Raw genomic sequence first — 115,609 nt, 5'->3', positions numbered from 1 at the left:
GAAGAGTTTTTCTGGGATATCTCCAGAATCCTGAAAAACTCCTGCAGTCTAGCCATATCCTTGCTGGGTTGAGACAGGATGTGTAGGGCTCTGGGGTGGGAATGAGGGATTTGGGTATGGGAAGGGGTGAGAGGTGCAAGCTCTGGGAGGAAATCTGGATTCAGGAGGAGGTGGATAAGGGGACGCTGGTTCAGAGAGGGGGCTCCAGGCTGGGCAGTGTTGTGGTCAGATGTAGGGTTAGAGTACTAAGCAAGCCACAGACTTCTGGATGTGAGGATGCAGGAATTTGGGTTGGGGTATGTGAGGGTCTTAGGGCAGGGGGTTCCAGTGTAGGATAGGCTCAGATGTAGGGTCTGGGGGAACGGGGAGTGAAGGAGTATTATGATGCTGTGTCAAACACAAAAAGTTTCTGCATTGTCTTTATTTCTGAGAAGGGCAGGGAATCTGTTTTGAGTCAGGGGTCACTGACCCACAGAAAAGTCAGTTGGGGCCACACAAGTGAGATGCAAAAAAACCCTCCTCCAACCCCGCCCCCCTAAGCTTCACTGTGGCCCCAACTGTGTTGGTGGGAGCAGGGGACATAGTACTGAGGAAGGGTGCTAGTGGGTGCTTTGGCAGGGGACAGGGTGCCAGTGGTGACAGAGTTCTGCAGCTGGGGACAGGGGAGAGGGAACAGGGTGCCAGGAAGGCAGGGGACAGGCTTCTGAGGCTGGGGAGTGGGGAGAGGGAACAGGGGGCAGGAGAGAGGGAACAGGGAGCCAGTGGGGGCAGAAAGTCCCCTGCACCCACCTCCTCCCAGGATTTCCTCCCCAGAGGGAAGACGGTGTGTGCCTCCTCCGGGGCCAACTCCCCCTCCTGTGGTGCAGCCAAACCCCCGTGCGTGCCTGCCCTGGGGCCAAACCCCGGGGCTGATCCCCGCTCCCACGGCGCAGGGAAAGCCCTATGCTCGACTCACCCCTCCTGCGATGCAGGGAAGCCACCGCACTCCTCCTCCGGGGCTGGTGCCCCCTCCTGCAGTGCGCCCAGAACGCCACAGAGCTGTGGGAGGGGAGCAGCCAGCGCACTTCTGGAACCCCCGGAAGTGGCATGAAGCTGCAGGCAGGACTTCCGTCCACCCCGCGGGAAGCTGGCACTACGTAGAAGGTAGGTAGTGGGGTTTCTCGAAGGTGGGGGGGAAATAGGGGGTGGGAAGTGTGAATGCCTCGCGATCGACTGGTCGAGGTCTCGTGATCGACCAGTTGGTGACCATGGGTCTAAATGATCTCCTCTACTGACACCAGTTTCATCATTCTCATTTGGTGCAGAGGGAAAGAGAACTCCACAAACAAGGAATTAATCTGTCAAGCCCAGCTTCAGGGTCAGGGAAGCCAACCAGCAATGTTCTCTCTCGCACCACCCAGGGGAACAGTGTGTGTTCAGAGGGCAAATAAAGATGACAGTTACCCCAGTTTGTCATTGCCCTGAGTTAGGGCTGTTTTCCAGGATTCTGCGCAATGGAGGCAGCAGCTTTGGGGCTACGTTTACACTGCAGGCTTCTTGTGCAAGAAGCTTTTGCGGACGAGAACTTCTGCAAAAACTTCTTGCACAAAAGCGCGTTCACACTGCAAGGCTATGTCTAGACTGCAGGCTTCTTTCGAAAGATGCTCTTTCGAAAGCATCTTTCGAAAGAGCATCTTTCGAAAGATCGCGTCTAGACTGCAGGCGGATCTTTCGATAGAGGAAATCCGCTTTTTCGAAAGAGAGCACCCAGCGAGTCTGGATGCTCTCTTTCGAAGACGGCCTCTTTACATTGAAGAACGCCTTCCTTCGAAAGAGGAACTTTCGAAGGAAGGCGTTCTTCCTCGTGAAACGAGGTTTACCGCCATCGAAAGAAAAGCCGCGTTCTTTCGAAATAATTTCGAAAGAACGCGGCTTGAGTCTGGACGCAGGGGAAGTTTTTTCGGGAAAAGGCTACTTTTCCCGAAAAAACCCCTGAGTCTGGACACGGCCCAAAAGTGCATTGGAAAAGTGATGTGCTTTTGTGAAAGAAAGCATCCAGCCTGCATGGAGACTCTCTCGCAAGAAAGCTCTGATGGCCATTCACAGAATGACCACCAGGGCACCTGTGCTTCTTTCAATAGGCTGTTTTTGCACAACCCCTCCGTTTCCCGCCCACACACACCTTTTTGTGCAAGAGTTCTTGTGAAAAAAGGACCTATTCCTTGTAGAAAGAGGAATACCTATACCGCAAATGCCCCTCTGTTCTGTCGATTCACTGCAAATTTTCTCACTTGAGGTGTGGATGGTCTGCGAGGTTTTGCACAAAAACTCTGCAGTGTATACATAGCCTGGGATATAATTTCCAATCCTGATGGGAGGGATAGGATGAGAGATCTAGAAATAATGCAGTATTAGCAAATGTCCATCTGAAAAGATAAAGGAGCAGTAGATGTCCCTACCAGAGCATTCAAGCCAACTAGTATTATCCATAAGATTTTATATGTATATGAGAAATAACATAAATGTAACCTGCTGAATCAGAGAATCATTTCTTAAAGCATGAGCATAAGACATTGGCATGAAGAGAGAAGTCACCTAGTTGTCTACAGGCAGTGGATCTTCCCCAAGGAGAAAGGGAAAGGAGTGGCTGTGTCTGTTGGACACAGAGGCTATGTCTAGACTGCAGGCTTTTTACGCAAGAAGCTTTTGTCGGAAGAAATTGTCCACAAAAACTTTTTGTGCAAGAGAGCATCCACATTGCAAAAGAGCATCAAAAATGCGATGCGCTTTTGTGAAAGATAGCGTCCAGACTGCCTGGAGGCTCTCTCGCAAGTAAGCTTTGATTGCTGTGGAAAGAATGGCGACCAAGGTACCTGTGCTTTTCTTCTTCCCTCTTCTTGCACAAAAAAACCCTTTTCCCCCTCTGCACACACCTTTTTGCGCAAGAGCTCTAGTGCAAAAAGGCATTCTTCCTTGTAGAATGAGGATTACCAATTCCGCAAAAACTCTTCTGATCTTTCAATTTACTTGCGCAAAAACACGCTTGAGGTGTAGATGCTTCCTGAGTTTTTGAGGAAAAACAGCTGTTTTCCCGCAAATACTCTGTAGTGTAGACATAGCCAGAGCTATCTTTGTCTATGATGAGGGCTGTCTCTCTCCAGTACGATTGATATCTTAACAGCTCTTGAGGGAGGAAGGACATGTTCAACCTAATGGGATAATGGAATAATATGTACAGCATTTCAGCATTGAGACAGGCCAGCTGGTTGCTAAAACCACAAATAACCAAAGAAAAACAATTTTTAAATGTCTCAGGAAGCAGTTCAGTGCATAAGGAGAGGGGGGATGATTTGTATATAAAGGATAAAACCTATTCTATTCCACCATATCAGGGATGATAAACTCATTCTGTGGAGAAGACCAAATTCCAACTTTAATGTTGACCTTAGGGGAGCTATAAATTTAGAGCTATATTTTCCTTTGGGCCTACAACAGAATTCCCACTGATAGCAATGGGAGGTCTGCACAAAGATCAAGGGTAGAATTTAGTTAGCAGACCTTTAGTTGTTAGCATCCTTAATCATTTGTTCAGAAATGACATCTAAAGTATCATTTGAAAATATCCTCCTCTTTATGGCCAGTGCTATCTCTGGCCTTTTGTTTCTCTCTGTCCCCATTCTCTTTTCTGTGCTTCTATTTCTCTTAATCTTTTTTAGTGCACTCTTTTCTTTCTTCTGCAGCTAGTCCCAGTTCCTGTGCCCACAGGCTTCCTTTTAACAATGAAGTAATTAATGCTGGCATTTGAAAGTCTCATCATTAGCTTTTAGGGCTAGCAGGCTGGTGAGATTTCTGGATTAGAGAATTCACTCTGCCCAGAGGATATATTTCAGGTTGTCTATGGACCAAAGCAGACAGCACTGCCTCAATTACAGTTGGGTCATTACAGCCTCCTCCCAATTTACGAACCGGTTACGGACCAAGCAATTGGTCGTAACTCGGTTTGTTTGTAAGTCAGACCCCATAGCGTTACACGTGACCGCGGTGTTCGTAAGTGTGGATCACGTTCGTAACTCTGGGTCTGCCATTTACAACAGCTTTGATCATAACTGAGAATGGTCATAAGTTGACGGTTCACAACTCGGGGACTGGCTGTATTTGGAAGGTTGTCTTCAAAACCAAGAGGGCTAGAAACTTTTCTCTTTAAATGAAAGATGAGGTCCTGCAAGCCACAGAGAGCTGATGTCAGAATGCTTGACCCTTTGGAAAATATGAGTCTCTTGTGGTTTTTTTCAGCCCAGGGCCCCACATATGGTTCCTTCAGATAATATGCCGGCTCCTGGGTGGTGACTGTAACTTCTTTTAGCTTACTGCTCTGACTGGCCAGATTCCAATCTCAACTACACGGCATACATATTAAATAACTCTAAATTTACACCTCTGTAATTGAGACTACAATCTGGAACGATGACAAGAGATTAAGGACAATGCTAGTGACAAGATGCCAATGTATGCCTACTCAGGATCACAGAGAAGCCAATCTCACCCTTTTCCTCTTTCCATGCTGCCTGTTGTTACAAGCTTATTCCTCTGGGTTTCATTTCTGCCTCTCTCCCCCTCAGGTTAGCTCATGTCTTTATAAATTGGCAGTTGTTCTCATGTGCTAGGGCAGAAGCATGTGGGTGTGAGCAGGGGGGACTGTTCTTCACATTCACAAAGGGAGTTTCCTTTCCTGTTCCTCATTTACCTTTTTTATTTAGCAGCATGTGCTGCTTTCATTTGAGGAATCCTCTTTGGGTAAAAGATACATTGATAGAATTCACTCTGCTGAAGTTATTTCTGGCACTGAGAGAGTTGGAAGGAAGTCGGCATTACACATATATTATTATTTGGCCTTAGAAGGTTTGAGAACCCTCTAAACTCTTGGCAGAGGAATGGCTCTCTCCCTTTTATCTAAAAGCTTTTTGCTTTCCTGTTAAGTTAATTAAGCTTCTATTTTGTCTTCTTTGTACCATATTGCCAGCACCTAGTCTTTACATCAGGATATGAGTTCAATAAGCATTAAGAATCATTTACAAAGTCAGGCTTAGGTTACTACTGTTTGTTTTCAGAATTCAATCTGCCCGTTCAATTCCATGCATTAGTGTGGAGCCAGCAATATTGGCCATAAGCAGTCAAAGGAAAATGTAAGTTAGGTTAGCTAACGTCCCTCGCATGGGAACTGCTATTAAAAAAGATATCCCACTCAGTGTTTCTTCCATGTCTTTTAACATGAGAGACGGTATGGTCTAGTGGTCATAGCCAGGAAACTGGGAGGCAGTTGTGGACTTCAACTCCATAGGTTTTGAGAGGCTCATAAGAGTTGAGCAGGTGAGAGTGGATGACGCTTTGGAGGTGTGTTAATCTAGGACGGTGTTTCTCAACCTTTAGGAGTACTTGAGAGAAGTCGGGGGGGGAGGGGAGGTACATCAACACAACTGAAATATGGAGAAAACTGAAATTTTGTTTTAAGTTTTACAGCACTTTATTATTTTTGTACTTTTTACACCCAAAAATTTCATCGCCCACCCAGCTATGATTAAGTTGTTTAAACAAATGTGTTGCAATGATAGAAAATTTTTGAGTGCGTCTGAAAACTGTAGGTATTGGGGGTACTTAAAAATTTTTTTAAAAAGGGGTACTTTGTAAAAAAAAATGGTGGAGAAACACTGGTCTAGGAGACTGAGCTGAATCTGCAAAATGTTACATTTTACTGCAGGTTCATGTAATCTGTGATGGTGGCCAATGGTGGGAGAGCGGGAGCCAGTGCCCAGGAGGAGCTGGCTTTAAACAGGTGCCCCACGAGCACTGGATCTGCCTGCCCCTACCACCGTGCTGCTGCTTCTGATAGGGAGGCAGCAGCGCAGAAGGTGAGGGGGGCAGGCTAGAGCTGATGCACATGGGAAGCAGGCTTTCAAGCCAGCTCCCCATGCATGCTGGCTCTGTGGCCCTGCCTGCCCCCAGCCCTTGCTGATTCCTACAGAGGTCCGTGCGGGGGTCTGAGCTCCTTGTGAAGAGAGGATGCTCCACATCCCATGGAGCAGCCTTTGTCTGCGGTGAACCTGGGCCCCCTGTGGACAGAGGTTGGTCTGTGGCAATGCTCCTGTTCATGGGGGCTCTGAGTTCCCTGCAGACAGTGGCTGCTGCCACCCTGTGCTGCTGTCTTTGTATCACGGGCAGCAGCATGAGGAACTGTTTTTTAAACTGGCTCCCCTGGTGGACCAGCTCCCGCCTGCCACCCAGTGCTGCTCCACGGCGGCAGCGCTTGTCCCCTCTCTGCAGAGACTCTGAGCTGTATCAGAGGCAGCAGTGCAGAGTGCCAGGGAGCTCTCTGGGAGCAAAATGGCTGCTACCACCCCCCCAGAGACTAGCAAACAGTTGTGTAACTGTTAAGATTTCATGTGGTTACACGACTATTCAATTACATGATATTTAACATTCCTAATTGCTATATACCATGGTCCAAATGCTATATACCATGGTCCAAAGGTGAGATGTGGGGAGCTTCAGAATTAAGTGGTTCCTGAAGTTTATCCTGTTACACCACCACACTTGTACACTGATACCTAATCCTCTTACACTAGGACCTAATCACAGTAATAAAAGTAACAGTGAAAGTCAACATTCTCCTTTGAGCAGTTCCAGGTCATATGCTCATTGGAAATCTTGCCAGCAGAGGTGTAGTCTAGAGATGAAACAAAAGCTTCTCCCTTGAACTGAGCAATGAGAAAATTATATAAAAACAGCTGGGATTAATGGCTACCTCCAATCTTCTTTGCATCATTCCAGGATTATGGGCTATGCATCACTGCAGGATGCCTGCAACAGATGATTGACATCCTTTTGAAGAAAGAAATAACACAAGCAGGTGGACAGCTAGTTGGACAGAGAAGGGGAGTGGGTAGCATAGGAGGAAATCTCCAACCCCATTTATCTAATACTAATGTAGCTAGGTATCACCCTTTATTTCTCATTACTAGTCAACAAATACATGCATCCACATACTCAGAACTGTATCACAGAACTGAAGAGCAAGTAAGTGCTTAGGAATTAAACCCATAAGTTATATTGATTTCTGACTATCTCCAGAATAGGGATGTTAAATTTAGTTTAATCAACTAATTGACTACTCAATGGATTTTCTATCAACTAGTCAATTAGTCAATAAGCAGGGAGCTGCAGCAGGGTTAGATCCTGGCCCGGGAGCTAACCCTGCTGCGGCTCTGCCTTTTAAATGGATTAAGAGCCTATTGGGGACCCTGCATGAACCAATAATCAGATGTCCCGGCTCGCGCTACATAGCCCCTGCTGCCCTTTAGCCTTTTAAATGGACTAAGGGTCTATCAGCTCTTAATATATTTAAAAAGCAGAGGCATGTCTGGGACTAGGCACAAGCCAGGAATCAGATGATTCCGGACTCTCACACAGTCCCCGCTAACCCCTACCTCCACTGCCCCCCCCATGGAGACAGTGCTGGGGGGGCTTTTAAGCTGGCTCTCCAGAGGCAGCAAGGTGGGGGAAAGAGACTAGTTGACTAGTCCTTTGACTATCCGATAAGCTTTTGCTTATCGGATAGTCGACTAGTTGCTTACATCTCTACTCCAGAATGGTCAGTAGTAAACAGGATAAGCTAGGATTTTAAAGTCTTTGTCTTTCTCACCAACAGATGATGATAAAAAGAAGCAAGCACCGATGTTACTAAAAGCAGCTTTCTGAAAGTTCCTATGATAGAGAAAAGACCTAATTTTACCTGTTCTAAACTCTGCTCAACTGAATGTGAAACTGCAGTTAATTACAATGGGTATTGGAGAGCCCTCTACTGGTGACCACATTGCTAAACCTACCAGCTTGTAAAATGTTTTCTATATATCTTTAGTCAGCAAAAAAATGTTACTCTTTAAATATTTGGTTTAAGTACAGGAGAAAAGAACTTTTATCCAAATTGCTAAAAACAATGCTGCAGCTGATAATTACTATCTTCCTTTGTCTTCACAGTGCTTTACAAACATGAGCTAATTAATTCTTATAGAACCTCTATGAATTGTAATATTAGCCCCATTTTATTGATGGGAAAACAAACGGAAATTAACTTGTGACCACATCAAAGCCATACAGTAAGTCAATGTGAGAAATGCAATTACAACTAGCTTCTAATCTCTAGCTTCATGTTCAGACCATTATCCCACAGAACCTCTCATTCTAGTTAAATGGGAATGTTTTTCTAGATGGAGACATGCAAATGCTGCATTCAGAAGGATCTCCGAGAAGCCAGATTGGCAAATCTAGCTTCACTACCCACTATGAAGTCTGTTTGTAGCATTCTCACATCTAGCTAATCTGCACGCATGTGGAGGAAGGGAATGTGGCCTGAAATCGCTTTTAATTTCCCAACACGAGGACTGGATGGGAGTTGGATTGGCACTGAGCATGATTTAGAACAGCTTAAATTTTATGCCAACAGTAACGCCTTCCAAGGGGCTTCAGCCACTCCTCTTTTGACCTCCAGCATACCTCCTACTCTAACAGAAGGTCAAGAATAGATGACATAAAGCTGACTATATCAGGCTACTGATACACAGGGCTTCCCAAAACCCAGGAGTGAATAGATCTCATGCTTTAGTTTGGACCATTATAAAGATAAGGGCTATCTGTAAAACTCTGAATTGTTTCAGATTTTGAAATAACCACTATAAACCCAAATTTAATCTCTAAATTTGACACTGCTACTACTTACATTTGAATAAGGCAGAAATAGAAAGAGACCTATTCAACTTACTGTATCAAAAAAACCAGCGATATTGACAAGAAGCTATATTGAAAAGGGGACAGTTTAAAACCAGCTAAAGAGAACTTCCCCACACCACAACTGCCCATAGAAGTCCTCTAGACTGATTTGTGAACCAAAAAAGGGCAGGAAGGAAGCTAGTTGGTGCTGGTTGAACTTGGGCAAATCTAATGCAGCTAATCCTTTTCTCCTCCCCATGTTATTTTATAGCTGTCAGGCCTCTGATAAAAACCTTTGCTCATTTTCTGCCTACCATAATTTTGTTTAAATTTATGGAATTATTTGGCTCAGAAATATCATATGAGAGATTTTTTTTTTCATATTTGCATTAGGAGAGGATCCTGCCTGTCACAGTAATTTATTTTTTTTCAGATGATAAGGGAAATGGCAACATAACATAGAAAGCAGGGTTGACATATCTTAGATGACCACCAATTTCTGCTGCCCTCACGTGCATTGAAATCCTTTTGCTGATATTAATAAAAAGCAGCATGACCTTTTGGAAGGTAAGAGAGTAACACTGGGTCAAGGATACCAGTTGTTAGCATTCTAGTCCCTTTAGCAAGATCTTTCTGTCTGTTTCAGGGAATGATGGTGAGATAAATGGTTAGGAAACGTGATCTTGGTGAAAGCAACAGAGTCATGGAAGGAACACAAGCATTATGGAGGGAATGAATGTAAACACCAAGGCTATGTCTACACTGCAGGCTTCTTGCACAAGAACTGTTCTGCGCAAGCGTTCTTGCACAAAAAGTCTTACGCAAAAGTATGTTCACACTGCCATGTACCTTTGCGCAAGAGATGTGCTTTTGTGCAAGAGCATCCATGGCAATGTGGACGCTCTTTTTCACAAGAAAGATCTGATGGCCATTTTAGCCATAGGGTTTCTTGCGCAAGAAGCCCATTGCCCATCCACACTACCTTCTTGCAAAAGAGCTCTTGCCCAAGAGGGCTTATTCCTCGTGGGGAGAGGAATAACTCTTGCGCAAGAAGCCCTCTGTTCCGATGCTTTACAATAAAGTTACTTGTGCAAGAACGCACTTGCAGTGTAGACACTCTGCAAGTTTTTGTGCAAGAACGGTTGTTCTCATGCAAAAAGCCTTCAGTGTAGACGTAGCTCAATTATGCAAAAGGAGAGGCAGAGATTCTACTTTATAAATATAATCCTATCTGCTGGCTCTGACATGGTTGTCTTCTGCTTCTGATTTAAGTTACAGTGGAAAAACTGTTTGTTTGAATTAGTTCTTGTTTTTTTCCCAGTCCTGGCCTGGCTCCTAGGTTTTCTTGGCTCTTAATTCCTTTTGGGGACTCAAGGCTCTGAATCAGGCCCATACATAGGGGAGGAGGGTCCATCATGGGGCTGATTCTGGCCAGCTGTGGGAAAGCAGAGGTGGTGTGTTGGCTCAGCCTCACTCTCTCATATTCCGGCCAGCTGGGGGAAGGTTTGGGGCTGATTCCATCTCCCCTTCCAGGAGTGAGGGTCAGCCCTGCCCCCTCATTCCTGGGGGTGTGTGAATCCATCCAGTGATTCCTCTTCAGAGAGGGCCAGAGCTCATGCTGTGCTCCACTCTCTGAGCCTCTCTGGGGAGTGGCAGTTTTCGGTGTGAGGTGGGAGTTTGAATGGCTGTTTGGTACCAGCTCTGTGGTGAGTACTGGCTTGAGGAGCACCCGGGCTAAAGTCGTTGTCAGGACCTTCAGGCTAGCAAGGGTCTCCATTTCCATGTGGTGTGAAGGGTGGCAGTTGGCTAGCTGCGTATCCCTCCCCGGCTGCCTGTCAATTTAGCGGGAGTGTGTGGCAGCTGCCACATCACTCACAGCCAGTATGGGAACGAGTCATATGCAGCCTCGCTCTGCCAGAGCCTGGAACAGTGGTGACCCCCTCCCAGCCCCACCCTGTTGCGCTCACCACAGGAGAGGTCTGGTCATTTGCAGAGCTGCCTATGGTTGCACCTTGTGCGTTGATGCTTCGGGGATGGGCTGCTTCACCAAGTGAAAGGGGACTTCAGAATAACAAGGGCATCTGCTTTGTAAGGGTTGTTTTCCCCATTTGTGCTTAGAAATTCAGGGGTGCCCTGGAAGTCTGCATGGAAGGCAGGCAGGAGAGGAAGGATGATGGCATCACAATTAATAGCTCTCATTTCTCACTATAACCTTTTCCAACACCTAATTAACTACAGCGTGAAAGAAGGGATTGCACGGGGCATGGAAAGCTCCCAGGAAAATCAGTATATGCCTCTGGGGACCCCTAACAAGTAGTCCAGCGAAAGAAGCAAAGACCCTGACTTGACATTCTCTTGTACTTTTAAGGTAATAAATATATAAAACAAAAAGCCTTTTCAGGCTTTACGTGCCCTAAGCAAGCAAAAGGACACAAATTGGTGGGTTAGTTTAAGTTTAGGGGTGTAACTGGTTAACCGGTAAGCATCTTACTGTGTGAAGCTTCCCAGTTAACCACTGTCCTGGCTGGACTGGAGCAGCTCCTCCCCTCCCCGACCTGGGCAGGGGAGCTGTTCCAGCCAGGCTGAGCCAACTGCTCCGAATGCTCAGGTAATTCAGGCCTGACTAGAGCAGCCCCCTGCCCATGGAGTGCTGTGACCATCCCAGCTCTTGCACTCCTCACCTGCAGCAAACTTGGCCTAGAGCAGGTTGTGCTGTAGGTGGTGGGGCTGCTCCAGCCCAGCTGGATCTACTGCGCAACACACTGGGAGATGCTCTGACCTGGCTGGAGCAGTCCCCTGCCTGCAGTGATCTGTAACCAGTAGGGTTGCCAGATGGTGTAACCAAAAATACCGAACACACCCCTCCCCCACAAAAAAAAAAAAAAAACCACTGGGAAAAAATTCTGTTGAGGAAAAAAATAGGGGGAGAGACCAAAGTTTCTGAAGAAAAAGCAAGGGAAAAAAAAAGGACCCCGACAGCAGTTATTAAGCTAAATAAATAAATAAATAAATAATCAGCACGGTCTGTTTAAGAAGAGGCTTTTTTGCCAGTGGCCATCTTGTTTTTCTGTTCCAGCCACAAGACAAGCCCCTGCGGAACCAGATAAGCGGAGGGTGGGGGGATATCTGGGGGGGCGGCAGGGTGCTGGGCCCGGTTGCTGAGTGTGTTGTAGGGTTGCCAGGTGTCCGGTATTTTCGCCTCCTGGCAGGGGAAAGAAAAACAGAAAATACTGGACATTTTAGGTGTCTGTTATTTTCTGAATTTTTTTATCAGACAGGGGGTGAAAATACCGGACACCTGGCAACCCTATTGATCAGCCCAGCCTGAGCAGTCCTAACCTACAGTGGGCTGGGCCTGGCCTGGCCAGAGCGCTCATGCCACAGGTAGGGGGACCGCTCCAGCCCACATGGGCCTGCCATGCCAGGCCTGTATGCTGGGGGTGTGCAAATGCACTCCCCATTATGGTTCCCCAAGTAAGTGTGCCAGCTGGGGTAAGGGTGGGGCTGATTTCCCTCTTCCCCCAGGAACAGGGACAGGGCTGGGCCTCACTCCTGGTGAAGGGTGGGGAATCAGCCTCAGACATCTCCCAGCCAGCTGGAGCATGGGGGAGGAAGGGTTGGGCAATGCGCCACTCCTGCCTTCCTCTGGTTGGCCGGAGCACACTTACTTGGGGGAACATGAGGGGGATGCATTCGCACTCTGGTGGTCCACATTTAAAAAAAATAACCACCCTCTTCCCCAGAAATGCCTGTGTACAGGCCTGTGAATGTCCCTTAGGAATGCCAGGAACATTAACCTGGAGCTTGTGGGGAATAGTCAGCATTGTTGATGACTCCTAGCTATAGGCAAATTCTGGCAGGACAATTTTGCAGCAAAAATAATCTGGATCACTTTAATCAGACTCCAGTTTTAGTATTGGAATGTTATTTGCCCAAATTAGGACTTCAAACTGGGGTGCAGGTGAAGAACTGTTTCTAGATAGATGGCACCCAGTTTTTTACTCTGGAACCTGGCATCACTGGGATTTACTTCTCGACCAGTCCTGTCCCATACATCCCTGACATCCAACTATTTAGTAAAAATGTCATATTGATAGAAAATACAGGTTGAACCTCTTTAATCTGGCACCCTCAGGACCTGGCCACAAACCAGAGAATTTGCTAAATCTCAAAAGCTGAATATGTTCTAGCAGCATTATCAACCCTTCCACTATTTGCTGGACTGTTAGAAGACATTTAGGGGTAAATTAGAGCTAAATAATAGAACACTGAGAGCCAGGACTAGTGGCTGTAAACAAACTTGGCAACACCCATAACAAGTGGAAATACAGCTAACTAAAACTGATAGACTACAGATATTGCCAGACCAGAGAGTGCTGGAGTAGAGAGGTTCAACTGTAAGTATGTGCACCCTTTAGAATTTGTTTTACAGGAATTAAACTATCCTTTTGGTCAACTACCTCCATCTGAGCTGACTACCAGAGCAACCTCCATTCATTCATATCAGAGTGTTTTGTTATTTTGCAGACTATATTAGATGGTCCAGATAATCCAGAACACTGGATGCAAACTTCTTTCAGAACTTTCAGGAAGTTGTGGAACAGATCTCAGAGCTGTTCTTAAGCTTTATAACTGATCTATTTTAGGGCTTGAGCTGGGATGTTCAAATATGTATCCAACCTCTATCTGTATTTGATATGCCATCACTTGGAGGAACAGAAATCATGTTCCTATATTAGGCTGCCTTCCTACTGAATTTTAATATTTGATGTTTTGGACGTTTATTTTGCTTACCATTCTATTCTTTTACCCATACCCAGTTCCAGAGAAGTAGCCTGCTCTTCCCTCTATCCTTAGTACTGCTTCTAGTTTTAAAGTCTCACAGAGGTAGCAGTGTTGGTTTGTAACTTTAAAAACAACACATAGTCCTGTGACACCGTATCACTCACACTCACACACACAAATCATGAGCTTTCATGGGCAGAACCTACTTCTCAAGATCATCTCACTTGAAGAAGTTTTTGCCCACAAAGCTCATGATACTATACATATTTTTGTTAGTCTCTAAAGTGCCACAGGACTACTCGTTACTTCTAGTTTTGTCATTTCCTATTCATTGCTACTAAGTCTTTGCTGTATTAATGCTGGGTGATTAGTCTGCTGCACAGGAAATGTATGTTTTTTCAGGTCTCTTCCATTCAATAATATTCTTTTCAGAGGCTTCAACTTTATTGCTCTAAAGTCCATTTCCTACACGTAGTACACTTTAAACAAGGCTAAATTACAAACAAACAAGCCACCAAAAGAGAAGTTGCTACAAGTTCATGCTATGATTAGAAAAGAAACTTGAAGAGAACAGTTCAACTATGTGACCTTATTCAGGAATTGGATATGGCACAGACTTGCTGCTATGTTTTTCCCTACAGTTTGCAACACACACAGAAAAGAACTTGCTTAAATCCAAAACAAAGCTAGAGCTCTTCAATTTGTTCCCAGGGCTCCAGCAATAGCACAGTTAGGAAATGTTTTCCCAGTTCATACCATTCTGGGTATTGAGATGAAAATGAGCTAGATACAACACTGATTTTCCATTGTGCATTGTTAAATACCTGCAACCTTCTACCCAAGATGCAGATGGAGTGAGTCTTTATATACACATCAGTCATTATTATCAACTGTATAAAGCACTGGGGAAACAAATATTTCCTCAAAAACTAATTCTCCAGACTCTTGGTCCTGGACATTCAGATAGGACTGCACTGATGAGTGTAATAGGAAGAATTAGATAAAACATATTGTGCAAACTTCTGTCTAATTTTTAACCAATTTCATTAAGCCAGTGTCATTCCTTTGCTACATTTGCACATATTTATTGCTATTTTTTTTTTGGACAAAGGAGCTGTGACCCAGGAATCTCAATACAAATTGGAATGAGTATGCAGAGCTTATAGGTGTCTCTTGGGTCTGACACATACATTCTATGTCAGTGGTTTTTAAACTATGGGTCATGACTCAGTAGTGGGTTGTGAAATGTCAGGCACTGGGTCTCATTGCTGCAGAGGGATCAGGTGACCAGTGGAAGAGCTAAGGCAGGCTACTTGCCTGTCCTAGCACCATGGACTGTGCAGCAGGCCTGACTCCTAGATGGAGGTTGGAGGGGGGAGAAAGTGCACAGGGCTTTTCGGTAACCGGGTTTGGTTCTTTAAAGGATTTGAAACCACAGAGAGAGGAATACTTCTTTTTAGGGTTAAACAAAGATTATTTATTTTTTCTATTTACTTTATAATCAATTTTCCATTTAAATCAATTCATTATTTTTGATTCTTTTAAGACAATATAATATACAAAGAAAAAGTAGAAAAACAGTACAGTTAAAAATAACAAGAAATAACTTCTCCTACTGATATACCCTCCTGAGTTACCTTTAAGAAATTTATGGAGTTAACAGTTATATAATACTCACGTTAAGAAAGATAGAAGCATTGCTTAGATTCAGGAGATATTCTTTTCTTTATGTTTTTCCTTTCTTTAGATTTTTCGTTGCAACTTACGACCGGTATTCGTTCCCCTTTCGGAGCTTATTTGTTCCCCTTTCGGAGCTTACGTACGGCAGCGAGATTCAGCGCCGGGGAGGAAGCCCTAGTTGATCAGACCTAGCTTTTCAGATTCGCAACCCGTCCGCTCGTGGTCTGTTTCAGCCCACCTTATATACCCTGTTTCAGTATTTTAGTACTCCTCCACTTGCCTGACAATTGCTGACGTTAGATTTTTGTTGTCTCATTCTACCCTTACAAAAAACTTTCGTCTGCTCCATTTAAAGTAATCAGCACTTTGTTGCATACTGCTGTCTGAGTTACTTACTTCCCTAAAAGCGAAGTTATTGTTAGTTAACCAATCAAATTTTGTTTTTATTTTTATCTCCTGTATCTGAGAGTGCTGCCTTTCCTTTCCACTTAACAATTAAACTAGTGCTCATTTGACATATTCTAGGTAGGCCTCAATACCTTCCTTTCACAGGGCTAAGTGCACTGCCTCTGCCTTGAGCACTGGCTGGGAACCTGCTGCTGACTGCTTCTGGGCTACAGCATGGTCTGTGGTGCCAGGAGAGGCACAAAGCCTACCTTAGCACTCCCACTGCACCACTGACTGCTCCACTGACTGCTCAGAAGCACGGGGAACCGCCGCTGCTGCCGCTTGAGACCGGGTGCCTGTGGTCTGCTGGGGACCGTCCCCAGCAGACCACAGGCACCCGGTCTCAAGCGGCAGCAGCGGCGGATCCCGCGCTTCTGAGGCTTTGCTCTGGCAAAGCCTCAGAAGCGCGGGAACCCCCCGCTGCTGCCGCTTGAGTCCCGGAGCCTGTGGTCTGCTGGGGACGGTCCCCAGCAGACCACAGGCACCCGGTCTCAAGCGGCAGCAGCGGCGGATCCCGCGCTTCTGAGGCTTTGCTCTGGCAAAGCCTCAGAAGCGCAGGAACCTGCCCGCTGCTGCCGCTTGAGTCCCGGAGCCTGTGGTCTGCTGGGGACGGTCCCCAGCAGACCACAGGCACCTGGTCTCAAGCGGCAGCAGCGGCGGCAAAGCCTGGCAAAGCCTCAGAAGCGCGGGAACCCGCCCGGTGCCCCAGGTCTGCTGGAGACGGTCTCCAGCAGACCAGGGGCACCGGAGCAGCTTACGAACGGGGCTTTCTCGCCCCGGAGCTCGCAGGTAGCAATCCGCTACCTCGACCTCCGGGGCGAGAGCCCTATTCGTAAGTCGGGGACTGCCTGTAAAGGGTTGTGGGACATCAGAAAGAAACTAACAGAGAAAAACAGTGGGGAGGAGGGAGAGAATCTTATCTGGTGCTACAGAACAAAGATCTGCCAGATCTTGGTATATTGGCACCATAGAGAAGACACTCAGGCTGCCTTCACTAAGAAAGTAAAAGGACAGCAGTTTTCTTCATGAAAACGGGGTCTCAGCCAGCCATGGTTGAAAACATTAAAGACAACTTTGGGTGAGAGAAACTACTTTAGAGGTTAAACTGCAAAGCAACTTTTGTCTCTAGAAAGCAAGTTATTTTGCTTTACGTGATTTAGCCATTAGTTTCCTATATTCTTACTCAGTATTATCTGACTCTCTGTTTTGATAATATATTTATAGTGAAAACAAGAATAAATTTAACGAAGCAAAGTGATAGTCCTAAACTGAATCTTACAAAAAAAACCTTGTTTAAGTTTTTCCTGTTACAGACTAACTTGGGTACCCCTCTGAAGCTTTTGAATCTTATAAGTTGGAGCATACTGTTTCTTTAGGAACAGACTACCTGGTAATTGTGTGAATTTGCAGCAGATAAGGGGGCTGAATGCTGCAGGGAATTGATTGAATATGCAGGGATTGATGTGTGTCCAGAGAGAGCAAGGCCTGGAAAGTAGTATGTTGCTGCTAATGGCAGGTGATTTTAGGGCCTGACCCAGATCAGAAAGTGGTGAGGGGCCTCATGACCCCTTGGGTACCTCTGGGAAGCATCACAGGAGAGCAGGTGAGGGAACAGGAGTCTGCAAAGTTGGTATTTCCAAATGCTGCTGGGAACTCAGATGATCCCTGGATTCTTTTGTTTAGATTAAAAATTAACATTAGTTACTCTTCAAAGGCAAATATTTAAGAGGTTTAATATTTAACTTACATTAACATTTGCTATTGTCAGATTTTTCAAGTGCTGTGTGTTGCCATGTTTTGTAGGAGACATGTAAAGAAAAGACTTAGTCATAGTTTTAATCTATTAAGACATATGTAACAGTCCCTTGACTCTATCTCCAGTCTTCTCATGGGAACCAAAGGCTTACACATTATTCATTTCATAATAACACCTAGAAGCAGAAAGCATGGCCAGAAGTAACTGACTCTGGTGGGAATAATGAGGTTTAAACAGGATGGCCTCTTAGTACATACTAAAGGAACTATCCTTTAGTCACACCCACTGTTCTTAGTTGCAGATTGGTGTTTAGATGGGGTTTGGTATATTACCTCCTTACTTTGTTTGAGCTGTCCTTTGTATGATAGATTAATTCTCTCTAGATCTGTGATGATTTTCCAGTGATAACTTAGGTCTCAAAGCCAAACTGAGAACTAAGTTAATCATTACAATGTCTGTCTCCTGTATAGTGTCTCTTTGCTATTAATGATACACACAGAATAACAGAACTGGAATAAACCACAAGAGGTCATGAAGTCCAGTACCCTACACTCAAGGTAGGGCCAAGCACCAGCTAGACATCATGAGATGCATGACATTTTCTGTAAACTCCTTCCTTCCCCTGCCCACACAGTGGCTTAGATTACTGGGCATTTTAGCAAAAAGTATTAATAGTGTGTGGTGCTGGTGCTATGGTAGCCAAAAGAGGGATTAGAGCAGGGGTCTCAAACTCTTAGCCTGGAGGGTCGTCTGGGGCCTAAGCACTTACCCAGTCGGGCCTGTAAATATTTTGAAAAATATATTTAATCTGGCCTGTGCAGCTGCCAGCCCAGGGGTGGGTAGGTGGCACACAGGGACTCGCCCTCGCACACAGCTCCCAGTAGCTCCCAGGAACCTAGCTCCCACATAATCCTGCCGCTTGGTCTGAGAAGCCGTGCTGGCTGCCTCCTTCTCGATGTGAACCATGCTGGCCAGGGAGCTGCCAGAGCAGATGTGCTTCTGAAGCCAGTAGAGCGGGGCTGGTGGGTTTCACTTTCGATTACCCCCAGTGGGGGTGGGCAGGTGGGATTCCTGCACAAGGACACAGATGTTAGTGGGGGGGCCAGGTGGGATTCTAATGTGAGGGTGTAGATGTTAGAGGGGAAGAAGGGCATTCCAGCACGAGGGCACAGGGGGAGGATTCAATTCCAGGATCCTGGTTTCTGTCTGGGTTACTGGAGATGGGGCGGGGGGGGGGGGGGGAAGCTATCAATTTATATGTACTGTATTGTCAACCTTCTTACCCCATAAAGGAGAATAGCTTCTTGTAACTGCAGATAAAAATACGCTTGGGAATCTTTTTATTTGGCATCTGGTGTTTGAGGTCTTTGTCTGACCTTGGGGCACGTTTTCTAGCTTTTCTCCAAAAACCATCAGGCCTATAGTCTTTCTTTAAAAAGAAAAAGAAGGCTGGACTTCTCTTCTAACGCTGACATGCATCAACAAAGAATCATAATCTACTCAGTCACAACTGGCTAGTAACAAGAGAGAGGTAGCAGAAGGAAGCCACTACTCTAGCCCTGCTGCACAGCGAATGGTGAGGGGCCCTCAGTGGGTATTAAATTCCCAGAGGGTGGTAAGTGGGGCTGGGTGATGGGGGTGGGGTGGGGAGGGAGAGCACACCAGCCAGCTGGAGGGGTTGGGAAACACAGGGGCTAAGTCTACACTGGCATGATTTTGCACAAGAACTCTTTTGTGGAGAGTTCTGTGCAAAAACTCTTCCAGAAGAGAGCGTCTCCACTGGCAAGAGAAGTGCTTTTGTGCAAGAGCATCCATGCCAGTATAGATGCTCTCTTGTGCAAAAAAGCTCTGATGGCCATTTTAACCATAGGGCTTTCTTGCGCAAGAAATTCATGTTGCCTGTCTACACTGGCCTCTTGTGCAAGAACAGTTGCGCAAGAGGGCTTATTCCTGAGCGGGAGCATCATAGTTCTTGTGCAAGAAGCCCTGATTTCATACATTAGAATGTCAATGTACTTGTGCAAGAACTCGGGGCCAGTGTAGACAGGTAGCAAGTTTTTTTTTTTTTTTTTTTGCACAAGATCAGGCCAATGTAGACACAACCAGGCAGAGTCCTTACAGAAGCCTTGGCCTGCTGTGAGGATTCTAGAATCCTAAGGCTGGCAAAGACCTCAGGAGGCATCAAATCCAGCTCCCCGCCCAAAGCAAGACCAAGACCAACCCCAACTCAATCAGCCTGGCCAGGGCTTGGTCAAGCTGAGACTTCAAAACCTCCATGGACGGAGATTCCACCCCCTTCCTAGGGAACCCATCCCAGTGCTTCCCCCTCCACCTGGGGAAATAGTTTTTTCTAACCTCCAACCTAGACCTCCCCCACGGCAGCGTGAGACCATTGCGCCTCGTTCTGCATCCCTCACCACTGATGTGAGGCCCTAGGGCTCCATCTAGATTGGCATGATTTTCCGGAAATGCTTTTAACGGAAAAGTTTTCCGTTAAAAGCATTTGCGGAACAGAGCGTCTAGATTGGCACGGGTGCTTTTCCGTAAAAGCACTTTTTGCGGAAAAGTGTCCGTGGCCAATCTAGACGCGCTTTTGTGCAAAAAAAAGCCCCGATCGCCATTTTCGGAGCGCCCAGAGCAGGGTCACGGAGCCGGGGGCCATAGGGGGCCTGCTCGGGCTTGTAACAGGGCTGCAGGAACCCCCCCCCCCCTTTTTGGGCAAGCATCCCGGGGGGAGGGGCTGCCGCGCGGGGCGCTGGTTCCAATCCAGGCTGGGGGGGGAGGGGGCACGGGCTCTCCTCAGAGGCAGCCTGGCGCCACAAGCGGGGGGAGGGGGGGCGTGTCCCCTCGGGTCCCATGTCGGGGGGGCGTGGCCTGGCCGGCGCTCAGGGGGTAACGGTCACTCAGCCTGGCCGGGCCGGGGCAGTCCGCTGGCGGCCGCCGTCGCCTCGTCCTCGGAGCCGCCATGGCGGGGGGCCTGGACTCGCTGGAGCGATGCCTGGAGCAGCGCCTGCCCCGCGAGGAGCGCGACGAGGTGAAGCGGCTCCTCTACGGGAGCCTGGGCAGGTGCGGGCCGGACTACAGCTCCCAGCGGCCCCTGCGGGGCGGAGGCCGGGGATGCCCCCGGGCGGGAGGGAGCGGCGGCTGAGCTCGCGCCGGGCGGGGTGCCGTTGGGCGCGCGCGGGCCTGGCGGTTGGCAGGCGCGAGGCTCGCGCTGCGGGCCGGGGGCGGGGGGGGAAGCCACGCGCGCGCTCCTTGATTCCCGTTGCCGTTTCAGGAAAGTGGACCTGCCGGCGGCGGCGGAGGCGGCCGCGGCCCAGCGGGACTTCGAGCTGCGGGGCTGGGGCTTCGGGGCGGCGCCCGAGCAGCTGCGGCAGCCGCGCCTGGTCCGCCTGGGCCTGGTCCAGAATAAACTCCCCCTCCCCACAGAGGCCCCCGTGGCGGAACAGGTACGGACGGCAGCACACCCCGCCGCTGGAGCCGCCCTCCCCGCGGGCCTGCAGCGCCTCAGCTGGAGACCCGCTCGGGCCAGGGAGACCCAGCGCCAGCCGGGAGGATTGTGTGGCTGGAGTCCGTGACCCTTGCACCCATCCCCGGGGCCGCCCCACAGAGCGAGGCTGGTGGGAGACCCTGAGCATTCAGTGAGGGGGTCTTCCCTAGACCCCGGGATGGCCAGCGAGTGGAGACCTGGCTCAGGCTGAGGGGCAGTGCTCTCATCCAGGGAACCACTCACCTCAAGGGGCGGAGAGCATCACCCCCTCGAGCCCTCTGAACTACATTGACTGGAACAGGAGTGCAGAGGAGACCTTAGGCTGGGCGTGTGTCACCTCACAAATCCGCAGCCCCCTTACGGTTGCTTTGTCCTGTGACTGTAGAGGTTCTAATGGCCTCTTGCATCAGATGTTTGCACCTCATATTTAGCAATCTGTTCCATCTTGGGCTGAGCTGTGACACTGAGCCCAGTCTACATTACAGATCTATATCAGCAGGGCTTGACAATTAATGTAATCTACTCGCCCATGGCGAGTAGATTACAAGCTGGCACAGCTGCGTGGTGCGGTCAGCGCATGCGCAGCACGCCGAACTGCACAGCTGGCGAGCCCTGTATATCAGTATAATTACATTGCCCAGGAGCATGATAAATCCATTCCCCTTAGTACTACTGACCTTTGGTTCCCCTCTTCTGGTGTAGAGAGCACTGCGTAGATGGGAGAGCTTCTCAAGGAGGGTGGATTAACAACCTCATTCTCTGGTCAGCATGGGAGCATCCTCACTAGACCCGAGGGCTGTGTCTACACTAGCATCCCTTCCGGAAAAGGGATGCTAATGTAGACTTTGGAATAGGCAAATCCGCGGGGGATTTAAATATCCCCCGCGGCATTTGCATTAACATGGCTGCCGCTTTTTTCCGGCTCGGGGTTTTTGCTGGAGAAAAGTGCCAGTCTAGACGTGATTCTCCGGAAAATAAAGCCTTTTCCGGAGGATCTCTTATTCCTACTTTCAAGTAGGAATAAGAGATCCTCCGGAAAAGGCTTTATTTTCCAGAGCATCACGTCTAGACTGGCGCTTTTCTCCGGCTTATCTCCAAGCCGGAAAAAAGCGGCAGCCATGTTAATGCAAATGCCGCGGGGGATATTTAAATCCCCCGCGGATTTGCCTATTCCAAAGTGCTACATTAACATTCCTTTTCCGGAAAGGGGTGCCAATGTAGACACAGCCTTACAGTATCACAGCTGCGTTATTGCTTGTGAGAACAAGCCCTGGGTACCCTTCCCAGACCTGAAGAAGAGCTCTGCGTATCTCAAAAATGTGTCTTGTTCTGCAACAGAAATTTTTCCAATAAAAGATATTACCTCACCCACCTTGTGTTTCACATATCACATCAGTTCTGCATTCTTGTGTTGTCTGCTAACAGTCTAGATTACATCTTCTGTGTATTGTTTACCTATTGACCTGGCTAAGCTATTTGTAATTTTAATGAAGCTAAATAGTTGCTAGCTTTCTAAGCTAAAAGCTGTCAGATGAACAAGAAAAGTCTCATGATCAGAGAACGGAAAGTTGATGATTTCAAATGCAGGGTTGTTGATTTATATGAATTAAATACTCTAAAATTCTTTATAAAGCAGTAAGTCAAAGGTCTTAGGGAAGTCTTTTGCCAGATGAATGACAACATCTTTCTGTGATACAAGGTGCACACTTTGCAGATTTTTATACAACTTGCATCTGAAAGTCTTTTTTTTAAGCAAAATGAAGGCAGATTTCATATTTTTGAAATATTCTGGACAGATGAGTCTGTTTATAAATAGGGCAGAAAGTTTTTTTTTCCAGATACTGTGTTTGGAGGGATTACTTCTCACAGAGAGAGTAGTTCATTTTTTGTTAGTCAAGTTCTTGCTTTCTCAGCCAAAAAAAAAAAAAGCCAATTGCTGCGCTTTGTCATGTGGACACTTGTCCATTAGAAACTGGCCTAAGACCAAATCATTTTAAATGGTGCTACACAGCTATTAGATCTGTCTGGTCAGTATTGATCTGGGTGGGGTTTGAGATGGATACATACATGAATGGGTCCAAATCTTATTGAAAGTGCCCCTTGGCTGTTTTTAACTAGAGTTCTCCAGTGAGAAGAGTTCCCGTGTAAAGATTTTTAACTAATTAAAAAAAAAACTGTCCATCACTGATATACTGGTTGCTTCTTATAAGGGATGCACTAAAACATGTTTTGAGGGTTAATGTCTTGTACTGATTGAAACATGTTTACTAACTGTGTGTGTGTTGTGTGTGTGTAAATTACAAGGCCATGGGATAAGAGGGAAGGTCCTTTCTTGGATTGAGAACTGGTTAAAAGACAGGAAACAAAGGGTAGGAATAAATGGTAAATTTTCAGATTGGAGAGGGGTGGTAACTAGTGGTGTACCCCAAGGGTCAGTCCTGGGACCAATCCTTTTCAACTTATTCATAAATGATCTGGAGAAAGGGGTAAGCAGTGAGGTAGTAAAGTTTGCAGATGATACAAAACTGTTTAGGATAGTCAAGACAGAAGCAGACTGTGAGGGACTCTGAAGATCTCACCAAACTGAGTGATTGGGCAACAAAATGGCAAATGAAATTTAATGTGGATAAGTGTAAATTAATGCACATCGGGAAAAATAACTCCACCCTCTCTGAGGCACCTGGTGCTGGCCACTGTCGGTAGACAGGATACTGGGCTAGATGGACCTTTGGTCTGACCCAGTACGGCCGTTCTTATGTTCTTATGTGTTTGTGTTTTGCATTTCTTAGACTAGCACAAGCTTCTCTCCTTAGGCCCAGAGCATAGAATGAAAGGGGCTTGTCTGCATTTCAGAAGTAGCCAGTCTATGGCCATTCTCACCTTTTGATCATCCCATGATTCATTTATCCAAACATGAGAAACAGTCCCACTGATTAGCTGTAGGGATGATGGCCTTCTAAACCTGCTCAAAGTTGTCAAGGATATGCTGCCCATTAGTGATGCAACATACTGCTCTAACAAGCAATTTGTCAGTTCCCAAATACTACCAGCTCTGGCTGGATATTTCAGGGGAAGTCCTGGAATTTACATGTACTAGCATGCTGCACAAATATCTATTCAGTAGATTGGCCCAACCAATGGTGATATTGTGCTTACTCATTCACGTGATATTCCTCCTTGATTGGATCCACCTGGTCATCTCCAGCCTGGTCCTGGCCTGCATATTTATTCCTGCCTCTGGAAATTTCCACTACATGCATCTGACGAAGTGGGTCTTTGCCCACGAAAGCTTATGCTCCTACACTTCAGTTAGTCTATAAGGTGCCACAGGACTCCTCGTCGTGATATTGCTAAGTGTCACATATCAAAACAGCTTCAGAAAGGGATGGGTTTTTTGGGGAGAGGGGTTGTTGTAAGGTTTGTAGGTCTCTCTATTGCACGTGTAGGGACTATAGGCCAGTTTTTAAAAAAGTTATTTAGACATCTAAAGATGAAGATACATGTTTTTAAAAATCCCACAAGCCACCTACCTGCATGTTTAGACACCTAAAGGCCTTTTTAAAAATACCCTAACTCTTCAGGGCCTTATTCTAGAACCACTGTTAGTGCTGAGCAGTAAGTTACCATACAAGTATTCTTACTGAAATTAATGTGACAAAGTGCCAACCAAGGTATTACTTAATATGAACAAAATGGCAGAACCAAAATCTTAATGTTACAAGTGAATTATGATGTATGAGTTTTATAGAGACAAATTTCTTGCAACTAGGTGGCTGCATTGCATGGACGAATAGAGGAGATTGTGGAGGTGGCTGCAATGTGTGGGGTGAATGTAATCTGCTTTCAAGAGGCCTGGAGTGAGTATTTTCTGTAGCTTCTTTGAGTCCAGATTCTCTGCCTTTAAAATTCTTAAATGTATGGAACTAGTTGATTCCTCTCCACTTTAACAAATACCCTATCTAAAAAAAATGTTCTGCGGCAACCATGAAACAAATTCCAAGGTACTGCCCATTGATCTTAATCTTTATTTTCAGAAGAATCTTAAAAGTCTCTGTGTTGTCAGAGTTGTGTGTGTAGGTCCCATGTAAGTCTGCAAAGGCCAGGCCCTCATCTCAGCAATGCTTTTAGTTATACTTTCTGTTCGTTTTCTTTCACCTAATCTCTTTTTTCTTCCTTGGAAGTTTTCTTTCATTTAGGAAGATTCTCAACTGCAGAAAAGTAGCATTTAATAAAAATGGAGGATGTGTGGGTTTAGAACTGACCAAAACCAAAATTGAAGGACTTTCTGGGTTATTATTGTGGAAAATATGACTTAGGGCAGGGCTACTCAACACGTGGCCTATGGGGGGGATCCTTTGAACATGGCCTCCACTGGGAACATGTTCCACAATGGCGAGGTGTCTCCCAGGCAGGATGAGTATTGAAAGATGCAAGCGGATGGGCTGGCTGGAACAGATGGGTACAGGATGTTTGCGTTTCTAGCCCCCAGGGAGGAGTTGCTGGGGCATTGTGGGAAGTGCCAGCCGCTTAGCCTTGTAGGCAGAGCTTGAGTGGTGCTGACTGGCTCATACTGGCCATGTTTGAATCTGGCACCACGGCCGGGCAGCCCTACCTCCATCCTGCACGGAGCAATGGACTCCCTTGTAGAATTTCAGTCCTGCTGGGAATCCAGGATGGCGCTCCCGGGCACTTGTCCTTTTTTGCCTCTTGTGTCTGGCCTCACTTTACTAGCTCCCCACCTGCCGCAGGTTGGAGCACTTTGTCTTGGAAACTTCTTTTTACAGTAAAATCACTCCAAGAAACACACAACCTGAAGCTTCAAGCTAAACACCCGAAATACTGGTATACAATTTTCTTTTTAATAAGAAGCATTAAAATGGCAACAAGAGACACTTGTTGGATAAACACAGGATTTTGAACCCTGTTTGGGAGATGGAATTTACTTTTGCAGAGATAAATGGAAAACCAATGTGTCTTCTTTGTCAAAAGAGTATCGCGGTGTTGAAGAAAACCTGCAATGGCACCATGCATCTTGTCACTCTGAATTCAAAGACTTGTATCCACTTGACAGCAGTTTAAGAAAAACTAAGATACATTCCTTACTGGGAGATTTTCATACTCAACAAGATATGTTCTGTTCGGTAGTTAAAGACAGTGATGCCGTTACAGAAGCCTTCTTCAAAATGGCTTTGCCCATAGCTAACTCAAAAAGACCTTTTACCCAAGATGAATTGATGAAGCAGTGCTTCTTCGAGTGCAGCAAATCACTTTTTGTAGAATTTAAAAACAAATAGGATATAGGTAAGCAAATATCAAAACTGCAAGTCCCTGATTCAACTGCAGTAAGACAAATTGAAAGCAATGCAGGCGATCTGTTTTCCAAATTGCTAAAAGATATTGAAAGCACTGAGTATTTCAGTCTGGCAATGGATGAATCTACTGATCATTCAGACATATCTCAGTTCATAATCTGAGTGTGTTTTTTCAATGGTAAAAAGTATGTCGAAGAACTGTTTACTACCTTTGATGGGTCAAACTAGGAGAGAGTATGTTTATTCTGCGCTGACGGCATTTTTGGAAGGTCCAGGAAAATGCATTGATTTGGAGAATCTTACTTTGGTAACAACTGATGGCACTCCCTCCATGATTGGAAAAGAGAAGGGGCTAATTGCTGAAGAAAAATACACAGTTTCCAGATTTCTTTTCATACCATTGCATTCTGCACCAAGAACAGTTTTATGCAGTAAACTGAAGAGATGATTTCTCAAAAGCACAATGGATAGAGTCACAAAAATCATCTAACTTCATTGTTGCAAATGCCTTGAAACATAGACAATTTTGAGCTTTAATTGAGTACAAAACACAGTGTGGTGACTTGGCAATGCTTGCAGAAGTTAGATGTCTGAGTCAAGGCAAAGTGTTAGATCAGTCTCCTGTATGAGTGTTTTTGAAGGCAAAGGATCGCCAGGATTTAGATGAAGAGACATTCCTGCTAAACATGGCTTTTCTCACTGATATGACACGCCATTCAAATGCACTCAATCTTAAACTTCAAGGCAAAGAAAAGAACTTGCCTTCTTTGATGTGGGTTGTTTCTGCATTTAAAACAAAATTGGCTCTTTTAGCTGATCAGCTTCTTGAGAAATACTTAACTCACTTTCCCATCCTCAACTTGCAAGTGACACAGCTCAGTGAACATGCATCTTTTTTATAGAGTACATCTCAGAGCTGAGAACCAAATTTTCTTCTCATTTTCTAGATGTCAAATGCCTGAAGACCGTCCTTGAATTTACTGAAAATCCATTTTCAGTCGAGGTAAAGGCAGTCTCACCTTCAGCAGTGAGATTTGGTGTTGAGAGGGCCATGTTTGAAGAAGAGATGACAGAACTGCAAAGCAATAGTATTTTAAAAGCTAGGCATTAGGAAGAGGACACTGAAACATTTTGGATGATCTATGTACAGGAAGACACGTACCCTGCATTACTGAAATGTGCCAAAAAAGTACTAATTTACTTTGGGTCTGCATATGTCTGTGAAAGTTCATTCTCCTCCATGGGAATCAAGTCAAAACTGCACACATCACTTACTGACAGTCATCTGACCAACTGTCTCTGTGCTGCTACAACAGAATACAAGCCTGATGTGAAACAGCTGGTGAAAAGTTTTCAGACACAATCTTCACATTGATTGTACTTATACTTCAGTAAATTCCAGTACTGTACTGACAGTTTTTGTTTGATTTGTTAAAATTGTGAAGCCAAAACGAAAAAGGAGTCAATATAATGGTCTTCTGCTGTTATGCGTTTTAGTGGTTAAATTCCTGTACTGTCATTGCTCGTTAAAAGTGCTGTCATATGGGTGGAAATTGGGTCAATATTGCATTTTGCAGCAGAACTGACTAAAATGGGGCCTGCATGTTGTGTAGTCTGACTTTAAATGTTTGTATTCATGCCCGTCAGTGTGAAAGAAGCTATCTGCATATATTTGCGTATATATTTGCATGTATGTGCCACCACACTTAAGTTGTGGTCCTTGGTATGTGCTGTGAGTATCATTGTGGCCCCTGAGGCTTTCAAAGTTGAGTAGCCCTGTCTTAGGGCATGTCCAGCTTTTTGGTGTCAAAATAAAGGGTACACATGACAATGTGACTTTTGTTGGGAAAAACACCCAGTTTTGGGGACAAAAAGCTTCCACTCTATGAGAAACTTTTTTCTTTTCTTCTCTCTTTATTGTCATGAAAGGAGCAGATACCTTTAGGGGATCCTCTGCCCCTTGTGTGATAGTGGGTAATCTTTACTTTTCATTTCACCCTACTTTACTACCTGATCTCTAATCATAACCACTTGTCTTCTGGCCAGTCACACCTGTCATTTCAAACTACCAGGTATTCAGCGTGGTTTCTTAATTGAATGAATGTTGCTTCATTACAAGGGTCTTTGCTTCATAGTGCTGAATGCCTGAGTGACACTCCTTGTCCTAAGAAATTAAATTCCTACTTGAGGAGTACGCGAAAATTAGATCCTGGTCTGCTGCATATAACTAGTCTTATGCTGTCTCTGTGAGAATGCAGCCTAGAAAATCTAAACTTTAGAAACTCCTAAATTAGTGATGTTATCATGTACCCATTTACATGATTAACCAATAAGTCTGGGCTCATTGGTTAATCCTAATGGTTACACTCGCCCCTCTTCTCCTCCCCACCCCCCCACCTTGTTTCCTAAGTATCAGAGGTAGAAAGGTGGGGGAGAAGCGGGAACTGGTGCCAATGGAGAACTGGCTGAAAAGCTGGCTCCCTATGAGCATTGGCTCCCAAGAAGCCCCGTGCCCTCCTGTCTTGCTACCTCTGATAGAGGGACAGCAGCACTTGGGGTAGGGGCAGCAGGCAGGAGCCACTATGCATGGGGATCCAGCTTTTAAGCTAGCTCTCTGCATGTGCCAGCTCCCATGTAGTCATCTTGCCCCCCCGCTGCCTCCCACAGAGGCAGCAGTGCGGCTGGGGGGAAATGGGAGCCGGTGCTCATTGAGATCTAGCTTAAAAGCCAGCTCCCCATAAGCATCAGCTCCCACACATTTGCTAATAGAGAGGCAGCAGTGCAGTGGAGAAAGGGGGCAGACAGGAGTCAGTACATGCAGGAAGCCAGCTTTCATGCCATTTCCCTATGCATATCAGCTCTTGTGGAGCTGCCTTTCTACCTTAACAACTGGGTCCCCACAAGCACCGGCTTCACCTGCCTCCTTCATGTAAACATGTAATTTTTCAGCAGTTACATGTTTACAAAAATAAATGTTTTTAAGATTCCTATCCTACATTTTTAAGAACCAAAGTCCTTTGAGCAGGAAGGTGACAGCAGCATCATACTCAAATGTGGAAATTATTTCTTGGTGTCCACGAAAGCAGCTTCTGAACACATTTGATTGACCTGTGTTTATATAAATAAAGCAGAACTCACCCCATAACTGTTCAGCAACCTAAATCTTTTTATTGACCTCTCATGTTCGTGTTTGTCTAGCTATGCCCTTTGCATTCTGTACAAGAGAGAAGCTACCATGGACTGAATTTGCTGAATCAGCAGAGGCTGGTCTGACAACAAGGTTCTGCCAGAAGGTAGAAAATTGAATTCGTACCATTCTATAATCACTTCTTGTATATCAGTCTTGTACGTTATAAAAATCAGAGAACCAAAAATAATTTTCCAGCATATTAAAGGATGTATTATGACAGCTAGTGAAAATGCAAATGGACAGCACACATGCAATATGAAACAGTTTTAAAAGTTTATAATTTATATATAGCTTTACATTTATATATAGCTTTTTACCCTGTTGTATACGTGAGATTTCCTATCCTGACTTTCCCATATTTTTACAAGAAGAAAATAAGCTTCACAACTTATGATGTTAACTAATGGTTAATTTACTAGTTTAGTAGTCAATGGAATTTCCATCGGCTACTCGACTAGTTGATATGCACTTCCGCATTCCATTGGGGCTCTTGTACATTTCAAAAGAGGAATGCAGAGCTCCACATGTAGCCCAGGGCCAGCGGGAAGTCCTACTGACTCCAGGCTGCAAGGGGGCCAACTTTGGAATGTACAAGAGGCCCAAGCAGGAGCTCTTGTGCATTTCAAAGTGGAAGCACCCTCATGGAGCCTGGGATCAGTGAGGGTCTCAGAGTCCCCCTGCTGACCCCAGGTTCCATGCTGAGCTGCCAATTTGAAATGCCACGTGGAGCCCGGGGTCAGCTGGGGACTCCCAAGCTGATCCTGGGCTCCGTGCAGCATTTCAGCGGAATCTGGGATCAATTACAGACTCCCGAGCTCACCCTGGGCTCTGCGCGGTGCTGCCACTTTGAAACTCCAAGGCAGCATTTCAAAGGAGCAGCGGTGCATAGCTGATCCCAAGCATAGCTGTGTGGCGCTGCTGCTTTGAAATGCCATATGTGAACTGGGCTACTAATCACAGATTTGTAATCACCTTACATCTTCAATCTGACATACCTCACATGTGGAGCACTTCCCTATGTTGAGTTAATGGCCTAAGGTGAGGATGGGCAATAAAAAGTCGGTGGCCTGCCAGGATAAATTGCTGATGGGTCGCTGCTATTGTATTTACCTGCACCTCTGGAGGTATCGGCAATCACACCTCTCATTGGCCATGGATCACCGTTTCCGGCAATGGAAGCTTTAGGAAGTGGTGTCCCAAGTCTGTGTCACTTCCTGCCATGCGTCTGGGATAGGGCGCTCCCCACATCACTGGCTCCTGCATATTTTTATCGGGTAGTTGATTAGTCAACTAGTCGCTTACATCCCTAGTGAACAGTGTCGTGGTTCTTTGCCTAACATAATTGGGGATCATCAAATTGCATAACAATCTTTCTGTTGTGTTCCTAACACTACATTTAACGGAAGAAAGAATAAAAGGACAAATAATGCCTAACTGTTAAGCAGCAAGTAGAATCTGGGTTAGTTGGAGAGATTGAGTCCTGAGACATCCTTGGAAGACTGCCTTGCCTGAATCCTTTTGTTTCCAATTGTTGGAGTTCAGTGTCATGTGCGTCTGTATTGCTGCTGAAGAGAAGCTGAATGTTTATCCCATAGGTAACAGCCAAACATGAGATGCTTTGCAAAGAGAATAAAAATGATTAGTCGGTCCAGACTGATTTAATAAATGGCAAAGAGTTGTTCACCAGTATGCTGTGACTTCATATGTCAGGCACTGGCAAGAGATTCTTAGACAATGCATTCATTAATCTTTCACTCTGGTTCCTGCAGGTCTTTGTAGAAGGCATCAGGAATCAATCAGCTCAAGGATTTATAGGAAGCTTTAGAAGTAAGGGTCAGACACCAGATGTTAAGTTAGAGTTGGTCTAAAATTTTGAGTAGAAACATTTTTTTCAAAGGAAAATGGCTATTTGAAATGAGAATGTTCTTGAAAAAATTATCACTGGAAAGTGAGAATAAAACAAAAACTGAAAATAAGTAAGTTTTCTGCTTTTGTTTCTACATTGAAAAACCAATGATTATATTTCAGAAAATAAAAGAAAACATTTTTTAAGCATGTCCCATGATTTTTTTAACCTTTTCCAACCACCCTTTGTTAAGCAAATCTACTAAGTAGTGTACCAGAATGAAGGAATGAGAGCAGGATTACATTCTCCCCTTCCCCCCAACTCACACACTTATTTCTCAGCTCCATATGCCCCTTTTGGGTGTAGGTGGGAATGGCCAACAGGTTAAGGACTGTTACTATGGTAGAACTCATCTAACTGCACCTTGATGCTTCTGCTGGAAGGATTCAGACTGGAAAGTTTTCACTGAGACATGCCTCCTTGAACAAGAAAAATTTAAAACCTCTTCTATATTACACTTTTGAGGGGGAAAATAGAAACATTGTTAATGATAGAAGGCTTTTCATAAATAGAGGGTTTTTTTTCATTTCTATAGCTGGCAAAGAAACACAATATGGTTGTGGTGTCTCCAATTCTGGAGAGAGATGATGTACATGGAGGAACTTTGTGGAACACTGCAGTGGTGATTTCAAACTCTGGATCAGTCCTTGGGAAGAGCAGGAAAAATCACATTCCAAGGATTGGAGATTTCAATGAGGTAAGAGGCAGCATTTCTTTTAATAAATTGCACTACTTTGTAGCTCTTGTTTATCTCTGTATTGTAGAATGTTGGAAAGCATAGCTCCATCGATATCTTGTTCATTTTGTCAAGGGAGAATTGTGTGGCCATGATGCCATTAAGGGATTTCTGCTGCGCTCATAAATCATAAGCCTGGAATATGATTACACCAGAATCTTCAAGTTGCTGTTGTAGCTTTGATTTATTTTGAGTTATTTTATTTGTTTTATAGTATTTCCCCAAAATAATTTGGTCCTCTCAACTTCATGAAAACATTCAGGAACTTTTCTAAAAATTGTGTAATCCATAGCTAGGGTGTCACTGGTGTGCCACTTGTGGGACTCTGATAAAGTCAAACTCATGGTGAATTTCTTGTAAGCTGACAAGCCTTGTGTGACGTGGTTAGGGATGAACTGTGCTTGTGCTCTTTTTGTATTTCCCTGGGAACTTTTTTCATCTGACAAGCCTATAACTGTACTACTCTAGAATCCTACAATTCATCCCACTTTTCACTGGACTATCAATTTACAGCACCTTTATTTACAAAGCATATTATCTCCAGCAGAACCATCTCAACTGGTTTGACCCCTGACCCAAAATTCCCTTGGGTAGCTATGACCAGCTGGTAAATGCAATGACAGAGAAGAGCTCATTCAAAACGAAGTATAATTTATTTGTCTGTAGGGAACATCCCAAGTAGGGAGAAAAGGGTTAAAAATAACATATGCCCAAATGTGTAGTATCTTACCTAAACCTAACCTTTCCTCCCTGTTTAAACCTAACCTTTCCTCCCTGTGATCAGAGAGGGTATGCAGCCCCTAATAGATGAAGGAGGTAACCTAGTGACAGATGATGTGGGGAAATCTGAAGTACTCAATGCGTTCTTTGCCTCTGTATTCACGGACAAGGTCGGCTCCTGGACTTCTGCACTAAGTGATGCAAGATGGGATGAAGATGGACAGCCCGTGATGGGTAAAGAACAGGTTAGGAACTACTTAGAAAAGCTAAACGTACACAAATCCATGGGTCCGGACTTAATGCATCCGAGGTTACTGAGGGAGTTGGCAACTGTCATTGAGGAGCCTTTGGCCATTATTTTTGAAAAGTCGTGGAGATCGGGAGAAATCCCGGATGATTGGAAAAAGGCAAATGTAGTGCCCATCTTCAAAAAAGTGAAGAAGGACGATCCAGGGAACTGTAGGCCGGTGAGTCTTACCTCGGTTCCTGGAAAAATCATGGAAGGGATCCTTAAGGAATCCATTTTGAGACACTTGGATGAGAGAGAAGTGATTAGGAATAGTCAACATAGATTCACAAAGGGCAAGTCGTGCCTGACCAATCTGATTAGCTTCTATGATGAGGTTACTGGCTCGGTGGACATGGGGAAGTCAGTGGATGTTATATACCTTGACTTTAGCAAGGCTTTTGATACGGTCTCCCACAATATTCTTGCCAGCAAGTTAAGGGAATGTGGATTGGATAAATGGACAGTAAGATGGATAGAAAGATGGATAGAAGGCTGGGCCCAGCGGGTAGTGATCAACGGCTCAATGTCAGGATGGTGGTCGGTTTCTAGCGGAGTGCCCCAAGGTTCAGTTCTAGGACCGGTTTTGTTCAATATCTTTATTAATGACCTGGATAAGGGGATGGATTGCACCCTCAGCAAGTTTGCAGATGACACTAAGCTAGGGGGAGAGGTAGATACGCTGGAGGGCAGAGATAGGGTCCAGAGTGACTTAGACAAATTGGAGGATTGGGCCACAAGAAATCTGTTGAGGTTCAACAAGGACAAATGTAGAGTCCTGCACTTGGGACGGAAGAATCCCAAGCATAGTTACAAGCTGGGGACCAACCAGTTAAGTAGTAGTTCTGCAGAAAAGGACCTGGGGGTTACAGTGGATGAGAAGCTGGATATGAGTCAACAGTGTGCCCTTGTAGCCAAGAAGGCTAATGGCATATTAGGGTGCATTAAGAGGAGCATTGCCAGCAGATCCAGAGATGTCATTATTCCCCTTTATTCGGCATTGGTGAGGCCACATCTGGAGTATTGTGTCCAGTTCTGGGCCCCCCACTACAAAAAGGATGTGGACGCATTGGAGAGGAGGGAAGTAGTGGAGTCTCCATCCCTAGAGGTGTTTAAGTCTCGGCTTGACAAAGCCCTGGCCGGGTTGATTTAGATGGGATTGGTCCTGCCTAGAGCGGGGGGCTGGACTTGACGTCCTTCTGAGGTCTCTTCCAGTTCTATGATTCTATGATAAGGGGATGGTTGGGTGAAATAACATGATCTTGGTAACTAATTGACCATTCATTATTAGTGGGAAATAGATCAATGGAGGGATGATAGGAGTTACTATAGAGAACTTTCTGGGTGTCTGGCTGGTGAGTAACTTGCCCACATGATCAGGGTTTAGCTGATCGCCATATTTGGGGTCGGGAAGGAATTTTCCTCCAGGGTAGATTGGCAGGGGGTCAGACTAGATGATCATAATGGTCCCTTCTGACCTTAAAGTCTATGAGTCTATGGATTCTGCTTAACTTAGGCACACCTAAAGCATTGGGCTTCATCCCCTGCCTCCCTCAGGCTTTGTCTAGACAGGCAATTGAGCAACAAAGCTTTTGTTTCTTCTTCGAGTGCTTGCTCATGTCCATTCCAGATAGGTGTGCACGCGCTGCGTGTACAGATTCTGGAGATTTTTCTCTTAGCAGTATTCGTCAGGCCAGCCAAGGACCCCCCTGGAGTGGTGCCAGTGTACTGGTGCATATATATCCCTGCTGGCCCTCCACCCCCTCAGTTCCTTCTTACCACCAGTGATGGTAGCTGGAGCACTTGATAGTCAATCTATCCCTTAGTGCTTTACAGTTCATAGTTAAGTGTTTGAAGTTAGATAGTTTCTAGTGTAGACAGTTGTTAGGTTTATTGTTCTTATCGGGGAGTCTTCTCCACTTATCTGCTCTCCTGGGGAGGGGATGACTGGGTCTCAGGGCTTCAAACCATGTGTAAGGTGCTCCAAACCTATGCCCTCCGGTGATCCACATGACTCCTGTCTAAAGTGCCTAGGAGAGGGCTAGCGCGCCAACAGCTGCCAAAACTGCAGGAGCTTCAAGCCGAGGACAAAGTGGGAGCATAATTCCCGGCAGAAGCTCCTCTTAATGGAGTCTGTACTTCAACTGGTGGCACCAGAAGCGGCACTGAGTGTACACGGTGCACCGGCTTCTATTAGAGAACCGTCTGCGGCACCGAAGCATGTGGCATTGGCGAAATCCTCATCGTCAAGGCACTGGTCTCAATCCCTGGCGCACTCAAGGATGAGGCAACATAGGAGGAGATCCCCAACGAGAGATGGCCTTAAGGTGTACCACAAAGATGGGCATCCAGCCAATGGTGCTCGCCAGCAGGCTTCCAGATCCCGACAGCACCGGTTCACCATGGCACATGCAGAGAGCTCTGTACTGGAGGCAAATGTTGAGGCAGTTCAGCATCCCTTGATGCCAGAACTTTGATGGAGCACGTGAGCTTATGGAGCTCACCTCATCTCTGGAGTCAGTCGTGATTATGGATGACGATCACCAACACTCCCCCTTTGGCATCAGAGTCCAGTGCAACCAAGATTTCCGGGCCATACCCCGGGCTTGGGGCCTGCACCAACTCTGATGCCGATACCAGTACCAATTCTGGTACTGTACCAGCCCACGTTACCTATAACCAAGGGACCACCTGTACCACCGGAACTGGGCCTGTCGGACTCAAGGACACTGCTGACATCAGCATCGCCTCCTGTGGCACCGCACACCCTGGTACCAACTATGATGGAGCTAACCTATTCTGCAGTACCAACGATGCAGGGTCAATACCCAGACCCAATGCCGCCACCAGCACTGCTGGTCCTGGTACTGGCACCGACTCATAGAGAGAAGCCAATAGCGATAGCCAGACACATGTCATCTCGTTGATCCCCGGTGCTGTCACTGGCACCGCCCTGGTCGGCCTCAGACTTCTCAGAGTCAGACGTTGACTCAGCATGTTCCTGGATCTCATCCTATAGATCCAGGTCATGGCACTGGTCTTGGTCTAGATACCATTTGTGCCAACTGAGCCTGACTACTCACTCCACAATGGCAGCCTCACCAGCAGTGTCCCTTTTGCATTCCCTGTACATACCAATAGGCCCAGGTGCCACAGCCATCCAGGCACTCCTCTGTGACGGCTGAGTCCAGGAGCACTCCCTCTGCAACCTGTTTGACCAGGGCACCTATTTCAGAGGCAGGACATTCCTCTTACAGAGAGGCAACCAGACCGGGCGCAGAAGAGCAGGGTGTGGAGTGCCACCCTGTGGCCTGCCGGTTCCACCGCCCCAAGCCATAGAGCAACAACGGGCACTCCCTCCGCTGAGGGAGTTCTTGTCTTCACTAGACAAAGCATTTGCCAACCCAGCCCCTTCTATGCCAGCCATGGATGCCAGGGTGCACCAGAACCTGCTCCGCCGGCTGGCAGCAAACTTAGGGGTACAGGCGAAGGAGGTGTCTGAGGACCTGGATCCCATGGTAGACGTTCTGACAGTAGACACTCCAGCCAAGGTCACACTACTACTTAATAAGACTGTATCCAAGCTAGCCAAGACTCTGTGGCATGCTCCTTCCTCCACTGCACCCACCCAGAAGGAGGTAGTGAGGTACTATTTCATCCTTCAGGCTGGACATGAACATCTATACTCCCATCCACTACCAGGCTTGCTGGTAGTCCAAGCGGCAGGTCAGAAAGAGAGCAAGGACCCCTGGGGCCCATTCCCAAGAGCAGGAAACCAAAGAAATTGGATCTTTGGGGCAGAAAGACCTAGCAACAGGGGAGCTCCAGCTCTGTATCGTGAACTAACAAGTCATGTTAAGCAGTTACACCTATAATATGCTGTCTACAATAGACAAATTCAAGGAGTCTCTCTTAAGAGAAGAGATGAGTTTGGGGCCTTGTTAGATGAAGGCAGGGTGGTCTCACATTCGGCTTTTCAGGATGCATTGGACGCAGCTGACTCCATGGCCTGCACTAAGGCTACTTGGTGGTCATGAGGCACAGTGCTTGGCTTCAGGTGATGGGGATCCTACCTGAAGTCCAAAACACTTTACAAGACCTGCCTTTTGAGGGCACTGGGTTATTTTCTGAACAAACTGACTCAGGGTTGCATAGCTTGAAGGACTCCAGAGCAACACTGAAATCACTGGGAATCCATACCCTGGACCCTCAGCAAAGGCCCCTGCACCCTAGAGTCGCTCCGAAAACTTTCTAACAGTCATTTAAGCCTGACTGAGATAGCAGGAGGGGCCATAGTTACAATGGTAGCAACAATAGGAATAGGCATAGGGAGTCTAGGTCTGACTCAGAAAGGGAATCAACTCAGCCCCCTAACCAACAGCCGAAGGTGTCATTTTGAAAATAAGCTTGAGGACAGTGTTCCAGCCTCCATTATAACCCCACCCTTTGGGTCCGGGCTCTCCCATTTCTTCCTTGCCTGGTCTGAGATTACTTCGGATCATTGTTTACTCAATCTGGTGGAAAAAGGATATGCTATCCCTTTCCTGTCCCATCCACCCTCCCTTCCTCCCCATCCCTCTTCAGGGACCCCTCTCATGAGTTATTGCTGAAGCAGGAGGTATCTGCCCTCCTGACATTAGGGGCAGTTGAGCCCATTCCAATGGGTCTTGAGGGGAGGGGCTTTTACTCCTGTTACTTCCTTATTCCCAAGTCCAAGGGAGGTCTTCGTCCTATTCTGGACCTAAGGAATCTAAACTCATTTGTGAAGAATGCAAGGTTCAAAATGGTCACCCTTGCCTCCATCATCCTGTCCCTAGAGAAAGGAGACTGGTACTCTTCCCTCGACCTGAAGGATGCATATTTTCAGATATTGATAATCCCGGTCCACACGAAATTCCTTAGGTTCTTAGTAGGCAGGCACTATTTCCAGTTCATAGTCCTACTGTTCAGCTTTTCCATGGCTCCGAGGATCTTTACCAAATGTATGGTTGCTGTAACTGCATTCCTGAGGCAGCACTGGATCCAGATGTTCCCTTACCTTGACAGCTGGCTGATCAAAGGGTCATCCAGAGATCAGTTCCTAAGGCACATAGACTTCATCAGGACCCTTTTTCACAAACTGGGTCTCCTTGTAAACCAGGAGAAATCCATGCTCAACCCCACCCAAACGATAGACTTTGTTGGGGCGCACCTGTACTCTACAGTAGTGAAGGCATCCCTTCCCAGGTTCCTGGCCATCAGAGCGATAATAGAGGGTCTCAGAGCTGCGCCTCTCACGATGGCCTGCACCTGTATAAGACTCTTAGGTCACATGGCGGCCTGTACCTTTGTGGTACAACATGCCAGGCTGCACTTGCGGCACCTTCAAGCTTGGCTGGCTTCAGCCCACAACCCAGACGACTGGATGCTGTCCTCACGGTGCTGGACGATGTTCTCCGGTCTCTAGACTGGTGGTTGCAAGAGTGGGTTGTGAGTCATGGAGTCCCCATTTGCCAGGCGCACCCTGTCAGTGCAGCTGGTGACAGACGCGTCAGATACCGGATGGGGAGCCCACCTACTGAACCTCAGAACTCAAGGTATGTGGTTCTTCAGCGAAGGTGTGCTACGCATATAAATGTCAAAGAGCTCAGGGCGATCAGGCTGGCCTGCATAGTGTTCTTGCCCCACCTGGAGGGAACGGTAGTGTCAGTACTAATGGATAATACTACAGCCATGCATTATATCAACAAACAGGGTGGAGCTTGTTCTTCTCCCTTCTGCAAGGAGGCTTTCCTCCTGTGGGACTTGTGTATTGTGCACGGGATTCACCTGGAGGCGTCCTACCTCCTGGGGAATTGGAATGTTCTAGCAGACAGTCTCAGCAGATCATTCAAGGCCCACGAATGATCCATCAGAGAGGACGTCTTGGAGGTTGTCCCAGAGGTGGGGTTATCCCCTTCTCGACCTGTTCACTTCCCAGGGAAATTCCAAGTGCCCGAGCTACCGCTCATACCTGGGGCAAGGAATGGAGTCACTAGAGGACGCCCTGCTAGTATGGTGGCCCAAGCACCTCCTTTATGAGTTCCCATCCTTCCCCCTACTGCACAAGGTACTCCTGATGGTAACGCCAACACTGGTATGCCATGCTCCTGGATCTGGTGGTGGAGGAGTCCCTTGCCGCCAATCGTGAACCTGATCACTCAGGACCTGGGAGAGGGGAGGCTGTGCCACTCAAACCTGCCATCCCTCTACCAGGCAGCGTGGAACTTTTATGGTTAGCGGGTCAAGAACAACTCTGTTTGGATGCGATCAGGAGGGCTCTGATAGAGAGCAGAAAACCCTCGATAAGGGCGGCATAAGATGGATAAGGCCAAATGGAAGCGTTTCTCACTATGTGTAAATGGGGCAGGAGTTGACCTACTGAGTGCCCCTATTCCCCTCATTCTGGAATATCTCCTTCACTTTCGACAGCAAGGCTTATCAACCTCATCCCTTCGGATCCACCTAGCCGCCATTGCAGCGTTCCACCTGGGTGAAGGGGGCAGATCAGTGTTTGTGAATGTGCTAGTTAAGCGATTCCTCAAGGGTATAGATAGGCTTTACCCATATATAAGACAGCCCTGACGCAAGTGGGTCCTTACGAGGCTCATGAGCCCCCCGTTCAAATCCATGGCCACCTGCTCCTTGAAACACCTTTCGTGGAAGTTAGTGTTCTTAGTGGCCATCACTTCAGCCAGGAGAGTGTCAGAGCTCAGGGACCTCACTTCCGAGCCCTTTTATACGTAATCTTCAAGGACAGGGTTAGGCTTCGGCCCCACCCATCATTCCTACCCAAAGTAGTGTCATATTTTCACATGTCTCAGGATATCTATCTCCTAGTTTTCTTCCCCAAGCCGCATGCAACTTCAAGAGAGCAATCCCTGACTCCATAGACGTGAGGAGGGCCCTAGCATTCTACTTCAATAGGACAAGAGAATTTAGAAGGTCACCACAACTCTTTATTTCTATAACAGAGAGGATGAGGGATCTTCCTGTATCGGCCCAATGCTTGTCCTCGTGGATCACCTGTTATGAGATGGTGGGGTGAGAGGCACCCCCACTCACGGCTCATTCCATGAGGTTACAGGCCTCGTCAATGGTGTTTGTAGCACAGATGTCCATTCTCAAGATTTGTAGAGCAGCCACATGGTCCTCCATTCACACATTTACAACCCATTACGCTATTGCTTAGCAGGCTAGGGATGATGCAGCAGTTGGCAGGGCTGTGTTGCAGTCCCTTGCAGATTAGGTTTCCGACCCCACCTCCTGAGGCATTGTTTGGGAGTCCACCTAACTGGAATGGATATGAGCAAGCACTCAAAGAAAAAAGGGTTACTTATCTTGTAACTATTGTTCTTTGAGATGTGTTGTTCATGTCCATTCCAAATCCCACTTGCCTTCCCTCATCAGAAGTATCTGGCAAGAAGGAACTGAGGGGGTAGAGGGCCAGCAGTGTATATATGCACCAGTATAACGGTGCCACTCCAGGGGGCTCCCTGGCTGGCCCACCGGATACTACTAAGGCGAAAAAGCTCCCGAATCCATGCATGCGGCGTGCACACACCTATCTGGAATGGACATGAACAACACATCTTGAAGAACAGCCCCCCACTATAAAAAGGATGTGGATGCATTGGAGAGGGTCCAGCAGAGGGCAACCAAAATGATTAGGGGGCTGGAGCATATGACTTATGAGGAGAGGCTGAGGGACTTGGGTCTGTTTAGTCTGCAGAAGTGAAGAGTGAGGGGGGATTTGATAGCAGCCTTCAACTTCCTGAAGGGAGGTTCCAAAGAGGATGGAGAGAGGCTGTTCTCATTAGTGACAGATGGCAGAACAAGGAGCAATGGTCTCAAGTTGTGGTGGGAGAGGTCCAGGTTGAATATTAGGAAAAACTATTTCACTAGGAGGGTGGGGAAGCACTGGAATGGTTTACCTAGGGAAGTAGTGGAGTCTCCATCCCTAGAGTTGTTTAAGTCTCGGCTTGACAAAGCCCTGGCTGGGTTGATTTAGCTAGAATTGGTCCTGCCTAGAGCAGGGGGCTGGACTTGATGACTTTCTGAGGTCTCTTCCAGTTCTATGATTCTATGATTCTAACAACAGTTATGAGGTAAGTAACCTTTTCTGTTTACAGGTACTGCTGCTGTAGCGGAGATAGAAGTGCACCTCCTCCAGCCAGGCAGCTCCATGCATGGCAGCCTTGAGCCTGAGCATGGGGCTCAGTAAGCAGCTGTGGGGCTGTGCTGCCACGCATCTTAGAGAGAACCTTGATAAGGACCTAGAACCCTGTGTTGCAGATGTCTCTATAGTCTGTGCCGAATTAGCTAGATGCATGTTTCATTTCCAGTTGGGAAATTGCAATGAAAGGTAGCTAAACTATAGATAAGTAGAGCCCTGGAAATCTGTAGATATCTGCTTTATATCCATGGCTTATTTCTGCAGATATGGATGCGGATACACATTTTGGTATCTGCATAGGGTTCTGTGTATAAGTACTTTCACTTTTGTGTGTATGCAGTTTCAACAGTTGCCACAGGGATGTAATGTGATCACCAGTGAGAGGTGGTCTATGTGATCATGAATGGCAGGAGAAGCATTAAAACAATTTATTAACTTATTTAACCGTTTTGACAATTCCTACTGTATATGTTTCACTATAATATCCAGTAGTGTTTGTCTAAAATACATCACTCTGTTAGCAGGTGTTGATCCTGCTTGGAAGAGGTTACATTTTCTACTGGTAACATGTTACCTTGCCTAGATATAAAAGAGGTGGGCATGGCTCTATGAAAAGAGAGAGAGACAGACCTTGGTTGAAGGCTGAACAGCTCACACAAGGGGGGGGAAGGATGATTTGATCTTTATTAACAGAGAAAACTACAATAAAGGGGAAAAAACAGAACCAGGGCCGTGAGTTAGACTTCTCAGATTGGGAGGATTGTCTATATGTAGAGAAAGCTGGGAAAGATGCCAGCTTGTAATCATCCATGGTGAATCAATGAGAGCTAAATGTAAAGGGGAGAAGGATTGGTTTCTAACCTTTTCAGCTGTGTGTAGGAGGGTGTATAAATAAACAAAAATCAATCCTCCTTGAGGCATCAGTTAGTTGCTGTGGAGATGATTATGACCTCTAGTGAGGAATAAAGAGCAAGAGCAGATGAATTCCCCCAAGCAATAACAAGCTTTTCTTCTCTTATGTTAGTGGAAAAAACTGTGGACTGAGAAATAAAAATAAATTAAAAAGTTATAACATAGGCAGAACTGTTTTGAAATATTATTATTTATTAAAACATAACTGCCATGTTGAGTCAGACCAACAGTTCATCTAATCCAGTTTCCTGTCTCTGTTAGACTGTCTCTAAACTACACTTTCTCAAAAAAGGGATGTAAATTAAACACTTCAAAATTGCAAATGAAGCCGGTATTTAAATTTCCTGTGCTTCATTTGCATAATGGTGGCTGTGGTTTTTTTCAAAATGGGGCTTTTCGAAAGAAAAACAGCTGTTTAGATAGGAATTGATCAAAAATAATACCCTGAGGAAGTACAGGATCTTTTAAAAAAAAAGTTTTATTTTCGAACGATCCCCGTCTAAATGGCCATTTTTCTTTCAAAAAGCCCAGTTTCGAAAAAAAAACACAGCCACCATTATGCAAATGAAGTGCGGGAAATTTAAATCCCAGCTTCATTTGCAATTTCGAAGTGTCTAATTTACATCCATTTTTTGAGAAAAGGAATGTAATCTAGACACAGCTCTAGTGGCTAGTACTAGAGCTTGAAGAGGAATTTGGGAAAAATATCCCAGATTTTCCACTCTTGGCTTCTGGCAGTCAGAGTTTTAGGTTGTCTGGAGCATTAGGTTGTATTCCTACTGATCTGGGCTAATAGCCATTGATGGAACTATCATACAGCAACTTATCTAATGCTTTTTTGAACCCAGTTACATTTTTTATCTTCACAGCATCCCCTGGCAATGAATTCCACAAATTCATTGTGCATGTGTGAAGAAATACTTCCTTCTTCTTCGAGTGGTCCCCGTGGGTGCTCCACTCCAGGTGTCGGGCCCCGTCCCGGCGCCGCTGGTCGGAAAACTTCTATAGCCGTAGCCGAGCCGGACCGCGCACGCGCGGACGCAGCGCGCGGCGTTCGCGCCTTTGCAACGGACCGGCTCCCCCTTGTCAGTTCCTCTCAGCCGCCCGTGGTTGCTGGCGGAACGCCGTTTGTCTCCTCAGACAGGAGCCGTTACTACACAAAAAAAAAAAAAAAAAAGAAAGAGAAAGTTAGTTAGTTAATTGGTTAATAATAGTTAGTTAGGTAAAAAAAAAAAAAAAAAAAAGAAGACAAAAACGAGACATTATGCCTGGGTCACCGGGATTTAAACGGTGCGCTCTCTGCAAGGAAGCCATGCCAGCATCTGACGGGCATGAAGCTTGTGTCAGATGCTTAGGAGAGGCGCATGTGCCACAAAAATGCACTCACTGTGCTAAATTGACTCCGCGGGCACGCAGAGATAGAGATATGCGCCTGAAACTGCTGTTGTGTGACAAAGCTTTACAGCCTCCGGAGCAGCAGGTCTCAAAGTCCTCTATAGGACAAAGGAAGAGATCAGATTCCCCTGAGGCGTTGGGATCAAAAAAGAAGAGAGTTTCTCCCACCCGCTCTCTCCCGCCTCCCTCGCTGTCCCGGGCTGGTCAGGAGCACAAGCCGGGTGTCTCCGGGGCGGCAACGCACTCAGGCAGGTCGCATAAGCCGCAAGCGGCAAGCCGCTCGTTATCGGCACCGGCTCCGCGTCCCGCCGAGAGCACGGTCGCTGCGGAACGCTCGGCACCGCCACAGGGGCTGGAGCCGCGACAGTCTGCCCAGCCGCATCGAGCGGCACCGCAAACGGCTATTGGGGGCCAGGACAAGCCGGCACCGTGCTCGGCACCGGATGCCGCATTGCCAGATGGCACCGGGGAGCGGAACGAACGGGGCCGGCAGATCGCCCCCCACCGTGCCGAGTCGGCACCGGCAGATCATGCTGCTATCGCAGCTGCACCGAGTGACCATCTGCCTGCGGTGCCGGGCAGGATGCTAATGCCTGCCGACAATGCTGGCGAAATTATTCCTCCCCCTACCAGCTGTTCCTTATCAGTGCAAGGGGGAGAGGCTTCCCCTGCCTCAGCAGTCCCGACAAAGGCTGCTAGAAAGTCAGCACGAAGGCATTCAATTTCACCTTCACCTCAGCCTTCAGTTTCTCCTTCTCAGTCAATGAGGGCTAGTCATCCTCCGTTGTCTCATAGCCCAACAATGCCTTCTCCTCGCTGTAGGTCAAGATCTTGTTACTCTGACCATCGGGAACGATATCATTGCTACCGTCGGGAATCATCATACAGATCCCGCTCACCTAGCTACTCCCCGCCTAGATCTTATCATAGGCGGTATGACAGCAGATATTCCTCGCGAAGGTCTTCCCCTGACCATTTTGAATATAGAAGTCACCGGTCAGTTTCGGGATATGGGAGACCTCATTCTCGCTCTCATCACTGCTGCTGCCATACTCCTCATGAGGCACGTCAATCATCTCCAATTCAACACTGGAAGAGGGCATCGCCTAAGCACCAGAATCCTTCGCCTTCAGTTCAGCTATCTGAGCCCGAGGAAGGCCAGATATCGGATACGGACGATCAATTACGATCTGTAACTCAAAAAGATATTTCGACATCTTCCCCAGACGATGCAGTGTTTGAAGGGGATCCATCTCCCCCGGACGACACTAAAGACTTTCAAGACCTTTTTAGGAGAGTAGCCCAGTCTCAAGAGGTTCAGATAGCAGACACTCCAACGAAGCAGTTTAAGCTCTGGAGAAATTTACACCCCAAACAACAATCTAAGGTTGCTCTTCCTATGGACGAGGCGATCCTCCAATCAGCAGCAGAGATTTGGAATACCCCGGCTTCGACTCCACCAACTTCGAAACCGGCGGAAAAGCGTTATTTTATAGCATCCAAAGACTCGGAATTTCTGTTTACTCACCCGCAACCAAACTCCTTGGTCGTCGACGCAGCTCTCCAAAGGGCTAAGAACCCACAATTGAAGAATGCGGGGGCTGATAAAGAGGCAAAGAAACTTGACATATTTGGCCGAAAGGTTTATACATCGGCCACCTTGCTTCTTCGCATAGCGAATTATACAGCTCTGTTGGCGAATCATAGCTTCGACAGTATAGCGAAACTTACAGACCTGTCCCAAAGATCATCGGAGGCGGACAGAGAGTTGTTACGATCGATCCTCAAGGAGGGCTATGCATGTTCCAAGGCCAATCTTCAGATAGCCATGGATATAGCAGATACAGCAGCTCGAGGAGTGGCAACAGCGGTGTCCATGAGGCGCTCTTCTTGGCTCGCCACGGCGGCAGTGCCCAAGGAGTTGCACTCCAAGGTAGAAGACCTCCCGTTTGACAAGGTGAGGTTGTTTGCAGAAAAGACAGATGAGGTGCTTCACACGGGAAAAGATTCAAGAACGACACTTCGGACGCTGGGGATGTACGCACCGCCATTCCGCCGCCGTCGTTATTTTCCATACCAAAGACGGTACGATTATCAGTCTCGGAGGCAAACAAATCGTCCGTTCGACCAGTCGCGACCTAGACAGCGCCCTCAACGAAGGCGTCCACCACCACCCAGGGTGACGGGCACGCCCGCCTCAAAACAGCAAGTTTGACTCCCTTGTCGGGGGCAAGCGCATCATACCAATCGTCATTACACAGACAAAACCCATTTTTCACCACCGCTTACGACCTTACTATCATCAATGGGTCGCAATAACATCGGACAAGTGGGTTCTGGAAGTCATAAGCAGCGGCTTCACCATTCCTTTCACTTCCATTCCTCCCACCACCCCACCCTCCCCGTCCCTTTTCAGGGACCCATCTCACGAGGATCTCCTGCGACAGGAAGTCCATCACCTCCTGGACATCGGAGCGATAGAGAGGGTCCCCGATCAGTTCAGGGGAAGAGGGTTCTATTCCAGATACTTTCTAACGGAAAAGAAAACGGGGGGCTGGAGACCCATTCTCGATCTAAGACGTCTGAATCGTTATCTTCGCAGACAGCGCTTCAAAATGGTGACACTGACTTCCATAATCCCATCCCTCGATGTCAACGATTGGTTCGCTGCCCTCGATTTACAAGATGCGTATTTTCACATCACAATACATCCCGCGCACAGGCGTTTTCTGCGATTTATGATAGGTCTCGATCATTTTCAGTATCGGGTTCTACCATTCGGTCTGGCTTCAGCACCCAGAGCCTTCTCAAAAACCCTGGCCGTCGTGGCAGCTCATCTGCGTCGGTTACAGGTGATAATATATCCATACCTGGACGACTGTTTAATAAAAGGTGCCACGCAGCGAGAGGCATCGCAGATGGTGGCGACGGTAGAACAAACGTTCGAGTCACTCGGCCTCCTCCTCAACAGGAAAAAATCAACACTTATTCCGACGCAATTCATAAAGTTTATAGGGATAAACCTCGATTCACGCACGGCAAGAGCTTACTTACCTCACGAAAGGTTTCAAGCGATCAAGGATCTCGTGACCATACTAACCAGCAACACCATGGTATCGGTACACAGTTGCCTGCGTCTCCTGGGCCACATGGCAGCGGCCACTGCTGTAGTTCCTCATGCGCGCCTCCACCTGAGGGGTCTCCAACATTGGTTGTCCACAGTTTATGTCCCTGTGAGGCACGACATCCAAAAGGTAGTATGCCTACCTCCGCATGTCCAAAGATCCCTGCAGTGGTGGACGAAAAAGCAAAACCTTCTGCCAGGGGTTCCATTCCATCGACAACAACCATCGGTACAGATAACATCGGATGCCTCACTCATCGGCTGGGGGGCCCACATGGGCAGCGAACGAATTCAGGGCAAATGGTCTCCCAGCGAAAGGCGTCTGCACATAAATCTGTTGGAGCTTCGGGCAATCTTCTACGCATGCAAACATTTTCTTCCCCACATCAGAGGTCTGACAGTGAGGATACTGACGGACAATATAGCTGCAATGTATTATGTCAACAGACAAGGAGGAGCACGGTCACGATCCCTATGCGCCGAAGCAGTGCGATGTTGGAACTGGTGCATACAGAACAACGTAACCATAGCAGCGTCGTACTTACCTGGCACCGCCAATGTAATTGCAGACTCTCTCAGCAGGCAATTCCCCACGGATCACGAGTGGGAGATAAGGACAGATGTACTTTCTGTGGTATTTCAGAAATGGGGGATTCCATAGGTAGACCTATTCGCAACATACAACAACAAGAAATGTCGCCTGTATTGCTCGAGAGCAGGGCTCGGCAAGGGCTCTCTCGGCGATGCGCTTCTGGTCACATGGAAGAAGACACTTCTGTATGCTTTTCCCCCCACAGTGCTTATCTCCAGGACACTGGAGAAAATCAGCTTAGAAGCGGCGACTGTCATTCTGCTAGCGCCAGCGTGGCCCAGGCAAGCCTGGTATCCATTCTTACACAGAATGTCAGTTCAACCACCTTACCCTCTTCCTCTTCACCAAGACCTCCTTACTCAGGAACGAGGCACGCTGTTACACCCCAGACTGCAGGCGTTGCATTTGACGGCGTGGCTCCTCAGTGGTTAAAAGGGGATGAGAATCGCTGTTCTGAGCAGGTCAAGACAATACTTCTACACAGTAGGAAAGACTCTACGAGGAACACGTACCTTGCAAAATGGCGGAGATTCGCTAACTGGTGCATTCAAAACAACATACACCCTCTCTCATCTCCTCTACAACACGTTTTGGACTACATCCTTCACTTACGGACTTCAGGGCTGGCACTATCGTCCCTAAGAGTGCACTTGGCAGCCATCAGTGCTTTTCACCAGCCAATAGAAGGTTCCTCGCTCTTCTCCCATGCAATTACAAAGAGGTTCCTCAAAGGGCTCCTAAATTTGCATCCACCACGAAGGGCGCCTTCCCCTTCTTGGAATCTGGATTTAGTATTGGACACCATTATGTACCCACCTTTTGAGCCCTTGACATCAGTTTCTCTGCATATGCTAACAATGAAAACAGTCTTCCTCCTTGCAATTACATCGGCAAGAAGGGTAGGTGAACTGGGGGCGTTGATGGCAAGCCCTCCTTTTACAGTTTTTTCCAAAGATACAGTGACGCTGCGATTACACCCAGATTTTATTCCCAAAGTCTGTTCTTCCTTCCATATTAACGAGCCTGTGGTCCTCCCGACTTTTTATCCCAAGCCTCATTCTTCAACTAGGGACGCTCTGTTTCACACGCTCGATGTCCGACGTGCGCTCTCTTTCTATATAGATAGAACACGTCAATGGAGACGCACTGACAGACTGTTGGTATCTTTGGCACCTAGATCAAAGGGCAAAGCGCTTTCCACTCAACGCATTGCAAATCTCATCACTCTCTGTATTACGAAATGCCACTTGCTTAGGAATAAGCCTCTACCTGTTTTACCTCGGGCTCATTCTACGCGAGCGGTAGCGACTACCACTGCCTTTGCAAAGGGTATTCCCCTTGCGGATATCTGCCGGGCAGCTACCTGGGCCTCTAGCGCAACTTTCGCACGGCATTATGCCGTAACTAAGAGGTGGGCTTCAGATACAGCGGTAGCCTCTGCAGTCCTGTCCACAGTAGAAAATAACTGACCCGGAGCGCATTCTGGGTTACTGCTTTATACTCACCTGGAGTGGAGCACCCACGGGGACCACTCGAAGAAGAAGAAGAAGTTACTCACCCTGTGTAGTAACGATGGTTCTTCGAGATGTGTCCCCGTGGGTGCTCCACGCCCCACCCTCCTCCCCGCTCCGGGTCTTTCTGCTTTATCTTTCAGAGACCGAGCGGTGAGAGGAACTGACAAGGGGGAGCCGGTCCGTTGCAAAGGCGCGAACGCCGCGCGCTGCGTCCGCGCGTGCGCGGTCCGGCTCGGCTACGGCTATAGAAGTTTTCCGACCAGCGGCGCCGGGACGGGGCCCGACACCTGGAGTGGAGCACCCACGGGGACACATCTCGAAGAACCATCGTTACTACACAGGGTGAGTAACTTCTTCTTACAGTTGTTTTAAACCTGCTGCCTATTAATTTTATCGTGTTGAACCCTAGTTTGTGTGTTATGTAAGTAAGAGGTAAATAATAATTCTGTATTTACTTTCTCGGCACCATTCATGATTTTATAGACCTCTGTCATATTGTGACCTTTGGTCATGGACTGTCCATGAATTTTATTAATTAAAACAGATTAAAGTGATACCAAGCAGAGCAGAAAATGGTTACAAAGAAAACAAAAGTATAACAGGCTTCTGAGAGATTAATATAACCTCTGTAGGTTCCAACCTTTGTCTAAAGCAGTTTGCTCACCTCAGCTGGTTTGAATTACCAGCCCACATATTTGGGACTGGCTTTACATAGATGCAAAGAGTGTTGACATCTGTATTCCCTCGATGCCTGTTTGCTGTTTTTTATATTACACAAGTTCATTACATTCTGTTTCCAGAATGAAGATGCTTACTTGTGGTTCAGACTGTATTCCCTCTGATGGACTGGCAGCATGCTGTTTTCTTATTTGATAACTAGTGTTTACCTCAGATGCAAATGAAATGTTTATTGCTTCTGGTATCACTGTGCATCATGTACATTATGTATACAGGCAAATCAACATTCCTTTTTTGAGGATAAACTTGCTTGATAAACTCTATCCCAAAGCATTTTAGGGACATGTTTCCAGCACACACATGACTCTTCACATCGTTTTAACATACATCATATGGTGACATTAATGATTGGCATCTCACCAGCTTTCATTTGATAATTCACATTACACTCTTTACATATGAATACTGCAAGAGCAACTATCTATATGTGTTGTTAGTCTTTAAGGTACTACTAGACTATTTGTTGTTTTTAAAGATTTTCCTGTTATAAACAAACACGGCTGCCCCTCTGAAGATGTTAAATATAGTGAGTGTGTTAGGGCTGACAGGAGTTTACAGAGCAGAGGGCTTTTGGATAGCTGGTAATGAGTGGCTCTTACGGTCAAATTTGTGGTTAAATCATGTGATTCCTTTATTCTCAGACCAGGCCGGAGATTACTGTCCTTTGATGCTACCCATGATTATCTCAGATAGGCACGGACCATGTAGTTCTGTTCCAGCTCAATATAATGATAGTGGCAAATGCAGTGATCAAGCTACATCCTTAAATAAAATTTTATTTATTTAGAACCAGAGTTTTCTCTTAAGTCCTTATCTTAAAAAAAATTAAGCACACTATATGCATGTCTGATTTTTCCCTAGGGCATTCCATTCCCTGGATCTGGATTTAAGAAGGCCCACTTTTTTAGATTCTCTTCACAACATCCAGCTTTCTGTAAAAACTTTAAAGAATAACAAATAGTCTAGCAGCACCTTAAAGACTAACAAAACATGTAGTCATGTGTTAGCCTGTCTCCATAGATAGGTGACAACCCTCTCTGGAGGAATCGAGACACTTTTAAACTGTTCATAGTTCATAGGGAGAGCTTCCTCCCTGGCTGCAGGAAACAGGACTGCTACAGTCTACGGCTGCGTCTAGACTGTCATGATTTTGCGGAAATACTTTTAACGGAAAATTTTTTCCATTAAAAGTATTTCTGCAAAAGAGCATCTAGATTGGCACGGATGCTTTTGCGCAAAAAGTGCTTTTCCGCGAAAGCATCCGTGCCCAGTATAGACGCGCTTTTGTGCAAGAAAGCTCAGATGGCCATTTTAGCCATTGGGCTTTCTTGCACAAAAAATTAAGGTGCCTGTCTACTCTGGCCCTCTTGCACAAGTATTCTTGCACAAGAGGGCTTATCCCTGAGTGGGAGCGTCAAAGTATTTGCGCAAGAAGCATTGAATTCTTACATTAGAACGTCAGTGCTCTTGCGCAAATTCAGGCTGCTAGTGTAGACAGATGGCAAGATTTTGCGCAAAAGCGGCTGTTATCTTAGGCAGTTAAGGGAGGGGGGACTTCTTTTAGTACCATTAGAGTTCTCTTGGAAAGGACTTAAGGGGAAGCAGACTACACATGGTGCATGTGTGCACCAGTTCATTTGCATGATTACATTTCAAACAAGTTTATATAGGTGTTAATGGTTTAAGGTAAGAAAAAAAAGATTTTTAACCGAATTTTTTTAGTGTTGTAGATATCTATAACTCTGAACTTAATGATTTTTTAATTCCTTTGTGACTAATTAATACATGGTAAATTGTATTGCATTAAGGCCAGATCTTTGCTATTTGGTAGAGTTCTCTTTTGAGTCAGAAGTTGCAAGAACTAGATGTGATATTAGCTGTTTTGTAGGATGAAACCTTATTTGCAAGATCTTTCATGCTTCACAGAACTTCTTCAGTCTGGTCCAAAGAGTTCCTGAAATATTGAGGATGGGACCATGGCACTCAGGGAGCTTGTGGGGTAGAATGGAGAAAATGCAAGGGGTTCCTTGTGTACAATAAACTTGGCCTGCAGAAGCTACCAAGTGCATGACCTCCTACTTCCTTGTCTGTTGAACCAAACAAAGTTGAGTGTTTTTACTTCCTGTTGGCATTGATGGCAATGTAACGTGAGCCAGTGGGAAAGGAAGCTCATGTGACTTTTATCCAACTCTCCATTCTGAGTACTCTTCCTTCTTTGTACCATCATAACTCATCTCCCTTGCCTTCAATTGCAGCAGCTATAATTTTTGCTTTTACCATTTTGGCATGGTGGGTGGGGCAATAAGGTCAAAAAGTCTATGGAGAATGTCATATTGCTATAGGAGTATGTGAAAAAACCATGTGGCACAGCCCTTTTGTCAAACAGTGAGTAAAGAGAAGTAAAAATGGTCTAGGGTTTGATCTCTGTCCCTCAAGACAGCCATTTCTGTTGGATCTGTACATACAGTGCAGATATGTAGTGGCTGAGGGGCTGACAACATACTGTTGGGCCCCAGAAATCTAATGAATTTTAAAGGCTGGTTATAGGTTCTGGTTCTGAAGGATGGATAAACATGGAGACAGTGCCTGAAGATACCTGCTTGTGTTTTTTTCCTAGTCTACTTACTATATGGAGGGCAACACAGGGCATCCTGTGTTCCAGACTCAGTTTGGAAGGATTGCTGTGAATATCTGTTTTGGGCGCCATCATCCCCTCAACTGGCTCATGTACAGTCTAAATGGAGCAGAGATTATCTTTAACCCTTCAGCCACTACTGGAGAGCTCAGGTAAAATACAGACAACTTGTGGTCTGTCCATTTCTTGGGATGAGATGTATTGTGGAATGAAATACCCGTGTGTCCCATGTTTCCAGAAGGAGGAAAACATGTATTTTTTTCTTAATAGTTCAAATTACACATCATTCCTTTTTTTTTTTTTTTTTTTGGTGATATCAATGTGGAATGGCTACATCAGGGCAGACCATAAAAAGCAGGGCAGACATAGTGGTATGTTCTATAATTAGATTTCACCAAGCCAGTAACAAATGTGAACTCCTGAATCATTTTACTAGTCCTACCATGGAGCCATAGACAATCCTCTTAGGATTTCCAGTCTATCTTGCCACCCTGACAAATTGGAGTTTTTGATAAAATGTCACTCCAAAATCACATCATATTCAGGTTGCTCCCAGTCCCAAGAGAACCATCACTTATCCCCCAATTAGTGGGTACCTTAGATCTTATCTTATATCGAAGACAATGCTGGTAACCAATTCAAGAGTAAATGAACTAAAGGCTTATTATCTAAGAAAATAAAATAAAGAGTTATATAGGGTATGTCTAGACTACATGCCTCTGTCGTCAAAGGTATGTAGATTAGGCTACCGGGCATAGGGAAATGAAGCCGTGATTTAAATAATCGCAGCTTTATTTAAATTAAAATGGCTGCCGCACTCTGCCGACCAGCTGATGATCAGCTGTTTGTCGGCAGATTGGGGCAGTCTAGATGTGTCACGGTTGACAAGGAAGCCTTTGTCAACTGGCGGAGATATGCCTCATGAAACCAGGTTTACCTGCGCCAGTCAACAAAGGCTTCCTTGTTGACCCCCATGCGTCTAGACTGCCCCGATCTGCCAACAAACAGCTGATCATCAGCTGGTCGGCAGAGCGCAGTAGCCATTTTAATTTAAATGAAGCCGCGATTTTTTAAATCGCGACTTCATTTCCCTATGCCGGGTAGCCTAATCTACATGCCTCTGATGATGTGATGTGAATCCTTATTTCTAGCTTCTTCTTATAGGAAGTGCTCTGAAAAGAGCACTTTTCTGCTAAAGTTCTTCATTTGCATTCCATAATGATTCTTTCTGAGGTCGGTGACTTATTTAGTTATCTCAGTATAGACAATGTAAATCTTTGCTATTACAATGGGATACAGGTAAGTTGAAACAGCACATGTAACATCCTATTTTTTTTATGTTTAAACATCTAATTCACTCTCACACATTTAGCAGTCTTTTTGATCTGTGAATTGGCTACACAAATGAATTGGCCTGTCTTTCAGCTCTTAATTTGTAAGCATTCAGTGAGGGCTGGTGGGATGTTGGCATAAACTGGCACCTGGTCTGCCAACATAAGTGCATCTATTAGCTGAGGTCCAGTTTTCGAGAATGTGTCAAAGGTGTCAAGATGATCCTAGTATAGTACATGTACTTTTTCATTTATCCAAATGACAGTGGAATCTGAAAAGAAATTCAGTTCTGTAGGATATACACTTTTCTCTAGTAACCAGTGTTGTCTGATGTGTTGATTATGCATCAATTATGTTGATTACACTTGGAGGATTAGTAGGTTCTCATTCTTTTTTGAGTGATTGCTCATGTGCATTCCAATATAGGTGTGTGTGTGCAGCATGCACGCATCATCGGAAGTTTTTCCCGCAGCAGTACCCTTAGGGCCAGCAGGGAGCCCCCTGGAGTGGCGCTGGTATACCGGCCCATATATACCCCTGCTGGCTCCCTCACCCACTCAGTTCCTTCTTACCACCATGATGGCCGTTGGAACAACCCTCAGCTCCTCAACGTGATCATTGTCTTCATTGTTTTTCTTCAATCTCTAGTTGATCTTCAGCTAAGTGTCTGCAATTTAAGTTAAAGACTCTTTTGTTATTTTCTGTTGATTGTTCCCCGTCGCGGCATGCCATGCGCCCGTGGCAGGGCATGCCCAGCCCGCAAGGCTTTAAGCCCTGTAAAAAGTGTAATAGGCCTGTGCCGTGGGGTGACCTACACTTGTCATGCTTAAAGTGCCTGGAAGAAGCATACCTTACAGAGGTGTGTAAAATCTGTAAGGCCTTCAAGCCCTGGACAAAACACGAGAGGGAGTCACACCTTAAGATCCTCCTCATGGAAGTAGCGCTCCAACCAGCACTGGACTCAGCACCGACCTCTTGGAGTGCACTGGCCCCGGTGTGCGACAATTCCGCACACCGTGCCTCTCTGGCACCACAGGGGCCCCGGCACCGTTCTCAATCGTCGGTGCCTCAGAAGAGGCGGCGGCCTAACAGGGATTGATCCCCACCTAGGCATGTATCCTCCATGCACCCTCCAGTGGAGCATATGGTGTCGACGAACCCAGAGCCTGAGCCTTCTAGATCGGGTGGGCCTGTCTCCCAGCGAGGGGACGTCAGCCCTCAGGAGGACTTCCCTGAGCCATCTACACCGGAGGCTTTAGAGGCAGTGAGGGTTTTAATCGAGTCCTTCCTCTTGCCTCCTCCTCCGACTCTGGCACCCCCTAGGCGGCACAAGGACTCTTGGCACCGATCGCCCCCCGGGGCGACCAAAGTCATGGTGCATGAGGGCAGACATCGCCCGGCCCCGACGGCACTGCATGCGGCACCGGCCATCGAGGCACAGGCTACCCTGCTACCGGCCAAAGACATGGCACTGGACTTGGTGCAGCAACATCGCCCAGCACCGTCACTGCCCCAGGGCCCATCGGCACCTATCTCCGTGCAGGCCTCCCATGCGGCCATGCCTCCTCCACTGCCTCGGCACCACGACAAGCCAGAGTCCATGTCTCGGCGCACTGCAACTCCTTTGGAATCTGTGCTGGCACCGCACTTCACCCGTAGACACCTTGGACGATCCAGATCGCAAGGATGTCCTGTGGGTGAGGTCCAAAAGGGGTCATCATCCTCCTCCCCGGATGAAGCGTTAGCCAGCTCCACCTCGTCTGTGCCCTCCATGGATGCTAGAACCCCTCAGAACCTTCTTCGCTGCCTGGCCCAAAGTTTGGGGGTTCAAACGGAGAAGGTTTCTGACAACTCGGATCCTACTGTTGACATTCTGCATGCTGACACCCCTTATAGAGTGGCTTTACCAGTCCACAAAACAGTGGCCAAAATTTCCAAAGCCTTGTGGCAAATCCCGCCTCTATTCCTCCGATGGATAAGCCTGCGGAAAGGAGGTACTTTGTCCCTCAAGAGGGTAATGAACATCTCTTCTTTCACCCTCCCCCGGGCTCATTGGTGGTGCAAGTCGTTAATCAAAAGAGAGAGACAAGGGCAGCTTGCTGTCACCCCTAAGAATAGGGAGGCCAAAGAGTCTGACCTGCTGGGATGGAAGGTCTATGTGTTAGGGGCATCCAATATTGCATTGCCAACCAGCAAGTCCAATTGTCCTATTACACATACAACACCTGGGTGTCCATGGACAAGTTTACGGACTTGCTTCCCAGGGACTCCCGCTCTGAGAACAAAGCTCTTCGCGATGAGGAGAGAGCAATCTCCAGAGCGGCTCTCCAAGTGGTTCTCGACATGGTGGACACCACTGCTCGAGTGATGGTCACTAGGGTGGTTCTGTGCCGTAGCTCATGGCTCCAGGGTTCTGGGGTGCCGCTGGAGCTCCAAAACACCATTCAGGAACTCCCGTTCAAGTGCCCTTCACTCTTTTCGGAGCAGACTGACCAGAGGCTTCATGGTCTCAAGGATACCAGGGCAACGTTAAAGTCTTTGGGCCTGCACACTCCTGCTACCCAGAGGAGTACCTACTCAAATAGGAATGTTCCTAGGGTGCCTCCCCAGGGCCCATGCCCCGACTTCGCCCGCCATAGGAGCAGGAGTGGCAATGGCAGGAATGACAGGCGCTGGCCGTGCCTAGACCCTAATAATAGCCAGGGGCCCCCTAACAAGCCCCCAGGGCTCCATCAGAGGTTTTGATGGGACCCTTGAGGGCATCTTACCAGTCTCCTCTCTATCTTTCCGGGACCGTTTATCCCATTTCCTCCAGGCCTGGCAGTCTGTTACATCGGACCAATGGGTGCTGGAGATAGTGAAAAGGGATTATGTAATCCTTTCCACTCGCACTCTCCTTCCCAATCCCCTACCCCATCCCTTTTCAGGGACCCCTCTCACGAGCCTATACTACAGGAGGAAATAAATCATAGCCTCATGCTAGGGGTAGTAGAATGCGTTCCCTCCGAGCTTCGGAATAGGGGATTCTATTCCCGTTACTTTCTGGTTCGAAAGGCGAAAGGGGGCCTTCATCCCATTCTGGACCTCAGAGCTCTAAACTCCATTGTCAAGACAAAATTCAAAATGGTGACTCTGGCGTCCATTATCCCTTCCTTAGTCCCCGGAGACGGGTATGCTGCCCTCGACTTAAAAGATACTTTCACATTTCAATTACCTCCCGCCATTGGAGGTTTCTACAGTTTACCGTGGGCTTGGACCATTACCAATTCACGGCCCTCCCCTTTGGTATTTCTGCAGCCCCTCAGGTCTTCACCAAATGCATGGCAGTGGTGGGTGCTGAGCTCAGAAAAAGGGATGTCCAATTGTTCCCCTACCTAGACGATTGGCTCCTGAGGGGGGAGTCAGAGACTCAGGGGGGAGCCCACATCATCACGGTCCGCAGTCTCATCGAAGACTTAAGCCTTCTGTTGAATCTGGACAAACTGACCCTAACTCTTACCCAGACAATAGGGTTTGTGGGCACCACCCTAGATTCCCTGGCGCAGAAAGCTCTCTGCTCAGATCCCGGTTTCTTACAATACAGACAGCTGTCGGTGCTCCAGAACTTTCTGGTGACCACCGCCCGGACTTGCATGCATCTGCTAGGCCTCATGGCCACCTGCATTTATGTAGTGCAGCACGCCAGACTGTGCATGCTCCTGCTACAGATATGGCTATCGCAGGTCCACAACCTGGTCATCCACTCTTGGGACATGGTGCTGACAGTGCCCGTCCCCTCCTCCTTGCATTGGAATGGTGGACCCACCAGGCAGAGGTCTGTGCAGGGGTTCCATTCTCCAGACCAGAGCCATCCATCTGACTGGTCATGGATGTGTTGGACATGGACTGGGGAGCTCACCAAGGAGACCTCCACACGCAAGGTATGTGGTCTGAGGACGAAACCTCCCTGTATATCAATGTCAGGGAGCTCCGGGCAGTCCGATTGGCTTGGGTGGTTTTCCTTCCCCACCTGAGGGGCAAGTCCGTCCTCGTTCTGTCGGACAACACGACAGTGGTGACATACATAAACAAGCAGGGCGGGGCCTGTGCCCTTCGCCTATGCTTGGAGGTGATCTGCCTGTGAGACCTCTGCATCGGGGCGGACATCCACCCAATGGCCTCCTATCTCCCAGGCTCACAGAACGTCTTGGCGGACAGGCTGAGCAGATCATTTGCGGGTCATGGGTGGTGCCTGCACTGGGATGTAGCCCACTCCATCTTCCGCATGTGCGGGTTTCCCCACCTGGACCTGTTCTCCACGGGACAGAACAAGAAGAGCCCTCATTTCTGCTCCCTCATGGGTCAGGGGCAGGATTCCTTGGGGATGCCCTCTTCCTCCTTTGGTCTTGAGGCCTGTTGTACGCCTTCCCACCTCTTCCGCTAGTTCACAAGGTCCTCCTGAAAGTCTGGGGGTTCAGGGTGTCCCTGATTTTAATTGCCCTTGCATGGCCCAGACAACATTGGTTTTCGACCCCCCTCAGCCTATCCTGCGAGAGGCCCGTTTCCCTCCCACTGGTCTCGGACCTGATATCCCAGGACTTGGGCAGGCTCTGCCACCTGGACCTGCAATCACTGCACCTGACATAGTGGAAGCTCTGTGGTTAACAGCAAAGGAGCTCCATTGCTCCAAATAAGTCCAGGAGGTCCTCCTGGGTAGCAGAAAACCCTCTACCAGGGCCACGTATCTGGGCAAGTGGAAGCGATTCTGCTGTTGGGCTTCCCAGAAGGGGGTGCACCCAAGGTGGGTTCCAAGTCCCCTGATCCTAGATTACCTGTGGGACCTTAGGCTCCAGCATCTCTCTACCTTCTCCATCAAGGTTCACCTGGTGGCCATCTTGGCCTTCCATCCAGGATAAGGGGGAAAAACCCTCTTTGCCAATCTGATGGTCCACAGGTTCCTGAAAGGGCTGGACAGGCTCTACCCCACATCCGCCAGCCCGTCCCCCACGGGGACCTAAACTTGTTTCTCTCCAAACTTATGGGGCCCCCATTCAAGGGTTGAGATGCAGGCTCTAGGGTGCAGACGAGGTGTTTGCAGTGTAGAAGGGGGTGGGGCAGAGGGTTGAGGTGCAGGCTCTAGGGTTCAGAGGAGAGGTTTGCAGTGTGGAATGGGATGGGGCAGAGGGTTGAGGTGTAGGCTCTTAGGTTCAGAGGAGAGGTTTGCAGTGTGGAAGGGGGTGGGGCAGAGGGTTGAGGTGCAGGCTCTAGGGTGCAGAGGAGAGGTTTGCAGTGTGGAAGGGGGTGGGGTAAAGGGTTGAGATGCAGGCTCTAGGGTGCAGACGAGGTGTTTGCAATGTGGAAGGGGGTGGGGCAGAGGGTTGAGGTGCAGGCTCTAGGGTTCAGAGGAGAGGTTTGCAGTGTGGAAGGGGGGCAGAGGGTTGAGGTGCAGGCTGTAGGGTGCAGAGGAGGGTTTGCAGTGTGGAAGGGGGGCAGAGGGTTGAGGTGCAGGCTGTAGGGTGCAGAGGAGGTTTTGCAGTGTGGAAGGGGATGGGGCAGAGGGTTGAGGTGCAGGCTGTAGGGTGCAGAGGAGGGTTTGCAGTGTGGAAGGGGATGGGGTAGAGGGTTGAGGTGCAGGCTGTAGGGTGCAGAGGAGGGTTTGCAGTGTGGAAGGGGATGGGGTAGAGGGTTGAGGTGCAGGCTCTAGGGTTCAGAGGAGAGGTTTGCAGTGTGGAAGGGGATGGGGCAGAGGGTTGAGGTGCAGGCTCTAGGGTTCAGAGGAGAGGTTTGCAGTGTGGAAGGGGATGGGATAGAGGGTTGAGGTGCAGGCTGTAGGGTGCAGAGGAGGGTTTGCAGTGTGGAAGGGGATGGGGTAGAGGGTTGAGGTGCAGGCTCTAGGGTGCAGACGAGGTATTTGCAATGTGGAAGGGGATGGGGCAGAGGGTTGAGGTGCAGGCTCTAGGGTTCAGAGGAAGGTTTGCAGTGTGGAAGGGGATGGGGCAGAGGGTTGAGGTGCAGGCTGTAGGGTGCAGAGGAGGGTTTGCAGTGTGGAAGGGGGTGGGGCAGAGGGTTGAGGTGCAGGCTGTAGGGTGCAGAGGAGGGTTTGCAGTGTGGAAGGGGGTGGGGCAGAGGGTTGAGGTGCAGGCTGTAGGGTGCAGACGAGGTGTTTGCAGTGTGGAAGGGGATGGGGCAGAGGGTTGAGGTGCAGGCTCTAGGGTGCAGAGGAGGGTTTGCAGTGTGGAAGGGGATGGGGTAGAGGGTTGAGGTGCAGGCTGTAGGGTGCAGAGGAGGGTTTGCAGTGTGGAAGGGGATGGGGTAGAGGGTTGAGGTGCAGGCTGTAGGGTGCAGAGGAGGGTTTGCAATGTGGAAGGGGATGGGGTAGAGGGTTGAGGTGCAGGCTCTAGGGTGCAGAGGAGAGGTTTGCAGTGTGGAAGGGGGTGGGGTAAAGGGTTGAGATGCAGGCTCTAGGGTGCAGACGAGGTGTTTGCAATGTGGAAGGGGATGGGGCAGAGGGTTGAGGTGCAGGCTCTAGGGTTCAGAGGAGAGGTTTGCAGTGTGGAAGGGGATGGGGCAGAGGGTTGAGGTGCAGGCTCTAGGGTTCAGAGGAGGGTTTGCAGTGTGGAAGGGGATGGGGTAGAGGGTTGAGGTGCAGGCTCTAGGGTGCAGACGAGGTGTTTGCAATGTGGAAGGGGATGGGGCAGAGGGTTGAGGTGCAGGCTGTAGGGTGCAGAGGAGGGTTTGCAGTGTGGAAGGGGATGGGGCAGAGGGTTGAGGTGCAGGCTCTAGGGTGCAGACGAGGTGTTTGCAATGTGGAAGGGGATGGGGCAGAGGGTTGAGGTGCAGGCTCTAGGGTTCAGAGGAGGGTTTGCAGTGTGGAATGGGATGGGGCAGAGGGTTGAGGTGCAGGCTCTAGGGTTCAGAGGAAGGTTTGCAGTGTGGAAGGGGATGGGATAGAGGGTTGAGGTGCAGGCTGTAGGGTGCAGAGGAGGGTTTGCAGTGTGGAAGGGGATGGGGTAGAGGGTTGAGGTGCAGGCTCTAGGGTGCAGACGAGGTGTTTGCAATGTGGAAGGGGATGGGGCAGAGGGTTGAGGTGCAGGCTCTAGGGTTCAGAGGAGGGTTTGCAGTGTGGAATGGGATGGGGCAGAGGGTTGAGGTGCAGGCTCTAGGGTTCAGAGGAAGGTTTGCAGTGTGGAAGGGGATGGGGCAGAGGGTTGAGGTGCAGGCTGTAGGGTGCAGAGGAGGGTTTGCAGTGTGGAAGGGGATGGGGTAGAGGGTTGAGGTGCAGGCTGTAGGGTGCAGAGGAGGGTTTGCAGTGTGGAAGGGGATGGGGTAGAGGGTTGAGGTACAGGCTGTAGGGTGCAGAGGAGGGTTTGCAGTGTGGAAGGGGATGGCGTAGAGGGTTGAGGTGCAGGCTCTAGGGTGCAGACGAGGTGTTTGCAGTGTGGAAGGGGGGCAGAGGGTTGAGGAGCAGGCTCTAGGGTGCAGAGGAGGGTTTGCAGTGTGGAAGGGGATGGGGCAGAGGGTTGAGGTGCAGGCTCTAGGGTGCAGAGGAGGGTTTGCAGTGTGGAAGGGGATGGGGCAGAGGGTTGAGGAGCAGGCTCTAGGGTGCAGAGGAGGGTTTGCAATGTGGAAGGGGATGGGGCAGAGGGTTGAGGTGCAGGCTCTAGGGTGCAGAGGAGGGTTTGCAGTGTGGAATGGGATGGGGTAGAGGGTTGAGGTGCAGGCTCTAGGGTGCAGAGGAGGGTTTGCAGTGTGGAATGGGATGGGGCAGAGGGTTGAGGTGCAGGCTGTAGGGTGCAGAGGAGGGTTTGCAGTGTGGAAGGGGATGGGGCAGAGGGTTGAGGTGCAGGCTCTAGGGTGCAGAGGAGGGTTTACAGTGTGGAAGGGGATGGGGCAGAGAGTTGAGGTGCAGGCTCTAGGGTTCAGAGGAGAGGTTTGCAGTGTGGAAGGGGATGGGGCAGAGGGTTGAGGTGCAGGCTTTAGGGTGCAGACGAGGTGTTTGCCGTGTGGAAGGAGATGGGGCAGAGGGTTGAGGTGCAGAGGAGAGGTGTGCGGTGTGAGTGAGACTCAGGACTGGGGCAGAGGGTTGAGGTGCCGAGGAGGGATTTGGGGTTTGGGAGGGGATGGGGTCCCCATTTCCCTCTTCTCCTCTCCTCCCCCTTTTTTTCTTCCAACCCTCTCCCCACTCCTGGCACCACACACACTCAACAAAACCCAGGCAAGAAGTTTTCCACTTAGAGCTGCAGGGGGTAGGGAGGGGAATGCCATGGGCCTCCTCCCCTCGGCAGATGCAACAGCCAGCCTGCTGTCAAGATTGCTCCCTATAGCCAGGCAGTGGAGAGCACCCCCAGCAGGAGCGGCCCTAGACAAGCTGCCGGCAACTGGTGCCCTAGGCGAAACGTGTGATCTATACCCCCGCCTCCAAAGTCCTCAACAGCCATTTATCTTGGTGCCCTAGGCAACCGCCTAGTTCGCTTGTATTGAGAGACCACTGCTGACTCTCAGCAAAGCTACAGGCTGCAGACAGGGAAGAACGCAGGGCAGGTCTCTCAAGTCAGGCAGCAGGCAGGAACACTCGGGGTAGTGCATGGGGCTGGCAAGTGGGGTGAGAGGAGAGGCTTGGCTGCCAAGGGTGCAGCTGGCTTCTAAGGGCCCTCACATTGGTGGAGCCTGTGCACCATGGGCCTATACAGCTTGCCACCTACTCGTCTACATTCCTAGTTCTCACTGTTGGGCCCTGGCCCCTTGTGAATTGCATGCCCCAGGGCAACTGTCCCCTTTCCCAACCTCTACCTCCTGCCCCATCAGTGGGCCCTGGCCTAGGTTGCTGATTGCTGGTTTATAGAGTGTCCAGCATAGTGTGGCTCCAGTTTTGGTTGGTATCTAGGTGCTAATGTAGTACCACTAAGAAGTAATAATGTTCCCTCTTTGGCCAAAGCACTTGTTTCTATTCAGCTATATTGATGATGGAGTCAGGTATTTCTTTGATTCCATCTTGTTTATTTACCAAGAGCATACATAAAATCCTGTTTTCCTGAATGAAGTGCTTCTCTGGCTAGTTGATAGGCTTCCTTGCAGCCTCTGTGTGCTTCTCCTCTGTTTGTACTGCCTCTCTGTGTCCTCCTCACACTCTGCAATCAAATCAGTATCCCAACCCTGTGTTTGGGGCTCAGTAGCCTAGTTCTTGGGCAGTGGTTTCTTTTGTTTTAACCATCACTAAGCAAAGGAGAATTTACTTTCCCTCTTAATGTGGCAGAGTTCCTGACAGAATTGAGACCATTAGTGTTCCCTGTTAGAGGTAATAACTACTTCCTGGGCTGAATAAACAATACCTTTGAGTGTGTCAGCCCCAGGATATGACTGTAATCAAGGAACAGGAAGCTCTTTTGAGTTGTTTTAAAATACTGATATTTTAAAATGTAATATTTAAATTGAACGTGAAGGAAGAAAATCTAATAAGAGGAATCATCCTCTCCAAACTAATTGAACGCCCTGTAGGCCCCTGCTTTCTCTCCCACTGCCATAACAGGGCTTGTCTGTCTAGAATAATAGCAATATATCTTGTTTTTAAAAACAAAGAGAAGGGAGAGACCTCTTGCTGTGTAAACCATGTAAACATAAATGTAAGCAGTATTCTGGGAACTAGAGCCCTGCTGAATGGGACAGGAAAGAACAGAAGAGTTGTAAGTCATGGAAAAGGGATTCATTTTTTAAAAAGTGTTGACAGCCCCATTTTCTTTGCCCCTTCCCCACTATATTCAGGCCTGTACGCAGGAATTTCTATGTGGAGGTGTGTGCTTTTTTTGTAAATGGGGACTGCAAGAGTGCAAGTTCACCACCCCCAGCTAAGGTCCCCCAAGTAAGTATGCTCTGGCCGGGGGGAATCAGGAACAGCATGTTGCCTGAGCCTCCCTCCCCCAAGCTTCAGCCAGGATGGGGAGGGAAATCAGCCCCAGCTTTCCTCTGGCCAGCTGGAACATGGGGGAGGGAGACTTAGGTAGTATACCGCTCCTTTGTCTGGCTGGTTGGAGCATGCTTACTTGGGGGACATTGGTGGGGGACGAGGTTGTATGCACATACCCTTTACACCCCCCTGTGTACAGGCCTGATTCATCAGTTCAAATTGCTAATTGGAAATCTGCCTGTATTTGAAGCCACATTCGGAAGCTGTTCTCCAGCTTTAACCCTGTTGTGCTCAGGAGAACCATGTCTACCCCCATGCTTATAGCTGAGAGGCTTCCATAAGCCTTGGTAAGAAGGGGAAGTATGACATGTTGTTACCTCACAGAAACAAGTTGGCTGAGGTACTGTCTTGTATAAATTGTATTGGACCAATCTGACCTGGTGAGAGAGGGACAAGTTTTCAAGTTGCACAGCAGTCTTCTTCAGGTTTGGGAAATACACTCCCAATCAGTGTCACTGTCAAATAGAAGATGGAATAGATGGTTTAGCATAAATATTTAACACGTTTTTCAAAGGACCATATAAGGTGCCCTATTAGCCACGCCCCCTGCCTCCTGTTAGCCACATCCCCTCTCCCTCCCCCCCCCCCCCCCCCCCCCCGTTAACCAGGCCTCTGGAGGTAACACGCTCGGGACAAGATGGACACATGACCAGAAGTAAAAGGTGTCATGTCACCCTTCTCAAAGGGCTTTTCCCACCATCCTCCTACCAACAGGGATTAGTCTGGCCCCCACCAAACCCCACACATGCAACTATCCTGCAGTTGCATTAGCCCAACGTGTGTGACATTAACTCAGGGGCAGAGAGGCTGGGGGAAGTGTTCCCTCTAAGGCTATATCTACATCGCAGGTTCTTGCGCAAGTACAGCTGTTCTTGTGCAAGAACCCACAGAGCATCCACACTGCCCGCCTGCTCTTGTGCAAGGAAATTTACAGTACGGCATGGTAAGAGAGGGTGTCTTGCACAAGAGCTATGCTCTTTTCTAACAGGTGTAAGCTCTCTTGCGCAAGAAGGCAGTGTAGATGCTTAGCAGGGATTTCTTGCGCAAGAAACCGCTATGGCTAAAATGGCCATTGGCGCTTTCTTGGGCAAGAGAGCATCCACACTGCCATGGATGCTCTTGTGTAAAAGCACAGCGCTCACATGGCAGTGTGGATGTGTTCTTGCACAAGAACCCTTGCACAAGATGTTCTTGCGCAAGAAACCAACAGTGTAGACATAGCGTAAGAGTTTCCTCCCATGAGCAGAATGAAGTTTGTGTTGTGCACCAGTACTGAGTTCATGTGACTTGTTTGGATGTGCCATTGTGGCACCCAATTATTAATAAATATTTTTAAACCTTTACCTTTTCCCTCTGCTGCCATGTCTCCTCCCCTTGCTCCATCAGCTCCCCTGGTGCCTGCTGCCTCCCAACTCCTCACCCTCCTCTGCTGTTCTGACTCCTGACCTTCTCACTGCCCTCAGCCCTCTTGCGACGTGCCCCCCTCCACCAGCCCTTCTCTCCCTCATGTGCCCACTCCTTCAGTAGCCCCACTCTGATCATGTGAGCTACCCCTCCTCATCCCCTCTCCTAACACCTCCCTCACCTCTCTCCTCTGTTGCTGGTCCCTCCCCTGCAGGTATCTGCCCTTCTGCTTCACCCCCAGAATCCCCTGGCACCTGTACCTTTCCTTACTCCCCCTTCCCTCACTGCCCCTACCACCTTTGGCCTCTTTTTCCCTGATGCCCACCTCCTCACAACCCTCTGCCCCCTCACACATGACTTGCTCTATCCTGGCCTTCCTCCTGCCCACCCCTTCTTTCAAGCCTTCATCCAGCACCTCCTCCTCCAGCCCCCAATGCCCTTCCCTTCTCCCCTCCCACTGACACCTCCCCTTGTGCCCTTTTCCTCATTGGCTGCACTTGGCCCCCTGGCATTTGTCTTTCCTCCACCCTGTCCCTTTGGTCCCTTCCCCCTTTTGCCCTCTCTCCCTCTGTACAAGCCCCTTCCTCTCCCAGCCCTTCCCCTAGTTTTCTCCCTTCCCCTCGGCACAAGCCCCTTCCTCTTCCACCCTTTCCCCTTTATTCCCCCTCCACCTCCGCACAAGCCCCTTCCTCTCCCAGCCCTCCCCTACCTTCTGCCTTCCACTTTGCGGGGCCGGAGTCTGCACTCCGCCCCAGAAGTCCCCAAACTCTGAACCCGCAACTCAGCTGCACGGTGCCAGCAGTTTTAAAATCCTGGGCTGGGCCGTGACGTCACGTCACGCCCAGGTGTCTCCCCGCCCACCTGTTTGAGCACGCAGTGCATGGCAGCAGCAGCCGGCAGGGGGGAGCTGATTGAAGGTTGCGCATGGCGGGGCCGGGGCCGGGGGAGAGACGCTCTAGGGCCGGGGAAGAGACCCAGCTTCAAATATTGGTGGAGCAGGGCCCCCGGCTCTAAATATTGCTGGAGCATGGGCACCACAAGCCCATATAACTCGCCGCCCATGCCCACATCTCCAAGCTCCTGCCTTGAATCCTGAACCTCCCACATCCTGAGCACCCTGCCCTAAAAGACCCAAGCAATGCTAGTTAAATCTTCTAGTTGATAACTAAGTGGATAGTGAATACAGGCAGTCCCCGAGTTACGCGGATCCGACTTATGTCGGATCCGCAGTTACAAACGAGACCCGTCTCCCTGGTCTCCAGCAGACCAAGGAGAGGAAGCAAAGCGGCGGAGCACGCGGGCAGTGAACAGTCCAGACGCGTCTGGGCTATCCGCTGCCCACGTGCTCTGCCGCTTTGCTCTGCTTTGCTCCCCGTCCCCCTGGTCTGCACCTCAGGGAGCAAAGCGGAGCAAAGCAGAGCAAAGCGGCTGTCCGCTGCCCGCGTGTTCTGCGGCTTTGCTCCCTGTCCCCCTGGTCTGCAGACCAGGGAGACGGGGAGCAAAGCAGAGCAAAGCCGCGGAGCCCGAGGGCAGCAGGACAGCCACGGCGCGTCTGGGCTGTCCCGCTGCCCCCGTGCTCCGCGGCTTTGCTCCGGACGCCTGTGGTACAGCAGCTGGAGCGCTGCTGGTTGGTCCCATAGCGCCGCTCTGGGCGCTACTGGACCAACCTGGCAGCACCCCAGCTGCTCTGCCCCAGGCGTCCTGATTCAGCCACTGCTGGTCAGTTTCAGCAGTGGCTGAATCAGGACGCCTGGGGCAGAGCAGCTTGGGTGCTGCTGGGTTGGTCCAGTAGCGCCGAGGAGCGGCGGTGCTACTGGACCAACCCAGCAGCACCCCAGCTGCTCTGCCCCAGGCGTCCCCAAGTCAGCCGCTGCTGAAACTGACCAGTGGCTGACTACAGGAAGCCCCTGCCCCGGGCTTCCTGGAATCAGCCGCTGATCAGTTTCAGCAGCAGCTGACTTGGGGATGCCTGGGGTTCTTAAGTTGAATCTGTATGTAAGTCAGAACTGGCGTCCAGATTCAGCCGCTGTTGAAACTGATCAGTTTCAGCAGTGTCTGAATCTGGATGCCAGTTCCGACTTACATACAGATTCAACTTAAGAACAAACCTACAGTCCCTATCTTGTACGTAACCCGGGGACTGCCTGTACATAAATCCAAATTTAGCTATGAGTCATGCAAGTAAACAGTAACAACCACCTTTTTTGTTACTATTTTGCAGCGAGTCACTGTGGCCAATTGAAGCTAGGAATGCAGCTATTGCTAACCACTGTTTTACATGTGCCATTAACCGAGTGGGAACTGTAAGTATTTCAAGACCTTGCTTTGTAGCCTTATGCGTTTCAGAATCTATGCGTTGTATCACGTTGTAATCCTAGCTAATTAATTATATAGTAGGAATGTTAGATAATTTGTAACTGTTACACGGATACTAAAATAATCCCCGAGGGCAGTGCTGGCAGCCATTGTACTTCCGACTCCCAGGCTGCTTCCTGTGATACAAAGACCGCAGTGTGGGGCAGCAGCAGTCCCTGTCTGTGGGGGCCCCATCTGTGGCAAGCCCAGGCCCACTGTGGTCAGACACCTCTCCATGGCAGCAGACTGTGTCCATGGCAAGTCTAGAGTGGGGTCCAGAGCAGCATGAGTGGGGTGGCAGCACTGTGGAGCTGGTGGTTGTGGGGAGTCGGTTTTTAAGCCCCATGTACCAGCTTCTGCCTCCTTCTGTCACTAGCTGGCTTCCACGCATATCAGCTCCTACCTGCCCCTCCCCTCTCTGATAGAGAGGCAGCAGCATAGGGGGAGGGCAGGTGACTCCACGGGAACAAATATGCGTGGGGAACCATCTAGAAAGGTGGCTTCCTGCATGTCCCAGCTCTCATCTGCCCCCACGCCCTCTGCATTGCTGCCTTTCTATCACAGGCAGCAGCACAAGTGTTGGGGGACAAGCGGTTCCACAGGATCTGATTCTCATCGGGAGCTGGCTTTTAAGCTAGCTCCCACTGAGCAATGGCTCCCACCTGCCTCCCACACTGCTTCCTCTGTGGGAAGCAGCGGCGAGGGGGAAGAGATGGCAGCTCCATGAGAACCAGCACGTGCAGGGAAACTGCTTAAAAGCCGGTTCCCTGTGGGCACTAGCTTACATCTCCCACCTCTTGCTGCCTCTGATGGAGAGGTGGCAGGAGGGGGTTGCATGTAGTCATTTGGAATTACTGATAAGCCCATCTTATTGGTTAAACTTTTAATCATTTCAATGTCTGTATGCTAACATCCTTATAGTGTGGCGCTAGTGGAATTACAAGTTAGCAACTCCTGTATCTTACAGCCAGTCCCCAACTTACGATCGAGTTACGAAACAAACACTAGGTCGTAACTCTATCTGTTCTTAAGTCAGATTACATTCACTTACATATGGCTGCACTGTTCGTAAGTGTGGATTTCATTCGTAACTCGGGGACTGGCTGTATAGGAGGTTGGTTGTAAATACGAACGGTCATAAATTGATGTGTTCGTAACTCAGGGACTGGCTGTAAAGCATGAGACCTTTTCTCTCATGAACGTTTGCAATGTTCGAAAATGTTACTGTGATTCCTGGTAAGCTGGGAAAGAGTGAACTCCCTTCCCCACTGCAGGCTGCCTGCATTCTGCTGCAGTTCCTTCTAGGGATGTTAGATATAGGGTAATTGAATAGTTATGTAACCTCATGAAATCTTAACAGTTACACAACTAAAGAAATGGTCTGGGGTAAAAAAGATGAAATTTAGTAAGGACAAATGCAAAGTACTCCTCTTAGTAAAAAACAATCTGGTTCACACATACAGAATGGGAAGCGACTGTCTAGGAAGGAGCACTGCAGAAAGGAATCTAGGGGTCATAGTGGACCACAAGTTAAACATGAGCCAACATGATTCTGGGCTGCTTTAACAGGAGTGTTGTGAGCAAGACATGAGAAGTCATTCTTCCGCTCTACTCTGCGCGGATTAGGCCTCCGTTAGAGTACTGTGTCCAGTTCTGGGTACCACGTTTCAAGAAAGATGTGGAAAAATTAAAGAAGGTCCAGAGAAGAGCAACAAAAATGATGAAAGGTCTGGAGAACATGAGCTATGAGGGAAGACTGAAAGAACTGGGCTTTTTTGGTTTTGAAAAGAGAAGCTTGAGAGAAGACAGCATAGTGGTTTTAGGTATCTAAAAGGGTGTCACAGGGAGGAGGGGGGAAATTGTTCTTGGCCTCTGATAATAGGACAAGAAGCAGAGGGCTTAAACTGCAGCATGGGAGGTTTAGGTTGGATATCAGGAAAAACTTCCGAACTGTCCAGGTGGTGAAACACTGGAATAAATTGCATAGAGAGGTGGTGGAATCGCCATCTCTAGAGATATTTAAGAGCAGGTTAAATAGACACCTTTCAGGTATGGGCTAAATCATTGTTTCTGAAAGCATTCAGTGAAATCACTTTGAGTAACACATTAACTGGCTGCCCCGGTTTGTTTATTTACTGGCGCCGTGGCCACAGAGACTTGTGGCTGCCATTGGCTCCATTTCGCTCTTTGCAGCCAAGCAGAGCAGTGTGCTCCCGTTCCCACTAATGAAGAACCCCCTGTTAACCTGTGCTGCTGCCTCTGTATCAGCTTCCTGTGCCTGACACTCCATGCTGCTGCATCTGATACAGAAGCATCAGTGTGGGGTGGCACTAGCAGCTGTCCATGGGGTTCTGAGTTCCTTGTAGACATAGACTGGTCTCCAGCAACAGCCCCGGTCTGCAGGGGATCTGAGCTTCCTGCCGACAGAGGCTACTTTGTGGGATGCTGCTTCAGGGCATCCTCCCCCGTTCTGCCCTGCGGAGGCAGGCGTCATTGCAGAGGTGGTTCTGGTACTGGTGCTGGGGGGAACTTTTAAGCCAGCTCCTCCCAGTACTTGTTCCCGCCTGCCCCCCGTTGCTGTCTCTGTAGGAGGAAGCAAGGGTAGGGGACTGGTGGGTCTGCAGAGCCAGCATACTTGGAGAGCCAAAAGCTGGTTCCACACTCATAGCTTCTCCAGCCTGTTCCCCTCACCCTCTGTGCTGCTGCCTTTCTGTCAGACTGTGTTTAAACATAGCTCCTTATGGGCACTGGTCCCTGCTTCTCCCCTTGCAGCCTATGATAGAGAGGCAGCAAGGGGGAGAGTGCTTGTGGTTGATAAGATTAACCAATAACCTGGGGTGGGGTAACCTTTTTTGGGTTGGGGGCTGCTGACCCAAAGGAAAAACAGTTGGGGCCTCACATAAGTGAGAAGCAAAATGAGAAGCCCCTGACTTGAAGGAGAAAGACCCTTCCCACATTCCCCTAGCACACCAGATCTTAGGGTGACCGAGGCTAGTAGATTTTGTGCGCTCTTCTGACCTTTCTAGGAGGCTCTTCACAGACCACCACCCGCCAACTCAAAACCACAACAGACCCTACCATAAAAACATATGCAAAGCCTGAAGACATTTCACTACCACTACAATAATCAGTATCTTCCACAGTGCATTTTTCAAGATGTATAGGTCTTACTTATGCCTATCACAGCATGTGATGTACCTCTACTAGTGCACTGAATGCCTTAGCAATAACTATGTGGGTGAAATTAGTTTCTGTGTTCTTGAATGAATCCACGAAAATTCCATATTGTTCATGGGTGAACACTTTTCACAACAGCCACTCTACTCCATATCTGACTTGTCATAACACACGCCCTGCTTGTTTTTTGACCTGGAGGAGTGTTAATGGGCCACTACTGTGAATGATTCCTTAAAATATTTTGGTTACTTATACTAAATAATCTTATATTAGCTGAAACAAAAGACAGGACTATGCAGCACTTTAAAGACTAACAAGGTGGTTTATTATGTAATGAGCTTTCGTGGGCCAGACCCACTTCCACAGATCAAATTGTGGAAGAAAATTGGCACGACTATATATATAACTTTGGTATAGACCAGACTAACACGGCTACATCTCTATTATATTTAGCTGTGACTCTCTTGAGTACCTTTCCCAGACTTGAAGAAATGCTCTGTGTAGCTCAAAAACTTGTCTCTTTCTGCAACAGAAGTTGATGTAATGAAAGGTATCTCACCGATGTCTCTTAATATCCTGGGACCAACATGACTACATCAACATTGCAACATTAAGAGCTGGAGCACGTGCAGATGCTTTGTTGGGCACCTTAGGATATGTCTACACTACAAAATTAGGTCCATTTTATTCAATTTAACTTTGAACACCCGATTTAACAAATGCAATTTTGCATATTTTAACGAAGAGAATGTAGTCACGAGAGCACATCCACATTTCCAGAGGTTGCACTGACTCAAAGAATGATTCACTTTGGGTAGTTATCTTAGGGCACATCTACAGATCAGGGCAAAAATTGAATTAAGCTACGCAACTTCAGCTATGTCAATTGTGTAGCTGAAGTTGAAATAGCTTAACTCAACTTTTGGCACTGCCTACACAGTAGGAAGTTGAAGGAAGAATACTCTTCCTTCAACTTCCGTTATTCCTTGTGAAATGAGTGTTACAGGAGTCAGAGTAAGAAGTCCTCCAGTTCTCTGTTATTTTGAAATAATGGCTTGCAGTTTAGACATGCTCTTGGTTATTTCAGAATAATGTCAGTTATTCTGAAATAATGCTTCTGTGTAGACATACAGTCCCTGCAACAGATTGGAATTCTGAGCTAGGGGTCCCAATGCCTCATGGGATGAAAACATTATTGTAAGTGGTTATAGGTGCCTGTCATCACCCTTCCATGTCTGTGGCTCAGAACCAGAGCAGCAGTTCATTAGCCGTGTCCTGTAGTACTCTTTGTCTAAGCTCCTTTATTTTCATGTAGCATTGCTGTGTGAACCTGGTGTAGCCATTAACCACTATGTCCTGATTTTGGCATAGATATCAGTGTTTCTTTTGCTGGTTCAGAGCTCTTGCCAGCACAGACTCCCTCCCCTTTGCTCCCCCACAGCAATCAGATGCAGCATGTCTCCTGAGCCATCCCTGCTGGAGTGAGTTCATGCCTTTAGCCATGCAGGCTTAGCTGTGCTGGTGAATTCTCCATTCCCAACAGGGAATGACCATTCAAAAGATCCCCAGGGCTTTTCCCACTTGTGTGGCTGAAGATCACCATGGAGCTCTGATCGTCATGTGGAGGCTTTTGGTAACCGGGTTTGATTCTTTAAAGGATTTGAAACCACAGACAGAGGAATACTTCTTTTTAGGGTCAAACAAAGATTTTTACTTTTCTATTTACTTTATAATTAATTTTTCATGTAAATCAATTCACTATCTTTGATTCTTTTAAGATAGTGTAATATACAAATAAAAAGTAAAAAAACAGTACAGTTAAAAAAACAAGAAATAATAACTTCTCCTACAGATATACCCTCCTGATTTACCTTTAAACAATTTATGGAGTTAACAAATATATAATATTCACGTTAAGAAAGATAGAAGCATTGCTTCGATTCAGGAGATATTCTTTTCTTTATGTTTCTCCTTTTTTGGTTTTTTCATTGCAACTTACAACCGGTATTGTTCCCCTTTTGGAGCTTATGTGCGGCAGCGAGATTCAGCGCCAGGGAGGGAGCTCTGGTTGATCAGACCTAGCTTTTTAGATTCGCAACCCGTCCGTCCTTGGTCTGTTCCATCCAACCTTATATACCCTATTTTGGTATTCCTCCATTCTCCTGACAATTGCTGACATTAGATTTTTGTTGTCTTATTTTGCCCTTACAAAAACTTTCGTCTGCTCCATTTGGGGTAATCAGCACTTTGTTGCATATTGCTGTCTGAGTTAGTTACTTCCCTAAAAGCGGGGTTATTGTTGGTAACCCAATCAAATTTTATTTTTATTTTACATCTCCTGCATCTCATAATGCTGCCTTTCCTTTCCACTTACAATTAAACTGGTGCTCATTTGACATATTCTGGGTAGGCCTCAATACCTTCCTTTCACAGAGGCCAGTAACTCCAAATTCTTCGTCGAGTAGTGTCCCCGAGGGTGCTCCACTCGAGGTGCTGGGTCCGTCCGAGCGCCGCAAAACGGAGAAACTTCCACAGCAGTAGCCCTGCCGGCCCGCACATGCGCTCCTGTTGCCTCGCGCCGTTACAGCTGAGCGCGGGCCGGCTCGTCAGTTTCCTTCAACCGTCCGCGGCCGCAGACGGACCTAGGACGCGCTCCCTCTCCGGCCTGAGGAGAAAAGGGAATTTCATTTAGAAATTTGTTTGCCACTTGGCAGTTTATAGTTTGGATAGTTCTTAGTAATTTTTACTTAGTTAATTAGTCTCAAGTTCCTTGTTTCCGTCCTAGTTTATTTTTTTGCAGTAGGCTTTCAAAAAAAAAAAAAAAAAGAAAAAGAAAAGGAAAGAATAGACAAAATGCCTGGTTTCAAGAAATGTTCCCAGTGCCAGGAGGCCATGCCGGACTCAGATGGGCATTCGCGCTGCGTTAAATGCCTAGGGGACGGGCACATTCCTATGAAGTGCCCCCACTGTATGAAACTGACAGCCTGCGCTCGGCGCGATAGAGAAATGAGGCTGAGGGTGATTTTATTCAACAAAGCCCTCCAGTCTGATGCGACCACGTCTACTCCCACTACCTCGGGAGCTCACTTGTCCCGTTCACCTCAGAAGGACCTCAGCAATGCCGAGCCACAGCCCAGGACCGTACGGGACAGACCAGGTACCTCTGGCTCTTTGCCAAGGCACCCGACAGAGAAGCCAGGCAAGAGCTTTGGTCGGATCAAAAGGCCCGATGCGGGCTCCCTGTAAGGGACCGCGGGCAGACTTGGCACCGACAAAGGCTCCAACGGTCGGGCCACAAACAGCAATGGCGGCTCCGGCACCGGCTGATACTGCGCATGCGCAGTCAATGGCAATTCCGCCGGCACCCGAGCCCACGGAGCCAGCTGATGAGACCTTGCTCCCTGCGGTGCTGCAAGTAACAGCACCGACTCAGGCACCGCAGGCGCCCAGCAGCACCGTGCAGCACTCTGCACCGCAGCCTCCTCCGGTATCGGCACAGCTGTTAACTCCCGCGACACCGCTGATTCAACCCCAGGGCAGCCATGCGACCGGGACTACACCGCTTCAGACGGCACTGTCTTCTCCCGCAGATTGTTCGATGCTGAATGAGATGCCCTTCAAGTCAAGACGCGTGCGGACCCCTTCACTCACGCCTGAAAGGGCACGGTTCTCTCCGGGACCATGGTCACCAGCTTCAATCTGCTCTGGGAATCATCGTGCTTCTCGTTATATCTCCACTAGAGATCGATATCGTAGATCGCCACAGCGATCACCGTCGTACCATCACTATCGCTACCACGACCAGCGACGCTACTCCTATTATTCTCGTTCACCATCTCGTTTTTCTGACAGATCTATATCACCGAGGTCTTCGAGACATTCGAGATATTCACGTCGATGCGAGGAGTCTAGAGCCTACACTCCTAGACGATCCCTGACTCACAGTCGCAGATGTGACCGTCATCATGATGACCCTCGGTGTTCTCATAACACGCGATATCCACGATCACGATCTCCGCAAACCACACACCCAGCGTCTCCACCTCATGCGCCTTCGCTGGCGATTCCATCAGTGCCTGTGGAAGGCACGATGCCAGTTCCTAGTCAGGACACGTATGAAAACAACTACACTCCAAATAGGGAACCACAGACCCCTGACTCTCCGGCCAACCAGTCATCTCCGGACGATGCTGTCTTTCCTGGTGAACAACCCCCTACGGAAGATCACAAACAGTTCCAGGAGCTCTTTGCCAGAGTGGCACAATCTCAGGGTATCCATATTACGGACGTACAGCAAAAGCAACATCCCTTGCTGAAGAACTTGCAGTCCTCACAAAAATCAAAGCTGGCTCTACCCTTCGATGAGGCTATCCTGGAAATCGCAAATGATATATGGCAGACCCCCGCAACTTCTTTACCGACTAACAAGAGAACGGACAAGAAATACTTTATAAATCAAAAAGGGATGGACTTTTTGTTTACCCATCCCCAGCCAAATTCCCTGGTTATGGACGCCGCCCAGCAAAGATCAAAGACGGCCCAAAATAAAAATACGGCAAGTGATAAAGAGGCTAAACGCCTGGACATCTTGGGTAGAAAGGTGTATTCTTCTGCCACTTCAGTTCTCCGGATGTGCAATTACGCCGCCCCACTTGCCAATCACGACTTCGATAACTACTCCAAATTAGTCCCTCTTCTAGAGCACCTACCAGACTCAAAACGCCAGATCTTGAGGGCAGTAATACAAGAGGGCTACACAACAGCCAGAACAGCGCTTCAGATTGCCCTAGACACGGCTGATGCAGCAGCTAGAGCCACGGCTACTGCGGTAGTTATGCGTCGCGGGTCGTGGCTGCACCAAGCAGCTGCCCCGAGGGAGTTAATAAGCAAAGTGGAAGACTTACCTTTCGATCGTCAGTCTCTCTTCACCCAGTCCACTGATCAGGTGTTCCACTCGGGCAAGGACTCCCGTACAACTCTTAGAACACTTGGCATGTACACGCCTCCGTATAAACGTAAGAGGTATACGCCCTACAACAAACAGAGATCCTTCTCGTACGCAACATTCCGTCCCAAGTCATATGAACAACAGAGACCAAGACAACGCCAGCAAAAGCGAAGACAGCAACCTGGCAAGACTTCCGGTCAACAGCAGGGCCAGCAACAGGTTTGATGGGTCAGTCGAGGGACTGCGTGCAACTCCTTTGTCGGGAGCGTCACACAATCAGGTAGCCTTATTCCATCATCGGTTGAGGCCTTATCAACATCGTTGGTCTCTGATCTCCACCGATTGATGGGTCAACGACATAGTTGTTTCAGGATATGCCATCCCTTTCAACTCCATTTCCCCCCACTTCCCACCCTCCCCGTCCCTTTTCAGGGACCCCTCTCACGAGTCTCTGCTACAGCAAGAGGTGTCCCAACTACTTACTATAGGAGCCGTGGAGAGGGTACCCATTCAATTTCGGGGGAGAGGTTTCTATTCCACGTACTTCCTCACCCAGAAGAAGTCAGGGGGTTGGAGGCCTATCCTGGACCTGCGTCGACTCAACCGCTACCTGAGAAAACAAAAATTCAAAATGGTCACTTTAGCTTCTATCATCCCGGCTCTCCACAAAGGGGATTGGTTTGCATCCCTCGACTTACAGGACGCCTATTTCCACATAACCATTCACCCGGCACACAGGCGATTCCTTCGTTTCGTAGTGGGCGCGGAACACTACCAATACCGAGTGTTACCCTTCGGCCTGTCAGCAGCACCATGGGTGTTTTCCAAAACTCTGGCAGTGGTAGCTGCCTACCTCCGACGCCTCAATATCGTGATTTTCCCGTATCTCGACGATTGCCTATTAAAGGCCCCGACTCGCGAGGAGGCTATGTGGGCAGTGACCACCACCACAGCCGTATTCGAGGCTCTGGGCCTCATAATCAATGTCGGCAAATCGTCCTTGGTACCAAGTCAAGACTTGGAGTTTATCGGCGCGAGACTCGATGCACTGAGTGCGAGAGTATACTTGCCTGCAACAAGATTCCAGATGATTCAGGACTTGGTACGTGCGGTCTCAATTGCTCCCAGATCCAGCATACTGACTTACCTGAAACTGCTCGGACATATGGCTGCCACCACGTATGTGGTGGCACATGCGAGACTTCACCTACGCAGTCTCCAGCATTGGCTGTTCAAAGTCTACACACCGGGGGTACACGCTGTGAGCAAGACCGTGTCCATTCCCAGACAGGTCAGGACTTCACTAATATGGTGGGACAACCCGCAACATTTGTTATCAGGGGTCCCTATCCACGCACAAAGACCCACAGTGCAGATCACAACAGATGCTTCTCTGATCGGTTGGGGCGCACATCTGCAGCAACATCGAGTTCAAGGACTCTGGTCGGCACAGGAGTCGCTCCTACACATAAATCTCCTCGAGCTCCGAGCTGTATCCAATGCATGCAGGCACTTCCTTCAGAGGATCCGAGGTCATGCAGTCCACATCCTCACTGACAATATATGCACGGTGTACTATATCAACAGACAAGGCGGGGCCCGTTCACGATCCCTGTGCGCGGAGGCGATACGACTGTGGAACTGGGCGATCCACCACAATATAACCCTTACCGCATCGTACCTCCCAGGCAAAGACAATACCATCGCCGATGTCCTGAGCAGACACTTCCTTCCTCAGCACGAGTGGGAGTTACACAACGAGGTGGCCCACGGTCTCTTCCGTCTCTGGGGGTTCCCGAGTATAGACCTCTTTGCCACTCGTCACAACAAGAAGTGTCATCATTACTGCTCACGGGCAGGTACCGGCAAGAATTCCCTGGGGGACGCTCTTCTGCTCAATTGGGGATCTCACCAACTCCTCAATGCGTTTCCGCCTCTTCCTCTCATTCCGAGGGCACTGGAGAAGATAGCGACAGAGGGTGCAACAGTGATTTTTATAGCACCCTTTTGGCCTCGGCAGACTTGGCTGACACAATTGTCCAGAATGTCGGTCGCTCAGCCACAACGACTTCCACTGATGCCCAACTTACTGTCTCAGCAGCACGGGTCGATGCTACATCCGAGCATCGATCGCATGCATCTTACGGCATGGCTCCTAACTGGTTTCAGCCACCGGAAATGACTTGCTCTCAGCAAGTGAAACATGTGCTTATGAATAGCAGACGCCATAGCACTCGCAAGGCCTACACCTACAAATGGCATCGGTTCCAAGCGTGGTGTCTGGAAAGGGAATTCGACCCTCTTTCTTTACCGGTGCAGCATACTTTGGACTACATCTTCCATCTGAAGACGGAGGGCTTAGCAAATGCTTCGTTGAAAGTGCACTTGGCAGCAATCTTGGCCTTCCGCCCGCACATCGATGGACATTCGCTATTTGCTCACCCGTTAGTTAAGAGGTTCCTAAAGGGACTTGATAACCTATATCCGGCCTTCACAACCCCTCCGGAACCGTGGGACTTATCTTTGGTCCTGGACGCATTAACTCGTCCCCCATTTGAACCATTAGCAACTTGCGACCTGCGCATGCTCACAATGACGTGTCATTCCTTCTGGCAATCACGTCAGCACGTCGGGTTAGTGAGTTGGCAGCCCTTTCAGCCGATCCACCATACACTTTATTTTCTGAGCAAGGGGTTCTGCTTCGCGTTCACCCTTCCTTCCTTCCGAAGATAAATTCTCCCTTCCATGTAAACGAGCCCATAATTCTGCCAACATTCTATCCGAAACCTCATTCCTCGCCAGAAGACTCACGTCTACATACCCTCGATGTTAGACGAGCACTGGCCTTCTACCTGCACAGAACACGCGCCTTCAGAAAGTCTCGGCACCTTTTTATAGCTACGGCGGAGCGCTCCAAAGGTCGACAGCTCTCCGCACAACGTATTTCCAATCTGATCACCTCCTGTATCTCGCGTTGTTATGCCCTACGACATAAACCCTTACCAGGATGACCTCGCGCTCATTCCACCAGAGGCATGGCTGCATCTACTGCGTACCTTAGAGGGGTACCATTACAGGACATATGCCGTGCAGCAACCTGGTCATCCTCGCTCACCTTTGCCAAGCACTATGCTCTTGCGAACATATTGAGGAATGATTCAACAGTGGCGCAAGCAGTCTTGGCCACAGCACAGAGACCATAAGTCCGAAGCACGCCGATAGTGCTTGACCACTGCTCTGTACTCACCTCGAGTGGAGCACCCTCGGGGACACTACTCGACGAAGAAGAGAGAGTTACTCACCCTGTGCAGTAACGTCTGTTCTTCGAGATGTGTGTCCCCGTGGGTGCTCCACGACCCACCCTTCTCCCTGCTTCGGAGCTTCTGTTTATCTCTTTCAGATGCTTCCAGTTGGGAGGAAACTGACGAGCCGGCCCGCGCTCAGCTGTAACGGCGCGAGGCATCAGGAGCGGGCCAGCAGGGCTACTGCTGTGGAAGTTTCTCCATTTTGCGGCGCCGGGACGGACCCAGCACCTCGAGTGGAGCACCCACGGGGACACACATCTCGAAGAACAGACGTTACTGCACAGGGTGAGTAACTCTCTCTTATAATTGTGTTTACACTGCCCTTAATTAGAGACATGAATGTCTGGCTTTCCTCCACTCGTTCAGGTGGACTACAAGAGACAATTTTTAAAACCCTTTAGGTAGATGGAAGGGACTCAGCAGTGTAAACCCACTCATTACAAATTCAACCCAGTGCTGAATATGTGGACCTAAGCTCGTAATATAGACCAGCCCTTGGGGTATATATTTTAAAGTGTTCTCTAAGAATCTGGATTTGTGTCCATTCAGGTAGATCATATGTTTCTTATTTCTATTATCTGCAAAGACTACCTCATTTAAATCTCTCTTATTCCAGCCCCATACCAAAGCTGTCCTCAGCTTGGACTGTTACCTTGTTGTGGCGAAGAGGCTTGTGTATCCCAATAATTGTAAGAATTATGTTATCTGGAGTCTTGTACTCCTGGTAGAGTCGTCCTTAGCAAACAGTTCTGAGGTGGGGTTCCACACAAAATACAGTCCAGACTTCCCAAAATCCCGATGTTGGAACAGGTATATTTGGGGACATGTCTGTTTTCTGTGATTGTGAAGGTGGATATGGCTGCAAGCTGCAGCAGGAAGGACAGAGACACCCTGCTCTCCCAGGGTATGTCTACAGTTACCCCCTAGTTCGAACTAGGGAGGCAAATGAAGCATACCAAAGTTGCTAATGAAGCACGGGATAGCTTGATTAGCATATTCGCGGCCGGTTGCCATTTTAAAAAGCTGGTAGCCCGAATTAACTCGTTGCATGTAGACACAGTAGTCCAATCCCAAACCCTTCCCTCGAATTAACTGTTACTCCACATTGCACGAGGAGTAAGTTAATTCGAGGGAAGAGTTTTGGATTGGACTACCGCATCTACACGCGGCGAGTTAATTCGGGCTACCAGCTTTTTAAATTGGCGACCGGCCGTGAATATGCTAATCAAGCGCGGGATATTTAAATCCCGCGCTTCATTAGCAACTTCGGTATGCTTCATTTGCCTCCCTAGTTCGAACTAGGGGGCAAGTGTAGACATACCCCTGACTCCAGTGCTTCTCCCAGTCAAGCTTTGTGAGATTGGTATCTGCACACCTGCTGTCCCATGTTAAAAGATTTCATGCATAGACCTCTGCCATGGCCAGAGCTATGACACTCTTAATATTGCTACTCATATTTCCCAGAACATTATGAATACAGGGCTGTCACTCAATCAAATGCCTGTCTTCCAGGCTAGTCCATCCTAAAATTCTAGCAAGACAACCACTTCCTTGAATCTAGAAACTAGGCAATTATGAAAATTCCCTCTGTATGTAGTTTTGACAGTAAGCCAGACGAGTCTTAATAGATATATGCCAGACATTAATTAATGTTAGTACAGTGGTCCCCAGCCAGTAGATCGGGAGCTACTGGTAGATCTTGGAGCCTCTGACAGGTGATGCTGACTGTTTTGGCCAGGAAGCTATCAAGGGCTGGCACTTCAGTTGCCCCTCCATCCACTGTCATTCTGGTCCTGTCCTCTGTCTTGGACCTACCCTCTCCCCGCCCAGGAGCCTCCTGCTTGCTGTGCAGAGTGTAGGAGGGAGAAGAGGGGGGCACTGATGTCAGGGTGTTTCTCCTCTCCCCACTCCTGTACCCTATCTCCACTCAGAGAGAAGGGGGAGGAGGGAGCTTGGCAATGCAAATTTCTGTCACTGTCACACACTGTGTGTGTCTCTGTCATTCTCATAAACACACATTTCTTCACTCACATCTCCCCACCCAACATATATATGGGAGGTTGTTGTTATTTATTTTACTGCTTGCAAAATGGGTTATTTTTGGTTTTTGACTAATCTGAGCATTTCATCATTTTCATTTCTCTCTTATGCTTAAATTTTATTCTTTGAGCCATGAGTTTTAAAATGCTGAACCTGGCGTAGCTACAGTAGTTATCCCCATGGTAACTGCTGCTCCCGGACGTGGTTGGCACATCCCCGCAGCCCCTGCGAAAGTCAGAACAGGGGGTCTCCACAGGCTGTCTTCACCTGCAGCCATCACTCCTGCAGCTCCCATTGATTAGTAATGGGGAACCGTGGTCAGTAGAAGCTGTGGGCTCAGTGCCTGTAGATGAGGGGCAGCACATGGTACCATGAAGCCATTGCTGTACATGCCAGCTTCTTTCAGGAGTGGTGCAAGGCCAGGCCTGCCTTAACCCCACTATTCCACTACCTGGAAGCCATTTCAGTTATATGGTGCCCAGCCAGAGCCTGCTTCCTGAACCCCTGTCTCAAACCTGAACCTCCTCCTACACCAAGCCTCCTGCACCAGATATGAGTCCCCTGCACCCAACTCCTTTCAAGAACTTGCACCCTGAAACCTCTCCTGGACGCCAAGCCGCTACCCTAGGCTAAGCCCAGAGCCCCTCCCACACTCCAAATCCCTTGGCCCAAGACCAGAGCCTGTATCCCAACCCTCTATGCAATCTAGTGAAAGTGAGTGAGGATGGAGTAGGTGGGGGGATGGAGTAAGCGGGGTGAAGCCTCCAAGAAGGGGTAGAACAGGGGCTGGGCCTCAAAGAAGGGGCAGGAAGGAAGTGGGACAAGGGTATTTGGGTTTGAGGTAGAGCTTACATTGCGCTTAAATTGAAACAGTGATCTTGTGGTTAAAAAGGTTGGAGACCCCTGGGTTAGTATATTAACCATTGTATTGCAGCAAAATTCTCTTGCATGAAATAAGACTATAGTGCCATCTACAGCTTCATCTTAAATTGGCCTTTTTTCACAGGAATACTACTTGAACGCATTTACATCTGGAGATGGTAGGAATGGTATGTACAGCAAATATCTTCATGGGTTGATAATAGTTTATTTTGAAACATGAATAGCTATCTTTCTGGCTGTCTGCCTGTAGTTTTCATATATATATATATATATATATAATTTTAAATTGTTACAAAGAAAAAATGCTTAAACAAGGGATAATTATTAACAGGGCTTGACAAATGGTGGCGAAAACCGCTTGCCAGCCCCGTACTGCGCATGCACAAGAGCTGCAATGCGCATGCGCTCGCCACGAATGAACAGAGCCCTGATTATCAAGATGCATGACCCTCCACCCACCCATCCTGAAATCCACCAACTCTGCCCCTCCCCATGTGCCTCTTGCACAATGGGGCACTTCCTGTTCCTCCCCCTTCCTCCCATCATTTGTGAAGTGCCATGAATCACCTGATTCCCGCTCCGCTCCTGCTCCTCCCTCTCCCTTCTAGAGCTTGAACAGCCACAAACAGCTGAGTTGCAGCGTTCCAGCTCTTCACCAGTATTTATGGTGAAGTGCTGGGAGGGAGGGCGAGGAGTAGGAAATTCAGGTCTCCAGAGCCCCAGTGCATGAGAGGCACGTGTGGGAGGGAGGCACACAGGGTCCCTTGGCTGCAGGTGGGAGTCCCAGTGGGTCGCATGTAGGCCTCAGGTTGCCTGCTACTGCTATATCTTGTGGTTCTTTGTGTTGTGAAAAGCTGAGATGTCCTATGATTCTTTCCCAGTGAGTTATGGTATCACTTATCTGTTGGGCACATAGAAGAAATTGTGAGAAGGCTCAGGAAGTCTGTCGGTGCTAAGGATGTTAAAGAGCTATTATTTGGCTAATTGTGTAGTCAATACAATTTGTATTGACTGCATGATTAGTTGATAAGAGGGCCACTTTGCAGAGCTATAGCAGGAATAACTCCCGAAGCTGTCTCGAACCAGGATTGACCAGTCCAGAATTGCTGCATCTCTGCATTTTAAATGTAGTAAGAGCTGCTTGACTCTTACTTCATATAAAATGCAGAGCTACAGTATGGCTGGCTTATAGAGCCGGCATGAGCCAGGACTGAGCTGTCCCAGATCGTGCAGGCTCCAGGTGCGCTGTGCCTCTGCATTTTAAATATAGTAAGAGCTGGACGGCTCTTACTACATTTAAAATGCAGAGATGCAGTGGTCCTGGAGCCGGAACAAGCTGGGACTGCTCAGTCATAAGACTATAAGAACGGCCGTTTTGGGCCAGACCAAAGGTCATCTAGCCCAGTATCCTTTCTTTCAACAGTGGCCAATGCCAGATGCCCCAGAGGGAGTGAACAGATTGGGGAATCTTCAAGCAATCCCTCTCCTATCACCCATTCCCAGCCTTTGAAAGAGGCTAGGGACATCATTCCTACCCATTCTAGCTCATAGCCATTGATGGGCCTAACCTCCTTTCTTGAACCCTGTTAAAGTCCTAGTTTTCACAACCTCCTGTGGCAAGGAGTTCCACAGGTTGACTGCACTGAGTGAAGAAAAACTTCCATTTGTTTCTTTTAAATCTGCTACCTATTAATTTCATTTGGTGACCCTTAGTTCTTATGTTGTGGGAATAAGTAAACAACTTTTCCTTATTCACTTTTTCCATGACAGTCATGATTTTGTAGAGCTGTGTCATATCCCTTAGTCTCCTCTTTTTCTAAGCTGAAAAGTCCCAGTCTTTTTAATCTCGCTTCATATGGGACCCATTCCAAACCCCTAATCATTTTTGTGGCCCTTTTCTGAACCTTTTCCAATGCTGAGATATCTTTTCTGAGATGAGTCGACCACATCTATATGCACTATTCAAGATGTAGGTGTACCATGGTTTTACATAAGGGCAATAAGATATTCTCTGTTTTATTCTCTATCCCTTTTTCAATTATTCCTAACATTCTATTAGCTTTTTTGACTGCCATTGCACATTTAGTGGGTGTTTTCAGAGAACTATCCACAACGACTCCAAGATCTCTCTCTTGAGTAGTAATAGCTAAATTAGTCCCCATTATATTATATGCATAGTTGGAATTATTTTTTTCAATATTTTTCTCTTACTGTGTTTTTTTAATGTGGGGCATCTATTATGGTGTCCTTGAAAAGTTTCCATGCAGCTTGCATGCTGGGACTTTACTTTTGCCATTGTACCTTTAAATTTATTTAACCTCATTTTTGTGTAGTTTCCCTTTTTGAAATTAATTGACACAGTACAGTGTTGGGTTGCTGAGGTGTTTTTCTCACTACAGGGATGTTAAATTTTATTACATTATGGTCACTATTTCCAAGGGATTCAATTATATTTACTCCTTGGACCAGATTCTGGGCTTCACTTAAAACTAAATCAGAAATTGACTCTCCCTTTGTGGGTTCCAGAACCAGCTGCTCCAAGAAGCAGCTCCAAGAAGCTTGCACTGGGTCCCACAGCCCCTGTTTACGGCAGCCAGTGCTGGCTGCGAACAGGGGCTGCTTGGTGGCATCAGCTCCTATCCGTGGGAGGGAGGGAGAGGAGAGGAGAGAGTAGCTCAGCTTCCCCACTGGGAGCCCCGCAGACAGCCTCAGCCCACCACGAGCAGAGACTGCTTCGGAGCAGTTTCCCCTTCCCCTCTCCTCACTAATAGAGGCAGTGAAGGAGGGGCAGGTGGCGCCACAGAAACAGTGCTGGAGGAAACCATCTTTTAAGACAGCTTCCCCCAGCCCTGGCTCATTTTTCCCCTCCTTCTCCCCTTGATGTCTCTCATACAGAGGCAGCAAGAGGGGGCAAAGCAAGTAGTAGAGTACTCCACTCGACTACCCGATAAGCTTGTGTACTGGGTAGTCGAGTAGTCAACTACTGGTTTACATGCCTAGTTAGTGCATGAGTGGTTTAGCCTGCATCTTTACTGCAAAATGGGGGAGTTAAGAGCCCAAGTACAAGCAATGCAGGAGCTCTTGCCTATACATCCAGCCCCCAGCTAGCATGGCTAGAAAGTACCTTCAGACCCAAAGGAAAAGTTTTTGTGTAACTGGCAAGGGGTGAAGGGCGACACCTGAAGAAGAACCCAAATGAACTGCAGTGAAAGACATACCTGGAGCAAACCAGTTTTATTCTGATCTTTTATAAATGGTGAGTACATGACCAGGAAAAGCAAACGCTAATTATAATTCAGAAATAAGAGAAGAAAAGAACAATCTATTGCACTGTTGTGTTCACTGTAGGCTTCAACAAAAGGATAAGTTATGAAAGTCAAATAAATGTGTTGTACTCTGTTAGATTCCTAGATCTATTCAGAAATCCAAAAGAAGTCTGAGATTCTGAATTGTTTTCTCTTGGGGTAGATGTAACCCACCAATATTCAGTTGCAAACTTAGCATTTTGTCCTATGGGAAGTCACCATCTTCTCTTGTTTTTTCTGGCCTCAGTCAGAGTTGCAGCCAGCTCATTTGCTACATATCCTTGTATTGGCTTGCCATTGGAGCTGAGTGTTAGCAGCTGCTGCATGACGGGAGCCAGTGGTTGTTATCACTCACTTTGATTGCCCTCACTGAACATTCTAGAACTATACAGGTATTTGATGCTCTTGAGGTTATGGCTAGTCCTTTGATCCTGTTGAAGACTGCATTTTTAATGAGATTTTTCTTTTTCCTATCTCAGTGTTTTATACTTTAGTCCTGCACTGAAGACCTAATGCTGTGAATTCTGTCATTAGCACTGAAACACATTGCGATGTCACAGCACTTTCAGGGGGAAACAAAGCCCTTATTTAAATGCAAATAAATGTAATAATTAGCAAGCACAATAATACATTTTCAAAAGCTGATGAAAGTTGCATGGATTCCTGTTTGTCAATATGAAAGCTCTCCTGTTTATGATACTAAAAGTTAGAGCTCAGTGTTCCTGTGGCTTGTTAAGTGAGGGCACAGCTGGGTGAAAAAAAGGGTTGAATCAAGCTTGAGATTCTCAGGGGAAAGAACATGTGAAGTTTTATACTTATTTGCTCATCGCATTATATGTTGTTTGATTTATTAAGCCCACCATGACTTGGGATATTTTTATGGCTCGAGTTATGTGACTGCACCAGATGGCAGTCGGACACCGGGACTGTCTCGCACACAGGATGGGCTTTTGGTGACTGAAGTAGATCTAAACCTTTGCAGGCAAGTTGGTGACAAATGGAGTTTTAAGGTAAGTCCTTATTCTCTAAAGAAATATATCCAGTTCTCTAAGAAAAGTTTGCTAACTTTTAAATGACACTGAATGGATCTTACATGTTAGTTTTTGTGGAATTTAAGCTTTTACTATATGTGAAACCACAGAGGCCTTATGGTTAAGAAGATCACACTCAGAAGGTTTAGAAGTGGAGTGTTCACTTCCTTAGCCTGTAGACAGCCTGTAATTAAACATGAGAACTTCTTCCATTCACCTCTCACTCTGTTTCACTTTGGAAGTGAATTAAGTTAAATGGGAATTTAGGCCACTTTAATTCTAAGTGAAAGCATGCATTATTTTGGTTTGCCCATAGCTTTTGACAACAAGAAAGAAGTAGGAAGTAGTTTAATTTTTGTCATTTGATGGAGATAAATCTTTCTACTTGTAAACAGCTAGAGGTGATCTGACATTTCGGGATGGTGGGCATAACCTTATTCCCCACCCAGAAAACACCTGACAGTACAGTGGAGTCCAGATTATCCGTCCTTCAGTAATCCGACACTCCGCTTTATCCGACCCTGCAGCTCCCGGGGACAAAGCGATGCTGGCAGGAGAGGCATCAGCGGCTCCTGGGCGCGGGGCGAGAGAATGGCCCCGCTCGCTTCCCTGTCACTCTCCTGGAGCCGCTGATGCCTGCAGCTCCCTGGGACGAAGCGGCGCCGGCAGGAGCAGCATCAGCGGCTCCAGGAGAGTGACAGGGCAGCACGTGGGGCCCAGGCGCCTGGGAGCTGCAGGGAGAGAAGGGGCCAGGGCTAGGCAGGGATGGGGCCAGGCTACAGTAGAATCCCTATCATCCAACATATTCGGTAATCCAACCACCTGTTGGTCCCGTTTAGGTCGGATAATAGGGACTCTACTGTAATTAGATATCCCCTGTTCCAAGATCTGCTGTTGCATCCAGTGGCAATGGATAAGCACAGTAACTGTATGTTTCTGCTAAAATTATCATCAGTAAAATTAACCATTCTCATCATTACATTTTAGAGTTCACTATTGCTATGAAAGGAGCAAATTAACTCCCTTCAAAGCTAATGTTTCAGGCTGCTTGCACACTCAAGAAAACAACAACACCATGTCACATTTAGAAGATTTTGCTCTTAAAAGTGACTGTAAAAAGAGCAACATGGAATTTGTGTTTTATATGGCTATGTTACTCTCTTTCACTGTAACTACCAGCCCTAAAATGTCTGCCTATCTGAAAGTCAGAATGGGTCTTCTCTTACACATCATCACCAGATGATTATGCTACCATAATGGGAGCTATTTAAGTTCCTATATAGAAACAGATTCTAAATGCTAAAATGACATCTATGCAAACCCATTGAAACAGTTGGGTTTTGAGCTGTTACTGGGAGCATCCTGGGAAGACTTCTTTCTTGTATAGTTCCATTGCCTTCATTGGGTGTACATTGGTGTGTCTGGGAGTACATGTGTGACCAAGACAGTGTCACCTTTACATAGTCACTTTGCAGCATAAAACTACATTTTAATGCTTTTTTTTAAATGAGAGTTTAGCTTTTGCAAGAGACTGACTGCTTGTTATGGCATTGATAATTTTTTAAGATTGATGGAATTAACACTTTACTATTTTTGGCATTCACTATTTTTAAAAAAGTTACGTAAATCAGTATTTTCTCTTGAAAATTCCTTCAACTGTAACCTTCTCTGTCAATGGGGACAGGACCATACCTACCCATACACAAAATACACAGCTGCATGGAGCACCACAAAATTTGGAGAACCAAATTGCCCCATATTTCAGAGTATTCTGTGTAGCTGTGTGATGCCTATGGGCTCAAGCAGCCCTCAGCCCCATTTCCCCTCCCCCCTGTCTATGCCGGGGTTCTGGCAGCTCCCAGCCGTCCCTCTAGGGCCAGAAGAGGACACTCCTGAGAGGGAGTGTATCTGTATCAGTTTCTACCAACTCATGTTTTATTAATCCGGTATTTGAGGGTTCTGTCCAGGAAACAAATTGAGAAAATACCGGACATATAAAATGTCCAGTATTTTCTAATTAGGTAAGTTTTATTATTATTAGGAGTATCAGTACATAGTTGTGAACTTCCTGGCTGGTAGGCACGCTCACACTGCGTGAGTGTGTCTACCAGCCAGGCAGTATTAACTACGTGAGGCGGTGCGGGAGGAATTCCCCGGGGCCGGACTCACTTGTGCTTTGCTGGGATCGTGTGCAGGATCTGTTTGAACCTGGGTCAGTCCTGCTCCCTGCTGGCCGATTCTCTTCCTCCCCTCCCCTCCCCTCCCTCCAGCCAGCCCTGCTCCCCCTAACCTCTTCCTGGCCAGCCCTGCTTACCACCGGCTGGTTCTTCCCCCCACCTCCTCCTGATCTCCCCCGGCCAGTTCTGCTGTCCCCAATCTCCCCCCTCTGCCTCCCCTTGGCCAGCCCTGCTTCCTGATCTCCCCCGGCCAGCCCCGCTGCTCCTGACACCACCACCCCCATCTCCCCTGGCCAGCCTTGCTTCTCGCTGGCCAGTTCTCTCCCCCCCACCACCCCGATCTCCCCCGGCCAGCTCCACTGCCCCGACCCACTCCCCCAGCCAGCCCTGCTTCCTGTCGGTTGGTGTCCCCTCCCATCTCCCCGTCCGTCCCCCACTTCACGCCGGCCGGTTTCTCTCTCCCCCCTCCCAGCCAGCTCCGGTCCCCTCCCAGCTGGTCCCTCCTCCCCACTGAGATCAGGTGTGTCTGGTATTTTTTTTAAGCCATCTGGTAACCCTATATATAGAGTGAGTTGGTAGATACTGAGATATACTCCCTTTCACGAGTGTTCTCTTTTTTTAAAGTTCAAATATGGTAACCCTAGCTCTGGTGGCTTCCATCCTCATCCACTGGCTTCCCCCTCAGGGCTCAATACCAAACCCAGCTCACGAAGTGATGTTTGTAGGAGTGCAGCACTCACAGAGCAGGGGGCAGCTACATAACAAGTGGCTGGAGAGAAGTGGCATTTTCCCCTTAAAAGTGCTGCTTCTTTCTGGCCAACGGTGTGGCCACCCTCTGCTCCTTCAGACCACACTTCTCTCCTGGTTCTGCTCCTGCTTTGCCAACTATCCCGGACTGGGTGGACTAGACACTATTGCAATAAATAGTGTTCAGTCCGGGAGAGTTAGCAATCCGTTTCCTCACAGCTGCAGCCCTCTCCTCCCCTTCTTGTGTGGAGCAGCTATTCAGGGGTTGGAGTGCTGGGCTGCATTGGGAGGAGAAGAGCAGCTACTGGAAAGTTACTGAAATAGGCTACAACTCTGCTTTTCTTTTCCAGATGACTGGTAGATACGAGATGTATGCAGAGGAACTCATGAAGGCTGTCCAGCCTAACTTTATACCCAATATTATTAAAGAGTAATAACTATGTTGATGTCCTCTGGTAGGCGATCTCTCATACTAAGCATCTCCTTCAAAAAACAAAAGTGATTTATGTATGTTAGTCTGCAAAATTTGCCATCTTCTACTGTCTTACAGTTGATACTGAAACTTGGCAAATACAGGTGCAATGACTGCCAGTAAAAAGTTGTTATATATTTTGATAAAGCAGCAATTTAGGGAACCTGTTTTACTGCAAAATGATGAACAAATGATAGAGAGCTGCCTGAGGAACTCACCTGGCCAGATTTAGTTTAAATTCTGAAATGTACATTAAATTGTATGGATGGGTCTAGACTGGCAAGATTTTGCGCAAAAGCAAATACTTTTGCGCAAAAACTTGCCAGCTGTCTACACTGGCCACTTGAATTTGTGCAAGAACACTGATGTTCTAATGTAAGAATTCAATGCTTCTTGTGCAAATACTTTGATGCTCCCGCTTAGGGATAAACCCTCTTGCACAAGAATAATTGCGCAAGAGGGCCAGTGTCGACAGGCACCTTAATTTTTTGCACAAGAAAGCCCAATGCTAAAATGGCCATCGGAGCTTTCTTGCGCAAAAGCGCGTCTATACTGGGCACGGATGCTTTTGCGCAAATCTAGACATCCATGCCAATCTCGACGCTCTTTTGCGGAAATACTTTTAACGGAAAAACTTTTCCATTAAAAGTATTTCCGCAAAATCATGCCAGTCTAGACACAGCCCAGAAGTGTTGGCAAAAGGTGATACAGCATGAAGAAACCCATCTGGTCTTGAGGAAATACTAGTGCACTTTCCTTACATGCTTTGTTTCAGTGGGATAAAAATGTCAACACTTGGTGTGTCTAAACTTCCCCCTTAGCTCGAATAAAGCTATGCAATTTGCAAATTGGGTAGCTTATTTCAAGTTAATTTTGAAATAGCTTATTTCGTAATAATTTCAAAATAAACCACTATACCAAAATACCCCTTAATCATCATGGAACAATGTTTACAGGGGTGTCAGAATAGAGCACCTGTTATTTCAAAAGAGATTTTGAAATAACGGGCGTGTTGTCAAGACACAGAATAACTATTTCGGGTTAATGGAAGTATCTTGAAATAGGGTTACTGTGTAGATGTACACTTAGAGGGTTTGTTTGGGACCTTCTGACACATGTAGTCTCTTTTTCTTTGGATGCATAATCAGTCATAGAGTATCAGGAATGCAAGCATTGACTCTGGTACTTCCCAAAAGGAAGCACTAGTAATGTAACATTGTTAAAAGTGGCTGACTGTCCTCGCTGTCACATAGATGTAATTTGTAAAATCATGTTTCTGAAAAGTCAGAAATGGCTCTAAATAAAAACTGCCATCAACTATTCTTAGCTTCAGAGTAATATTTGTGGTTAAGTGTGTGCAGATTCAAAATGGCATGTGGTTACTGTATGTCAATTTGTGTGTCTTGCTGGGGGTAGTTGTGTAAATTTCTCCAGGCTGGGAATGAGGAGGGTGGCTGCAGTGAAAGGGTGTATGTGTTTATTATTGTGTAAGCTGGTTGTGTATGGGCATGTTGTGCTTGATTTTGGTGGATGTGGCAGTTGAGCCAGGTAATCCAGTATCTGCATAGTTTCCTTAATACAGGCAGTCCCCGACTTAACTTACGAACGGGGTTTTCTCGCCCTGGAGCTCGAAGGCAGCGGTCAGCCACCTCGACCTCCGGGGCGAGAAAAGCTGCTCCCGGTGCCCCTGGTCTGCTGGGGACCGTCTCCAGCAGACCAGGGGCACCGCGAGCAAAGCCACAGTCGCGTCCCGCGCTTCTGAGGCTTTGCCAGAAGCGCGGGACCCCGCCGAGGCTGCGGCTTTGCTCGCGGTGTCCCTGGTCTGCTGGAGACGGTCCCCAGCAGACCAGGGGCACCGCGAGCAAAGCCGCAGCCGTGGCGGGGTCCCGCGCTTCTGAGGCTTTGCTCTGGCAAAGCCTCAGAAGCGCGGGACCCCGCTGCGGCTGCGGCTGCGGCTGCGGCTGCGGCTGCGGCTGCGGCTGCGGCTTTGCTCCCGGTGCCCCTGGTCTGCTGGGGACCATCTCCAGTAGACCAGGGGCACCGGGAGCAAAGCTGCAGCGGGTCCCGCGCCAGAGCAAAGCCTCAGAGGCGAGGCACCCCGCCGCTGCGGCTTTGCTCCCCGTGTCCCTGGTCTGCTGGGGGGGGGGGACGCAGCTAGTGTGCCCCCCCCCCCCAGCAGACCAGGCTTTTATTGTGGACCCTGGGGCAGAGCAGCTGGGGTGCTGCCGGTTGGTCCCGCAGCGCCGCTCTGGGCACTACTGGAGCAACCCAGCAGCACCCCAGCTGCTCTGCCCCAGGTGTCCCCAAGTCAGCCGTTGCTGAAACTGACCAGCAGCTGACTACAGGAAGCCCGAGGCACAGTTGCTCTGCCCCAGGCTTCCTGGAATCAGTGGCTGATCAGTTTCAGCAGCAGCTGACTTGGGGTTCTTAAGTTGAATCTGTATGTAAGTCAGAACTGGCGGTCAGTTTCAGCAGCGTCTGAATCTGGACGCCAGTTCCGACTTACATACAGATTCAACTTAAGAACAAACCTACAGTCCCTATCTTGTACGTAACCCGGGGACTGCCTGTACAAACAATGAAATTATTGCATGCAAATTAGCTGTAGAGTAAGGTTGATTGGTCATGTTACCTCTGATACCACAATGGTCTAGAACTCTGGCATAGCAAAGATAGATGCATATCTTACAATAGCTGTACACCACACAGTTGTAATACGTAAAGTCAAAATGTCTGAGAACTTAAAAATCTGGATAGTAATAGACCATGAAATCCAGTAATGATTGAACCTGCTGATACTCTAACAGAGCTCTGAAGCCACGTTTAGATCTCTTTCCATTGCTTCACGCTGACTCGACATTTTAGGCTTCAGCGTGTAATTCCTAGAATCTTTCCATATGCACGTTGCCACACTTCATATTTCCACTTGTGAACCTTGTACCTCTTAGGTTATTTATCTTGCTGGGCAGATAGTGTCTTTAGCATTGCTGTTGAACCATCTGACTTCTTAGAGCAGGGATGCCTAACATATGGCATATAATCCTACACAGCACACCAAGCATTCAGAAGGTCCGCAGAGGGGCCCAGGCTGTCAGCCACAGTGTCAGCTGAAATTTTATTAAAATATGTTAGAATCTGTTTGGCCCACACAAGGTTATGCTTAGCTTTATGTGGCTCTCCTATGTAATAAAGCTGGGCACGACTACCTTGGAGAACTGGTGTATCTAAATTTGTGGTTAGAAATTGAAGTGCATGTCCCACATACTAGTTTTACAGGGGAAGATACAAAAGAAAAAGTTCTGACCAAAGTTTTCAAAACGAAAGTTATTTTGGTACCTAAATATGGATTTAAAAGCCTAATTTTGGCAACCATTTTTAAGTCTTGGCATCTGTCTTGTGAAGAAAGATTTAAAATGCAATGTGTATGGTTTGATTTGTCTTATACCCAAAATCCATTTAATCTTCATCATTGAAAAACCTTCAAAGGATAAAAAGACTCAGTCTGTAACTTTAAAAACAATGAGTAGTTTAGTGACACCTAAGGTGTCACTTTGAAGGATAAGTAATTGTTTAAAGTGAGTCAAGAGTCTTAAACTATATATTATAGAATAAAAATAAGAAAAAGAATAAGACTTCCCAATGAAAAATATGTAAAGGTAGAATTTTCTTACAGGAATTAGTGGAAGTTCCCATGTTTGGGATACTTACAATAAGTTAACAGCCTCCAGTCCGGTTACTGTCCCACTTGAAATACAGCCATTGCATGATCCATGGATATAACAAATGAGATAGTGGAATTCATCATCACATGCAGGAGCAGATCATGTGAAGTGATTGGGGAAGGCGGGTGTCAGCAGAGAGAAGGAAATGTAATATTTTTTTAAGATTTGTTTGTGCCATGCGTTGGGTCTGTCTGCTCATGTTTACTTTCCTGTCTCTCTGAGCCACAGCCCTATTAAACTCTTAATCCAAGGAACATGAGAAAGCAAGGTACCCTAGTTCAGTGGCAAAACAAATGGCCTAAAATGCTTCTCAGCAGCAGGAATAGTTCTCTCTTCTCTCTCTCACGTACTGTCTGAGAGGCTTTTTTGCCTATCTTGTTATCTCTGTGTAAGCCACAACCTTCAACTGAGATTTGGCCATATTTATTTCTTATACAATTTAATTCTAGAGACTGGGATTTTTTTTCAGTCTGTTAGTTTGTATTATAAAGAATTTAATACAAACCACCTAGAACAAGATACTGGCCACAAACATGATGTGACTTACTAGTTGGCAACCACTGGGGCACTGCTGTAGTACCCAATAATGGTGCTAGTGACCCAGAGGCTTTTAAGGAATCTCCAAAAGCCCAGCATTCCATTGCAAGATGGAATTAGAAGCAGCAGCCAAACTGGTGCAGCAGTTCCAATTTTTGTGGTTTCTTTCTAACATTGCAGTGAAATTGGTGTGGGTTGGACCAGTGAGCTAAAGACATCTACCAGAGTTGCACTTGTCTAGGATACCCGATGGTTGTGTGATGCCTTAGACAACTGTTATGTGTGGATAGTAATGTTACATAGATGGTTTGAGTTTGGAATGTAACCACATTTGCTTTCCTTTTTTGTTTACCTAGTATAGTTGGATGGAGTGGTGTGTCTGGGAAATGTGAAAGGAATACAAACCTAAATCCTACTGACAGCATACCTACAGCTGAAGTAAATGTCTCTTTAAGAGTTTCAAAATGGCAGTTTCAGCTAATTACGACATTTAAAAAAATCTTTTAAAAATCTTCACACATTTTTGCTTAATAAACTGGTCAACAAATACAGCTGCTGCACTACACTCTAGGGTTAACAATAACACCTTTATTGAGAATGGCTTGATTACAGACAAAATATATTTATGTAAAAAATTTCTCTGAATGTAAAATATCCCTTTCTTTGCCATGGACAATATGAATAAAACAAGGTATAATACAGATACAGTCTTAAAGCAGAAAAAAATTCTTTATTTTTGCTCACTTAAAACTTTAGGTTAAGAAAGAAGTTATTTGTGCCTACTCAATATCAACTCCACTCAAAATATGGCCTTCGCCTCCTCTCTCATTTTCCATGGCAGCTTTCATTTGTTTTCCCCTGTTCTCTTTTGTCACCTTGTTAGCTATAATTTAATCTTTAAATTCCATTTAACTTTATAAAACTCAGCCACGCAAATACTTAACCCAAAAGTAGTAAAAATGATTACACACACACACACACACACACATATATATATATATATATATATGTGGTTTCATCATTTACATTAGGTATTCTCACAAGACAAGATTACATTTTGCATTTGTAGTGAATACATGCACAGTCTAATCTCAAATTGGTTCAAAACCAGAATCAGAACATCAGAATCAAATATAGTCCAGCTCAAACCAGCTGGAAGAATTTTCAACAAATCCCTTTCAGAAAATAAATTCCATCATGATGAAATTATATTGGAGTTGTGTGAAAAGAAAAATATTATCTGAATGTAGTTAGTAACACAGTTAGAAATCCGCCCCCACTGAAACATAATGCACAAATGGACTTGGACATACAATACTCTTAATGGCCAGCTGGCAGCTTAGTTTTGTAAGCATTATAAGAAAAAAAAACATTACAGGTTTTGGCCACAGGGTCTTGCAGCAATTGTTATGGAACTGCCGATACTTTTGTCAGCCAATTACTTGTAATACTTATATTCTAATTCCCACTTATCTTCACATGCAGCGGGTAATTCCCTGCATCCCAGCCATACCTGCTGTAATTGAGTTATGACTGAAGACGTTTTTCCATCAAACTCATGTTTTCAGATTTTGCATTTGTCAAAGGCAACTGCATTTCTACTCCCCTGCCATTGTATTTCAGGCACTGACGAAAGGAACACTCCAACAGAACACATCCTATCAAGTACTTTTTGAGCACTCTCCAGTTTGTTACCCACCTAGATTAGAAAATACTTTTCTTTACAATTGCTGTCCTTTATATTGCTAAATACTCCCTGTATACAGTATTCACCAAAAAGTATGCCTTTTATTTACTACCTGCACCATCAAAGACACCTTAGTTTAGGAAATGGGTTTAGAAGTACCCCTCTGCTGATTGTCTAGGTACAAAACATACAGGCTGTGTCTACATTGGCATCCCTTTCTGGAAAAGGGATGCTAATGAGGCACATCGCAATTGCAAATTCCGCGGGGGATTTAAGTATCCTCCGCGGCATTTGCATTTACATGGCTGCCTCTTTTTTCCGGCTTGGGGATAAGCCGGAGAAAAGCGCCAGTCTAGACGCGATTCTCCGGAAAATAAGCCCTTTTCCGGAGGATCTCTTATTCCTACTTGGAATAGGAATAAGAGATCCTCCGGAAAAGGGCTTATTTTCCGGAGAATCCCGTCTAGACTGGCGCTTTTCTCTGGCTTATCTCCAAGCCGGAAAAAAGCAGCAGCCATGTAAATGTAAATGCCGTGGGGGATATTTAAATCCCCCGCGGAATTTGCAATTGCGATGTGTCTCATTAGCATCCCTTTTCCGGAAAGGGATGCCAATGTAGACACAGCCACAGCATTATAGAGCTTACATCAACAGCAACTTTTTTGTTTTTAAAATCATTTAGAATTTCTAGGTAAGCTCCAAACAGTTATTATTTAGAGTAGACCAGATTTTGGGTCAAAAATATTTGCTAGTGTGTCTTTAAATTAAATGTACATTATCTGAATCTTCAGCTCAAAAGGCTAAATATAAAATCAAATATCTTTATTTAAAGTCAGAAAGCCAATTTAAAGAGGCAACAAAACTAGGACTCCAAATTTGTAGGAAGTGCGAGGAGATGGCTGAATTTGGTGGTTATGCCCCACATTTTAATGCTTCTCTACCAAGCAGGTGATCCCAGATAGTATGTTAAAGAGATGTTGTAATCTTATAGTTTAACTTGGAGCATCAGAATGTAGTGAGTGAACTACAGCTGTGCTTTGGAGTAAGCAGCAGAGTAAGAAGAGGTAGAAAGTCTGGGCTCCTGTTATGTCTTTGGACTTCAGCCAAGAGAAGTCTGTTTTCCTTGCCTTTGTAATTAGAAGCTGAGTTCTGAGCCAGGCTACTGGCAGTATCTATTTTTGGGAAGTCCCTTAATAAATCTTAGCAAGAAACATTTAACCTCACATTACAATACAAGCTTTGGGCACAAATTGTTCTGTCTCCTTGCCAGACATTTCACCCCTTCCTTCCACCCTGGCACGTCTAGCACATAAGATATAAACCTTCAGTACTCACGGGTGGTTACTTAATGTGTTTGCTTAATTGACAGTTTAAAAATTGTTTCTAGACTTGCTCTCCGAATACTGCAGAGAGGGATAGAAAATGACCCAAGCTTTTTGCATGCAGACTTAGGCCACAGAAGATGTCAGCAATCAGTCTTTTGGGGCAACACAGAACTTTGGTCAAGCTGGTCCTAGAGCTCTTTTAATTCATGCAAGATAACTAGGTAGGCAAAGTAACACCAGATGTTTACTACTGGAAAGGAGTAGCCCTTAACAGGAAGACTGGTCCTCTGTTGACAGTAAGGTCAAACTGCAAACTCAACCTATAGGTAAAGTGGTAAGAATAGTCGAGGTGGGTTTACACATGAAGCTTTGCTTCAGCAAATGGTATTTCATTCCTATTATGCAGGCAATGCTGATAGGTTCCACCACTGAATGTCAACAGTTGACACGTCATTTTCTTCCTTGAAAAAAATAATCAGGGGCCAGGTGTAATATTATTCTGTCTACACCCTACTGACCATTAAATAACTAGATCTAGTTGAAGATCTGCTCTGACAATGTTGAAGGCAAGCCAGCATATATTTTCTTTCTTGCTTTATGTAGCTGAACCTATACACAAATTCCCAACTGAGGATTAAATTTGTGTTGGCATGTTTTATTTCAAGTATTTAATTCAGAAACAAGCTCACAGCCAATTGTAAGAGTTGGACTCTGAGGGGACTGCATTTTGAAACTGCTCTCAAACATGCAATATTAAAATTAAAATGTGTTTTATATATTGCAACATCAGGTATTTCATATTCAGGAATAAAAAGATGAAGACAACACTGCAATGTATTTGAATGAATGTCTATAAAGCATCCCTTGTTTAAGATCCCACTGCAATTCAGGAGCTAAGTCGCTGCAGTAAGAGTCCTGAGACAAGCAGCCAGGTGCCATTGAGGTGTTGGGTTGACTGCGCCAGAAGTGACAGAACAACAAGTTTGGATGTCAGCTGTCCGTGTAGATAAACAGGATATCCTCATCTGTGCCATAACTTGTCCTGGCTTCCTCAAAATTACTGATGCTGGTGCTGCATGTTCCTGTGGGGCAGTAACAGAGTGTTAGTCCAGTTGAGCCAGCAGAAGAATTTGCTCATGAACAGCTCATTGGCAGACTTTGGGTAACCAGAATTAGATTTCATTGGCTTGATCTTACAGTCCTTACTTGTCTGAGTAGTCCTTTTAATGTCAAGGGGAGTGCTTATTTGCTTAACAGCAGCAGAAATGGGCAGTGTAATGTATAATTCCACACTATGTTCTGTCTTCAAGATACCAAACAGATTTATAGTTTAGCTCTCCTGAACTGTGTTCCTCTTAATAGTCATAAGGCTTCTGCAGCAAGAGGTATGGAGGCCATAGGACCTGTTAGAACAGGGGCAGGCAAGATACAGCCCACAAGCTGGACCTGACTTGCCAAGCCTTTTGACTGCTGTTTGCCCCACTGGGACATTCAGACAGGGAGCAACCCCGAGCTACTCAAAGTGCTGGCTGCTTCATCCATCTCTCTGTGCTGCATGTGGGATTGGGAGGACAAAGGGGCTTCATGCACTGCCCCTACCTCAGCAAAATTTCTCAGCTCCCATTGGCTGGTTGTGCTGGGGGCAGGGGCAGCACACAAAGTCTCCCCCTCTCCAGTGTAGGGCACAGAGAGGCACATAGAGCAGCCCAACACTTTTGAGTATCTAGGTCTGTGGCAGGCAGGGAACCTGCCTGAGAATCCTAATGGGCTGCTGGCCAGGAGCTGCCTAGCTAAGTGTCTCTTGGCCAGAGCTTGCCTCTGGCACCCCACTCCCTCCTCATCCAAGATCCCTGCCCCAGATCACTACCCAAACACCTTTGTACACATCTTTACCTTGCCTCAGGTCATAACTCCTTCCCAGACCCTGTACCCTCTCATATACCCATTCCTACAGGCCAGAATCCTCTCCTGTACCTGTACCTCCTTCCAGATCTGGCACCCTAATCCCCTATCCCGAGCTCTCTTCTGCACTCAACCTCCATCCCAGATCCCGTGCCCCTTCCACAGAAAAGTACTGCCCATGACCATTTACTGAAAGATTACTGACCACCTCTATATCAGAATGTATTTCCAATGATTCATCTGAATCACAGCACAGAAAAGAATGAAATCACTGAATATGGTAAGAACAAGCATGGGCCAATCAGCTGGTGCTGCCTGACTTAGTTGGCTGGTATCTGGGAAACTCCATCTGGTTGTGCACTATGCACATTAGTAACAAGGAGATGGATAATCCATACAGAATGAAGCAAGGTTCAGTTACTCACGATCTGCATAGGCAGGGTTGTTGTAGTAGACACTCCCTGAAGCTTTGTTATAGCCACATAGCACAATGAAATGGCCCTGGTAGTCAGGATTCCTGCAGAAGCACTTCTGGCCAATAGGGAGGAAGCAGCAATATTTGACAGGACTTGAGCAAAGTTCACACAATAACAAGACTGCATTCACCAGGACAATGGCTATATGACCTTGGGACAGGTGTTCCTGAATGTCCTGCATAGTCACTGTGCTGTAGAAGAAAATTCAGACAGACAGTCAAAGAAACCCAGGAAAGACATCTGTATTTATTGGAATGAGCTCACCCAACGATCTGAGAGAGGCTGCTATCCATCTCTTATGTGACATATGTGATTATATTACATATCTTTGTTGATGAGAGGACCCCTGCAGCAGTGGAGATAATTGTTCCATCCAAATTTATGTATACCTTCACTGCCAGTGAAGAGCAGAGGCATGCTGGCTAAAGTTCTACAGAGCATGCATTAAAATGAATGGAATCTCAAGATGTCTGAGAGGCATGTGGGGCAACAGCATGTTTACAGAAGTATCTGATAACTATTCCATCCTTGAGAGATTAATTTTATGTATGGAGCAATCAGAGATGCTGTAGAATCCCATCCCTCCCACCCAAAAGCCCAAAAGTCTCTGAAGAATCAAGTCTTCCTCAGCTGGGGCATTGGATAGCACAAGATCCCCTATCATCCTGGTCTCTATATCCCCAGATGCCTTTTTCAAGTAAGAATACAGTTTCCCAGTTATAAAGTTGCATTGTTTGGCTCTGTATTCTTGCCAGGATTATTGCTTTAATATTTTATTGTGTCCAATTTGAGCACGAAAATCACCCATGTGACAATCTCATTTGTTTGAACTGAGGCACCCATGCGATAATCTCATTTGTTTGAACTGAGGCTCCTCATTCAGAGAGACAGACAGATGGTGTGTTCCGTACCAGTCTGCACTCATCCCCTGGATCAGATCCAAACATTCAGCCTGCATACAATGCCACACTGAACTGATGTCCTTTTTAATCTCTTCCAGCACTGCTCTTTCCCTATGCCTTCTAAGTGCTTTTGTTACACAGGCACATATACAACCTCTTTTCCTTCCCTGACGTAAGCCAGATGGTAAAGCTCTGTTACTGTGCCAGATATGGCCTAGATTTTTTTATGCCATTACCACCTCCTCTTCCCATGTCACATCAGTGGGTGTATGGGTACTGCCATGCAAATTCTGAATACATTAACTGGACACTAATGATCCTTGCAAATGCAAGTTTTAAAAGCACAATAAGGTCATTGTTTCCAAGCATAAATAGTACCTTCCCTTTCTTCTCTTGCTAGCACTCATCCAGCCTAGTAAACACATAGGCTATGTCTAGACTGCAAGCCTCTTTCGAAAGAGCCTCTTTCGAAAGAGAGCGTCTAGACTGCACGTTGAACTTTCGAAAAAGCGGCTTGCTTTTTCGAAAGAAAGCATCCAGTGAGTCTGGATGCTCTCTTTCGAAGAAGCCCTATTTACATTGAAGAACGCCTTCTTTCGAAAGAGGAACTTTCGAAAGAACGCGGCTGCAGTCTAGACGCAGGTGAGGTTTTTTCGAAAAAAGTCTACTTTTTTCGAACAAACCCCTGAGTCTGGACACAGCCATAGAGTCAAATGCTGCGCTGGTGGAAGTGGATGCAACTCCTGACTTCTGTTTATACTCTTATATGGATATATACCTATCTCATAGAACTGGAAGATGTGTCATCAAGTCCAGCCCCCTGCCCTCACAGCAGGACCAAGTACCATCCCTGACAGATTTGCCCCAGATTCCTAAATGGCTCCCTCAAGGATTGAACTCGCAACCCTGGGTTTAGAAGACCAATGCTCAAACCACTGAGCTATCCCTCCCCCTTATATAGTCAGATACAGTGTGACAGAGTCTTTTCTCTTCTTCAGAATTTCACTGTCAGCACTAGGGTTTTAAGATGTATGTCTATGCTTCTTCTCTCTCCCATGTATGTGTGTCTATTGGGGTAGTTCCTTCTCCTATGAAGTCGTCCTTCATTTGGCAAATACTGTAATTTACAGGATTTCCAACAGAGCAAAAGCACACATGTCTGATTTTGGTTTATTTCTCTGGGAAGTGCTACTCTATGAAGAAAAGCTAATCTAAGCTACACAATTTGAGTTACATTAATAGTGCAACACAAGTTGATGTAACCTAGATTAACTTACTACAGGATCCACAATGTGCTGAGTTGATGGGAGAAACACTCCCATCATCTCCCCTTACTCTTCTCATTCCAGTGGAATACCTGAGTCAATTAGGAGAGGGATTTGTGGATTTTTAGTGCAAGAGTTTCAAACTCAATTCACCTTATGGCCAATGCCAGTTCCCAAATCCTCCTAGTGGACAACAGGCACCCCTCTCTGGCAGGGCTCAGGAAGGGAGTGGGGGGTTTCTCCATACATTCCCCCACACCATGTGTCTCTTGGCCATGATTACTAGCCCACACAATTTCCCCCTCCCTCATGCATCCCCATCCCCTCCTGCCAACCCTGGGTGATTTAAACTCCGCTGGGGGTGTCCCAGCCACATCACCTGTAGCACAGCAGGGCTGCAGTGGCTTCTGGCTGCTAGCTCTGAGCCACAGCTGGGACATCCGTCTGGCTGGGGGAGGTGTGAGCCGAGTCATCCAGTCTAGAGGATGGCTCAGTGCGGCCACCCTAATCCCCACACTTTGGGCAGCCCTGTGGCAGCTGACCCAACCATCCTATAGATGGGATGGTCCTCAAGTTAGCCTTTGCGGCCCTTGGCAGAGGGGTCCGGGAGCAGCAGTTCCCCCCACAATTTCTGTACTCAGCAGCAGGAGCTGCAGAAAGGCAGAGCTACATAACAGCCTATTGTGCTCCACTGCCATCTCCCATCCCATTACAGTCAAGCATGCCTGTTCGTGGGATGGGGCGCTCCACTTTCTGCCACTGTGGTGAATCAAAAGGACAGGGCTGTCCTAGGAGATGGAAGTGGAGTAGAACAGAGGCTGATGTGTTATTCTGCTTCCTCACAGCTTCCACTGCCACAGTGAGTGCGGTGGGACGCGACCCCTGCTGCTGCCCCACATTAAGCTGTATTAGGGATGTAAAGGCCCATTCAGAAAGTTAACCAATTAAATGATATGGTTAACCAGTTAATTGGTATCCCACACTAGGACAGATCCGGCCAGTCCTGGAATGCTCCCTACCCGCCCATGGTGCGGCAGGCCCCACCAGTCTGCTGTGGTCAGACTGCAGCATCAGTCCCACCAGTGGTGGAGATAAATCTAAATACAGACCACAGCAGTGTTAGCACAGCTCTGGAACAATCGATTTTTATCTCAGCAACATTCGCTTCAGCTCTGATGGCAACTTTATTTAATAAAAGCTCATTACAAAATAGAGGACATTCCCTACTGGTTTATCTTAACGGAAGACTATAGTTTAGGCCTTAGTTTCCAATCCAAATCCTGCTTTTCAACTTTTAGGGCTCCACTCTTCTGCTCTTCTTCTCAGCCACCATTTTGCTACCTCCCTCTGTCTCAGCAAGAGAGGGCAGGATCCAGTGAAAAGACAGTGAGGGAACTGAAGAGGAGGTTGAGCCTGACTTTATCAGCACGGTCAAAAATAATGAAGTTACCCATCTCTGAAAGAATGGTGCCCCTAACATCTACAAGGGGAAAAAGAGGTGAAATGATAAGCTCACCACTTTTCTACCAGCACCTTGCTGGCTTTGGCTTGTGCGAACAGCTGATTCACTCTGTTCTCTTCAGTGTCAAAGTGTTTCCTGTAGAATGACTGAGGGAAAAAGAATAATTTATGAATCATTAATCAGAATGGAGATTCATTTTACCTAAATGAATTTCAATTAAAAACCAGTTAGAGTGGGACTGGGTGGGTAGAAGATTGGTAACGGGTTACGGTTCAATTCTCCCTCAGGTCACTAGAAACAGAGTGAGAACCTCTCCTGTAGGTCATCAGTTCACATTCAGCCCATGTCAGCAGTTACTATTTGATGGCTATTTAGCTGCCTATGTGAAATAAATCGGGTAGTTATCAATCAAGTTCCTAGACTGCAGACCTCCACGTAAGAAAAACCATAACCACTACTGGAACGAACTGGCCCTTTTGTTGGCAATATCAACAGAGGCCAAAGATTGAATGGACATGGAGACTGAATTCCCCTCTCACCTCTAGAGGTGGTTCCTCCTGGTCAGGACTGAGGCACGTTGGCAGGGGAAGTGTAGTGGAAGCTAGCACTGCTGCTGCCCAGGCTGTACCTGTTCTGTAGATAAATAGAGGGCTTCAGTCTCCAAGGCTGTTAAGTAGGCTGGAACCTTTCATGAACACTGAATTCGTACTATTTTTTTAAAACATGTATCATGGAATCAGAGCTGGAAAATATCTGGGACTACATCTAACCTGGATTTGGAATTGTTTTGTGGACAGTTTGGCAATAGGCAAACCTTGCTTACAGGATCAGTGGCTTAACCACATTAGTAACAGCACTTCACCAATTGCCCTGATGGGATAGTTATTAAAAGTGAAAAGATATTTCCTAGTGAAAAGATACTTACCTGATTTTTGTAGCCCTTGTCCACTCCAAGTGTCTGTGTGCAGAACCTATGCTTTACACCGAAGTGCCGCATTAGGTAGGCCAAGTCAATGGTCCAGATACTTTTTGTTAACCGGAGATCCCGGATGGCTTTCTGAAATTCCTCATCATTCAAACGATTCAGGTACCTGGGGTATTAGAGGAAGTGAAAAAGCAAAGATATTAGGAGAAAGTGTGCCTACCAGTACAAAACCTCTTAAATATTACAAAAAGGAAAACCTGAAACAATGGATTTGGTTGAGAAAACAACCAAAATACAACCCACAAATTCCAAAGCACGAGAAATGGGGCAGGGACCATTTCAATGGATTTATCACAGGTGACTGTTTCCCTTTTGGAAATTTAGTACTGTCTTAATTGTTTTACAGTGCCAAAGTGAGCAGGACACTGTACTAGAGGTGAGCTGAGCTAATAATGAGGCACTAGCCTGAAGAGGTTGCAATCTAAGAACACAAATGCAACAGAGCAAATATAAGAAGGGATATGGCAATTATAGCTGGGTTGATTCATGGAACAGGTAGGTTTCAGAAGGAGTTTTTTGAAGGAGGAAAGGAACTTGATTAAATATTGAAAGAATGGTTGCCTCAGGCATTGAGGGTGGTGTGAATAAAAACAGTTGAGAGGCTTGGGTGAAGGCAATGTGGGAGAGCAGAGATTTATTCAGAGGCAAAGTTATGGTGCTTTGGAAGTGAGAAAACAAAATGCAGAAAAGAAGAAAACCATTGGAATTCAAGAGGAAAGGACACAAGGTCAGATCAGCAGGGTAGGCATATCTATCTTGGCAACTGAGGTTTCGAATGAGGTGGAAAGGAAAAGAGGTGAGGGGAACAGAGAGGCTAGAGGCAGAGGTTACAGTAGTCAAGATGGGAAATTACCAGCATACGGACTAACGTCTTGGCAGAAGGGATGGAGAGAAATGAAAATCTTCTGCTTCATATCTACTAAGTGGACATCTAAATAGATATTTCACTCTCCTGCACCTAAGCTCGTGTTCTGTGGAAGGAAAGACTAGTTCAGCAGAACAACTAGCAGGATAAAAAAAAATGGGCAACAGAGAATAGCTTTGAAACTCATATATTCCTGGAATGGAAAACATTTACCCCACAGAACAGGTGCCCAACAGGACAATGGCAAGATGCTGATTCCTATAAATACAGAAGAAACCTGATAGTCATTTGAAGACACAGAGAAAGGAATTCAAGTGAATTGTTGTGATAAGTACAGTTCCAATAAGAAGCAGAACACTCTACAGTATTAGACAAAACACGCTAATCTGCAAGGATAACATTGTTGGGTTAAACATGCTAATCTGCAAAATTCTTAAAATTAATCAGATATTTTGTTCATAGTAAGAAACTTGTTTATTATCCTTCATCTGTGTTTTCTTTTCCTCCGGCTGGAATTCGGGTGCTATGCCCAGCAAGGCACCAGTAATTCTTATGGGGGCAATGGGGAAAATATGGTCTGATTAAGTTGTGAGATTAGTCACAGCTATCCCACCCAACATTCCCAATTTTCCATGTCCCAAACCCACCCCTTTGAATCAAAACCAGTTACTTACTGCAGAACCATCCTGGAGCAGGCTAGCCCACAGTCCCAGTGATACAACTGCTGAAGAACTGGCACTTGCAACTGGACATAGTCAGCTGTAGTAAAGATAACACATCATTAGAAGAGCATGAGAGGCAAATTACAGTAGATGTAGTATACTTAGATTTTCAGAAAGCCTTTGACAAGATCCCTCACTAAAGGCTCTTGTGTAAATTACATGCCATACGATAAGAGGGAAGGTCCTTTCTTGGATTGAGAACTGGTTAAAAGACAGGAAATAAAGGGTAGGAATAAATGGTAAATTTTCAGAATGGAGAGTGGTGTCCCCCAAGGGTCAGTCCTGGGACCAATCCTTTTCAGCTTATGCATAAATGATCTGCAGAAAGGGGTAAGCAGTGAGATGGTAAAGTTTGCGGATGATACCAAACTGTTTAGGATAGTCAAGACAGAAGCAGACTGTGAGGGACTCCAAAAAGATCTCACCAAACTCAGTGACTGGGCAACAAAATGGCAAATGAAATGTAATGTGGATAAATGTAAAGTAATGCACATCGGGAAAAATAACCCCAACTATACATAGAGTATGATGGGGGCTAATTTGGCTATGACAAGTCAGGAAAGAGATCTTGGAGTTATCGTGGGTAGTTCTCTGAAAACTTCCACACAGTGTGCAGTGGCGGTCAAAAAGGCAAATAGGATGCTAGGAATTATTAAGAAAGGGATAGAAAATAAGACCCAGAATATCTTACTGCCCCTGTATAAAACTATGATATGCCTACATCTTGAACACTGTGTACAGATGTGGTCTCCTCACCTCAAAAAGATATTTTGGCCTTGGAAAGGGTTCAGAAAAGGGCAACTAAAATGATTAGGGGTTTGGAACGGATCCCATATGAAGAGAGGCTAAAGCAACTGAGACTTTTCAGTTTAGAAAAAAGGAGACTGAGGGGGGATATGATAGAGGTATATAAAATCATGAGTGGTGTGGAGAGGGCAGATAAAGAAAAGTTATTTATTAGTTCCCATAATAGAAGAACTAGAGGACACCAAATGAAATTAATGGGTAGCAGGTTTAGAACTAATAAAAGAAAGTTCTTCACACAGCGTGTAGTCAACCTATGGAACTCCTTGCCAGAGGAGGCTGTGAAAGCTAGGACTATAACAGAGTTTAAAGAGAAGCTAAATAATTTCATGGAGGTTAGATCCATAAAAGGCTATTAGCCAGGGGATAGAAGTAGTGTCCCTGGCCTCCGTTTGTCAGAAGCTGGAGAAGGATGGCAGGAGACAATTCGCTGATCATTGTCTTTGGTCCACCCTCTCCGGGGCACCTGGTGCTGGCCAATGTCGGCAGACAGGCTACTGGGCTAGATGGACCTTTGGTCTGACCCAGTATGGCCGTTCTTATGTTCTAAATTAGCCCAAATGTGGTATCCTTCCACACATTAGTATTATAAGTCCTCTTGCTACCAACCATACTCAAGTGCTGTACTGGGACACTTGAGAAACACTTGTTATTTTGTTCCATTAGCAGATTATGTTTCTCAGCATAAAATTTAGTTTTTTTTTAAAAAAAGAGGTAAATTTCCAAATTGTTAAAGTAAGTTAACTATTAAGTGTCTGGTTTAATCTGACACTATTTCTCTGTCACAGGTCTGGCCAGTTCTGCAGCAAAGTCATCCTTGTATTCCTTATTAACTTCTTAGTTCTTACTAGGCAGATCCACCTATTCCTGGTCACAACTTCTGTAGGATGATGAAGTGGTAATAAAAACCTAAGAGACATGTTGAAGAAGCAATAGGTTTTCATCTTTTATTGTGGTGAGCCTGAAATGGAGTCTCTGGATTTAAACAGATTTTGTAACTGTGGCAATTTTCAGTGCAGTCTAACTCCATCAAAGATGTGCCTAGACACAGCGTTCATCCAACAATAAAACATACCATGCCACAAGAAAGTATTGAGCCTGTGATCAACAGGAATAATAGGAGGACTTGACTCACTGAGAACACTACACTGAGCTCCAGTAGGAGAAGTTGAGTTAGTGCGATGTCAACTGTGTCTTCAGAGTTAGTGTAAAGACCAGTGTAAAGACAGGAACAAGAGGTCTTAAACATGTGAATTAGTTATGGTTATCAGCAACTCCTCAAGGTTGTGTTTTAACTTGATGTAATTTTCTAGGAAAGATATGCTCAAAATGCTTTTGGCAGAAAGAGGCCAACATGGATTTTGGGGTCTCCTTCCACAGCTTCTCAGATTTCTATGTACCCTACACTTTCTCATCTTTTTCCTTGTGGCTTTGAAAACTAGTGTACTTGCCAAGGACATCAAGTGTCTTTAGTTAGTCTATGGCTGGCCAGTACACATCAACATGCTAACTCATTATCCTAAAGGAAATGCTAATCCTCAAAGTTCTCTCACATTAGGAATTATGAATCATTTGTCACAAATTTCTGGTGATGGACTATACTAATCTCATTTTCCACTAACCACTTTACCCCCACTAGGTCCCTAAAAGAGAACACATTTTCTTCTATAAAAATTTCAAACAGTAATAACAAGCCTATTGTGTCAACTAATTTCCTTTGATTTATTGCGTTTCCAGCCATACTGCCTTGTCCTCCACTCCCTTTGCCACACCAGCTTCACATTACTTTTCAAGCTCCCTAGATGAGAATGATTACCAGCAGTTTTAGGATAAATGAAGTGACAAAATATGCTCCCCACAATAAACTGAACAGCAAGTCACCTCCAATTTGATAAATGCTCAGTGTGACAGATCCATGAAATGTAGCCACTAATTTAGGAGACAGCACTACCCTTAGCAACATGGATCTTAGGCAGGTACAATCAGTAATCCTGATCTGACAGACCTGCAAGTACATGGAAGACAGATCCTTGAAGATCTGCCTGTAGCTGGTTAAAGACACCTTGGCTACGTCTACACTGGCGCATTCTCTCACACAAACTCTTTTGCGGAAAAGTTCCTCTGAAAAAGCTCTTCCAGAAGAGAGCATGTACACTGGCATGTGCTTTTGCGCAAGAGCATCCATGCCAGTGTAAATGCTCTCTTGCTCAAGAAAACTCTTGATAGCCATTTTAACCATAGGGCTTTCTTGTGCAAGAAATTCATGTTGCCTGTCTACACTGGCCTTTTCTGGAAGAGCTTTTGCACAAGAGGGCTTACTCCTGAGTGGGAGCGTCAGAGTTCTCGCACAAGCCCTGATTTTATACATTAGAACATCAGTTTCTTGCACAAGAACACATGGCCAGTGTAGACAGGCATCAAAGTTTGCACAGAATGGCTGCTTTTGTGCGAGATCGCATAGTGTAGAGACAGACCATATGTTCCTGGAACAGTGGTATTTTCACACAGTGATAGAGCACTACCATCTTTCCAGAATGATACAGGATTCTTTTCACTATACATTCAAAAATCCAAAATGTTCTGCTGGAAAATACCTATCTGGTATTTATATACAAGTTCTCACATTGAATCCAGTTCAACATAGGGGCTGCGTCTAGATTGGCATGATTTTCCGGAAATGCTTTTAACGGAAAAGTTTTCTGTTAAAAGCTTTTTTGGAACAAAGCATCTAGATTGGCACAGACGCTTTTCTGCAAAAGCACTTTGAGTCCGTGCCAATCTAGACGCGCTTTTCCGCAAAAAATCCCCAATCGCCGTTTTTGCGATCGGGGCTTTTTTGTGGGAAAAAAATCTGAGCTGTCTACACTGGCCCTTTTGCGCAAAAGCGGGACTTTTTGCCTGAATGGGAGCAGAATAATATTTCCGCAAGAAGCACTGATTTCAGACAGTAGGAAGTCAGTGCTTTTGCAGAAATTCAAGCGGCCACTGTAGACAGCTGGCGAGTTTTTCCGGAAAAGCGGCGGATTTTCCGGAAAAACTGGCCCGTCTAGACACAGCCAGGGAGTAAAGGGGTAACTGGTTTCCTGGTAAGCATTGCCGTACTGCATGCTTACTGGAATGACTAGATAACGCCAGCTGGAGCAGCTACCTGCGTGGCAGAGGGGTCAGGCTCACAGTGCCGCAGCGGGTTGTCCCGTCCTGGCCAGGCCTTACCAGGCAGAGGGCTGCTCCAGCGGGGCCTGCCTGTGTGCAGGGCGGGCGGCTGGTCAACCATTCAGTTCAAGGGTGAGGGCTTTGAACTGGACGCTCCTTCCCTCAGGAAAGCGGGGCCCCTCCTCCCAGCGATTCCCAGCCGGACACTCCCGCGCAACATCCCGCGCCCCCATCTCCGCACAGCCGGGGTGTCTCGTGCGCCGGGCCCCGCGCTGCCGGGCGAGCCCCGAGGGGGGGCGGGGGCGATCTCCCGGGGCGATTTCCGCGCTCGGGGCGGCGGCCGCGGGGTCACGCGCCACAGGGCGCGCGCGCGGGGGGAGGGGCGTGTCCGTGGCTCCCACGCCCCGCGGGGGGGGGGGAAGGGCCGCGCCCCGCTCGGAGGCGGCTCGGAGCCCCGGGGCGCCGCTCGGCCCAGCCCGGGACACACTGACCTGAGGGCGGCTCGGCGGCCTCCGTGGGGCTTTTCATGGCGGCGGGAGGGGCCCGGGCCGCTCAGCGGGCGGCCCCGCGGGGCCCCCTCATGTCCCGGCGCTGCCGCCGGGCCGGGCCGGGGCGGGCGGGGAGCTGCAGCGCCGGGCCCGGCCCCTCAGGCGCGGCGGGGGAGCGAGGACGAGGCGGCGAGAGCGGCGCCCCCACCCCGCGCCGGGCGCGGCTCACCAGGGCCAGGCCGCCCCGCCCCCAACTGTCAGCCGCGCGCGGCCCCGCCCCCGGGCTCGTGCGGGGGGGGGAGGGGGCGGGGTTTCCCCGGCAGGCGGGACGCTCGCGGCCGGGCGCCGAGGCCTGAGGCCGCGTGCGCGCAGCAACCGTCGAACTGGAGGGGGAGGGGCGGAGCTCACTTGGGGCGGCCAGGCCCTTCCGCATCCGGCCGCGCGCGCGGTGCATGGTGGGACGCCGGCCATTGAAGAGCGCTAACGCGGAGCCCACGCCGCAGGGAGACGTGCCTCGCCGAGCGTAAGTGGCGGGCGGGAGCAACCACCCAGCCCCGCGTGCGGGGAGCCGGCCGGGCCTGGGGGGGGCTCTGCTCCTCCCCCTCCCCCCCCCCCCCCCCCCGCACCGGCATTGTGACCGCGTGGGAGCGGCCGGGCCCGTCGCGCGGTGACTCCCGAGGGGGGGTTCGCGCTTCTAGGCGGGTCTGCCCCTTGGCCGGGCTGTGGGAAGCCCCGTGCAGTGAGATTGACCCCCCCGCGCGGAGCTGGGCCCGGCCCGGCCGAGGCAGCCGCGTCGCCGCCGAGGGGGGGGGGGGGGCTCTCGCGTGGGGCGGGGGCTGCGGATGGAGCAGCCTGTCGATCCCCTTCCCGCTGCCTTGGATAGCAGCAGCAGGGCTGGGGGAGGCAGGGGCACTGCAGACATGGTGCTGTGGGCACTGGCTTTCAGCCTGGCTCCCACCAGCATTGGCTGCACTTCTTCCGCCCTACCCCCTCCCTCCACTTGCCGCCTCTTAAGCCAGCAGCCAATGCGCCACTCAACTACCCCATAAGATTGTGCTGATTAGGTAGTCAACTAACACCCCTGCTGGTCTAGGACACGTTACTTAATTATTTGTGCTCACATGAATAGTTGACTTGAAGTCCATAAATGCATCAGTACGAATTTGCAGCATTGGGCCATAAAGCGTCTCAGTGGCTTTGACATCCTTTTCACAAGGACTTAACAAGACTTTGAACTTTCTCACCCATTACCAAGACAGTTTCCCCAATTATCACCTGTAATACCATTAACTCACAAACATCCCACTCTCCCTACCTTTAATATCAGCAATTCACAGACACTTACCTTCCTTCCTCCCCCTTCCCACCCCCCCGCATCCCCCTTCTGTTCTGCAATGTGATTTGTCCTTTTCATATTTGTTCATTTTTTTTAATTGTATCCTTTGGTATATATGGTTGTGACTACTTTCTTCCACTATTTGATCTGAGGAAGTGGGTCTGGCCCACGAAAGCTCATCATCTAATAAACCATCTTGTTAGTCTTTAAAGTGCTAATTGTCCTGCATTTTGCTTCAACTACCCCAGACTAACAAGGCTACATTTCTATCACTATTCCTTTTCATAGGATACTAGGTGAATACTTTTTTCCTAGCTGCTTAGCCTTTTTTTCAAATTTGAAAGAGGTCATGTCTTTTGTTACCAGCTTCAGTTAGTAAAGGAGACAAGCTCATGAGCTACATAGTAGCGATGTTTTTTTTTTTTTTTTAAAAAAAGAGGTAATTGGGCAAATGTATAGCCATTGAAAACCTCAGTGGTTACCTGCAGCCTATATTGTTATACTTTCACATCCCTGCTACATAGAGCTCTTCTTCTGTTAATAAAGATACTGCTTTTCTATCCAATGTGTTGGGACTAACATGGCTATGAAACCTCTTTCCCGGATGATAAGAGACAGAAGGGTAGCCAAGTTAGTCTTTAAGGTGCTTCTAAACTATTTGATATTTTTTAAATTTTTCCTGTTACAGACTAACAAAACATGTACATGGTATCATGGGCTTTTGTGGGCACAACTCACTCCTTGAAGAAGGCATCAGTTTCTTTAACTTAAAGGAAAATAGTCTGGGGCATAGCCATGTTAATCTGTAACTTTAGAAAAGTAGTTCTGTGGCACTTTCGTATCATGAGCTTTTGTGGGTTAGACCCTCTTCATCAGCTGCACTTCTCTGATGCCACAGAACTACTTGTTGTTTTTAAAAGAAAATATTATTTTCCTTTCTTTAGTAGCAAGCTAGTGTCTTAGCATTGCTGATTTCTCTGCTTTGGTATTCTTAAGCCAGTTTCATTTTGTTGGTATAGACCATCAAAGTTAGAAGAGTTGAGTAGATGTAACTAAAACGATATAGAAAAGAGCCTCTCAACCCTCTTTTGTGACTAACTCCTCAAGTTCCTCAGTGTTTCTTCTGAAAATATAGAAAATTTGAACTTTTTCTTCCCCATCTTCCATGGCACTTGGAGATGTCTCATTTCTTTCCTTGCTACCAAGATTTTGAGACCCAACATGGTCTTTAAAATAAAATGGTTTGACATTTATATAGCTGTTCAATGTGTATAGAAGCCTTAATTCTGATGACCTGTTCTGTGAATAGTTAATGGTGGCAAAAATTCTATTTGAGCAAGCTGACACTTTTCAAGGACATTCAATTTATAGGGGGAAAAAACAGGAGCCAGTAGTTTTGTATTCTCTGGATTAAAGCTTTTATAGAAATCTGAATTGTGTAGGCAAAGTTTCTGGATAAAGAAACTTACTGTGCTCTTCTGCTTTTTTTTGTGTGTGTCCCCTAGTTTTAGAGAAGTACTACTGCAAAGATGTCCATCGGAGTTCCAATCAAAGTGCTGCATGAGGCAGAAGGCCACATTGTGACATGCGAGACGAATACAGGGGAAGTCTACCGTGGCAAACTCATTGAGGCTGAGGACAATATGAACTGCCAGGTATGTCTGGGAAAAGGAATTATGCATTTTTGGAAAGGTCCCTCTTTGTTGCTTTTTAACTTTACTAAAAATTGACATCTGAGAATAGACGAGAAAGGTGGGTTATCATGCTCTGTAGCTTTGCCAAAGTGAAATAGTCTCACCTGTGATCTAGAGGGGACAGCTGATACTTTTTGGTATATAGGGAATGTTCCTAATATAATTTATGCGTTTTTCAGAACTCGGTTCTATGCCTAATTTGAGGAAATTGCATTTTGCTCATTATTTCAACAGCTTCTCTTGAGTGCTACATGCTCAATTCTAATTGATTTTTTTTGAGCTAGAGTTTTATGTTCAAATAACAAATCATTCACTTTTCTCATGAGAAATTACTTTTGTAATCTAATGTGTAATTACTTTTGTAAACTAATCTTAATATATGTGATACTATGGAAGGGAAGATATTTTTCCTGCTCAGTGAGTTCCTGTTTTATCCCTAAAATAAACAAAGCTTATTTTGGGTTAATGTGAACAACTTTAGGAATTTGTTACTAGAAATACAATTCTGGGAAGATCTAAATAGCCTACACAATCCCCAGGGTTGATAATAGTAAAACTTAAAATGCCTTATCTCCCATAAACATCTACAACGGACAAAGAGTATTTGAAAATTCTGTAGGGCAGGTCTTCGACTTTGGTGCTGAAGTTAAGACCTGATCACCAAAGGAATAGTCCTTGGTGGTAGTGGTGTTTGTGTACCAAACTACATGCCATGCTCTCTTCTTCTTCTTTTTTTTTCCCTCTCCTGCTCAACCATCTTTTTTACATGTACACAGCAGATTTGTATGAATATGCTAAATCTGACTGTTTCCTGGCTAGATTACTTTGATTAACACTAAGCACACAAGGAAAACAAAACTGATGTAAGGCAGTGATGTCTTAAAAAGATTCTTCACGATCGTGCTCTGCTCTTTCAGTGTAGTCTCTTAAGATTCCATTTACAATGGTTTGTATGCTGTAGCTTCTGTAGAAGACAGTCTATGTTAGCATACAGCAGATGAAAACTTCTCTCAGAAATCACCTTCAAAATAATCCTGGAAAGCTATTCTATTGACTGTATATGTTCATGCTGCTATTTGACCAGACAGCTTTCCGTAGGAGAGAGAAGATTTATTTGAATCAGAATTCTGTAGCCAAAACACTGAACACTTCACTATTTAAGATGCAATTACAGGCATTAATCAGTTTTATGTCTTTCAGATGTCCAACATCACAGTGACATACAGAGATGGGCGAGTGGCACAGCTGGAGCAGGTGTATATTAGGGGGAGCAAGATCCGGTTCCTCATTTTACCAGATATGTTGAAAAATGCTCCTATGTTAAAGAGCATGAAGAATAAAAACCAGGGCTCTGGGGCTGGACGAGGCAAAGCAGCTATTCTCAAAGCCCAAGGTGGGTACCTCTGTGTCTAGTCATCTTTAAATTTCCTGTAGGAAATTGAAGCAGGTGTCATTATCTAGAGTTCTAGAGTAGAAAGAGTTCGGTTTATTTCACCTCTTAACTATGAAATCCCAAGCAGTGGAGGCATTTTGCAAGTATCCAGAAGAGAGGTTTTAAAAATGGGCTAGTTTGCCCTTCATTTTCCTTTTTTCTTGACTTGATTTTTTGTCAGGTTCAAATTTCTCATGTCTCAGAAAATTTAAAATAGTATTTAAAAATAGCTAGGCACTTAGCCTTGTAAAAGTTCAACACTTCTACATAAATCTCAAGATTGTAGTGCTCCCCAAGCATGTGTGCAGATTTTGAAGCAGCTGTTTGCATCATTTGGATCTTTTATCAGTGATCTGTCTTTCTGCATTGGGTTAATCAAATCTACTTCAGTTATCACCCAAGAATTAATTTAAATATAAAAATGGCGCTTAAGTTCAACTCCTTCTATATTGCAAAACTAGAAAAATCAGACTTCTCTAGCTTTGAGTGCCTAAATTACGCAGATTGGTATATAATGATTAAGAGTATCTATTTTGGGTCTATATATATAAATCACTTTGAAAAAGTGAGCACTTCAAGATCTGTTCAGGCATGGCGTGTAATGATGGTGGCAGTAAAAAAATATTCAGAAATGTCACTGGGATGGCATTGACTTCTTAATACAGACCTGGACTGCATGTTTGTGCCACTAAATAGAACGAACTGCTAATCCAATATTAGTTGCACCTTTCATATGGTTAGAAGCATGTAAACATTGAATTGTGCTCCCCATCACCAAGCACTTTGAAAGATCAGTACATCAACTACTGAACGGTACAGATTAACCTAATTTCCACATTGCTAACCCAGTGCAAGAGGCTAGGTACAATACCTTTTGATACAACTCTTGTAGTTTCTTACAAACATTTTATGTCTGATCCACATAATCCCTCATTTTCTTTCTTCAGTGGCTGCAAGAGGGAGAGGTCGTGGAATGGGCCGTGGCAACATTTTCCAGAAGCGAAGATAATTTTGGACTCAGCTGACTTTTTTTTTTTTTTTTTAATTAGGGCTTCATTTACTTCTGGTGCAGCAATTAGGGTTCTGTTTAAATAAAATCTGTTTCTGACAAAAAAGAGTTGTGTGCTGACAAGTTTTGTCCGGGACATCACGGATGAGGGGATGGCTTTCTGGGAAGAGGGTTGCATATAGGTTTAGAAAGCTCAATCTTAAAATAGGCTGGTACATGAATTTGTGAGTTCTCAGTGTTTGTTTGTTTTTTGTTAAATCATGAATCTCAAAATTGTGTCCCTCACTACTCTCACTAAATCCTGTTGCCATCAGTTCTGCAAAGAGAAATTAAGTCAGCATCCAAATGGGTGTTTTTAGATAAGGGGATGCATTCCCAACTGGCAGAATGCTCATGTCTCGATGGAATGTTTCAGGGATTTGCTGTGGCCTCGAATTTTTGTGACCCAATAAAGGATCTTGTTGAGAATGAGACACTTATTGTTGACAGTTCTGTAAGCACCAGCTCTTGACTTGTGCTCTAAATCACTTGAGTGAGCTGTTGATGAGCTGCTGTCTCATTTTGCAGTGCAGTGTGC

The 115,609-nt window shown here is 47.0% G+C and overlaps 3 protein-coding genes across 7 annotated transcripts; 2 read left to right on the top strand and 1 right to left on the bottom strand.

Annotated features, from left to right (window-relative positions):
• The first annotated feature begins 20,296 nt into the window (after positions 1-20,296).
• On the top strand, positions 20,297-90,588 carry UPB1 (beta-ureidopropionase 1). Of its 3 annotated transcripts, XM_075897988.2 has the most exons (10): positions 20,300-20,473; positions 20,685-20,856; positions 24,667-24,754; positions 29,408-29,502; positions 31,841-32,002; positions 52,134-52,303; positions 67,049-67,130; positions 81,659-81,701; positions 85,695-85,849; positions 89,145-90,588. In XM_075897988.2, the coding sequence occupies exons 1-10, from the start codon at positions 20,373-20,375 to the stop codon at positions 89,226-89,228; spliced, it is 1,152 nt and encodes a 383-aa protein (XP_075754103.1). In that variant the 5' UTR covers positions 20,300-20,372; the 3' UTR covers positions 89,229-90,588. The 3 variants fall into 3 exon arrangements, with proteins under 3 accessions (XP_075754105.1, XP_075754103.1, XP_075754104.1); XM_075897990.2 differs by lacking the exons at positions 85,695-85,849; positions 89,145-90,588 and adding an exon at positions 82,958-85,677 and having other exon boundaries at positions 20,297-20,473; XM_075897989.2 differs by lacking the exon at positions 20,685-20,856 and having other exon boundaries at positions 20,346-20,473.
• A 5,474-nt stretch (positions 90,589-96,062) lies between these two features.
• GUCD1 (guanylyl cyclase domain containing 1) lies at positions 96,063-110,087 on the bottom strand. Of its 3 annotated transcripts, none has more exons than XM_075897984.2 (6): positions 109,970-110,087; positions 105,069-105,153; positions 103,470-103,635; positions 102,599-102,690; positions 98,865-99,106; positions 96,063-97,619 (listed from the first exon to the last, which is right to left on the bottom strand). In XM_075897984.2, the coding sequence occupies exons 1-6, from the start codon at positions 110,013-110,015 to the stop codon at positions 97,528-97,530; spliced, it is 723 nt and encodes a 240-aa protein (XP_075754099.1). In that variant the 5' UTR covers positions 110,016-110,087; the 3' UTR covers positions 96,063-97,527. The 3 variants fall into 3 exon arrangements, with proteins under 3 accessions (XP_075754099.1, XP_075754100.1, XP_006136375.1); XM_075897985.2 differs by lacking the exon at positions 109,970-110,087 and adding an exon at positions 109,565-109,834; XM_006136313.5 differs by lacking the exon at positions 109,970-110,087 and adding an exon at positions 109,134-109,209.
• On the top strand, positions 109,946-115,138 carry SNRPD3 (small nuclear ribonucleoprotein D3 polypeptide). The gene is made up of 4 exons (XM_075897986.2): positions 109,946-110,084; positions 112,403-112,552; positions 113,792-113,984; positions 114,971-115,138. The coding sequence occupies exons 2-4, from the start codon at positions 112,427-112,429 to the stop codon at positions 115,030-115,032; spliced, it is 381 nt and encodes a 126-aa protein (XP_075754101.1). The 5' UTR covers positions 109,946-110,084; positions 112,403-112,426; the 3' UTR covers positions 115,033-115,138.
• Positions 115,139-115,609: the final 471 nt, after the last annotated feature.

Source organism: Pelodiscus sinensis, chromosome Z (assembly GCF_052426305.1).
Source record: "Pelodiscus sinensis isolate ZL-2025 chromosome Z, ASM5242630v1, whole genome shotgun sequence".
In the NCBI taxonomy this organism is placed as follows: domain Eukaryota; kingdom Metazoa; phylum Chordata; order Testudines; family Trionychidae; genus Pelodiscus; species Pelodiscus sinensis.
This window is presented reverse-complemented; position numbering and strand designations above follow the sequence as displayed.

Coding starts and splice junctions, on each gene's coding strand:
- UPB1 (XM_075897988.2), top strand. CDS start 20,373: ATGGCGGGGGGCCTGGACTCGCTGGAGCGATGCCTGGAGCAGCGCCTG. Junction 29,503..31,840: donor CAACAAGGTTCTGCCAGAAG/GTAGAAAATTGA, acceptor TCATTTCTATAG/CTGGCAAAGAAACACAATAT. Junction 32,003..52,133: donor GGATTGGAGATTTCAATGAG/GTAAGAGGCAGC, acceptor TTTTTTTCCTAG/TCTACTTACTATATGGAGGG.
- GUCD1 (XM_006136313.5), bottom strand. CDS start 109,194: ATGGTTGACCAGCCGCCCGCCCTGCACACAGGCAGGCCCCGCTGGAGC. Junction 103,636..105,068: donor TGCTCCAGGATGGTTCTGCA/GTAAGTAACTGG, acceptor CTAATACCCCAG/GTACCTGAATCGTTTGAATG. Junction 97,620..98,864: donor CAACCCTGCCTATGCAGATC/GTGAGTAACTGA, acceptor ACTGCCCCACAG/GAACATGCAGCACCAGCATC.
- SNRPD3 (XM_075897986.2), top strand. CDS start 112,427: ATGTCCATCGGAGTTCCAATCAAAGTGCTGCATGAGGCAGAAGGCCAC. Junction 112,553..113,791: donor AGGACAATATGAACTGCCAG/GTATGTCTGGGA, acceptor TATGTCTTTCAG/ATGTCCAACATCACAGTGAC. Junction 113,985..114,970: donor AGCTATTCTCAAAGCCCAAG/GTGGGTACCTCT, acceptor TTCTTTCTTCAG/TGGCTGCAAGAGGGAGAGGT.